At 31.8% G+C, this 143,780-nt stretch overlaps 15 protein-coding genes across 20 annotated transcripts; 2 read left to right on the top strand and 13 right to left on the bottom strand.

Annotated features, from left to right (window-relative positions):
- Window positions 1-3,340: 3,340 nt before the first annotated feature.
- On the bottom strand, window positions 3,341-6,628 carry LOC11429614 (protein ATAF2). 2 transcript variants are annotated; one of them, XM_003588526.4, is made up of 4 exons: window positions 6,489-6,628; window positions 6,086-6,302; window positions 5,026-5,297; window positions 3,341-4,028 (listed from the first exon to the last, which is right to left on the bottom strand). In XM_003588526.4, the coding sequence occupies exons 1-4, from the start codon at window positions 6,492-6,494 to the stop codon at window positions 3,435-3,437; spliced, it is 1,089 nt and encodes a 362-aa protein (XP_003588574.1). In that variant the 5' UTR covers window positions 6,495-6,628; the 3' UTR covers window positions 3,341-3,434. The 2 variants fall into 2 exon arrangements, with proteins under 2 accessions (XP_003588574.1, XP_024636491.1); XM_024780723.2 differs by having other exon boundaries at window positions 3,341-4,025.
- A 20,586-nt stretch (window positions 6,629-27,214) lies between these two features.
- On the bottom strand, window positions 27,215-30,601 carry LOC11432822 (two-on-two hemoglobin-3). The gene is made up of 4 exons (XM_003588523.4): window positions 30,295-30,601; window positions 30,063-30,196; window positions 27,714-27,858; window positions 27,215-27,628 (listed from the first exon to the last, which is right to left on the bottom strand). Exons 1-4 carry the CDS (start codon window positions 30,429-30,431, stop codon window positions 27,535-27,537), a joined length of 510 nt encoding a protein of 169 aa, XP_003588571.2. The 5' UTR covers window positions 30,432-30,601; the 3' UTR covers window positions 27,215-27,534.
- Window positions 30,602-36,411: 5,810 nt separating this feature from the next.
- LOC11433330 (protein ANTI-SILENCING 1) lies at window positions 36,412-40,588 on the bottom strand. Of its 5 annotated transcripts, none has more exons than XM_024775202.2 (3): window positions 39,816-40,585; window positions 38,301-38,475; window positions 36,412-36,521 (listed from the first exon to the last, which is right to left on the bottom strand). In XM_024775202.2, exons 1-3 carry the CDS (start codon window positions 40,341-40,343, stop codon window positions 36,517-36,519), a joined length of 708 nt encoding a protein of 235 aa, XP_024630970.1. In that variant the 5' UTR covers window positions 40,344-40,585; the 3' UTR covers window positions 36,412-36,516. The 5 variants fall into 5 exon arrangements, with proteins under 5 accessions (XP_024630970.1, XP_024630969.1, XP_003588567.2 ...); XM_024775201.2 differs by lacking the exon at window positions 36,412-36,521 and adding an exon at window positions 36,546-37,031 and having other exon boundaries at window positions 39,816-40,586; XM_003588519.4 differs by lacking the exon at window positions 36,412-36,521 and adding an exon at window positions 36,546-36,992 and having other exon boundaries at window positions 39,816-40,581.
- Window positions 40,589-41,012: 424 nt separating this feature from the next.
- On the bottom strand, window positions 41,013-43,384 carry LOC112419234 (zinc finger MYM-type protein 1-like). Its single transcript, XM_039832612.1, has 2 exons — window positions 41,610-43,384; window positions 41,013-41,547 (listed from the first exon to the last, which is right to left on the bottom strand). The coding sequence occupies exons 1-2, from the start codon at window positions 43,382-43,384 to the stop codon at window positions 41,013-41,015; spliced, it is 2,310 nt and encodes a 769-aa protein (XP_039688546.1).
- A 16,237-nt stretch (window positions 43,385-59,621) lies between these two features.
- Window positions 59,622-60,463, top strand: LOC11424473 (protein TRACHEARY ELEMENT DIFFERENTIATION-RELATED 7A). Its single transcript, XM_003588514.4, has one exon. It carries the CDS (start codon window positions 59,643-59,645, stop codon window positions 60,177-60,179), a length of 537 nt encoding a protein of 178 aa, XP_003588562.1. The 5' UTR covers window positions 59,622-59,642; the 3' UTR covers window positions 60,180-60,463.
- Window positions 60,464-61,767: 1,304 nt separating this feature from the next.
- LOC11432820 (protein ANTI-SILENCING 1) lies at window positions 61,768-64,166 on the bottom strand. Its single transcript, XM_003588513.4, has 4 exons — window positions 64,005-64,166; window positions 63,555-63,913; window positions 62,165-62,333; window positions 61,768-62,054 (listed from the first exon to the last, which is right to left on the bottom strand). Exons 1-4 carry the CDS (start codon window positions 64,024-64,026, stop codon window positions 62,026-62,028), a joined length of 579 nt encoding a protein of 192 aa, XP_003588561.1. The 5' UTR covers window positions 64,027-64,166; the 3' UTR covers window positions 61,768-62,025.
- Window positions 64,167-66,493: 2,327 nt separating this feature from the next.
- LOC11430570 (helicase and polymerase-containing protein TEBICHI) lies at window positions 66,494-81,933 on the top strand. Its single transcript, XM_003588512.4, has 26 exons — window positions 66,494-66,711; window positions 66,899-67,281; window positions 68,054-68,264; window positions 68,369-69,178; window positions 69,410-69,474; window positions 69,853-69,958; window positions 70,089-70,289; window positions 70,450-70,650; window positions 71,632-71,793; window positions 71,869-72,108; window positions 72,264-72,476; window positions 72,771-73,121; window positions 73,315-73,467; window positions 73,816-74,022; window positions 74,426-74,644; window positions 74,760-74,877; window positions 75,261-76,420; window positions 76,544-76,741; window positions 78,198-78,457; window positions 79,588-79,777; window positions 79,874-79,978; window positions 80,332-80,684; window positions 80,795-80,903; window positions 81,004-81,144; window positions 81,223-81,319; window positions 81,452-81,933. The coding sequence occupies exons 1-26, from the start codon at window positions 66,676-66,678 to the stop codon at window positions 81,550-81,552; spliced, it is 6,390 nt and encodes a 2,129-aa protein (XP_003588560.3). The 5' UTR covers window positions 66,494-66,675; the 3' UTR covers window positions 81,553-81,933.
- Window positions 81,934-82,112: 179 nt separating this feature from the next.
- On the bottom strand, window positions 82,113-84,148 carry LOC11429613 (BURP domain protein RD22). Its single transcript, XM_003588511.3, has 3 exons — window positions 84,013-84,148; window positions 83,799-83,907; window positions 82,113-83,229 (listed from the first exon to the last, which is right to left on the bottom strand). The coding sequence occupies exons 1-3, from the start codon at window positions 84,049-84,051 to the stop codon at window positions 82,400-82,402; spliced, it is 978 nt and encodes a 325-aa protein (XP_003588559.1). The 5' UTR covers window positions 84,052-84,148; the 3' UTR covers window positions 82,113-82,399.
- Window positions 84,149-85,887: 1,739 nt separating this feature from the next.
- On the bottom strand, window positions 85,888-90,940 carry LOC11429612 (BURP domain protein RD22). The gene is made up of 3 exons (XM_003588510.4): window positions 90,636-90,940; window positions 90,399-90,507; window positions 85,888-86,836 (listed from the first exon to the last, which is right to left on the bottom strand). The coding sequence occupies exons 1-3, from the start codon at window positions 90,672-90,674 to the stop codon at window positions 86,013-86,015; spliced, it is 972 nt and encodes a 323-aa protein (XP_003588558.3). The 5' UTR covers window positions 90,675-90,940; the 3' UTR covers window positions 85,888-86,012.
- A 6,143-nt stretch (window positions 90,941-97,083) lies between these two features.
- On the bottom strand, window positions 97,084-98,758 carry LOC11429610 (BURP domain protein RD22). Its single transcript, XM_003588508.3, has 3 exons — window positions 98,640-98,758; window positions 98,401-98,509; window positions 97,084-98,161 (listed from the first exon to the last, which is right to left on the bottom strand). The coding sequence occupies exons 1-3, from the start codon at window positions 98,754-98,756 to the stop codon at window positions 97,317-97,319; spliced, it is 1,071 nt and encodes a 356-aa protein (XP_003588556.2). The 5' UTR covers window positions 98,757-98,758; the 3' UTR covers window positions 97,084-97,316.
- Window positions 98,759-108,097: 9,339 nt separating this feature from the next.
- LOC11432819 (BURP domain protein RD22) lies at window positions 108,098-110,716 on the bottom strand. The gene is made up of 3 exons (XM_024776822.2): window positions 110,618-110,716; window positions 110,380-110,488; window positions 108,098-109,123 (listed from the first exon to the last, which is right to left on the bottom strand). The coding sequence occupies exons 1-3, from the start codon at window positions 110,654-110,656 to the stop codon at window positions 108,288-108,290; spliced, it is 984 nt and encodes a 327-aa protein (XP_024632590.1). The 5' UTR covers window positions 110,657-110,716; the 3' UTR covers window positions 108,098-108,287.
- Window positions 110,717-115,053: 4,337 nt separating this feature from the next.
- On the bottom strand, window positions 115,054-117,182 carry LOC11432818 (BURP domain protein RD22). Its single transcript, XM_003588504.3, has 3 exons — window positions 117,049-117,182; window positions 116,800-116,908; window positions 115,054-116,109 (listed from the first exon to the last, which is right to left on the bottom strand). The coding sequence occupies exons 1-3, from the start codon at window positions 117,085-117,087 to the stop codon at window positions 115,277-115,279; spliced, it is 981 nt and encodes a 326-aa protein (XP_003588552.1). The 5' UTR covers window positions 117,088-117,182; the 3' UTR covers window positions 115,054-115,276.
- Window positions 117,183-120,989: 3,807 nt separating this feature from the next.
- Window positions 120,990-123,674, bottom strand: LOC11433327 (BURP domain protein RD22). The gene is made up of 3 exons (XM_003588503.4): window positions 123,477-123,674; window positions 123,260-123,365; window positions 120,990-122,209 (listed from the first exon to the last, which is right to left on the bottom strand). The coding sequence occupies exons 1-3, from the start codon at window positions 123,513-123,515 to the stop codon at window positions 121,197-121,199; spliced, it is 1,158 nt and encodes a 385-aa protein (XP_003588551.1). The 5' UTR covers window positions 123,516-123,674; the 3' UTR covers window positions 120,990-121,196.
- Window positions 123,675-133,362: 9,688 nt separating this feature from the next.
- LOC11433326 (BURP domain-containing protein 3) lies at window positions 133,363-134,835 on the bottom strand. The gene is made up of 3 exons (XM_024776378.2): window positions 134,715-134,835; window positions 134,481-134,586; window positions 133,363-134,177 (listed from the first exon to the last, which is right to left on the bottom strand). The coding sequence occupies exons 1-3, from the start codon at window positions 134,751-134,753 to the stop codon at window positions 133,420-133,422; spliced, it is 903 nt and encodes a 300-aa protein (XP_024632146.2). The 5' UTR covers window positions 134,754-134,835; the 3' UTR covers window positions 133,363-133,419.
- Window positions 134,836-141,294: 6,459 nt separating this feature from the next.
- On the bottom strand, window positions 141,295-142,983 carry LOC11429798 (BURP domain-containing protein 3). The gene is made up of 3 exons (XM_039830688.1): window positions 142,764-142,983; window positions 142,539-142,644; window positions 141,295-142,218 (listed from the first exon to the last, which is right to left on the bottom strand). Exons 1-3 carry the CDS (start codon window positions 142,800-142,802, stop codon window positions 141,470-141,472), a joined length of 894 nt encoding a protein of 297 aa, XP_039686622.1. The 5' UTR covers window positions 142,803-142,983; the 3' UTR covers window positions 141,295-141,469.
- Between the last annotated feature and the right edge of the window lie 797 nt (window positions 142,984-143,780).

The raw sequence follows: 143,780 nt of genomic DNA, 5'->3' as shown, positions 1-143,780 counted from the left end.
TAAAAGACTGGCATGAAATGCTACCATTTGCCTTACATGGGTATCGTACTTCAGTGCACACTTCAACAGGGGCAAACCCTTTTTCCTTAGTATACGACATGGAAGTCGTGCTCCCATGGAGATCGAACTCCCGTCAATGAGAGTTGTCATGGACAGTTATATCAAAAAGGATAAAACAAGCTTTTGACAAGAAAGTTTGTCCCCGTGAATTTCAAGAAGGAGACCTTGTGCTAAAAAAGATGTTATCTTTTCAATCGGACACCAGGGGCAAGTGGACGCCTAATTACGAAGGCATGTATGTTGTCAAGAGTTTTTTTTTTTTGGTGATACAATGACTCTTGCGACTATGAATGGTGACGAACTTGTACGTCCTGTGAACACCGATACAGTCAAGATCTAATATGATATTATTCTTTCAAATTTCTAGTTATAAATACTTGAATTTACAATTTATCAAAATATTATATAATTTAAGCTTAAATGTATTTTTTATCCTTCTATATTCAATGACTCGTGAAATTAATCGTCTCATTTTGAAATCATCAAGTTTTACTTTTTTTTTTTCTTCATAATTTTTAACTAAAATGTAGGGACATATCATATTTAATTTGAATTTTTATAGGTTTTCTATTAATTCCGTGATTTTTTGTTACATCATCATTTTTGAGTCCAAGAACATGAGAAAGAAGTAAAAAAAAAATGGATGATTTAAAAACGAGGGAACCAATTCGTGAGTTAGTGAAAATAGAAAGAAAAAAATATATATAATTAAGCCTAAACTTTAATGTGATTATTTTTATTAAAACTAAGAAATTAAAATTTAAAAATAAAAATATCAATTTCAAAAGTGAAAAGTGATATAGATATAGATATTTTGTAAGGTATTGTTTGTGAGTTTGGAGGGGAGAGGAAGGGAGTGGTTTGAGGATTGGGAAATATATAGAAAAATAGAGAAACCTTTCTAACTTTTTAAAGAGTAACTTTTAATAAAATGATAAACTAATACTTATGCTTAATATATTTTTTAATTTTAAGAATATTATAACTATATAGATTAGATTTGAAAAATTCATATAAACCCTCCAATCCCCAATACAATTTTTTAGTTCTTCCATATGAGAGAAGTTTTGTATTGTGAATAAAAAATTAACTCCTAAAACCCTCTCCTAATGTCTTATATTTCTTACACCGGCTCACTTTTGTTTTTTTTCTTCTTTTTTCTTTCAAATCTTTAATTAATCAAAACAAAAGAAATTGATGCTAAGGCCAAGAACGATTGGTTTATTCAGGATGTGCCATCCAATGCAATTGATCGAATTAGTCAGCTTCACGATTCACGATTCACTTATCTGCGAAATCTTATCGCATCATCCAATTCCGATTGAAGATGCATTTAACTGACATTGTCACACATCATATACGAGAGTCTGAACAAATCTAGATTGTTTAACCGACATTAAATCTTGCTATAAGAAGGCATGAGATGTGATAATGGGGAAATGATAGATAAAGTGAGAAAAAGAATCCAGACACTTTCTCGATAGTAGAATTGTTCAACATTTTTCCTAAATTATATTACATCCAATTGCTCCCATGATTTTCGGCCAATAACAAATTTAATTGGCTGAAACATTTTCTTGATAAAAATTTTCTAGATAAATAACAACGCTCATTATATAATGGGTATGCATGATAAACATTTAATCACTTAATTGCATAAATATCTTGAAACTTAATTATTTTTACACTCGACACAACAGTAATATCATATTCTTTTCGGAGTTGACGCTCAATGTCGTTGACGGTAACAAACTTTTAAATCTTCACCTCAAACATTATGAAATCCTTCACACTTCATGTGCGCTTAATCTATTTCAACGATCTTGTCTCATGTTTGTTCAAGTTTCTATTGAGTTCAATAAAACAATTTTCTATCGATGCGCTATGTTCGATCTAGTTGAGATCCTATTAAGAAGTAATTTTCACGAGAATAAAATAATTTTAGATGGAGCCGGACTCTTCCAAATCGACGTACATAATCACCCTTTCCTTCAAGCTATGCAACCTATCCTCTTGCAAAAGGACCCTTCCTCTAACAACTAATTCGTATACGTCACCGAAAACTCTCCTCTGTCTTCTCGAAGCCTCCTCTTCCGACCACCACCATCCCCCACCAACTCCACTAAATTATTCAAAAGAGTTTCCTCCCAAACAAATTAAATTTATTTGCCAAAAAAAAAATTCCACCTCCATCACCCACCCTCAAATCCCTCACTTACGCTTCCTTTTGAACCAACATAGATCATTCCATATTGTCATTCATCTAAACTTGCTTGTTTAGAGATTTAAAGGCAGAAAAATGAGATTCAATTTTCGGAATATGTTATGCAAAACTCAGAAGCATTATGTACCATGACAATTCATAGTGTGTGTTCCATCGATTTAAATGCGAAGTACCAAATGTTACATAAATTATATTTGTGCCCAAGGGCATGTGAACTCATGTTTGATTGATGAGGTTAGGAAACATACAATAATTCCTACATTACTAGCCTTTTGCATAGTGTGTAATGGTGTGTGAACCATAATATGATACAACTTCAAACCGTATGGTGTGTAACTCATATATGGGACACAATTTATTAAGAAGTACTCCTTCATCTTTTTAGGTGGGAGTAAATTAGCAACCCATATATATATATATATATATATATATATATATATATATATATATATATATATATATATATATATATCAATTAATTCAACTTTTCTAAGCAATCGTGACTCAATAAGTTATATGCACGCAGGAGGGAAAATTTCCTTCATTTGCATTATATATTATTATTATTATACAGTCCCATAGTTTTGATTATGCAAAAAAATTAATATAACTCAGAAAGGCTTAATACATGCTTTGCTCTCTTAACTTATTTTTGGATTTCATTTTAGTCCCCTAACTATAAAGTGTCTTAATTTGGTCACTTATGTCTTTTGCCGTTACCTCTTTTGGTCCTATCCGTTACATTTTAAAGGATGGGATCAAAAGAGGTAACGACAAAAAACATAAGGGACCAAATTGAGACACTTTATAGTTTGGGGACCAAAATAAAATCTGAAAATAAGTTAAGCGACCAAAGCATGTATTAAGCCACTCAAAAACAACAAGGAAGAAACAAACTAAAAATACAAAAATAATCTCAATCTCAAGAAAAGAGAGTACTAGCTAAACATTAAGAACATTAAAAAAAAAAAAAAGGTTACAAGGTGCATAAAGCATTAAGACTTTGTTTTGCAGGGTATTTACTTTACCCTTATCACGAGACATAATAAAAAATACTTGAAAAAAACATAACTTATCCAACATTTATATATATAGTCTCCTTATACCATATATTAATTTATTATAGCAAATAAACTAAATGAAGGAGTGATCAGTAAGAAGGTGGCCAGTAATGATCAAGATCCACACAATGGTCCATAGTACCCTGCATATTGTACCTATTGCCATGATTAGGGTTTGCATTATTCACTTGATCTCCACCACCAAACCCTAAGTTATTATTATTCTCTGCAGCAACAAGGGTATTACTATTTGCACCTGTCATCATGTTGGAGTTGAAATCAGCAGCCATAGTATGAGTAGTTGATGGCATTGGCCTCAAAATAGTTTGTGATGATGTGGAACCTCCAAGATTCAAATTAAGCCCTGAAATGGTGAATCCTTCTCCTCCTAAGGGTGATGATGATAAATGGGATCCATATTGATGCATTGGTACACCAGCTCTTAGAACTTCTCCAGTGTTGATGTAGTTCCTTCCATAGAGCTGGAAATGAGTAGCAGAATCTAGCCCTAAATGCTGCATCATTGTTGGTGGTGTCATATTATTGTTAAAGCTAGGAGGACCAACTTCTAGATTAATATTGTAAGGGTTCATGACTGCTCTTGTAAGATTTGAAGAAGAAGAAGGGTACTTCTTTGCACCTGCACTCTTGCGGAATACTCTGCTTACCACCCATTCATCCTGCTGTATATATGTATATTCGACATTAATCATTATTAAGTGTTTGTTTAGGATTTTTTGAAAAATCATTTTATCAAAAAAAATCTATTTTGACCCTAAAATGAAAAGCTATTAGAATTAGCTTTTCTCAAAATCTTTTTTTTTTTTTTTTTTAAACAAGGAGGTAACACATATACATGTTAAAACTCAATTTCTTAAAAAAAAAAATGATTTTAATAGGTAGTAAACAAACAAAAATAACTTCAGATTTTTTTTAAAATCTCTAAAAATTAATCTCTAAATTCTCTTAACACAAAATCAATTTTTTTTAAAGTTAAAACAAACACACCCTATCTATAGTTATGAATATAAATTCTGAAAATTGTATGCTTTTCGGATAGGTTGTAATCATAAAAGTTTAAATTTTCATTTTCGTTTTTACCTAAAAAAAATCTTCAACTTTTATTTGCTATAGCTAAGTCAACTCATGTGTTTACTTTGAATTTTTTAATAATTTTTTTAGCTATGTTAAAGAACATTATAAACATCTTACCGACACAAATTTAGAGTTTTTTAAAAAAAGAAATGAATTAAATATGATTTTTTTTTAAATGCCAAAAGTTTAAGAAACTAAAATAAGGCAAACATAGACCTAAAATTCTAATCTTGTTTTTTTTTTTTTTGCAAGACTTCTACTACAACATATAGTATATCCGCAAAGTTTGGTAGCATTTCATTAGTGTCTTAATTTACTTCGATTTTATAGTAGGGATTCAAATTGGTGACAAAAAATATTATGGGAATTAAAAGTTAAAGAAATTTTGAATATAGGGTTCTTTTATTCTTATTCAAACTATTATAAGATGAAGCATGTTATTTATTTCAATACAACATGGTTTATATAAAGTTTAAAGATGTAAAATAGGGTTTACGTCCTATTATCTTAATTTTTTTCATTACTTCATTTTGTGCTTAAGAATTAACTTCTTATGATTATGTAGATATAAATTATATAATATACCTTGTTGGTTCTAATACTGGATTTGGAATGGATACGGTATTCATGCATAACCCAGTTGGTTTTCTCTCCTCTAGGAGCCCGACCTTTGTAAAAAACCAAAGTCTTCTTCATACCAACTAATTCTGATGTAACACTGTTGAAAATCTCCTTGTCTTTCCCTGTGGTTTTCCAATATCCAGTGTTTGTTGCTCTATTAGTTCTCACACCTGTTGGATATTTACGATCTCTTAGACTGAAGAAGTACCATTCTTTTGTACCCATCTTGGCCTTCCCTATAAATTTTACATAATTAAATAATTAGAAGAAAAAAGTTGAACAAATTTAATTTAATTAATAGAGAAAACCATACTATATATTATTAGGTCATAAAAAAATTAATTAAATAAGGGAAATGCTAACATGTGTCCTTGGGACATTTGTTTAGAAACTAAAAGTAGAAACTTAACCTTAAAAATTGTGTATTTGACTCAATGAAATACCAAAAAGTATTTTTTTCTACATAGAATTTAGCAATTGTTCCCTTTTTTGAATATTTAACTAGTAAGGACACTTGTTAACATAATCCATTAAATAATTATCATATTTATTTTGCCAGATATATATTAATTTTCTTTGCGACAATGAGGATTTTTTTTTTTTTTGAAAAAATGAGGATTTATGAAATAAAATAAAATTTTGTGTATACTATAGTAAACCTTAACCATATCACAAGAAAGATGAAAGTCATATATTTCAGAAAAACATAAAGATTAGTTATGATACAATCATTTTTTCCGTCACTAATTTTATTTTTTCTAGCATGAAGAAATTGGAGTGTTTATAAGTTAGCTGCTGAATTTGTTGTAGCTTAATAGTAGAATCTTGAAGAAACCCTAGTTTTTTGTTTTTATAAAACATGGATGAAAGGAAAAGTAAATTAAGTAGATGAAATACAAAACAAATATTTAGTTTCAATATAGATCTATTCTTGTTCTTGATAAATGAAAAAAAGGGCAAAATCAAATAGAGTCAAGTGAATCTTCAATTAAACAAAAAGATCCATGCATATATAAAATTTTACCTGGAAGCTCCCATGGCTCGCATTTGTTGAGATCTACATCACCTATTGCTTTGCATGTAAAATTTACAGAATCTGAAATCTTGTTTACAAGATAGTAAGTGATGAGTTCTTCATCGGTAGGATGAAATCGAAATCCAGGAGGTAGGGTTTCCTCTTTCTCACGATTTCCTTCCATTTCCATATCCTTCCTTTCTTTACTAACAACTTCTTTGTCCTTCTGGAATAACACACAAAAAGTGTCATGATGTACAAATAGTTGTTGTTTTATGAACGAGCTTTAAAATTGTCAAAATTTAAAAGAATATATAAAGGGTTAAGAAAATTAAATATAGGGTTTTATAAATTTTTCAAACAATAAAAGCTATGTGCAAAAGTTTGTTTGATTGATGATGACTTTGCTTACTTGCATGGAGAGACAAACTTTTTCTTTGATTCAAGTTTTGTTGATTTATAGGAGCTACCTTATTTGCAAGAAACACTAAACTTGAGGGTAACTGCAATTGAGTTGAAGTATAGAGGAGATAGATCTTTCTAGTTAGTAATCACCATGCATTATATGTTGAAGAATTTATATTTAAGTACAAAGTCATGGAAGAAAACAAGGTCAAGTGTGTTTGTGAAGTTTTCACCAAATGTGGGTCTTTACCTTCAAGTTGAGTCGTACAGCTGTAATTTCCAAGAAAGACACCTAGCGAATTGAGTTGTTTATTTTATTCTTGAGATAGTAAAGATTTTGTCAAGTTTTTCATTTTTAACCATAGTTCTTGCCCATATAAACCAACATGCTTTAGTCACAAAAAATAAAAAAAATTCAACATGCTGTGAACAATTAATGACATATAACCGGCCGGTAAAAGCTCATGGTTAGGGCTTCATTTCTAGACTCATAGGTAAAAATTTATTGGTTTGAAGATGTCAACTCCTTAAATAAATATCAATATAAAACGTCAATGTTAAGTTTTAAGCTTCAACTAAAGGTATTCGAAATTCACCACAAAAAGATATTTGTTTTGATTACATTACCACACAATTTGTTAACACCTTTTTGTTTATGAATTTAATTTGAATATTTTGTGAGGTACAATTTTTTTACATATACATCCAATGAGTGTTGCCACATCAATAATGATTATGAAAACACGTGGATTGTCATCATCATTAATTGACATTACAATACATAATTGGATGTATGTAAAATAGTTGTACATTGACAAAGTATTCTAATTAAACTCTTTTTTTATTTACATTTGATGTATAATTTCTATATAGTACGGATTTATGCTTCTATATATTCATATACCTACAAATATTTTATAAATAAATCATTAATTTAGTCTTTGATGTATCACTATCTCTCAAATGGATTACCATACCATCACAACATTGTTAGGAGGAATGTAAATAATTTGGAATGCTGATTTTTTTTACTGTTAAATACTATAGCTTACTTGGAGAATGATACTAAGTTTTTGTGTTGAGAAGAAAGGAAATGTGTACTGCATTTTCAATATTATTTACTCGCATGTTTAATTGAGAAAAATGAAATTATGGGAAGAAACGTTAGACTTAAAAACAGAAGTGTAATGGCTAAAGCCATAAATAAGGGGTGTTGGTAATGCATCGACTTTGTAACCTCGAACCCATGTTAAAATGTCATCTCAAATCATCAGGATGAGACGAGAGATCCTCCATACCTAAAAGAGTATCATTAACATGAGGAAATGACTAAACCGTAAAAATAGCATCCAAATTGGCCAATACTGAAAGTGAAAGGTTTTCATATTGTCCAAACTGTACAATCCAAATGCTCTTTTTGCCTAGTCATCTGGTCATTATCATGGATTGATGTTGGTTATCAACAACTATATTTAACAGGTTATTTGTGAAAGAGATTCGTTGGAAATCTTCCATCTTCTTTAACATTCAGATCACACGCATTTGCATGCATATCCTTTGTTGGTGAAGATTTTTGGTTCAAAAGAGAATATTCCTAACATTTATTTCCAACATGTACTTAAAAAAGGCAACTATTACACAAATTTCTTGATCGAACTCAAACGCTCTTTATGGCTAGGTGTGACCTTTTGGTAGGCTTTCCCACAAGATTTGGAAACTGTTTTGAGGCTTGATGTCCGAGACTGAGTCATGTTCTTAGTGTCCTAGTTTTATTTCCTTCCTTTTCCTTTGTCATTCCACCAAAAAAATCTATAATTTAAATTTTATTAAACTTAAACTAAATTAAAATACTTTTAAATACTACAAATAAAAGAATGGATTGGCTCAAATGGTAAAGGATTTGGGGCACTTAAGTTTGTGGTCATGTGTTCGATTCCTAGCTCTTGCATGCGTATCGAAAAATCCGGTTGGAAGAAGAGAATCCATCTTATGTGTCCCACGGATTTTTCGAATAAGATTAGTCATTGTTATCCAGTTGTGAAAATTTCGTATCAATATCATGTATCCGATAAAAAAAAAATTAAACTACATTTGAAAAAACAAATTCATATTTTTCTTTCAATTAAACGAATGTGTGGGTTTATAATCACAAACTTGTTGCTGCACTATTTGACTAGATTGGTTTGGGTTCAACCCAAAATATAAAATCTCGTAAACCAAACGGTTTAATTTAAGTGTAAAAGGTATCTTTATATGTTTAAAAGGTTGGTTTAATCGTCGGATGTTTTTATGATACATTCAAAAATTAAAGGGTTTCAATATATTTATTCTCTAAATTAATTGTGCAAACATTTTATAAAATAAAGAGTTATTTGTTGATTTTGTATGTTAGAAAGAAGAAGAAAAAATTATAAAAAAATAAACATCATTTCATTATTTATTTATAGTATATTGTAATAGAAAGTATTATACAATTTTTTTACATTTTATTGCAAAAAATATTTAATATTATGCACAATTATGTGTAATAAAAAATTAAGGAAAAAATTGTCTACAATTTTGATAAATAATATTTAGTTATTATAATATTTTAAATATTTTTTTAGGGGAATAATATTTTAAATAATAAAAATTATTTTTTTCAAAAAAAAAAATATTAATTCATTTAACTAAAAAAGATGAAATGAGGTGTTGTGAATCCGGTTCTACAATCGAACCTTCACACCAATGAAATAAACCAATGATGTGTGGAGCAAGTGATAGTGATAATCAATGAGAACAAATGGCTTCCAAGCAAACAACAACAAACAGCCCTAAGCTAGTGTATAGCAAAACCACACAAAGAGCTAACAAGCATAAACAAGATAAACGGTAAAAGGAAAGAACAAAACACCGAGCAAGATTGTTGACCCAGTTCAGCCAATATGGCCTAATCTGGGGGAGAGAGCAACTCTCCAATCCAATATGTGAAGTGTTACAAAAGGTTACAAGACTCTAGCTTATCAAGCTTTACACATGAACAAACCCTAGAACTACCCTTTGGTATTTTCCCACTCTCACACTATGAACCCAAAATCCCAAGGTGATTACAATGTTTTTCCCAACCTAAGAAACTCTCTCATCAAAGGCACACACCCCATAGGATCCCCTCTTTGATCTCCAAGATTTCTCTCTTAAGCTCTCTTAAGGTTGTCTTCAAAAAAGCACAAGAACACAATATATACTAGTCCTCCCCAGAAGAAATCGTGTCACGATTTCCCTAGATCGTGTCACGATCTGCAACGGTTCCCAGGTTGACCAGTCCTTATCAGTGATACTTAACTAGCAAGTTTCTGAATCGTGTCACGATTTCCCAAGATCGTGCCACGATTTGGCGTCCTGCAAACTTGGCTCACGGCACCTCCAATCGTATCACGATTCCAAAATCGTGACACGATTTCTCTGTTCTTCCAGACCACAAATTTGAAGCCAATTTCAACATGAGGCATTAAGCCCTTTGATTGTTGATTTATTCAACTTTTTTTTAGTAAATTGTTGATTTATTCAATGATAGGTTAGTTAGTATCAGAAAGATACTCACGGTTTTTTGGCATTTGATTTATCAAAGCATATACTGAACTTTGGAGCTTAAAAAAAATGATCCGTACGCATATGAATCATAATTAATTGCTTACTTTTCTTGCACTTCGAAAAATCTAATCTTGTCTGGGTCGTGTTTACATTTTCTGAAACATAATTCAAAAATAGTAATTTAGATTTTTTGAGGAAATGTCTAATTAATTGTTTACATGCCGGGTGACATGACATGGGATATGTTTCTTGTGGAAACAATTAATGAGATGTTACAAGTTCCATTCATGAAACTTAGTTTTTCTTAAACTCGATCCGTATTAAATCTAAGACAACGGTGGAGTAGAAGGTATACCGTGGAGGGCGGCGGCGAACCTCCACAAAAGAGGTGAAGTACCTGCAAATATTATGATGTTCAACTTATAGTATATGATCATTTGAATAGGACGGGAGTTTCACAATAGAATGTGTTCCTTACTTCTGATATATACGCTCTTTTAAAGTAGGGTTTAAGGTGAAATAGAGTAAATTTTATTGAGGTTGTTCAATGATTTTTGTCGTGATTCACGGATCATGAATCACTACATAACATCAATTACGTGATGATTGATTGTTTAGAAAGTACACTTGTGTAGACCTAAGATTCCACATTCTACCATGTGCCTTCTAAGCCATGTAGTTATGGTCTCTAAATTAAAAGTATATTAATTACTCTCTTTCTATCAATATAATTAATAGTATAGTCATTTTGGATGTAATTCATGTTTGGTTAATTGGGAGATTATTTCATTTCAAGTATTACTCTCTTTCTTGAATGCACAAATTTTGTATATAGATCTTATTTGTATAAGGTTTAAATATATTTTTAGTCCTTATAAATGTGTCAACTTTTTGTTTTAATCTTTTTAAAAAATTTCTTCAACTTTTAGTTCCTAAAATTTTTTTCATCTTCACTTTTGATCCCTACTTTAAAGTAAACTCACATGTAGAATTCATATGAGTTTAATGGAAAATTAGGGATCAAAAATAATGATTGAAAATTTTATAGGGACTAAAAGTTGAAGGAAAATTTTAGAGGGACTAAAACGAAAAGTTAGTATATTTATAAGGACCAAAAACATATTTAAGCTTTTGTATAAATATTTTGAAATTATCACTTAACCATTTAATGGAATCTTCTAGAGCCATCTAAGAGAGTTTTCATGAGTAATGCATGACTTGATGCAAAAAAATTAGTAGAAAGCTAGCTCATTCAACTCTCATTTCTTCTTTTTCTTTGGGTGATTCGACGTTTTAATGAAACCTTTTGAGATGAATCTTTTGAAAATATTTAAGCATGAAATATATATATATTTTTTAATATTTTCTTTGGTTCAAACTTGAACTATTGGCCTGCTCTAGAAATTTAAGTCATAAACGAAACTATAGGAAACAAAAAGGCAACGAAACTATGGAGAAATAAAAAGGCAGCAGAAAATGACAATTGCACAATAGCACCTCAATTTTGGTTTCGATCGGATCATAACTCTTAATCGACTATTTTTATATGTAAAATATAATTGCATCCTAACTTTTTACAGGCTTTTTTCGAGAAGATGGGCAATTTTGAACTTCCTATTAAACAACCATTGACGAAAATTACTCCAATTTCTCTCGTCTCGGATAGGCTTCCCCCAGTAAGAATTCAATTTATCTGAAACCTTGCCTATCATCAACACACAATCAGGCCCTGGGAGGATTTTGTAAAAATAAAACAGAAGGTCCTAATCCTAGGAATCAAACGCAAGTAATTGTAATTTCATAAAGAGCTCATCCCACCAACCAAATTAGTACGATAACAAATTTTATATGCATATATACTTCCAATATTAAATCAATAATTTGAAAGAACACTAACATCACACTCTTGAACGCATGACTCACATTCTAACACAGTCTTTTATTGGTTAAAATTGATATGGATCACACGAAATTTATATTAGACCAGCATAATTTGGTGGGAGCCACATAAATTTCAACCGATAAATGAAAAATTTTATTGGATATATGTTCCTAACATTATTCATAATAAGTTTGGCTCATGTTGTTCAAGGAGTAACACGTTGTTACTAGACTAGTGATCCACTCATGTGCATCTCGACTAAATTGATGGATGGTCCAAGTTTCAAAATAAAATCTACCATTTTATTTTTTATGAATTGTTATCCTTTAGATATGGTGATTTATATAAATACTTTTGTGGTGGATTTTGTTGGGTTGGAAATAAGAGTTTTTGTGGTGGAGAGACTTGATGAAAATTGATGTGGGGTGTGACACTACTTATGAGTGGTTTCATGATGGGTATTAGAATCTGTAATAAAGATATTTACATATTCTAATAATGTGGTTACAAGAAGATTGAAAGATGGACAAAGTGTTATATTTTGGCTTAATCGGTAGGTTGGTTGATTGCATTTGAAGGATGCATTTTCTAGATTGTTCTTTGTTAGTGTTGTAAAGAGGATGGGTCATGCGGATATCGGTAGTTGGGTTAGTGGTCAATGGGTCATGTGGCGGCGGAAGAGGTCGTTGTTTGTATGGGAAGAAGTTTTCAATGAATTGGAAGCTACCCGTGGTGGTGTTGGACAGAACTTAGTAGGAGGTAGTGATGGGGTGGATTTGGTTGTTAGAAAAATGTTGAGGGGTTCTCGGTTAGTTCTTGTTTTAAACATTTGGTTTTGCTTTTATATGTTCAATCTAGTGATCTGGTTTTCATAAAAGGCTTTGGAAAAGGTATGGAAAACAAAATTATGGTTTGGAGATTACTTCAAGGGAGACTAGCATCTAAAGAGGCTTTGGCTAGAAGAGGGGTGATGTCTACCATTATATGTCTTGTGTTTTTTGCTCAATTAACTTTGAGCTTAGTAATCATTTCTTCTTCTCTTGTCTTTTCTCTTATAATATATGGTCCACAATAAATAATTTGATGGGTTTAAATCAAGGTGTAAATTGTAATGACGGCGTTCAACATCTCTTTATGTGAGAAATTTGGTCTTGAATAAGCGCTTGAAGATTAATCATTTCCTTATTTTAGTAGCTATTATTTTATGTTTTTAGCCGCTCGAAACAATGTTATTTTTTAAGAAGGGGTTGTGGATTGCAATTCGATAATCTCTCAAATTAAAATGGTGTCTTGGGAATGGTTTGTTGGTAGGAAATCTAATTTAGTGTATTCTGATAGGGTTAGTTGTCCTTTGGATGTCTATCTTGCTGCTAGCTCAAACTTCAAAATAAATTGATGTACGCATTTTGAGATGTAATTTAGGTTGGAGCATCCTTTATACTCTTGCTTTAATATAATTTCTCTTTTGTTTATTAAAAAAATAACGTAATTCCATGGCAGTTTGAGATGAAACTGCTAAAAAATACTCCCTCCGGTCCTATTTATAAGAGAATTTTGGGTCAACTAAAGTTGATGTATCTAGTTAAAAATTCAGTCCAAATGCATTCACTTTTGTTGACCTAAATTTCTCTTATAAATAGGACCGGAGGTAGTAATTTATTAAAACATGTTGAAAATTGACTCAAAATTTGAGGTGAAGTTCTCGAAAAATCGTAGCACTTGACAACAAAATTGTGGTACGATTTGTCTGGATCTGAGACTATATAAATGCTTCATTCATCATTTTTTTTGGGTAATCTCATGTAACCAAAGGAGGGAACTTTTAGGGAAACTTATAGGCTAAGAGTTGAGTGTCATTGGGTGAGATTCTTGGGTTGGGAAACATTTGTACACACATTGAATGAGTGAAATTATTGAGTCTCTTGTTCATGTGAAGAGATTGGGAAATGGGTGAAAATTAGGTGTGTTCTTCGAGAGCTTATTGAAGCTAATTTCTTGTAACATTTTTGTGTCTCTTTGTAAATAACTCGTTGATAGTGAAGCGTAGAGCACTCTCCCCTTAGAGTAGCTCATTGTTTGACCAAACTGGGTAAACATTTCTTGATGTGTTGTTTGTTTCTCTTCTCTCTTTATTTTGATATTGGTTACTACTTTCCTTTTACTTCATACATCTTAGTTTATTGGTGTGATTTTGAGTTCAAATTCACAACAAAACATACTATAAGTATTGATATTTTTTGTGTTAACCCTCTGGTTTTTTGAGAACTGGATTTTGGTAATACGGAGTTCATTCGTAAGGTAAATATAATCTGACAAAAATTATTCCATCCAAAAATCAAATTCAAATTCTTTTCAATAATTCGTCATTTGATAAAATTCATTAACTTCTTAAACTCATTCACTTGATTATAGTAGTATTGATTTTGTGTTCGATGGCTATCATCATTTGGATATAATATTAATTAGTTGTTGGTGTCTGCTTGCTGCTTCAACACAGTGTTGATATACATAATCAATAACACAAAACGATTCTAGAAGCATAGGAAGACAAATGTATGAACGAATGTAGCCTACTTGTTCTTCACTCTAAAGATTATATATATTTGACCAATATGTTCCTAACCTATATAACACATAATAAAACTGTAAAGCTTCATGCATACTCTATTCTTATTCTCATGAGAACAATAGTAATTACTACTACTTATTTGGGTAACAATTTTTTAAATCAAATATTTTGTCCCTCCATATACTCTCTGTTGAACTGGATTTATAATATATAATTTTGGTTGCACAATTTCCTTACCAGTTTGGAATTATATTGCTTTTTCATAATACTTAGTTAACACAAGGTACTAAAGTTTGTAATATGATCACAAAAACGGATTTTGTTATATGGCGCTACCTTGTCATGTTGTAATTGGAATTTTGCTAAGAGTTAGGTTAACCTATACAATCAATCATATCGTTAATAATCATATATCATATATTAAGATTACTTATCCATTCATTTAAATGTTTAATTTTGAAAACAAATCTTCTCGCACGCAACTGTCAATGAAGACTAATTCGTCGAGCTAACTAAGTTACAATCAAGAGGTTGACCTCTCTAAGCGTATGTTTTTATATACAAAAGACAAGACAGATATATGACCAAATAATTAAGGGATCCAAATATCTACCATATGCATCGTACTATATGGATAAATATTTAATTTTTGCATTTTATTTTGTTATCTTTGAGCATTCTTGAGTTCAAATTAATCTCGATATTGATTGAGAAAAGAATCAACTATTTGCTAAGACTTGCCGATATAAAATAAACTTATTTGGTTTGGTTGGTAGCTACTCACTTTACTTGGTTTCAAATCTTTCTTCGATGTTTTCATATATTAGGCTTTGGTTGGTTGGTGAAAGAAAGTGGTAGGAAAGAAAGAGAAAGGAAAGATTGTGTAAGAAATGAAAGAGAGTAGAAAGTGAAATGATTGTTATGGTTGTTTGGTAGAAGAGAAAGTAGAATAGAAAGTAAGAGGAAAGATAGATCTATGTTTATTAATTGACATAAATACCTTTGTATAAATATAGTAATACATTCAATATATATTAATACCACATGAATAAAAGAAAGAAAGAGAAAGATGAATATTTACATGTGCATCGTTGTCACAACATTATATACTATTTTTTTTGTAGGCATTATATATATTGTTTATTTATATTTCATAAAAAAGAATAGGATCTTGTTAATGAGTGTTTCAGGGCACTCTTTAAGCATACCAAATTAAAAAATTATTCTTTAAAAAGTTAAATAGTTCAATTTTCAATGCGTTGAATGCATAATTTTTCATAAAAAGATATTATTTAAGACCCTTGAGTATATTTGTTTCAAAGGAAAGAAAGTGATGAGGAGAGAAAGACAAGGGAAAAAAAGAGTTTTCATTGTTTGGAACTCTCTAAAAAGGATAAGGAAAGAAAGAATTTACGTGGGGCCATGTGAGAAACCTTTCCACCCATATGAGCACGGAAAGCTTCAAGAATGCATGTGTTTTGTTTAAATACCCAAAATGCCCCAACTTTTATTATTTATTCTTTATTCATTTTATTATTCAATTTTTGTCTTTTTTATTTATTTTTTCAATTCACCACTAACTTCTTTTTCTTGTTTTTAATAATTCATCGTGTATCTTTTTGTTAGTACATACTATGGATTTACATCATATTTTATTTTTCCATTATACTATAGACAATTTATTATACTCCCTCCGTCCCTATTATAAGATCCTTTTGAGAATTTTTTTATCCCTTTTTAAAAGACCCCTTTGTTATTTCCAACTACATTAATTATTTCTTTACATACATGCCCCTATTTATTATACATATTTTTCTTCAATCAGCAATAAGTAGCATATGAAAAACATAAACTAACTCTCTCTCTTAAGGATAAAATTGTAAAAACAATAGTGATTACAAACAACTTTAATACAAATATCCGCTTTCTTAATTCCCGTGATTTTAGCAAAAGGGTCTTATAATTAGGGACGGAGGGAGTATATACTAACAATTTTTGTTTAAGGGCATTTATGTTAATTACTAACTTTAACTCTTTCTTTCTTCCAACTTTCTATTCCACTTTCTCTTGTACCAAACAACTAAAACAATCCTCTTCCTATCTACTATTTTTCTTTCCCTATACAATCTTTCCTTTCAGTTTCTTTGTGCATCCAAACAAAGCCTAAGGTGTGTTTGGTTTAGTGGAAAGATTAGAAGAAGGAAAGAAAGTTAGTGGAAAGATCTACTTTCAATTGTTTTGAACCCCTACAAATAAGAAAGGAAAGAAAGTTTCAGATGGGATCCACACAGAAATCCTTTCTTAGCTGGATTGGACGGAAACAATAGGTAAGGCACTGTTTTGCTTCAAAAGACAAAAATAACCCTTTAATATAATATTAACAAGGCTTAAATATGTCTTTCATCCCTGTAAATATAGGTCATTTGAATTTTCGTCTCTGAAGTTACTAATCCTTCCAATCTGCCCCTGCAAATATTAATCATTTGACTTTTGGTCCTAATTAGATTTTTTAGCTGAGGTGGGTTGTCATTAGCGACGTGGTGTACATGTGGCAAGTGATGATTGGGCGAGGTGGTTCGCTTAAATGGATATTTCATCCCTACAAATATAGGTCATTTGAATTTTCGTCCCTGAAGTTACTAATCATATGTAATTAGGACCAAAAGTCAAATGATTAATATTTGCAGGGGCAGATTGGAAGGATTAGTAACTTCAGGGACAAAAATTCAAATGGCTTATATTTGCAAGGACGAAAGACATATTTAAGCCTATTAACAATATGTAATGCATATTCTTTTGGAAAATGTTAACGAGTGCCTCAAAGAAAATAAAACCAACTTTAACAAATAAAGCAAAGAAATTAGAAAAAAGCTTAAATGTTCTTTTGGTCTCTTAAATATTTAATTGGTATCGCTTTGGTCCCTTAACTAAAAAAAAGATTGTTTAAGTACTTTAAGTTTTCTTTTAATATCGTTTTGGTCCATTCTGTTATGGTTTTAAAAAAAAAAAGTTAACTCCTGGACACGTGTCACCTTGTCATTGGCCTTGAGATTTTTTTTTTTTACAAAAAAAAGTATTTTTTTTAAAAAAACCCAAAGCCAATTACAAAGTGACACGTGTCACCTTAAAAAAATATATTATTAACGTTTTTTATATATTAATTTTTTTTTTGTAAAAAAATTCTCAGAGCCAATGACAAGGTGACACGTGTCCACACATAACGTTTTTTATTAAACTTAACGGAAATCTAACAGAAGAGACCAAAACGATACTAAAAAAAAATTTAAAGTATTCAATCAATCTTTTTTTTAGTTAAGGGACCAAAACGATATCAATTAAATACTTAAAAGACCAAAAGAGCATTTAAGCCTTACAAAAAATATCAACCTTCCTTCAAAAAAAAATAAACCTAGCTACACTGCACTACATTTGCCTTTAAAAATACTCCCTCCGTTCCTTTTTAATTGTCACCTTTAGAGAAAAAATTTGTTCTTATTTAACTGTCACTTTCAAAGTTTAATGCAACATTAAATGTTGTTTTACCAAGATTACACTTAGATATTTATTGCAAGAGAAAAACATATGAAATGAAATATTAAATTAATAAGGTCATTATAGTAAAGGTAAAAACAATTGTATCAAAAGTAGTACTCCCTCCGTCCCTAATTATAAGACCCTTTTGAGAATTTTTTTTGTCCCTTTTTATAAGACCCTTTGTTATTTCCAACTACATTAATTATTTCTTTACATACATGTCCCTATTTATTATACATCTTTTTCTTCAATCAGTAATAAGTAGCATATGGAAAACATAAACCAACTCTCTCTCTTAAGGATAAAATTGTAAAAACAATAGTGATTACAAACAACTTTAATACAAATATCCGCTTTCTTAATTTCCGTGATTTTAGCAAAATGGTCTTATAATTAGGAACGGAGGGAGTAATATTTATTGATTGTCTTGATTTGTGTAAAATGTTAAAAAGTGACAATTAAAAAAGAACGAAAAAAGTAATTAAATATATCGTCATATTTATTTCCATCAACCAAACAAAGTCTTGTCAACCACCCCATCTCCAAAACATTGCTGGTTTGGACTAAAGCCACCACTCTCTCTAATCTTTCTCTTCTTCGTACAACAACACATCATGTGAAAGTTTTGCTGGTTTCTACCTTCTCCACCCTGTCAATGACCAAAATCTACAAGCTCCAATCATCTTTACTCATTTCTCAACTTCTTAAACTTTTGGCTTTTGAAACTTCTTGGACCCCTTCCCCCCAACACACACTAAATCATTATGTTTTCCCTAAATTTCATTCATTATATAAACATCTCAAACATGGTTTTCATTTAGGGTTTCAATTAAGTTCTTGACCTTTCCATAATTTTCATTACTCCATAAAACAACAAAGTAGGGTTTTTTCACTTACCCTATATTTTGAGAATTGAGTTGAGTGAGAGAGTTATAAATATATGATATTTGGTTTCTTAAATTTGAGTTAAATGGAGGAATACAGTAATAATCCAAATCCAAATTCAAATCAAAGTTCAAGGCCAAATTTCTTGTACTCCATTGCTAGTGGAAACAACCAACACCAACACCATTCGTAAACTCGAGTGTTTCTGAACATACTGGAAATTTTGACCAAAAATCTCACATGCTTTCAAATCGTGGGAGCAGAAGGGTAGGGACCCATATAAGTGAAGATGATATTTATTCATCATCTACCTCTCCTTTTTAATTGTTATTTTTAGATATTTTACACGAATAAAGACAATCAATAAATATTACTATTACTTTTGAAACAATTGTTTTTACTTTTATTATAATGATTTTATTAATTTAATATTTCATTTCATATGTTTCTCTCTCCGTAATAAATATTCAAGGATAATATTGGTAAAAACAACATTTAATATTGCATTAAACTTTGAAAGTGACAGTTAAATAGGAACAAATTTTTTCTCTAAAAGTGACAATTAAAAAGGAACGGGGGAAGTATATTTTTTAGGACAACGTTAATCAGTACCCCGGAGCACTAGTTAACAACCAAATATAGTATATATTACATTTAAAATTGTGTTGTCAATTCCTTAAAAGTTTAATAAAGTGTCTTTTTTAATTTAAGATTTTCTCTTTGATTTCCTTAACTAGTGTCCGGAGGGACGGGTTAACATGACTCAATTTTTTTATAGTAAATATCACATTTACTGGTATGTTTTTGTAGTACAAAATAGTTATATCTTTTTTTTTCCTTTTGAAGGTTTGATTTTATATTCATTTTTCTATACCTAATACCTACTCTAGATAAATTTTACTACTACTCCCTCCATTCCAAATTGTATGTCGCTTTAGAAAAAATATTTGTTCCAAATTGTATGTCGCTTTACAATACCAATGAAAAATTAATGTTACTTTTCCTATTATATCCTTAACTATTTATTACTCTCTCTCTTCTTTCAATTTCTTTATTTATCTTTCCCATATCATTTATTGAGGACAATTTTATAAAACAACTCATAATATCTCTTTTCCATATTATATTAATTACATTTCTTAATATGTGTGAAATGTCCAAAACATCATACAATTTGGGACGGAATGAGTATTTCATTTTTTATTGTTGTTAAAACCCAAATCCACACGATGGCGTCTCTATGTTGGGCTTGGGCTTCTATTTCCCAATCTAGCTCCTGAGTTCTGACAAAATTATCCATCTAGGGTTTCCTTGTTAATCAATGTATTTTGCTGACTAAAAACTCTCGTGTTTATCGGTTTCGAAGGATTCATTGAGTTTTGTGGAATTACCACTCTCTCATCATTACATTGGTCAGTTTTTCGGCCGTCTTTCCGCTAATGCCATTTTAAATTTTTAATTCTCTCTTTTCTTTTGCATCCTTTCTTAAAAAACACATTGGATGCCGCTCCAATCCAACCCCAAAACATGCACTCTGTGAAGCCCGGATACGAGATACGATACGGATACGATACTGCACCGATACAAAAAAAATTTAAAAATCAAGATACAATACGGCTGAGATACGTTAATAAAAAATTATATAATTAAATGTACAATATAATTATAACCATTTTTTTAATATGCAAATATATTAACAAGATACAAATCAGCTTCCTAATCCGGTTCATTCAAAACAACTCTGCTAACTCAATTCCAACACCATCAAGCGGTTCATGCGCATCTCCACCAATCTCCCACATTCTCGATTGTCCTTTCTTATATCCATCTTCTTTCCTTGACAAGAGTCGAAGATTAGTATGCACATAAACCAAATCTTCTACCCTTTTTGGATCTATTTTGTTTCTTTTCAAAGAATGGATAAAAGAGAAAGTATCCAAATTTCTCTCACAACATGAGGAAGAACAAGGTTGCACAAGAAGCTTTAAACCCTAATTTCTGGACGGTGGCCAAAGTGTGGTGTGGTGTGGGTCGTACTAGCACCAAAAAAAGATAAAGGAAATGTATATATATTATAGTAATATAATGTTTTTATTCTGATTTTTTACCAAAAAAAAAAAAAAAAAAAAACAGAAATCAAAATAATATAAAGAACACAAGTATCCGTGCGTATCGAGACGTATCGGAAAGTATCAGATAATTATTTTTTTAAAAAATAAAATTTAATATTTGGATACTCTCCGGATACGTATCGGAAAGTATCGGGCAGGTATCGGTGCAGGATACGCAGGGGATACGGTACGTCATCCATTTTGAAGTATGAGGGCTTCACAGCATGTACTCCTTATGAGTGTTACACTTATTAAGAAAACAAAAAATAGTAAATTGAAGTTGAAATCAATAATTTGATAACTATTAAAAAGTTGAATTCACAATTTTTTACCATTTTTCAATCTATTTTTTCTATTTTAATTCTTTTAACCAATGCTCTAAGAGTATTCTTTAGCATTTTCCTAATTTAAAAATGATCATGTTAACTTGTGCCCTTAAAGCATGATTATCGGTGTAGTATATGTAAATGTGAATGGAGCCTGTCAAGAAAAAGACCACTAATTGAGTTTTTTAGGTAGTAAATAGTTGATCCCGTAGCACTGCATTAATACGGTAGCTTTGTCTCATTTTATCTTTCTTTTATAATAAAAAGTGCTTTTGATGTTACTTTTTGAATTAAAATAATTAAAAAAATATTGTATAAAGTACACCCTCCGGTCACTAATATAAGCAAAAATTCACTTTCTAGATTCATTCAATTAATGATTTATGCAGTTTTAATTATAGGTAACATACATCATTTATTGAATGAATCTAGAAACTGGATTTTTGCTTATATTAGTGATCGGATGGTGTATATTGTAAGATAAGTGAGACATATTTTAAAGTTTTGGAAGAGTGGTATGTATATTTAGAAAATATAGTTTAGTGGTTTAAATAATTGAGAAGTGTGAAATAATATATTGTATTACATGGGACCCATATATACCACCCATATGAGTGGTATGGATGTGGATGCTCTTAGGGCATATGTTAAGAAACCCAAAAAGAACAACTTTGCATCGAAAAATATAATATTTTAACTTTTAATAAGTTGAATGCAAGACTTTTGATATGTATATTTCTATAATGAGTTCCTTAACATGTGCCCTTGAGGGCACAAGTTAACATTTGTCATTTAAAAATGGTCTTACTAACAGAGAAACTCTTCTGTAAACACAACCGCAAATGATAATATTTACACTCATATCAAATGCAAAAATTAAAAAGAGAATAAAACTAAATGATATAGATTAATGTGATCTAATTATTTTTGTTTTAATTTTTTTATTTAATGTGAGTGTACTCAAATATTTATCATTTGTGATTGTGTCTACAAAATAATTTCTACTTACAAACAATGCTCTAAATGTATTTTCCTAAAAAAAATAAAAATACCTAAGTGTATTGTCTAAGGATCCTTAAAAAAAAAAAAAAATTGCTTTAAAAATACAAATCAAACACATGTCGAAGTCATAACTACATAATTTATAATCTAATTTTTTTTTAGATGCTTAAACGATGTTTTAAGCAATGGCGGAGCTGGGTGATGACAGGGGAAGGCTAGGCCTTCCTAAAGTCCCAAAATTTTCATTTTAAATAGGTATATAGACACATTTTTACCAAATGATATATTATACTCCATCCGTCTTAAATTGTAAGGAAAAAAATCAAATCACATTTATTAAGAAAATTAAAACATAAGAATTTGGCGTATTGTTTTGTGTTTTCTTTGGAATAAGTTTTATGAGAAGATATAAAAACAATTTTCATCGACTATTGGTTACAGAGAAAATAGATGAGAAAAAAATTGAATGTAATTCGCATTTAATTTCATGAGAATAAACAAAAGTTTTTCTTGGAAAAAATGATTTTTTTTTTTAAAATAATATTAAATCGGATAAAAGTTTGTCTTTTTAGCTTACATTTTAAGACAAAAGAGGTTTTTTGCTTGCATTTTAAGACGGAAAGAGTATATATTAACATTTACATCAACATTTCAAGCAATTGCATCCAGTATAGTGGTAAGGCAGCACGCTTAAATTTTGTATTTTTTAAACAAAAAAATGGCAGTGGAGAGTTTAGGTATGGCAAAATGGGTTGGATCCGTCGGGTTGGTCCGTTTAATTCGTTTGTTTTAGTGGGGTGGGTTGAGATTTTGAACCTGCCAGTTGTAGGGTGTCTGCTCCGCCTAATCCGCTAAAATGCGGGACGAGGCAAATTAGCCCATTGGGTTGATGAATTAAAAAGAAACTATTTTTTTCACTTCTTTTATCTATAAGTCACAATCAATTTTCAATTTTCTTCTAAGTATAGTGGGGGAAAAAAATTCAAATAATTTTATCACTTATTTTCATGATTTTAGCCTCATATTTTTAAGAGGAGTCGATTGATAACTCATAAAATTTTTATTTTGAATGTCTTATTAATTTATTATAGATTTTTAGATGACATAATTTTTATGTTTGAATAATTGTTAGTGGAGTCGTTAGTTAAATATTGGCTGAGTTGTACCGGTCAACAAGATATTAGGTTTGAACTGTATTTTCACAAGGAAACTAAAGAAAATGTAACTGAAAACATATAAATATCCATCTTCCATGTTGTAAACGAATTCAAAGATGCATCTGTTGAGTAAATGCAAATCTTACTTAATGATTCCGGCCGAGTCCCAAACCAGTCAAATTAAATATGCCATACAAGATTCTGAACAGACAGGCACAAAATTTCTTCTGGTATATGATCAATAATAGACACCCCAAGCTCAGCAAGGTCAACATTGATGTGAAATTCAGTCTGTATCTAAAATTAGTTGTTGCTTTTGAGAGTCACTCGCTGATGATTAATGTCTTCTGCTCAGAACTCTTATAGGTTCAATTTCAGGCACCCGATCACTGATCTTAACAACATTGGTTTTCTCTTCCTTTACAATTGTAACACGCAATCTGCTACGTGCAGAGGTTGATGATCAGAAATTTCATCGATAACGTACTTCAGCATCTACCAAGAGTTCCAATGAACGTCTTCTACCAAGATCTTCCCACAGAAATGAAGCAGAATTTGGAAGCAGCAACTGCCAGGAATCACCAATACCATCAGCTTGACCAATACAAATGGGCAGGAACATCATCGAACGATATTAAACCCTGCCAATATAAAAGTAAGTATTTTAAAAACGGGGAAATGTCTAAACTAACAGAGAATTATGATGATGAAGAAGAAAGAGAAGATTCAAGAAAATTACGTCTCAAATCATAACCAAAATTTAGGCGGCAACAACGGCATAGGTAGCTGAAGCAACGAAGGTAATCTAAAAAATATATAGTAACATACAATATGCAGACAGTAATCTAAAAAGTATTAACGTACCCAAGTTGTTGGTGCAGCTGCAGCCTGGAGTTAGAAGAATAGGTATAATATGCAGAGCTGTGATTTTGCCAAACAAAAAATCAACAATCAACAATAAGACAAAAAGAAAATTAATACAATAAAAATCTAACAAGAAATGGAGCGAGAGAATAAAAGTTATAATTTTGTAATAGTGAAAACCTAACGAGATGAAAAGGATAAAAAATTTGGATATTGATAAAAAAAGATTGAAACTTGGGAGAGACCTGTACAAAATTCGGAATTAAAGGGCTTTCCTATTCAAAAGAACAAAGGAGGTTATCCGATCTGGTTGTTTTGAGGAAAGGAACAGAGAGATTACCGATATGGTTGTTGTTCAAAAGTAAATTGAGGAAGTGCGAACCGATCTTGGTTAGGTTTCAAACAGTACTTCTTCTTAGCTAGAGCTCACGATTAAATGTGGAGAAATGGATGTCCTAAGTTTGAACCCCGGCCTATAACTTATGCAATGTTTAATTCTTTTCTTTTTTGTTTTTCTTTGTTCGTGCGTGTACTTTTTTGTATGCTAATTATAATTCTTTTCTTTTTTGTTTTTCTTGGGTATTAGTAGAAAACATCTTCTTTTTTTTTTTGACACAATCAGGTATTAGTAGTAGAAAATACGATAGTATTTTTTTAGTTAAATATGTTCTTTTTTCTATAAATATGTTTACCTAATTGATATAGTTTTTTTCTTGAATTTTACCTAAAGGATGCCTCATTTTGATATAGTTTTTTTCTTTTAATTTCATCATTCATTTAAATTATCTTATTCGAAAAATAATTCATTTTTTAAAATAATATCTATACCAATTTCATAATATTTTTATTCGATAAATAATTCATTTTTTAAAATATCTATACCAATTTTTTTAGATAAAATATCTATACTTATATATAAACAAAATATCAAGTTTTGATATGACAATTTCTTCTTCCAATTTTATTACTTGTTTAACCTGTTTTATTTGAATTTTGATCCTTTTTTTACCTAATCAAATAACTGAGTTGTTTTAAATGTCTACGTAACTTCGTAAATATTTTTTTTTGTAATGCTGCAATTTGTAGCTTCTCTATATACACGATGAAGCTACCTTGAATTGTGAGAAAGAGTGGACAAACACCAAAATAAATAACAATTACGAGTCTTTGGTAAAGAAAGATAGAAAACAGCTCTAACAAAAAAAGTACTTGATACTTGAAAAAATTTGTAACTCACCCGAACCCTGACCTCATTATATGTACTTGATAAAATTTATTGCAAGGATGCATATTCAATTCATTATATGTACTTTATGCTTTTAAGGTCGAAAATATCACTTCATCAATTTGAATTTCAAAAGTCTCCTCCAACTTCAAAAGAGAAGCATCCAACCATTTCTCTAAGTTTACCTTGGAACATCATTTACAACTACACGCACGAATTCAGGTTTCAAAGTTATCTAAGTCTAACATCCAAATTACTTTCATTTCGTATCATTGTCTTTGCTCCTTTTTTTGGCAAAATATTTGCTCCCCCTTTTTAAATTCAACATAAAATTAAAAATAAAATATTAATATTGAATAATGAGAAAGAAAATACCCATCCCCTTCTTTCACTTTTTTTTTGTTGGTCAAATAGCCGCTAGAATTCACCTTATAAGGTGAATAAGTGGGGTGTTCGGGGTTCGAACTCTGACCCCTACATATAACAATCAAGATTAATTGAGATTGTGTTTCCTACAACGACTATTTGATTTTAATGGTGAAGTAGTTGAAATGCAGTCGTCACTAAGAAGCAAACAAAAGCCCTAACTCTAAATTGCTAAAAAGTCATGCTTGTTGTGCTACTTGTCTAACACTTCAAATTTAAATTAAAAAAATACAATAGTGCTGGAAAAGTTACAGTTAGGATGCAAAAATAAGGTAAGTGTGTGTCACTGTGTGGCTATCATAGTTTTCGTTTCATCGTAGGATACATTATAACATAATTTAACACTCATTCCCACCGTTTACTCGTGCTGATTTTTTATTGCGACATGACAAAAAAAAAAATATAATAGTGCTTGAAAAGGTACAGTAGGGTTGTGAGGGGTATTTGCTCTTCTACCTTTTGTTTTTGCTGAGTTAACTCACGCTGAAAAATGTTCAGCGTGAGTTAACTCAAGTTGAAAAAAAACGAGTGTGAGTTAAGGGAATGAACAATCTCCGTAGAAGAATGGCACGCTAGGCCACCCTCCCCACTCCCCTTGTGCGTGTGTGTGGCCGCTAGGCCACTAGTCTATTAAAACAAAAAGGTTCTTCAATTGAGAGAACAAAATCTGGAGGACGTAGAGTGATGGCTTTTACTTTTGCACAACCATGGATAAAATGGATAAGAATCAAGAATTAAGGGAGCAAACATTATTAATTTTTTCTTAAGATTTATCAATCCTAAAATAGTGTTGCAATTGCTTATGTGCACCTAAATGTAACAACAATTCTGGACTTGCTTTGAACATGAAGATGATGAACTTTAATTGAGTTTTTTTATAATAAAAAACGAATGAAAAAATAAAATATTTTACCAAGGGTCTAGTTGGTCATGCCATGTATGCGGTTTAACAACACGTCAGCACCATAATATATCACACATTCACACGTCATCATTCTTTAATGGGAAAAAAATTAAAAAAGATAATGGTGCAAACATTATGAAACATGAACCATTTTGGTGAGAGAAAAAAAGACTAATTCGTTTCAATAAAATAAACTGCAAGAAGGTTTAACATTGTACCAAAGCAGGCACATTTAGCAGTGCAGTCTGCTATAGCCTTATTTCATAAATAAACTGTAGTTGGAGAATGTTATAGATTGTATATTTATTTTCGGACTATAAAATGACTGAAGTGTATTTTTCTTTTTTTGGCCAGTCACATGAAGTATATTGTTAGTGGGAACACTTTTGAAAGTATTTTCAGATTGTTACATAGTCATGGATAGATAGACATATAGACGTTCAATCTTGACCAAAAGCTGGGACCGATATACAGGTAAATTATGGAATCAAAATGATAGGCTGGTGCAAGGAGACAAAACCAACAGACAGACGACAAGATCATTGAAAGTTAAAATAATAAGACAACAAACAAAAGAAAACTTATAAAGTTTTGTTAATCATGAATTGTCTTTTCCAGCTGCATGCTTGCATGGTATCTGTTGGTTTGGATTCTTTAGCTCATCACCAGCCACCAAAAAGTATGCAGTGTGCCTGAAAAAACAAGAGCATTGTGATGTTAATTGTTATCACAGGTAACCATTTACCTGGAAGTTTCAGTTTAAGTAAGAAAATAAACCTGAAGAAGTTCATCATTTTGATCTTTGAGTCATCATCTATATCTGGAGTAGTGTCCAATGCTAGTTGCATGTGATGTAACCACCTCTCCGCAGCTTGATGTGTGACTGGAAATGGTTGATGTCGACCAATTAGAGCAGGATGACCTGCCATATATCAAGGAAGGAACAAAGGTTCAACGTTCGAACTTCATAAGTCAGTTGATGAATAGAACCAGCAAGTTCCAACCAGGATGAATGAGACCAATACACAACTTTTTGCACATATCTAATGATCATTTTGTCTTTTTTTATGTATGACATTAAGTTTCAATTATTTATTTTCCAACAATCTGCTTTTGGCCGGGAAAAAAAAAGGATTCAAGCATCCCTTTAAAATAGAAGGACAGAGAACATATGTGATTAATGGATGGAATTGCAAACGATTATTACAGAAACTTCACAATCATGTAAACGTTTTTATCAGTATCTCAGTTAACAAGTTGCTTCAACTCATCTGGTGCAGCTTTAATCATGATGGATTTCGATACTAACTTTTCTCTAGTAATAGGACATGGTATTAGTTTGGAATAACTTATAGAAGCTTCTCAATTAAGATAAGTTAATGTTTCTTTACTTACAAAAAAAAGTTCAGAGTTGTGACTGTTCATAGAAAAGTTAAATGAGAGTTGTTTTAATTTATACTAGAAGCTGCTAACAACTAGATTATTCTTTTAATCGAGTATTTGTAGAGAAGATTATCCAAACTCACTTATTATAAAGAAAAGGACATCTTATCACTCAAGAACCCACCACAACTGATGGGGGATCCACTAGTAGTTATAGTTATTGGCAATTGCTAGGGTGGAGAAGTGTCCCATGTGATCTACAGTGGACTAATGTTTGAGAATCGTTCAAAACTTTGACAACAACCAACATCATCAACTTTAAGTAGAAGTTCAGAATCCTCCACGTCTTTATAACATTTTTCAAACATTGATCATCAACTTACCCATTCTATAAGCCGCTGTAGTTATCACATTAAAAGAAAACTGAGTTTTTCTCTCTATAATAGTTCGTGAGCACTAAAGTTTTATACCGGGCACCAAAGTTTTTTTTAGATAACTTACATAATATGAAAGCGAACTTCACTAGAACAGTCTACATTTGCCATATTCTCTAGCTTACTCTTTCAATAACTGCTCTAGCAGAGCAACTATTTGACACATCTCTACATATTTTGTTTAGAAAACATCATTTGAGGATAGCTATAGGCTATAGCATGGGTTTTGAAACTCCTAATTAACATCCCATCAGCATAGAAATTTTATACAGAAAGAAACAACATCATCACTTGGCATTATACAACGATATCTCATTCATTCTTCCCATCAAGAACAATTCGTTTAAGTAATACAGTAGTCAAACTCAGTCCAATAAACTTCTGGTTCAAAGACTGGCACTATCACCCAACACTACAATAGTGACTTACGCTACGGACCATCCTCATCCTCATCCTAACGAGTGTGACGGTGACCTAATTGGTATATGTCGATAGCAGAAGCTCATGGTCTCATCCTAAGAAGTGTGATGGTGAGCTAATTGGTACCAATGCCTCAAAAGTCAACTAATTTTCTTTTGTATTTACGAGCCAGCACTGATGAAGTAATCGTTGAACTCATGAGAACAAAGATGACCATGAGCTTTTGCTTCCAAGGGCCAACATCGATCGTATTTGGTATCTCTGTCTGGTATTTCGAATGATTTTTAAATGTTGGTCCACTATAGACTATTTATCAACATAATGCACCGTAGAATCAGGTGTCAATTTAGTCCCAAAAATTATATCAATGTAATCGAAAATTTTCAATATCTAGATCATTCTAGAATTTCAATATTTAAATAATCAAATTGACCAACTATGCAATTTCAAACACTAAACTAGTGATTCACTTCTTCAAAACCTTACAAATTTCAATACAAGCGCAGTCAATTACAAACTATAGAAAATACTTTTAACCATTAGAAATGTTTAGATTCAGCCTCAAATACAAAAGTATAATATAAGCTCTGAAGCACATACACAGACACGAACACCCAACACAGTCATTAACATGTCAATACCGATAATAATTTGAGAAAATAACATAATGCAATCACATTTGTCGTTGTAAGACAGTGACCCATGCCAGACACTAGACATGCCTTCTATCGTAAGGTGTTAGTGTCAACCTCAAATACAAAAGTATGATATGAAGCTATGAAGCACGGACACAGACACAGACACACTGTAATCACATATGTCACCGACACGTGTCATACACCAAACATGCATTCGTGTCACTGCAATACAGGAGCAACAAAAAAAGTACCTCTTCTCTGAGAAAAAAGCGGAGGCCCTCCCATTCTTTGCACAAAGAATTCATACTGATTCTGAATAGCTTCTTCTTTCTTAGAATTTGCAAATATGGAACGAAACCATTCTTCTTCTTCATCATCATAAACCCTTCCAAACATATTAAAAATAAACTAAGTATTATTTTTGCAATTAATTAATGTACAAAATTGAATAATAATAATTGTATACAAAATGATTGAATATACCTATTGTAAAAATTGGTGGAGAGGTTAATGAAAGTTTGAAGACCAAGTTTCTGGAAGAGATTGGTTTCATCGATGGAGAAAGCTTCATCTGTTGAAACTCCGCTCCATTCTGAAGCTTTCTGTTGAAGACTCTGCATCGTTAAAAACGGCACTGTGTTTTGAATAAAACGGCGATGAAATGTGCGTGATTTATTTATAGGGATTGTGGTGTTCGCGTGGATTGCACGAGAGAAAGAATTTGATACTGTGGGCGCTGATTCTGTTTTGCTTTGCTTTGAGAAATGAGGTAACAGTGTCGATGCTATTTACACATTTTTAACCCATTTGTTTCTTTTTCTTTTGACTCGTATACCATTGGTCGCTCGGAGTATTTTTTATATTTTTGTGTGAACGATAAATTAAGGGCATCTCCAAATTCACCAATCACCACTACATAACTAAAAAATAATAGAGTAATAGTTTATACATGGATGAAATTTTATGAGAAAAAACTAAACTAAACAAATTGTTCGGAAAAATTGAGTTTGAATTTTAAGTGAAATAATTATTAGTCAGCTATATTTAATTCATAAGATGAACTTCCAACTATTTGAGCCTTGGTTTTCAAGGGTCTAACAACAACAAAAATTAAAAAATATGAGAAGAATTTAGATTTTTTTTCTCAAATGTTGTGAGCATTAAATCGAGTTGTTTTTGTCAAATAGTTTAGTTGTTAGATTTTTTTTTTAAAGTGAATAAATTTAAAATTGAGAGTTCAAATTCAGATCCCACATATTTCAATAAATTGTCCTACTAGTTGAGTTATATTACTGGAACATTAAATGGTTGGTTAAACTAAAATAAATCAAATTACACTCTAGTGGTTAATGAGTTTAACTAATGACGAAATATTCAAGATAATTTAAGTTCAATCTTTTAGTAGAACAATTTGTTGTTAGACTTTACTTATCTTAACGTCAAACTCTTGATTATCAGAGTTTCTTTCCCTTGAAAAACTTTTTCTTAGGGACTTTCCTTAAAAACTGAAATGTTAACATAAAAAAAAGAATAAATCAAGTCAAACTCAAAATGTTTTGGGTAACAAAATTATGATTTTGAATATGCTATTTGAGTTTAAGAAATAAAATTGTTAACTTGTTATTTTTATAAATATAGGTGGAGACTTAAGACTTTTATATGAAATTCCTTTTATATGTGAACTTGATTTTTCACAAGAGTATCTGAGTTTCTTTTCCCCTTACTATTGTCACTTGTTAGATATCACAAATTGCTCACAATATATAAAATCCAAAGGGAAAAATCAAGATGTTAGAGTTAAATTAATACCTCAAGAGGAAAAGGATATGGGATTTAACACTCTCTTTTGTGTTGAAAGTGAGGGAAAAAAAATTGAAATTAATCAATTATTTAAAAAGAATTCATACATATATACATATGTTCTTACATCTTTTAATCATAAACTAATTCAACAAATGTCTTCGTGGTAAGATCCTAGATGGGTCAGCATACCTAGAAGAGAAAGAACGAGGGAGATTATCAGGCTCCATCCACCCACTTCCTTTATCAAAGTTCATTGAGTATGATTCTTCATCATAAATACCTTCTATTGTTGGAGTTGAGCCAAAGATTTTCTTCTTGTCTCTCTTAAGTTTTTTCCAAACTTTTTGCCACACTGGTTTTGTCCCATCATGGTAGCTTTGATAGTGTGGTTTTGTGTAGCTTCTACCTAATCTTATGGTTTGAGTTGTTGAATTACTTGAACCAAATCTTTGCTTCTTCAAATCCATTTGTAGGGAGTTGTACTCAAGTTTCTTCCAATCCTTAAACTTTGTTTGATAAATTTCCAATCCTTAACCTTTTAAAGCAATTATTAGCATGTGGCAAGTCGTATGAAATTATAATGCATGTATAGTGTCTTTAATAAGCAGATCAATTTATAGATTTTTGAAGTTTGGGGACCATGAGGAAAGATAGTGGATGGATTCATTAGCCTCCTATTTAGGCTTTTCTTTTGAAACGAGTCACTGACTATGTCCCACTTTTGGATGAGCTTAATGCTTATAAACTAATACAACAAAATTCTTTTATTGACTAGAATATAACAAAATTCTTAGTGAAGAAAATACAAATTGTAATGATATTAATATTAACAAAAAAATCCAATAAATAATTTAAAATGCATTAAAATATTAATAATAGTAGAACAAAATTGATTGTGGCTTTTAATTAATTATTTTTGTAGGCACCCTTTTCATAAATAAAAAATGAATTAATTTATTTTTCTTTTGGAGCTAGCAAGTGATTGAGATGGCAGCTTACAAGTGTCTCAACTCAACCTTTGCCAAATGTGTCAAACTAAGACAGCCGAAAGAGTCAGTCATCCTTATTAGCCGCCTACGGCCTATCTCTCTTTACACTGTGCTCCTTTGGATGTGAGAGCATTAATTAATTTCAAGTTCATTTTATGTGTAACCAATTTTTTTTGCTAGTGCTGACTACTATTAGTTATTACTCACGAACACTATATAATACCAATACCAATTAATAACTGGTGGCTCATTTACTATTCTTTCCATTTTTGGCATCACGAATCTTTCTGATATTACTACCTCCGTTCCTTTTTAATTGTCACATTTTGATATTTTACACAAACCAAAACAATCAACAATTGATACTACTTTTGATGCAATAAACTATACTTTTACTATAATGATCTTATTCATTTAATATCTCATTTCATATATTTCTCTCTCCGCAATAAATAACTAACGACAATATTGGTAAAACAACATTTAATGTTACATTGAACTTTGAAAGTAACAGTTAAATAAAAATAATTTTTTTTTTCAAAAGTGACACTTAAAAAGGAACGGAAGGAGTATTAGATTAGGGGGAGATATATTTTTAAGCTTCCTTGAAAAGTAGTTGGGTGTTGCTTCATATAAATGGTTAGCAATTGAAAGCAATTTCCACATAACTATTAAACACGTGTATGTTTAATTTTTTCATATAGACTATTTTACAAAATTGCTTAACCAATTCGTCAAGGATGGCATACAATGTTTAAACAAGGCTATTGCCGTAATGAGAAAAGGTTAGACTTTTTCTTCGAGTAAATAGTCAATTTTCTCCTGAAATTGTAAGTTTCATCAATTATCCTCATGAAATTAACAAAATTTCAATTACCCCCTAAAATTTAACAACGTTAGTTAATTTACCCCATCCGTCAAGTTTTTCTGTTAGTGAACATGACGTTTTACAAATACTCCCCTAAAGTTTTGCACTTATGTGCAAAATTCCCCCCAAACTTAAAAATTTATATTATATTTTTCTTAAAAACAAACAATTAATAGTTAAATATTAAAGCTAACTATTAATTTTTGAGTTTGGAAAAACTACATACATATATAAATCAAAATAGGGAAAAATGTGTATTTTTAAAGTGACAATAATGGTTATTTCTAATAGAAAAATTATTATTTTTAGAGGTTTATAAACAAATTAATAATCAGATTTAAATTTATATTTTCTCCTTCACCATCTTAGTCTTTTAACTCCTCCAACTCCTTCAACAATTTGCTCAAACCATTTAAACTACACAACCCCCAATATTAATCCACAAATCATCTCATTATTGTCACTTTAAAAAATACATATTTTTCCCTATTTTGGAGCCTATTTTGATGTATATATGCATGTAGTTTTCCAAAATTAATAGTTAGTTTTAATATTTAACTATTAATTATTTGTTTTTAAGAAAAAAATAATATAAATTTTTAAGTTTGAGGGACTTTTTGCACATAATTGCAAAACTTCAGGGGGGTATTTGCAAAAGTCATGTTCACTAACAGAAAAATTTGACGGAGAGGGTAAATTGACTAACGTTGTGAAATTTCAAGGGGTAATTGAAGTTTTGTTAATTTCAGGAAATAATTGATAAAACTTATAATTTCAGAGGGAAATTGACTATTTACTCCTTTTTCTTCACATAAGACGAACCATAATTTCACGTCATGATTTGCAAAGACAAAAGGAAAAAGTACAAACGTAGGCATTAAAATTTCTTTTGTCTAATGTTCGAATAAATAGTTACAGTATTATCTTTTTTAAAAAAAAATACAGTATTATCTATTTATGGAACTAGCTTCGACTTGTTTTAAATTATACTTACTTATTACATAAAGATCCTTGATGTCAATCTATATGGTGTTACAATTACTGTGGTAGGTACGAAAATGTGACATCTTTCCGTCACCTGAGATGAACCGTGATCTGTGTCATATTTAAGAAAGTACATACATTCCACATGTGCCATTGCCAAGTAAATCACAGAATTCTAGCAAAACCTGGGGCATGTAAAGTGTAAACCATGACCCAGGGTGATATACGACATAGTTTTGTGAATTTTGTTATTTCTAACTTAGAGTGATATACGACATTTAAAGGGCCACATAATGACAAACCAACAATATATATGGTATAATTAACATAAATTAAACCACCAGCTCATTTTCCCAGAATAGGCCATGCATCAAACCTAAGCACATAAATCTGACTTCAAAAATAATTCTAACTTGCATCATAGTATACCACAGCAATTCATTAAAGGAATAGGTTGAATCAAAGAAATAGGGTGAGATTCTGACAATTAACACACACACCAGACTTTTTTTTTTTGAAGTAACACACACACCAGAAATGTTCATATAAGATGCTACACTCTTTTATTGATGGATTGGCAGCTAATTAACAATATTTACATGTATATTCGATCAAAATTATACATTGCCCTTGATGCACAAGATATTCCAACCTCACGTAAACAACAAACAGATCCTACAAATTTTTTAAACAAAAAAACAGATCAACAAGCAAAATAAGCCAAGGAAGCATGAAAAGAAGTGTTTTTCACTACAAACAACCCTTGAAACTTAGCATGAGAGTCAAGTTACTAAAACAATTGCATTATTCCATACCAAGTATTTCCTATAAATACACATTTCAAAAAAGCACATAAACCACCAAATTCAATATAGAAAACCAACATTTTGAGAAAATCATCAATTGATTAACAAAGATGGCCTCAACTCAATCCGACAACTCTCCCATAATTATAGTAGTTGTGGTCGTCTGTGCTGGGGGCCTTGCCTTGCTTTCTTTGTTTACTTTTGTACTATTTTGCTGCTTTCAGAAAAGGAAAGAGAAGAAGACACAAGAAACCGATATCATACACATCGATGAGCATAAAAAGGGCAAGGAAACCATTGTACCTGGTCCTTTTGGACAACAAGCAGTAGTTATATCAGTTGAAGATGATGTGCATGTAGATGAATCAAAGAAGAGTAAGAAACTCGGTCATGGTTTACATGCGAATGATGCCAAATCATCCTCAGCTATCATACATATCGATGAGCATAAAAAGGGCAAGGAAACCATTGTACCTGGTCCTTTTGGACAACAAGCAGTAGTTATATCAGTTGAAGATGATGTGCATGTAGATGAATCAAAGAAGAGTAAGAAACTCGGTCATGGTTTACATGCGAATGATGCCAAATCATCCTCAGCTATCATACATATCGATGAGCATAAAAAGGGCAAGGAAACCATTGTACCTGGTCCTTTTGGACAACAAGCAGTAGTTATATCAGTTGAAGATGATGTGCATGTAGATGAATCAAAGAAGAGTAAGAAACTCGGTCATGGTTTACATGCGAATGATGCCAAATCATCCTCAGCTATCATACATATCGATGAGCATAAAAAGGGCATGGAAACCATTGCACCTGGTCCTTTCGGACAACAAGCAGTAGCTATATCAGTTGAAGATGATGTGCATGTAGATGAATCAAAGAAGAGTGAGAAACTCGGTCATGGTTTACATGCCAAATCATCCTCAGCCGAAGCAAATCATCACAATTCTAACAGCCTAGAGGTTGGAACTTCTCATGGTCACCATCACCAGCTTGAGAACAAGTCCTGATGGAAGAATTGTGTAAATTCCCATAGAAACTATTATTATGCTCGTACATGGACTCCCAACAAATATGTAAATTCACCTAAAATACTTCAACGAATGTACAGTCATTATTTGTTTTTCTTATGTATTTCTTTTTTTTCTTTTTTGTGTGATAAACTCATCATTTGTTGAATCTACATCTACCAAGTTGATGAAAATAAGCTTGAATCTCCTTCTGAACAGCATTTGAAGCTCTGTGTATATAATCAATCTGGCACAAATAAACAATCCTCGGTTTATTTATACAATAATAACAAGCTTTCACTACTTGCTTTTATTTATATTATTCAAAGCTTGACCTGCATCATATATATCATGTCATGTGTCCTTGACATGGATCTAAAACTCATATCATTCATTTGAACTAAACGTATATACCATCGATATGAATTTAGTCGATACGCAAAAGCTTTTCAACATGAAAGCATTGAATCTATTAAAGTGTGTAACATGTCATCCTAAGAACACAGAAAATGAAAATGGATTCCCTGAAATTGCGAATCAACGCAGTGCGGATCTCTGCCGTTTGATAAAGATACAATTGCCCATGTTATATATCGCGTTTAAAACCCAATTTGTTGAGTTTGATTCCAAGTTATCCAATCTTCATCCAACGGCTGATTGCAGAAGTGCAGGGAATTTGGGTTGAGTCCCACACATCCATAATTTAATAGGTGAAAACCTAGCAGGAACCAAATGAGAGTATAGAAATACCATCAATCTGACATAAATAAACAGTCCTCAATTATTTGCTAATAACAAGCTATCACTTATTTAGGTCGGAAAAAAAAAAACTATCATTTCTTGCTTTCATTCAAAAAAGTAACCAAAGCATGACCTGCATCATAGTCATGCCATTATTGTCCTTGATACAAATCCAAAACTCGTATCAAGCATTTGACGCGTGTATACCATCAATCTGACATAAATAAACAATCCTCAACTTATTTGCTAATAACTATCATTTACGTCTTGCTTTTATTTTAAAATATAACCAAAGCTTGACCAACAACATAAAAATTTGAGTCATTATTGTCATTGAAGACTTAAAGCAAATCAAAAGTTCACGATACTTGAATGAAGAGGTATGTGTTTGCATCAGTAAACATCTTATGGAAAAACATGAAACTGAAGGCTAAATTGCCTATATTGTATTTGCAGAGATGATGTGTCCACTTATATCACGTGATTTACTGGACAAGGAAATAATACCCAGAGAGACAAATAACAGCAAAATTCTTCATCACAATAGTAAAGAAAGACAAATCTAAAAAAACCTAAATTATAGGAAGTTATGAGTTGATTCAAATGGCTGTTTATAAGTAACCATACTCAATCTCTTTTAAATAATAACAATGATAGTAAGTGAACTCAATACGAATCACATCAGGCTATAAAACTACAATAATTCAAAGGCACCAAATTTCAGAAATAAATATCAGAAACACCAAATTTGTATACCCGACAAAAAAACTTCCTCTTTGTCGCAAAAATAACTGAACCTTCAAGATTTATTCATCTAAGAAGGCTTTTCCTCCATAGGTTTTTATTATTTCAAGTAAATTAAACATCCCCTTTCTGTAACTAATGTAACAACACAATTGAACCTCTAAAGTTTGTCTTCTAAGACGGTTTTCCTCCATAGTTATTTACTATTCCAAGTAAATTAAACATCTCCTTTCTGTAACTAATGTAACAACATATTTGCCAGCTACCTTTTAACTACAGACTGGCTATTTTTTCTTTTAATTACTCAGAAAAGCAATTTCACTACTTTTCAAGGCACTCTTCACCAACTCCTTTCTTGTATAAATAATGTTTTACAGCAGCAGCAAACTTTTGACTATGGCATTTTGTTAAATAGTTTTTTAACTGCAACAATTTGAGGAAAAAAAAGCAGACCATGAGATTTCAACAATTCAAAGAAAATAAGTTACTACTGAATAGTCCAGCATATTCAAACACACTAGCTAGGATCAGTCCCACTTACCATCAATTCCGACACTCTTTTCATCTACCTCCTCCTCCTCCACTATTTTACGCTGCCCAACATCAAAGTAGCGATAGAACACAAAGTCAGCATTCTGAACTGCTTCATCTGATGGTTGTGGATTCCTAGCATCCTTAGAAATGCAAACAACATTGCATTTCCCAGCAATAGATTCCTGATACACCATACAAAAATAGCCAATTCAATTAGGGTTGTAACTGATGGTCTGTTCCAATCCAACCCAAGCAAAACTGAATAAGAATTTATTACAAAAGCAAAACACTCGTTAATGAGATCACACAACTTTTACCATACCGCCAAGAAGTACGAGAAACACATTCTCTAACAATCTCTTTTCAACAATGTAAACAGTATAATTGAGTAAAATTCACATGGATTCGAACTAAATCCCACTAAATGAAAGTGATTTAATTCCCTATTTAGCGGCACACGGCACTCATTTCAAAATGATGGGACATCGGCTCACCTAAATTTTATTTATCCTACAAAGGAACACTAGCAACACAACTCTCTAACAATGTCTTTCCAACACTTTCACCATATGATTGACAAAAATCCACATGGATTAGAAAGAGACTGTTAGAGGGTGTGTTCTTAGCACTGTTGTGTAGGAGAAGTAAAATTTATGTGGGTTTCAGTACTTTGAAAAGAGTGCCTCTAAACAGGAAATCAGATCACCAATCAACATCATATAATTGAGTGAAATTCGCGTGGATTCAAGCTAAATTCCACTAATTGAGTAAAGTTCACATGGATTCTGATTCATGTGGATTCAAGCTAAATTCCACTAATTGAGTAAAGTTCACATGGATTCTGACTAAACTCCACTAAACGACGGTGATCAAATTCCCTGTTTAGCGTCCCTTATTTCAAAGCAGCAAAACCCACATAAATTTTTCTTATCCTACACAACTATGCTAGCAACACACCCTCTAACAATCTCTTTCCAACACTCTCACCATTTTATCGAGTAAAATTCACATCAATCCAAACTAAATCCAACTAAATAACAATAATCTAATTCCCTATTTAGTGACCCCCATTTCAAAGTAGTAAAAGTCCACATAAATTGAGTAAAATATGTAATTCAACTAAATCTCACCATATAATTGAGTTAAATTCATATAATTCAACTGCAAGTTTAATTTATATACACTGTCAGTGTACAAATGTTTTACACATGCATCCAATAATGGGTTGCCACATCAACGAATTAAAAACACATTCTTGGCATACCTCATCAAAAGATGTGGTAACCCATCATTGTATGCACGTGTAAATTAAAACTTTTGTACACCAACAGTGCATATAAACTAAAGTCAATTCAACTAATTGAGTAACACTAGCAACATAATTGAGTAAAATTCATATGATTCAACATAATTGATTAAAATTCACACAAATTCAACTAAATTCACATAGATTCAACTAAACCAACCACATTGATCTAATAACTAAATTAAAATAATTAATCAAATTTAAAAATTGAATTACCACAGGATTGATATTGGTAAGACCATTACCAACACCAGTAGCAAAGAAAAGCTCATTATAATAAATCTGAATCCTCTTCAAAAACTTGGAAACTTCACGAGGTCGAAAAAACCACTGAATCTTAACCTTCTTAGCCTTTTCACGATTAGGAACTTCCCAAATCTTAATGATTTTACCGATATGCGGCTCTGACTGCGGCTCATTTCCGTTTTGAAGATAAACGGTATCGAAGAGAGAATAGTCTTCACCGTCGAAAGTGAATGATTCGTAGAATTGTGTGTCGCGTTTTTTGCCTCCTTTGCCGCGTTTTTTACCCCATTTGAATTCTAGGGTTTCGGGTGACGGTGGTGGAGAGAGAGTGGAGTTTGGTTTTGTTGCTGCCATGGAGGAGTGAGGAGAGAGAGAGAGAGAGAATAGTACTGATGTTGATTTATAGGGTGTGAAGTGCGCAGTTTGCGGTGCAGTATGACTGCGACGTCTTCTTTTTCTTCTTCTTCTGTACTTGTGATTTGTGAAGAAGATATTCATCAATTTTTACGTTTACAGTGTACTTTGATCCAAATCACGGTGGTGGTAATTTTATTTTATTCCTTGTAAGAAAAAGGAGGGTGGTAATTTTGTAAAAGTTACTTACTTACACATGTCAGCTTTATGTAGTACACTTGTCATAGCTTTTGAAAATCTCGAGGGCATGTGATTCCGTGAAATTGACTTAAGTGGTGGTGTTATGTGATATTTTGTCTGTCCAACACCAAAGTCTAGGATAGTGTTCATGATCTCATCGTCGCTTTTGTCAAAGACGCTACAATGCATTATTAGACTAGCCCAAAACAACCAGGTAAGAGGCGTATGTCAAACTCACCTCATGCGCAGTACGTGAGCGACGTCAGCTTAATAATATTCTCGGTTAAAAAACGATTGGCTCAACAAACAAAAGAGTGACCATATTTGAGGATTACCGCAACGAATAGTATATTAGATAACGAGAAAACCAGGGCGGCTCAGCTGGAATAAGAATAACTGAATAAGGATCACCAGCCCGCTCCCTTGAAAAGGGGAATATTGTCAGCCTAACACATAAGAGATGACCAGCGACGGATTTAGACATTGCATATTAGTGTGGCAAAATTTTTAAAGAAACTATAATACAATTATACTAAAAATAATATATAAACATTTAATCATACATTTGTTAAATTACAATAAAAATCGTCTGCCATCCATTTGTTGAGAATGAGCTAGAATAACATCAGTGCTAATTGTGAAAAGAACATCTCTTTCAATAAAAGTTACAAGCCGATCATTTAACCATTGATCACCCATTTTGTTACGTAAATGACTCTTCACAATCTTCATAGCTGAAAAAACACGTTCAACACTTGCAGTTGCAACCGGCAAGAGCAAAGCCAACTTCAAAAGCTTAAAAACCAAAGCAAATGTCTTGCACTTATTTGTTTCCACAAGTATTGCACAAAGATCCGAAAGCCCTTTCAACTTTGAAAATTTTGGATCAGATTTAACATTTCTAACATAATTATGAAGTTGTCTGCGCAACTCCACTTCCGACACATCTACAAAATCATTTGGATAAAGCTCAGCCATCCTCAATAATTTGTTCACATCAAAAGCAGAAAATGACTTTGCAGGACTCAAACATGAAACACATTGTAAAAGTTTGGTATTCTCTTCATCAAACCTAGCATTAAGCTCTTGCAATTGCAGATCTAAAACACTAAACAAACAATCATTCTTATAATGATGCAAATTAGAAACACTAGAAACGGAGGGACTCGCCTAGGTTTCATTCCTTCCATATATGGTGCATCCATATCAGGTACATCAATCTCATGTTTAGTGCAAATTGTCACAACCTTAGATATAAGGTCTTCCCACCCCTCATTCCTCATTTCTTGTAATTGTTTTTTGGTATCATTAACAAGTGATATAGCATTTAAAAGATCTTGATCACGTCTTTGTAGTGCTAGGCTCAAATCATTTGTAATTCCCAAAATCTCAACCATCATATATAACATGAAGATAAAATCAAATGATTGAAGCACATCAGGCAAAAGCACAGTTTCACCAAATTTATCAAACGAGGGATCATTCCCCACTTCTACAATTACCTCAACAATGGCACCATACAAAGTCACCAAACTAGTGAGAGTCCTAAAGTGGGATCCCCAACGAGTGTCCCCTACTCGAGCAATTGATGAATCTTGATTCAGTCCACTACCGGTCTCTATCTCGCCCTCCTCAATCAATTTAGCAAATTGAGCTAGTTGTTTGTCCCGGAGCATTTCTTGTCTCTTGTTAGAAGCTCGTATGAAATTAACAAGCATATTGACCTTACCGAAAAAACCACTAACAGGTTTGTGAGTCTTAGCACAAGCAACAAGTGCCAATTGAAGTTGATGTGCGAAACAATGCACATAATGCGCAGATGGATTCTCATTTTGAATTAAAGTTTTCAAACCACCAAATCTACCTCGCATATTGCTAGCTCCGTCATACCCTTGTCCCCTGATGCTAGAGAAACTCAATCCATTTATAGACAACATCGTCTCAAGTGCATCTTTAAGTGACTTAGCACTTGTTTCTTTAACACTTGTAATACCAAGAAATCTCTCTTTTACCAAACCATCACCATCAACATAACGAAGAACAACAACCATTTGTTCTCTACCAGAAACATCACCAGATTCATCGATCAAAACACAAAACACATCATCCGCAATATCACAAACAATTTCTCGAGTTATTTCACATGCACAAGCAGAAGCAAGATCCTTTTGAATCTTAGGGCAAGTCATTAAGCTATTTCCTGGCGCAAAATCTAATATAGTAGCTACATCTGAGTTGTTTTCCTTTAAAGTGTCCAACAACTCAAGAAATGGCCCCTTGTATAAAGAGTCATCAGCCTCATCACTTCCTCTAAATGCCAATCCACACCTCAAAAGATACTTAGTAGCTAAAAGGGATGTCTTAACACGGACACAATATTCAACATTCATTTGCTTAGTTTGATTAACAAATGCAGCCTTAATACTTTGGTTTGGGTTCATGAGAGCATAACCCATATGCACACAATCAACATGAGATTTATTGGAAGTAGCATGATTAGCCAATTTTCGGGGATTCTTCCAATCACCAAAACCATCTCCGACAAAGTGATCCCCACCATAATTAGACACATTTTTAAACAAAAAACATGGCAAACAAAATGCTAGGTTCTTAGATTCACTATATTCAAGCCAATCATACAAATTAAACCAATTCTTGTTAAATCGACGTCTTGTTCCACGAAAATCAGACCAAGGATAAACAAAGTTGCTAGGAGGTTGATGACGACGAATTTTCAAGTAAGCTTTACGTACCTCATCTTGGATGTCAGGATGATAGCTTGAAATTGGAGGCCTAATTCCTGGATCCGTTTCCAACAATTTATAATCAACAACTTTAACACCCTCATTGGTCGAGTTGGGAGCAATATCCGTAGTTGAAGAACTAGCTTTGTCTCTAGACAACACAAGGAAGAATTTCTTCATCCTATAATTTATAAACACCATTGTACAATAATTAATCAATTATCATAAACAAGCAATTTTTAACTTGTATTATTAATAAAACAAAACAAACAAAGCCATAAAACTCGGCACCGGCAGTAGCAAAATAAACAACGAAAATGATGAATTGTTAAACTTGCACATACAGGTTGAAATCATAGTTCACATCACCCTAAAGTTGCTTAAATTCATTCATTGCAGAATTTTAAAACCCCAATTCAAACCCTAAAAAAAACCCCAAATCCCCAATTCACAATTCTAAAACCCTAAAAAAACAATTGTAGAATGAATGAGAAAGTAGAGAATCAATTGACTATTTCACTTACCTTGGCTTAGACTTGAGTGAAGAGAGAAAATTATGTTGTTGACCGATGAGAGTGGAAGGAGAGGTTTGTTTGTTTGTTGTAAAAAGATATTTGATTCATTGATTGTGAATTGTGAATTTTGAGAAGAGGAGAGTAGAATGAATGAGAAGAGGAGGAGAAGAGGAGATGAAACAAGATGAAAAAATTGGAGAAGATGAAAAAACAATTCACAATCAATGAATTATGGCAGGCCTTTTAATTTTCTTCTCCCCATGCCAGGCCTTTTATGAATTATGGATATAAAAAAAAAAAAGATTAGAAACTGGTGTGGCATATGCCACACCATGTTTCACACTGCCTCCGCCCCTGGACATGACAAGTCACAAGCATACCAGTTGATTGTACCTCAGGAGCCTTTGTATGGCACAGGCAGGGCTCGACGGTTACTAATTCGTGGGAATCGTAACTGCAGAGCGAGATTCGCGGAACGAATGGGAGACGTTACTGTTGAGTTTGAACGAGTCCTTGTTACTCCGAGCCCCCCCCCCCCCCCCCCCCCCCCAGTAATTTTGCCCAAATGCTAAATTTGGGTCAATTTGTATTGGGCTTATGTAAATAGACCTTTGAGCATTTGGTCGGTTTAGAACAGTAACCCTTAAATCATTGCTCTTGGTAAAGAATGATGACTCCGTATTAATATATGAAAACAACCAGACTTGTTGTCGTTAGAAAAATAAAGGTATGAGATAGAACAACACATGCACATCTGTTCTTGAATACTTAGAAAAGTTAAGGCACCTCTCTTTGAAAGTTTTGGTTGCTCCTGCTGAATATTTTATTAGTTAGCATATCAGACCATTATCTAGACAAGAAAATACAAGAGATAACATTAATAATAGGTGTCATTTAATTTGGGAAAGGAATGTTATTTTCCACCATGGGAAAGTTTAGATTTAGCCATTAGATTAATGAGGTCTATTGATCTTATCATGGTCCACCCATACTTTATTCATCCTCTAAGATCTGGAATTTTACACAGGGAATCAACTAATCTTCCACCCCTCTTTCTTCCATGTCCCCACCCACCACCACCATCACCACCACCAAACAAAAGCATTTGCTTCCTTCTTCTATGTTCTCACGCAATCATCATCACCATGAACATTAGAAACTCATAAAACACCATCATCAACAACTTGTTAACTCAAACAGAATTATTCAAAAAAGGCGTTTGTTGTTTTCTATTTCTGGTTTGTGTTGCCAAATCTATTTCCAAAGAATTTGATTCTGGATCCTTTTGATAATTTGTTCATCATTGTTTTGATAAATGACTTTCTGATTTTTTTTATTTTATTTCAGTCTTAGATCTAGCTGTTGAAAGATTGATTTGAGGTTGTATTGTTTCTAGTTTTTGATTTTGTTTTGTTTTGGGGAAGAATCGTCACGGCGCTAACGTGAGGAAGAGGAGAGATGGCGGTCAGCAGTGATGATGGAGAGAAGGAGAAGAATGAGCCTGATGTGCAGTTGAAATCAGAAGTAGTTAGTTTCGATTGTTAAACAGAACACAAACATGGTTTTGAAAAATAAGAAATAGTGAAGAAGATAGAGTAAAAAGTATCCACAATTGTGAAGCCAACGTCGCAAGTAGGGAGGTGAGAGAGGAAGATATGGCGACGGAAACGGTGGTTGTAAGCGGCGACGACCATGGAAGAGGCGTCGGAAGAATGGAAGAAAAAGATGATAATAGAGGATGAGTGGTTATTTCTGGTACTGACAGACCATAATAATATTATGTTCCTTGCATAATCTAATGATCCAAAAAAACTTTCCCATGGTGGGAAAAAAATCTCCTTTCCCAAATTAAACGGCACCTTAATAATAACGCCGCCAGAAGAATGAGGAAAGGTGTTAGGCATTGTAATTTACAATCAGCTCTAAATATAAGGGCATGTTTGGTTTCCGCTTCTGTTATATGTTTCCGTTTCTTGTTTTTAATTTTAATTACAAACTAGATATATGAGCTTGTGCGTTGTGCAGGTTTAGTTTTTCAAAAATATTATAGGTAATATATTTATAGTTTATAAATGTATTGATTTGCGTAAAATTTAAAGTTAATTGATTTATGTAAATTAGTAGATTATGCTCAATCTTTTTCACTATAATTGTAAATTAGTAGATATTTGTTTAACTTAATTTGCGAAAATAATTTAATCTTTTTTTACTCGCAGTGTTACTGTAACGCCCTCTCTAATTATTTGATTATTTTAAATGAGTTTAGAATATACTTATATGATTTGTGTGATTTATATGATTTATTTTGATGAGTGATATTTTGTTATGATATATGTTATATATGTTATTTGATTTAGAAATATATATATGCTATTTGATTTAAAAATATAATATATGTTATTTGGTTTAGAAATGTATATATGTCATTTGTTATAGAAATATTTTATATATATGTATATATTAGAATAGAATATTAATATTTGGATTTAAGAGAAAAATAAGTAGGTTAAAGATTTATATAAATAGGAGAGACCTAGTTTAGAAAAACATAATGTACGTACGACTGCTTTTGGAGAAAAGGGAGAAAAGCCAAGAGAAGAGGGAGAGACCTAGAGGGGCTGCGATTTCCTGATTATAAGGTAAGGGTGAGACTAACTTTGCAATTCTATTAAGTATGTGAATCAATGGTTAAGTTTAACATGATTAGGATGAGTTTAAGAAGAATCGGAAATTAGGTCAAATTGATAGAATTGATGAATAAACGGTGGAAACTTGTTAAAAAGATGTAGAAACTGTCCTTAGACCTTAGATAATGATTAAGATGAATTAAGGAATCGAAATTAGGCTTAAAACCTTGAGAAAGGATTGAATTGGAGAAAACGAAAACTAGGTCAAAACCTTAGAATTGATGATCAAACGGTGAGAATTGGTTTAATTGATGTAGAAAGTGTTCCTAGACCTTAGATAATGTTTAGGACGAACTTTGGAATCAAGAACAAGCTTAGAACCATGTGAATCGTCGAGTTTTTGTGAAAATAGGAAGCCTGGCCGTAGCGACATTCATCGCTTGCCACGGCGAGCTATGAACCTCTCCTCGCGAGTGATGATCTTCATCGCTCGCCTCGCGAGTCCTTTCCTTTCGCCTCGCGAGCGTTTCTGGCATCGCTCGCCACGGCGAACAACCCTTCCTCGCCTCGCGAGCTCAGGCAGAGAGCATGTCATATTTTGTGTTTCGACCTTTTTAGTTGGACCTTGGATGCCTTAGAGCGCCTGAACATACCTAGTATTGATTAGGATTGAATGTAGGATCAGATTGAACCCAGAACAACACTAGTTTGGGAGATGAGTGGTACTCGCCATGGCGAGTAAGAACTCTCGCCTCGCGAGCACATCCAGAATTGAGTGCTTTTGAGGAATTTGAGACCTGAGTCGTTTGAATGGATTAGGAATGGAACTTTAGGTACATAGTGTGACCTATTAAAGATAATGATTGTGAATTGTGAAGCTATATTGAAATGGTAAGTGTTTATAATGTGATTTATTGATTGATTGCATTACTTGAATTATTATTGAATGATCAGGAAGTTGTTGAAAATGAATTGGTATTAAGCTGCTGATATAATCTGATTATGCTGCTATTGTTATTTAACTAAGTTACATGAGTTGTTGTTGATTATCATTTGATATTGTTATATCCTGAGATGTTTATGTGTCGCCTATGTTGCTGTTGTTGGTTATGTGAAATATTTATATGCCTTATGTGGAAGATGTTTGATGTTTAAGTTGTTGATGCTTCACATTAATATTGTTATGTTGTGAATTGCAATTGATATATTGATATCTCTCTATTGTTGTGTGATTTGACTGTGCTACTGCTGTTATTTAACTAAGTGCATGATGTCTATATATATATATTATGAAATGATGACGTTTAGCTCCGAATTATTGGATGCATGATGATATGTTGATTACGATGATTACGGTGTTTTGTTGTTAAGAGTACATGCATAGCATTTCATTGAGCTTTGTCCTCACCACGATTAGGAGCTTTGTCGTCCGCACGTTTTAGGAGCTTTGTCCTCCGCACGATAAAAGTATATTAATACTTATGATGACGATTGGTACCACATGCATATAAGTGTCTAAGTTGCATTGTCGCATTTGTCGAGTCAAGGTCGTTGTTGATGAATTATCATCCATGAGTTGTTAAGTTGTCGATGAATTATCATCTATGAGTTGTCGAGTTGTCTTCTACCCATGTGTTGTTAAAGAAGTACCTATGAAGATTATACGATGTTTATGATGTGAATTATATGATGTTGACTAAAATATTGCTATGTTGTTTAACATGTTGATTATGATACTGTTATGTTGCTACGTTGTTTAAGATATTGATTATGATATTGTTATGTTGCTATGTTGTTTAACATGTTGATTATGATACTGTTATGTTGCTACGTTGTTTAAGATATTGATTATGATATTGTTACGTTGCTATGTTGTTTAAGATAATGATTATGATATTGTTAAGTTGTTATGATGTTGTGTATAATTGTTACTATTAAGTGATGAATATGTTGTTCTATATATGATTAATATTATTAAGTGAATATTATGTTATGTTATTGATGATGATCGAATGTTGTGATTACTTGGTAATTGTTTATCAAAGATGCTATGATGTTTAAGATGATATTGTTTAAGATGTTTATGTTGAAGATTTATGATGTTGATTTTGGTGTTAGTGTGTGTTGATTATATTTTCATAAAAAGATGAATATGTTGTTGTTATATTATTATATTATGAAGAGATGATGTATATATAATTATTATTATTATTAAGTGAATATCATGCTATGTTGTTGTTATATTATTATATTATGACGAGATGATGTATATATAATTATTATTATTATTAAGTGAATATCATGTTACGTTGTTGTTATATTATTATAAGAAGATGTTTATGTTATGATGTAGATAATTATTACTATTAATAAGAGATGATTATATTGTGTTGTTTTAAAGTTATTAGTGATGATGATTACATGATGATATCTATGAGTTGTTAAGTGTACTTGATGATGTTTATGTTAAATTGATAAGTTGTCTTTTATTAATGAATTGATAATGAGATGTTTGATGAATAATTATTATTATGAATTAATGATGTTGTTATGTTGTATATGAATTAGGATTAAGATGTTGTTATGCTATATATGAACTATGACTATGATGTGATGATCTATGTTTGTTACGATTTGATTAATATGTGTTAAATGATAATTAGAAGTTGGTTGAGTTATTAAGAATTATTACATGAAGAATTATTACTAATAGATGAAGTTATTTGTGTTGTTAAATATAATTATTGAATTATATGCTTGATATTATTGTTTTGTGAAATCTCACCCCTTCTGCTTGAAAATGTTGCTCTTCGTATGAGTAACTTGCAGGTATTAATGATTAGTAGGAGTGGTGGCTCAAGTGTCTTTAGGTGCTCTGATACGTAACGGGATGAGAATTTGTTATTGCTTTCTATTTCTTACGTATTGTTTCTGAAGAGTTATGACTATGTTTTTAGAATGGATTTTTATGACATAATTGTAAAGAGGCTTTAGTGCCAAAGACTGTTTTGATTATTGAATAATTTCCGCTGCGAAGTATTAAAGACTTTTTAGTTATTGAATTTTAAAGGATAAATAGTTATTTATACAGTTTATGATTTTAAGAAAAGAATGTGACATTCCGTTTAGGTGAATTACTCTGATTAAATAAATGAAATTTTCGCGTTGGGAAAACGGGGTGTTAAAGTTACGACCAACAATGGTTTCCAATATCCAAGGGTTCAAACTATAGGACTTGATGTTGGTTGTTATCTCACTTTGTAGACAACAATAAATTATTCATATTTCAGTCAAAATCACTTTAATTAAATATTACCGTAAAATTTTGTGCTTTGCAAAAAATAAAAATATTAATCACTATACAACTGCAATTATTATCGTCCATCCATGTAGCTTCACTTCGTATACTACTAAAATTGTATGGCTTATTGCGTTTTGATTCTCGGGATCTAGAAAATAAAGAGTTTGTAAACTAAATAATAAGATAAATTTAATAATAAAACATTTAATTTTAACAATCCTACCACTTATGGTTGAATTTGTTAGCTTCCCCGCTGTCCAGTCTAGGATTGTATCAGGCTACCTCTCGTAAATTGCTTTCTCTTGTTTGTTCTTCAATAGTAAAAGTCATGTGTTTTCGCACGGTTCACGTAACATCGTGGTAATTATATAAAAAAAAAGAAATTAGATTATTAATATTGTTAATTGTTTAAAGATATTTGATGAAAGTTAACATTATTAATGTAATTTTTTTTTTGTCAAAATTAATGTAATGTTTCTATTAAATCTTTTTCTTTTATGCCAAATCTTTGCCAATATAATCGATTTATATAAATCAGTAGATATTTGTTCAACTTAATTTGCGAAAATAATTTAATCTTTTACTCATAGTGTTACTACCAACAACAACCTCCAATATACAAGGGTTTTACACGGGTGTGTTTGTTTCAAGTTATATTTGTTGATTCCCGAGAATAAAATGATATGAATATATATGTCTAGGTTTGTTACAAGTTTACTAAATTTTATTCCCGGATATAAAATGTTCCTGGGAATAGAAAAATTTTACCAAGAAAAAGGGTGAGAATAAATTCATAAATAGTTACCTATTATAATCCATATTTTTATGGTTCCTAAGAATATTATAAAGTTAATCAAACATATTTTTCCTAAATACTTTGGAATAAATTTGATAAACTTGAAACAAACACACCCATAGTGTTCGACTTCTGTGGATTAATAACATGAGAATTTTTAGCAAATAATAATTAAAAGTAACGATAAGGCATTGAATTTAAAGAGAAAGTAGGAAAGACAATATGGAAAATTGCATATTAAGGTATTGTCTTATTGTAAAATAAAAAACAAATAAAAAAACACAATCATTTAACTAAATTCCATTTACCTTTTATTTTTGCATCAGTTAAAAATGCAGATGCCCATAGAAAAGGCGCATCCTTAATTGTCTTTTGCACCTTTTTCGAAACAGGTTCTTGTTTGTTTGTCATTTGGGTTGTTGCGACTGCCTTAGGGTTTGACGGCGCCTTTGAGTCTATCAAACCATCCAAAGAGTGATAATATATGTCACATGTCTTTCATATTATAACATCTCTCCCATTTCATAGCTAACTTGTCATTATTCTAATATATGTCACGTGCCTGTCACGTAATGTTTTAATTATAATGTTTTTTTTTTATTTTCTTATTTTTTTAAGAAAATATTTCTCTGGTGTATGTAAAACGTATAAGATATTTTATTTAAAATAAATTTTAATCACTGAATACTCTCCTAGTACGTATCGGGATGTATCAGACATAAATTAGGTAATGGTTTGTATCGAATACCGATACTACAACAATTATTTGTAGATAGTGATGTGGAGATTTTGTGAGACGTCTATTAATTAAACAACAATGTTATACTTCATTTGATGAAAATTTGGTGAATAAGTAGAGGTGATGTGTCATCAATTGTTGGAAGTTTTTTTTTTTTTTTTGAAGAGAATTGTTGGAAGTTATGCAATGTTAATTGAGGTTACATTAGTTTTGGACCGGCCCTGACAACATAATGTAAAATCATTCAACGACTTTATCCCATTTGTATGGTCATTCTATTTTATATCACGTATTATTTATATTTAAATTGTCGCAATGAGCATAGGAGTACTCACGAGGAAGATACTTATAAAGAATTCATACTGAACGTACATGATATTTAATTTTGAATTTTTCTTGTTAGAATAGATCAGTGGCGGAGGCAGGAAATTGAAGTAGTGGAGGCAATATTTACATGTAATTTTAATTTTTTTTTAATGTGTTATGTAAATGTTATAATTACTATTATAAAAAAAATGTTATCATTATTTTTTGGGAACTTTTTAGTGGACGTCCCAAAATTAAGAAAGTGAAGTAAGTATTTCAAAAAATGCATCACCTAATTTTTTTTGAAGGACTACCTAAAATATATAAAAAAAACATATAATAAATCAAGCAATTGCGATCAAGAGCTAAAATAAGTTTCATCAAAGATGAATTGTTTGAGAGATTTTGAGTTTGATTTTTTGGTGGAACAATATTTTATCAAACTATCCTTACGTCACAACCGAACTCCCGATTATCAAGTTCCATTTCTTTTGAAAAACAGAAGGTTAACACACGAAAAAATGTAATATTTTTATGGCATGTTCTCTTTAAAAGTAAATTAACACAAACAATACGGACTCACAGATAAATGAATGGCTTTTTTAGTGAATAAAATAAATCGCTTTAATGGGTAAATACATATTGTTATAGTATCATTATACCTTATAAAGTTATAACACTTTATGCTAGAAAAGAATTAGGAACCGAAGCAATTGGTGGAAAGAAAATTATATTTATGTGTATGCATGTGGTATGGAGAAAAGCAAAATGAAAGTGAGGATACGTGCTTGCAGAGTTGGCAACGTAGCTCCGCCACTGGACTAGATCAAAGTCAAAATGAACGTCAATAGAGATGTGTTTCATATATAATATTGAGTAAGAAAGGTGACATTGAGATTATCACAAAGGATAGAAAGTGTTGAGGAAGATGATACTCTTAATTCCTTTGAGAATTGAGTTTATCCAAGATGTCGTGTCGTCAAGTTAACGCATACTTGTAAGTTACTGCAATTAACCATTGGGGATTCTTAGCGTATGACTTCAAACACGCTGTAGTTTCATTTTGAACATCTGATTTGTTCTGGCTTTTCAGATTACAACTCTGGCATATTTTTCTGCTTATGAAAAATAGCTTACTCAAATAAATGAGCTTTGATGTTAATTCATAAGTTCTCACTATCAAAAATTGTATCTTCATAAGTAGTTTTTTCATTAACTACCTAGACAAGCTTATGAATAATACGTAAAAGCTTATTTATTTGCATAAGCTTAAAAATAAGCCAATTCAAACGGGCCCTCAGAAATTGTTGCAAAAACATGTCTTCTAAATTAGTCCTTTGGATTGGACTTGAGCAGTTAGGCTTATAATGATATGAATCAGCTTATAGCTGATAAGTTTGGCTCTGTTTGGATAAACAACATAATTTTCAGCTTATATCATAAACACTTATGTATAAACTATTTCTATAACAAAATAATGCAATGCAGGTACACGGATGGCATACAAGTTTGCTAGCTCATTGATGTTTGCCATCAAAACAACCAAAGCGACACCGAGATTAAGGTAGTAGTTCTAAAAAGATGTCTTCTTCAATTTCTTGTTGCTCTGTTTGACCGTATATGCATCACAGTACCATTGGACAACCGACCAATTCAGTGCATACAGTTGAGCTCCTCTTCATGAAACCCAGATCCAACCCACCTATGTAACACCTACATTCAATCACATGTGTTAGTAAATTTCATGTTAGGCAATATTACGCACACAAGTGTTTTATATCCTATGCAATAATCATCACATTCGACTGCTGCTTAACTTCGGCTTTCACGTCGTTAAAGAAGATCACGCCTACATAGTTGAACGTCTAGGAAAGTACAGAAAAACCATCAACTGTGGTTTTCACCTTCTGAACCCGATCACAGATAAAGTGGCACGGGTTTTTGCTTTGCACGAACAAGATGTGGTAATACCACCAGAGTGTGTGCAACTCAAAGATAAACAAATTGTCAAGTCTAATGCAGTGCTAACACTCCAGGTACGTTCAGATTTTCCAATGCAAAATGTATCATTAAAATTTAACATATTTGTGATAGAATATTGTTCTCCTATTAATATATATTATTGTGCTCTCAGTAAATATCCTCCTGTTACTATATGATCCCAGCTAATTCTTCCTGTTAATTTAAGTTAAGAAACTATTTCATGCATACAAAGTCAAAATGAACATCAAAAGAGATGTGTTTAAGATGATCATTCTTTATGAGAGAAAATGAATGTTCATTTACTTCATTGCTTCTTTGTCATTCATAAATAATGAATCTTAACCACACTTTCTTCTAATGTGTTTTATCCAATGATTTGTTCTTTTAATGCATGTGTGTGTTTAGTCCATGTCTTTCGCAAGTGCGGTGAATGTTTTAGGTTGAACATTTTGAGCTTCATATTTAGTGGAAAAGTGAATTTTTTGAACTCTTCTATGAACATTATGAACTCTGATAGTATTTATCTTTAAGATAGTTTGATTAATGATTCTTGATTAAGTTATACTTAGATCATGTCTTAATAAAACATCAAGAACACACATTAGATAACAAAGAAAGATCAAAACTTCATGTTTTGATACATTCATGTTAAACATGTGATTTTTCAACAACCACATTGTGTAGCTTATGCAAAATCACGGAGGGTCATTCTGATTTTGTGCTATCCATCCAAACACACACAAAATTTAAGTGTGAATATCAATTCTAGAATTAAAAACTACATTTTCTAACTTCAATTAGAATCAATTCTTAAGACACAATCAATTATACTCTAGAGGAACCAAACATGTCAAAATGTATGTTGTTGTTGTTGAATATAATTGATTTGGTCTCTAAAATTGATTTTCAAGTCACTTGTATTGAAACAAAATTCATTTTTGACCAAAGTCAATTCTACATATTCAATTCTATCAAAATCAATTTCCTCATCACACAATCAAGAATCAATTCATGTGATTGTGACTTTAATTCCTACACATCTCATAATTTTGGACTCATTGACTCATCAGTTTGATTATTATTTTTGTTGTTATTTTGTTCTTATTGTTGTTGTTGTTGTTGTTATCATCATCATGATTGTCATTGTTGTTATTATTGTTAATGTTATTATTGTTGAAGTTTTTGTTATTGTTGTAGTCGTTGTTGTGTTGTTATAATTAATCTTGTCATTGTTATTATCATTGTTGTTAATATCGTTATAATCATTATTGTTATCATTGTTATTATTATCATTTTTATTACAAGCGAGAAGATGGACACATAGATAAATTATTGCGCTAACTCGTGTAAATATCTGAATCGATTCTTGTATGGCTGTATTTTCATGCAAATTATAAGAGCTAAAAACTAGATTTACATGCAGAGGTGGCAAATCAGTCTCTACTTTCCACAATTTCATTACATATTGAGTAGGTAACATGTAATTTGTAATCCTATAGTTGACTTTGAGACCCTTTGTCATATTGAACCAATTTTGGAAATTATTTAGTTTATTATACTAAAGAAAACAAATTTTAACTTACAATATGATGACCAACCATTGCCTCAAATGTCAATGGGTTAAAACTGTTCAATTTCATGTTAAGCTTTTTTCTTCGTCTCCTAATCTGAGCTATCAACAGAGCAAAATATGTGGCTCTGTTCACAGTAATAAAAATGTCATTTGTCCGAAAAGTTCTGTAAAGAATCCAATAATAAAATTAAAAATTTCAGTCAAATCAAGTCTACAGTGTATTATAGCATTGAACCATGTAGCGCAACTCCAGCATCTCCATATATTTCATGAAGGAAAGAAATTTGAAATTCTAGATCTAAAAATCAAACATAAAGTCAGTTTTAGAAAATAATAAAAAGGAAATTTAAGAACAAATTTCACCTTTAATTGTGGATTCGGAAAATCCACCAAGCATCCATCTTAAGCCTTTATCAAGCTGAGTAATTATCTAAGGTTTTTTATTATCAATCATTTGTTATTTGGCAGCAGTATCATTGATCAAAGCATTCATTTTAGGGTTTAGGGTTTTTTTTTGGCTGATTCATTTAATAAGGTTGGATAAAAATATGACCAGCTCAAATCTAAATTATTTTATTTCGGATGATGGGTTGTTGTGTTGCTTAATGGTAGAAGTATCACATGACATCACTTAAGACAATTATCAAACACCTAAAAGGGAACACATGAAGTGCAAAAATCCATTCATCCTAAGTCAATATTTGATATCTAAGCTTTTCAACACATAAATAACACAAAAGAAGACCGTATGGTTGATTGTGTTTTGTTTCTCTAATAACAAGAACAATAACGACAATAATAACAATAACAAGAACAATAATGACAATAATAACAACAATTATTCAATCAATCTAAATAGTTTTTTTTTATAAATAAAACTGAGTACAATGATAAAAGTAGTCCGAGGTAATTCAACTATTTGTGTTATGAAATAACCGTGGATTTTAGGTTCAAATTCAAACGGTGAAAAAATTTAATTTAAAAACTAATTACTAATAGTTTAAAAAAAATAACTAATTACGAATATTGAGTAAATTTTCATTTTAATCTTTGACTTTCCAACTCGCTAGTTTAAAGATTTCTGACTCATAATTAAATAAAAATTAGTCTATGAATGTGTACTTCCGTTATCAGTTTAGTCTCTAACGTTAAAAAATTTTGTTAACTGATGAGGTGGAAAATGTTTTGTGATATCAATGTGCGTGAGGTGTCACATGGACTAAAATGAAAGTAAAAAAAAGTCATTTTGATCCTTGAATCGAAATCAATATCCCAAATTAAATCTTAAATCTCTAAATCCCGAATTTAATCCTCAAAACTCTAAATCCCTCGATCTCATTTAATTATCTCTTTTTTCAAAATCAAACTTCCATTAAACATTAAATAAACTTAATTATCTGAGAGAAAAGAAGATTGAATATTCCAATAGAATGCAAAGTAAAAACATTAGGATCCAGTACAATCAAGAGAATCCAAAGTGGGAACCTAAGTCTCAAGCATAACCCAAAGGTGTACAATCCAATCAGAATTAACAACACTAGTAATACTAAATAGAAGCCTAGCCATACAATTCACAATATTATAAAAATCCAAGTTGAAGGTCTAAAGAGTTTAATGGAAGATTTGATTTTGAATAAAAAAAGGAATTATATTAGATTTAGGGATATTGATTTTCGGTTCAAGGATCAAAGTAACTATTTTCTACTTTCACTTTAGTCCATGTGACACCTTGTGTACCTTGTCAGCATAAAGTAATTGTCACCTCATCAATTAACAAAAGTTTTTGCTATAGACTAAACTGATAACAGAAGTGCACATTCAGAGACTACTTTGTATTTAATCCCGAGTCATGGACCTTTGTGGCAACGAGGTGCAAAGTCATGGACTAAAGTTATCATTTACTATACTAATATTTGTTATTAAAACAATCAAAAAGTCAAAGTGAAATTAAAAGAAATCAAACCAATATGTTTATTGAGATTACTAAGTCCATTATGATTGAGTAATGATATTTGTCCACTCATTTTGTGATAACTCTTAGGACAAATTGCAATCTTTTTTTTTTTACTGGTCAAAAACAATGGAAAAAGAAAGTGAAAAATAGTGTAAGAATATAATGTGAATATGAGAAAGAATTTTTTTAAAAAGTTGTCACAAATGTGTCGTAAAGTTATATCCAATATTTACTAATACACTTGCGCTAAAACTACAATTAAACAACATTTGTCCATGTTTATTAAGATTATGTTTCACTTTTTTTTTTCGTTTCAATGGAGAGGTAAATGGAGTCATGTTATATTTGAACATCCATCTTCTTTGAAACAATTGCAATGAATCCTAAAAGAAGAAATAGATTGTTGATGATCTTGTTACATTCAGTAAGGCTAAAGAGTATTATGCAAAAATTGGTAAGCCTTGGAAGATAGGCTATTTGTTCTATGGTCCTCCAGGAACAGGAAAATCATCACTAGTTACTGCCATTTCTAATTTTTTTGAAGTATGATATTTATGACATTGAGTTAAGGAAATTGTTAGATCTAACATTGAGTTAAGGAAACTTGATCAAGCTTTGATTCGTCGTGGACGAATGGACATGCATGCATATTGAGTTGTCTTATTGTGGTTTTGATGGATTCAAAATGCTAGCAATGAGTTATCTGAGTATTGAATCTCATCCTTTGTTCAAGACGGTTCGATGCTTGTTGGAAGAGACCAACATAACTCAGGCTGATGTTGCTGAAAACTTGATGCCTAAGGTAGCTATGAAGATGTTGAGGCATCATTGGAGAGGCTTTGATCCAAGCACTTAGAACCTCTAAGGAAGAGGCTGAGATGAAAGCTAAGAAAGAAGCAGAGATGAAGGTTGAGAAAGAAAAGGGGACTAGTGAAGAGGATTCACTAGAGGAGGAGGCAGAAGATGCAGAAGACAAAAAGCTTGACTTGAGGAAAGAGATTGGTAATGGGAACTCCTAGGCAATATTGCTGGTTATTTTATATTTTAGGGTCTTATTAAAATTAAAACATTAGTATAGTATCTATTTCTATGCTTACATTAGTGTCTTGATTTACATTAATATAAGTTAGATTAATGTGCTAATTTTCTTTAATGGTTTTTATGCTTTTTGTCTTATATATTTATTTTCATAACTCTATGTAAGTTGAAAACTCAAAGGTACTATAATCATAATGCAGTACTTCTAAATTCGTTCTTTGGATATTTTTGACAGAAAATATAAACCAAACTGATTTGTTACACACGCCTATGAACACATTCATGAGATTATGGGTATTTAAAAGCAATATCTAACTTTGTGAAACGTTAAAACTTTTAAGTACTAGTATTGATGTTGAATACGTGAGAAACACGAACGTATAATCTCATGATCAATTAATGGAAATTAAACCATTGGATCCCTTTACCAATATATATGCCTTGACCCAACCTGAAGTGCATTATTAAATCTGAATTTAAAAATAGGCTTAATTGCACTTTTCCCCCTATAGATTGCCAATTGTGCGATTTTGCAACCCATAGTTTTAAACGAGCGATTTTGCCCCCTATAGTTTTCCCCCTTTCTGATTTTATGGTCCCCATGACATTTAGTGCTGATGCGTCTGTTTTTTTTATCAATTAATGTGTGCCACGTGTGTAATTCCATTTTTTAAAAAATAAAAAATGGTATTTTTCAGATTTTGAGAGAAAAAAATCACATTGTTTCCACCCTTTGGTATCTGAAAAATACCATTTTTTTTATTTTTTAAAAAATGGAATTACACACGTGGCACACATTAATTGATAAAAAACAGACACATTAACACTAAATGTCATGGAGACCATAAAATCAGAAAGGAGAAAACTATAGGGGGCAAAATCGCTCGTTTAAAACTATGGGATGCAAAATCGCACAATTGACAAACTATAGGGGGAAAAGTGCAATTAAACCTTAAAAATAATACAAACTTGCATCATAGGAGTATTTCACAGGAATAGGATGAGCAACATCTTTTTTTTTTTGAAAGTGCAGCATCTTTTTTTGAAGAGCTTTAAATTAATATGAGTAGCCATATCTCGAGTTAGCTCTCAAACTTATATTAATATAACGTCGTGTATTAACGATTTAAATACCAGTGAAATGCTATAAGCATATATACCTAAAAAAAGTATTTCTCAACAATTTATCAAAGGAATAAGTCGAATATAGGTGAGATTCCAACAATTAACACACACATTCAGACATATTCATATAAACTCTTTTATAGGTGTATTAATAATAGCAAATAAACGGTGAGAGAATATTAAAAAAAATACTTGCATATTATTATATCAAAGTTATACATTGCCCGTGAATTGCAAAAAAAAAAGAAAGATAAAAATTCAACCTCACGTACACAACAGATCCTACATATTTTTTAAACAAAAAAACAGATCAACAAGCAAAATAAGCCAAGGAAGAATGAAGAGAAGTGTTTTTCACTACAAACAACCCTTCTAAAACTTAGCATGAGAGTCAAGTTACTAAAACAATTGCATAATCCCATACCAAGTATTTGCTATAAATCACATTTCAAAAGGCACTTAAACTACAACATTAATTGATTAACACAACAGAAGAACAAAGATGGCCTCAACTCAACCCATATTCATAGTAGTTGTAGTCATCTGCGCAGGGGGTCTTGTCTTGCTTTCTTTGCTGACTTTTGCTCTATATTGCTGCTTTCAGAAGAGGAAGGAGAGCACACAAGAAACTGATATCATCCATATCGATGAGCATAAAAAGGGCAAGGAAACCATTGTTCCGGGTCCTTTTGGACAACAAGCAGTAGTTATATCAGTTGAAGATGATGTGCATGTAGACGAAACAAGAAAGAAAGAGAAATTCGATCATGGTTTACATGCCCAATCATCCTCAGCAACCATACATATCGATGAGCATAAAAAGGGCAAGGAAACCATTGCACCTGGTCCTTTTGGACAACAAGCAGTAGCTATATCAGTTGAAGATGATGTGCATGTAGATGAATCAAAGAAGAGTGAGAAACTAGGTCATGGTTTATATGCCAAATCATCTTCGGCGGAAGCAAATCATCACAATTCTAACAGCCTAGACGTTGGAGCTTCTCATGGTCATCATCACCAGCTTGAGAACAAGTCCTAATTGGAATAATTGTGTAAACTTAAATACAGACTATTATACTTGTAGAAGGACTCCCAACAAATATTCCACTTCACCTAAAATACATCAACAAATAACCATTCTTCATTTGTTTTCTATTTCTTTTTTCCTTTTGGTGTGCTAAACTCAGTATTTGTTGAATCTCCTTCTATCAAGTAATGAAAACAAGCTTGTATCTCCTTCTACACGGCATTTGAAGCTCTATGTATACAATCATCTGACAAATAAACAATCTCAATTTATATGCTAAAATCTAGCTTTCACTACTTGCTTTTATATAAATATATTCAAAGCTTGACCTATATCATAAATAATAATGTTATGTGTCCTTACACATATCCAAAATCCATATCATTCAACCACCAAACTGACTTTAGCTGATGTGCAAAAGTTTATCAGTATGAAAGTCTTGATACAATCAAACAGGTTCATAACATGCCATCCTAAGAACATGATTACAAATAACAACTACAAAATACAAACCTTAAAGACAATAAGAAAACCACCTATCAATCCCAAATGGAAAGAAAATGAAATATAATAAAGCTGATAATATATAGCAGATTTTCTGACCATGACAGCAATCACAGCTGCAAAAAATGGAAATGCTTTTCCTGACATTGAAAATTAACGCAGTTGCGGCTCTTGGCCGTTTGATAAATATCCAATGGCTCATATTATATGTTGTGTTTAGAAGCCTATTTGTTAGACTATATGTTGAGTTTAAATCCAAGTCATCCAATCATTATCCAACGGCCGATATCAAATGACCACGTGACTGCATTATCTACCCGAGTACAGGGAATCCAAGTACACAAAATACACTATATTCGAGTCCTAGATAGTGCTATTCATGATTTTATAGGTGCAAAACTAGCAGGAACCTTTTGATATAACAGTATAAAAGAACCATTAATATGACATAAATAAGCGCAGTCCTCGATTATTTGCTAATAACTAGCTTTCACTTAAATATAACCAACCAAAGCATGACCTACATCATAAATAAACAGATGCCATTATTGTTCTTGAAACAAATCCAAAACTTGTACTAGTATCGTGCATTTGAAGTCGTGTATACCATCAATCTAACATTACTAAACAATCCTCAACTTATTTGCTAATAACTATCTTTCACTTCTTGCTTTTATTTTAAATATAACCAAAGCTTGACCTGCAACATAATATTTTGCCATTATTGTCATTGAAGGCTTGAAGCAGATCTAAAGCTCAAAATCATTGGATGAAAGGGAATGTGTTTAAAATTACATCATTATAAACAATGCAGAAACATGATCAAAGATTAGTTCTCACCAATGTAGTTTCCTATATTGTATTTGCAGAGATACTATGTCCAATTATATCACGTGATTTTGGACAAGGAAATAATATAATATCCAGAGAGACGAATAACAGCACAATGCTTGACCACGTTAGTTAAGAAAAAAAATTCTGAAAAACCTAAGACACCTAACATAATAGAAAGTTGTAAGTTGGTTCAAATGGCTATTTTAAGTTACCATTTACCAAACTCCTAGTAAGTGAACTTAGTATGAAACGCATCAGGCCATGAAACAAACATTAATTCAAATGTACCTAATTTCATCATATTTAAATTAAATATCACAGACACCAAATTTAAAATTTAACATTGCATCTCCTTTCTGAAACTAATGTACCAACATATTTGCCATCTAGCTTTTAATTACAGTCTGACTATTTTTAATATTCAAAAAACCACTTGTGACTTCACTACTTTTCAAGGCATTTCCCCAAACTCCCTTTGTTGTATAAATAATATTTTACAGCAGCAGCAGCAGGCTTTTGACTATCCCAATTTGTTAAATATGTTCTTGACTGCAACAATTTCAGAAGAAGAGAAAAACACCATAAGATTTTCAACAATTCAAAGAAAATAAGAGGCTAGTCCAACATATTCAAACACTGGCTGGATCAGTCCCACATACCTTCAATTCCGATACTCTTGTCATCTACCTCCTCCACTATTTTACGCTGCCCAACATCAAAGTAACGATAGAACACAAAGGCAGCACTCCAAGTGACTTTATCCGATAGCTGTGGATTCCTAGAGTCCTTAGAAATGCAAACAATGTTGCATTTTCCAGCAATAGATTCCTGATATGCCATACAAAAATAGCCGTGTTAATTTAGGGTTACAAATTGACGGTCTGCTCCAAGCCAAGCAAAATTGAATAACTTACTCAAAATAAAGAATTGGTTAGAAAAGCAACACACTCATTAACGACATCACATTAGCAACCAACCAACAAGAAGTGCTAGCAACACGCTCTCTAACAATCTCCTTCCAACTCTCTCACCATATAATTGACTAAAACTTACATGGATTCAGACTACACTCCATCCACTAAATGACATGATCTAATCCCCTGTCTAATGTCCCTCAAGTGGCGAAGCCCCCATAAGTTATATCTACCTTACATAGGAACGCTAGCAACACACTCATTAATGAGATCAACATTACAAAGTGAGAAACTCTACACTGCCAACAAGGAATGTTAGCAACATAGTCTCTAACAATTTATCTCTAATAAATTTCACTAACTGAAGGTGATCTAACTCCCTACTTAGTGGCACCCATTTCAAAGTGATGGTGCCCACGTAAATTTTACTTAATCTACGAAGGAACACTAGCAACACGGTCTCTAATAATCTCTTCCCAACACTTTCACTTATAATTGCATAAAATTCACATGAATTCAGACTAAATTCCACTTAATAACAGTGATATAGTTCCTTGTGTAGTGATGATCATTTCAAAGTAGTGGGTCAACATGAATTTTACTTACCCTGAGAAGGAACGATGGCAATACACTCTCCATCGATCTCTTTCTAACACTCATGATATAATCGAGTAAAATTCACATAGATTCTATTAAATTCCACTAAAGCATGTGTATCTAATACGTATCTAGGTGGCACTCATTTCAAAATGGTAGGACTGCATGAATTTTACTTACCATACAGATGAATGCTAGCAACATGCTATCTAAGATTCTCCTTCCAACACTCTCACTATATAACTTAGTAAAATACACATAGACTCCACTAATGGCCAGTTTGGATTGACTTATTTTTTAAGCTATTTTTCACAAGCTCAAAAAATGGGCTCTAAATTGCATTGATCTAACAATTACTCATGAATTAATCAATTTACATAAAAGCTTGTTTATTTGAATAAGTTATTTTTTTCATAAGCTCAAAAATAAGTCAATCCAAACAGGCTGAAAATTGCATTGATCTAAAACTTACTCGATGGCACTCAACTTCTCAGAGAAAATTGATACACACAAAAAATAGAATAAAAGGGTGAATTACCAGAGGATGAATAGTAGCAAGTCCATCACCATCACCACAAGCAAAGAACAATTCATTAAAATAAATCTTAATCCAAGTCAAACACTTTGAAACCTCAATAGGACGAAAGAACCATTGAACCTTAATCTTCCTTTCAAGAGTAGGAGTTTCCCATATCTTGATGATCTTACCAATACGTGGTTCAGCAAAATCATTCTTAACATAAACATTATCAAAAAGCGAGTAATCAACACCACGTAAGGTGAATGATTGGTAGAACTGTATATCACGTTTTTTACCGCCTTTTCCTCGCTTTTGGCCCCATTTGAATTCTAGGGTTTCGGATTCTGGTGAGGGAGCAGGAGGAGAGTTTGATTTCACTGTGGATGAAGATGAGTGAGATGTTAGAATTTCAGAGCTATATCAAAATCATTGGCACAAGTGTATGATGTTAACAGTGTTTTCATGTACCTGAGATGGTTGAGACTGGCATGGTTGTAGATGGTGGTCGGAGAAGAATGATAGCAGCTACCGGTGAAGTTCACGGCATGCGTTGTGATGGTCTGAGAATTTATATTCAGTGGAGGAACAGTAACCTTTCAGCAAGGTAAACGAATAACAACAAAATGTGAAGCCCAAAGTTCTTTTTCTTTTTTTTCTAGAATTTCTTTTTCAACCTCCAATCTCAATTTTTTCTTTGTTAAAATTATTTAGTTAAAAAAAAAACTTTGTTTAAATTATGAACTTGAAGCATTTTTTACTATTTTTAATTATATAATTTATTTGAAATATCCCATAACATAATAATATGTAGATTTGATTTATAGAGATCACAAAATTTAAATGCGACGTTAGAATTTAAAATAATATAATTTGAAATTGATAATATAACACATTTGTATTAATTCAATGAGATTTCGTAATTTATTTATATTAAAATAATCATTGAACGTTGCATAATATATGCGGAGGCTGAGGTTTGAACTCCGGACACTCCACTTCTCTATATTTAAAATGTGCGGGCTTCAGACACTATGTTACTTAACAAAAAAAAGTTACGGAGAACTACTGCATGATTATTAAAAATAAAATAAAAAAACTAGAGCTAAATTTGTAGAATGTTAAATAGTACCACATGGACGTTGGTTAGAGTAAATCACCGTCGAGGGTTGGGGAGGGACGATGTTTCGTTGGAGTAGGAGGGGCTGTTATGCGACGTGCTACCTAACAGGGTCTATGACTTTGTATTCCTCGATATTTTGCTTTGGATATCTTGTAATTTTGTTTTTGTTTTTAAGCAAGTATTATTGGTTTTTATGACTCACTAATCACAAGCTTCCTTTTAACCGCAAAAGTGAAGACACTTTCATTTTGTTTGATGACACTAGTGATTACTACCTTACCAAGTTCAGTTTTACTCGAATTTTGAATCAAAGAAGTGCAAATGCAACTCCTAATTTGTGGACTTGTATATGGCTCGTCCATCTTCTATACAATATCAAGTTTTTGGTGTGGTTATCTTGTAGCAATCATGTTCCAACTTTATCCTTGCTCACCATCATAATCTATCCCCGAGTGGTTATTGTACTCGTTGTAATTTTCAAGAAGAATGTTTCCTCCGTTGCATTAGAGATTGTTCGATATCTATAAATTTTTGGCACACTCTGGTTTATCCATTGTTGAGTTCTTTTCCAACCTTAATCCGACCAACTAACTTAGACTATGTTTATCTTCAATCAACTCTAACACCTTCTCCGTATGTATATATTTTGAAGTCTTGACGTAACCACATCTCTTATTGCTTCTCAAATGCCTCAAAATCCTCATCGTCATCTTATATTAGAAGCCAACAATATGACTTCCAACTTCATCCTCTGCTTACCCAATTCTCAACTAGAATGACATGTTGATAAACGGGTTAAATGGAACCCCTTTTGACAAAGATTGCACCATTCTTAAGGTTGATGGTAGCTGACTTGGTATCCCTATTAGAGTTGGGTTTGGTGGCTTACTTCGTCACCCTTCCAAAATATGAAATTATGGCTTCTCGGGTTACCTTTTAGGATCAAGTATTCTTCATGATGAGCTACATGTTATTCACCAAGTGATTCTCTTGCCCAAGTAATTGAATTTCCTTAACATTATCTCTCAACAAATTCTCCTCATTGTATTGATATCCTTTGTGACCAGACTCCAAATTTTCATAAGTGTACTGCTTTCATAAAAGACTCTTTTCGTCAAAATTGGCAAGTTCACACCATTCACACTCTTCAATAAAGAAATTATTGTGTGAATATTTAGTTAAGCTATAAGCTCTTCTTCTAACATATAGATCACACAATCCTTCGCTTTTCTCTAGTCATTTGGCCTTTTTGCCACAAACTATATGTGAATTTTGTTTTGTAGATCATATTTTTAATTTTTAATTTCTTTTGCTTTTTTTTTTCTTTTTTCATTTAACTATGTAACAAAAATATATTATAACATTTTTTTTATCACAATCATTTATAGTATCACATGTATTATTGGTTTGATGCCGTGACAATATAGATTTTTACATTTTTTGAGCAATAGAATATTTTACACTAAAGTGCATCCAAATTAAACTTTATTTATTATTTTTGACAAGTTAGGATTAGATGAATGAAAAACAATTTTATTTTATTTACAACAAGACATATATTATTTTTTTGGCATTAACTCTTAAATTTTTAGAAAAAGAGATTTAGTAGATTTTTTTTTTGAGGGATAAAAAAAAGAGATTTAGTAGTTCAAAGTCATTAAACTATTGATCAATAATTATTCATTACAAGATATATATATATATATATTTTTTTTTTTATGCATATTTTAATCTCATACGATTTTCCACACAATAAAAAATATAATAATTTTCTTTCAAAAAAAAAATTTGGTAAAGAAAAAAGATACATATTCCCCCAAAAATTTCAATTTCAATTTCAAGTTTTCAAGTTGAACACTAAACTGCTTCATCCTGTTTTTTCAAATTCGCGCTTTGAACCCGAAAATCTTCAAACGATTCTTCAACGTTCATTCATGGCTTCTTACCTATAAAATCCACCACCACCACGAACAACCTTCTCCACTTCCTTCCTCCTCCGCATCACCAACCTCTTCCACCATGTCCTCTCCTTCCCCTCGCAATCGCCTCAATCAGGTCCTTCTCTATCCCCATTTCCACTTCCCCCAAACCCTAGAATTTCGCATTCTAGGGTAACGATTATTGAAGTATTCAATTCTCCAATGTCGCTGTTTAATTTCAGTTTTACAATTCAATATTTGAATTTTTTGTTTTAAATTTTTGATTTTTTTACTTGCATTGTTGATTTTGTTATGTGTAACAGTTTTATACTACTAAGAAAAGGAAAGCGATTTCTCCGGCTCCGAAGGCGGGGAGAATAGAGAAAGTTGCAAGGATTGTGGCTGATGGATCTCCAAGTGCGAAAGGATCATTGGAAGGTTACTTGGTTCCATCGCAGGAGGATCCGGTGAGGCCGGATTTGGTTAGAAGGAAATTGGGATTAGACATTGGTGGTTCTCTTGATAAGCAGCCTGTTTCATTAGCTCAAGAGATTCGGCATTTGGATGCTATGAGGGCGGGGATTGAAAATGAAGTGACCATGGTTGATGATTCTGTGAAGGAACACACTTTAAGTGATCTTGGAGATGTTGGTGAAAAATCAGAGCTTAAACAATTTAAAGCTGAGCTTTTTTCACTCTATTGCGGGTACTTTACTTAGTTTGAATATAATTCACATTGTTACTTTTATCTATTTGTGAGTATTAGTGTTCCTATAGTAGAAAAGATGGTAGGAAATAGGCTCAGGTGGTTTAGGTATGTAAAGAGAAGACATATAGATTCTGTAGCAAGGAGAGTAGATTAGATGGAATATAGTCAGATCACTGTAGGCAGAGGAAGACATTGGAAAACTATTAGAGAAACTATTGAGATAGATCTAGAGATTAATGAGTTGGATCAACATATGGTTTATGATAGAACATTATTTGATTCATGTAGCCGACACCACTTAACGGGATAAGGCTTGGTTGTTGTAGTGTTGTAGAGCCATTTGTTTCGAGTGGAAATATGCAATCTGGATTGTATTGTTAGTTTATTTCATCATTCTTTTATTATTATTATTAGGCTAAAATATGGTTTTAGTCCCTGCAAATATGCCTCGTTTTGGTTTTAGTCCCTGGTAAAAAAAAATTTGTTTTTGGTCCCTGCAAAATTTTTTGTTTTTGAAAATAGTCCCTGGATCCCTGCAAAATTGGTTCAGTTATAATGTGCCACGTATGCAAATCATCACAAAAGTGGGGTCAGGGACTATTTTCAAAAACAAAAATTTGCAGGGACCAAAAACAATTTTTTTTTTTACCAGGGACTAAAACCAAAACGAGGCATATTTGTAGGGACTAAAACCATATTTTAGCCTTATTATTATTATTATTGTTGTTGTTGTTGTTGTTGTTGAACTGATAAACTATGCCATATTCAGTCAACTGCCACAAGAGACGAGAGTGAAAGGCCACAAGAAGTATGATTCTTTGACATTAGTAGAGGAAAGTAGTAGTATACCGCAGAAGTGCGATGACACTAGTGTGCTGCATTTTGGTTGTGAAAACATTTCGAGCGAGAAGATCACCGTAGACATGAAGTCTGGTGTTGCTGGCAATACTTTGGAAAGTATTCCAGGCTGCTCTGCAAAGGTTTACACCAGTTTTATTACTAGTTAAGATTTTGCAATAAATTCTTACTTCAAATTATTTTATATATGTTTTGATGTTTTAATGCTTTGCTTTTTGAGTGGCAGGTTTCTGATGGTGGTGCTACTAATGCCTTTGACACGGGTTTTAGAAAATGTAGTAATACTTCTACGTCTATGAATATGGCTGAATGCCAAACACCGGGATCTTTGATTGTTAAAGCATGTATTAGGGGGACTCCAAAGTCAACACGTGGAAGCTCAATGTTTTCGCCTGGAGAGGCCTTTTGGGACGAAGCAATTCAATTAGCTGATGGTTTGGTTGTTCCCACGGGTAATGATGCTTCTAAGGTTATAGAAGAAAGCAATGTGGTGGGAGACCAAGTTGAGATGAAGGGCTCATGTAATTTACAAAATTATGATGGCAAGGCAAGGAAGATATTGGATCAAAGTAAAAACATAGGGTTGGCTGAGATGCACACAAAAGATTCTATGAAAGAAGCATCCAGCCTTCCTGTTAAGCATTTTGATTTTTCAAATGACCATAATATGGATGAAAATATCCTTCAAAATTGTCGTGTTGATAATCAAGTCAATGTTACTTGTGGGTCTGGAAGGAAGTATGAACCTATTTCTGTGGTAAGTCGTACACATGAACAGCCGTATGAAGTGAAGAAGATTTTAGCTGATGAATTAGGCAAAAGAATGAGAAAGGATAATTCCAATATGACATCTAATAATTTTAGTTCACCCAACAACGAGGCCAGGACAACACTCAGTATACATGCATCTTTTGAAGCCACAACTCCTTCAAGTAATGTGTCACTTGATAATCATTTAGACCTACATAGTTGGCTTCAACCTGAAATATGCAGCATATATAGAAAGAAAGGCATTTCAAAGCTTTACAATTGGCAGGTACAGATAAATATTACGCGAAGATGCTTTTTACATCATTATATTGATATTACTGTGCATTATTTTCTATCTATATGATTGATTTAATTAAATTTTTAATCCCGATTCCTATTTTTTTCAACCAATTTACCTTTCTTTTTTCAGAAGTTGACGTGATTTAGGCCTCTATTTGATTTTATGTTTGTGTTTTTTTTTTTTTTTTTTATATATAATTTTCCCTTGACTTTTTAGGTTGACTGCCTTCGTGTGGATGGTGTTCTACAAAGAAGAAATCTTGTGTATTGTGCTTCCACAAGGTATTTTCTCGTTTAACTGTCATAGTTCTGTCTTTCTTGTTGATATACATATACTGTTTAAAGAATTGGGTGAGTGGAACATGAATTTGGGGATGAGAAGGGGTGTAGGGTTTCCTCTCTGTTAAGGTATATGGAGCTATGACTGGACTCTCTTTATTAAACCTACATATGTTTTTAAATTATTATTACTTTTATTGCTGAAGTTATGCTGTATTTCTTTGATAGTGTTTGGCACTTGATACGATTCTCCTGCCATTTTTTTACCTTTGTCATTTTATTTACTTTACTCTGTTCTCTTTTTATCTGTCCTTCTATTGCTATCTTTATTTATCTTTTATTTGAGGAACGCATGAATGAAATGCTTTTCTTTTGCTGCAGTGCTGGAAAGAGTTTTGTTGCTGAGATTTTAATGTTGCGGAAGGTGATAACAACTGGGAAAATGGCAATACTCGTTCTTCCATATGTATCCATTTGTACAGAAAAGGTGTTATCCTTTGTCCTCTTTTCTGTTATTTTTTTTTGTTTGTTGTGGGAGTTGTTCGTGGATCCAGTTAAAAATATTTGAAAAAACTTCAATTTATTTAATTTTTATATAGTTATTTTGATTCGTGCAGGCAGAACATCTTGAAAAGCTTCTTGAGCCACTTGGTAAACACGTTCGCAGTTATTATGGGAACCAAGGTGGTGGATCACTTCCTAAAGATACTTCTGTAGCTGTATGCACAATAGAGAAGGCAAATTCACTAATCAATAGATTATTGGAAGAGGGCCGTCTCTCAGAAATGGGAATCATTGTGATAGATGAACTGCACATGGTATCATCAGCCATTACTTTTCTAGTTGTTTGTCATGAAATTGATTACATGCTAGTTCTTCCAGCATTTTTGTATTTGGCTATTATCAAAGATGAAAGAGAAACAGAGAAGCTATGCTGAAAGGTTCTCATGACCTATTCATCTCTACATCTATTAACAGGTTGGTGATCCAAAAAGAGGTTATCTTCTAGAGCTTATGTTGACAAAGCTTCGCTATGCAGCAGGGGAGGGCATTTCAAAATCTAGTGACGGAGAGGGTTCTGGTGGAAGCAGTGATAAGAATGATCCTGCTCAAGGTCTCCAAATTGTTGGAATGAGTGCGACAATGCCTAACGTGGCAGCAGTTGCTGACTGGCTTCAAGTAAGAATAATTACGAGTATCCCTTAGCTCACAGTTAACAATATTATTTAACAGTTTTTTGAAATATGATTCAATGTTAAGAACACCAAGAGTATTATCATTAATACAGTGGATGATGGTAGCCATTCAAAAAGAAAATAAAATTGGAGAATGATATTCTTAAGAGTTCGTTCAGTCTTTTGACTTAATAATTGGATGAGTATATCTAGATGACACAATGTATTTGCATGTGTAGATGATGTACTCTGATCAAATGGATTATGATTAGTGATTAGCTGTTCAGAATTGCCTAATGATATTTGACAAATAGTGGACGAATGTTTTATACGGGAAGATCTTTCATAGATGAATATAAGAATATCAATTATGCATCAGGCTACTCAATAAGAATATGATGTGTGTATCTTGGTGCATAATGATTTTTGATGCATGCTCTTCTTTTAAAGTCTGATGTCTTATGCAATAACTTGCTATCTCTGATCATTTTATATTTCAAATGGATGACTTTATTTTTAGTACATTTGTCAACACCACCTTTAAAACTGGTTTTTCTGATGATCATTTTATGTTGTTTTATAGGAAGGTTTTCTGTTATGGCCTTTTATTTGTATATACATAGATTTATTTCCTCTTTATTTGTGAACTGTTTTTCATATTTTTTGTTACTTACAGATTTCATTTCCTTAGGTATTAGGATAGCAATTAATAGAATTTATGGACATTAGTCTATAAATAATTAGAATTATGCTAACAACACACTCTTCTGAACACACTTTTTTTGGCTGAAATTTAATTTGGTTCCACCAAATTTATGTGGTGTTTGCATGATCTAGTGGAATCGATTTGAATTTCAATGAATAGAAGAGTACGTTGCTAGCATCCTCAAATTTTTGAAGCGTGTATTTGCAAATAAATAATTAATTTTAGTCAATTTTCTCTCTTCAAGTTCTGATAAATCTATCTGTCCCAAATTGTATCAAGGCAGCACTATACCAGACAGAGTTCCGACCAGTTCCTTTAGAAGAATATATTAAAGTTGGCAATTCCATTTATAACAAGAGTATGGAACTTTCTAGGACAATCCCAAAAGGAGCTGACCTTGGTGGCAAGGATCCAGACCACGTTGTTGAACTATGTAACGAGGTAGTTAATTTAAAGTCTTAGTCACATTTTCTACACCTTGTAATTTTTCAAGATGAACAATTGATATTTTTTCAGGTTGTTCAAGAGGGACAATCAGTGTTAATATTTTGCTCTAGCCGTAAGGGTTGTGAATCAACTGCAAGACATGTTGCAAAGTTCCTTAAAAGCTTTACTGTTGATATTAATGAGAATAATTGTGAGTTTGCTGATATTACTTCTGCTATTAACTCCCTGAGAAAGTGCCCTGCTGGGTTGGACCCCGTACTTGAAGAAACTTTTCCAGCTGGTGTTGCATTTCACCATGCTGGCCTTACGGTAATTCCATTCTTTTGGTATTATGGTTTCCACCAACATTGTTACTAGACTTATATTTTGGAGTAGAAGTTCATATTTGATCTCAATGAAAATGCTGGGTTTATTTTGCCTATCTTTATGGTTAGCTCTTTTTTTACTGTTCTAAATTCTAATAGGTTGAGGAACGAGAGATTGTTGAAACTTGTTATCGAAAAGGCCTTTTACGTGTCTTAACTGCCACATCCACCTTAGCAGCTGGAGTTAATCTACCAGCTAGGAGGGTAATTTTCCGCCAACCTAGAATTGGTTGTGATTTTATTGATGGGACGAGGTACATGCAGATGGCGGGTCGTGCTGGTCGAACTGGAATCGATACAAAAGGAGAAAGTGTATGACTTTTTCTGTTATATCTCAACTATTATACAGTAGCCTATGTGTGGTTTTTCTAGGTTGTTGTGCTGATTGATTGTTGAGAGTTTCTATGCTTTTGTATGCTATTTATTTACTGCCATTTTTATTTATATCCTTTTTGTTTTTTTCATTGACTTATCATATGTTTTGTTTTTCTTTCTCTTTCATTTTACATTGATATCATGATTTATTTGGGCATGTCTACATGGCTTTGACTGTAGTCTTTCATTTTAATTAATTAGATGAGTCAAATGTTTTGTTGACTTGCATAGGTACTCATCTGCAAACCACAAGAGTTAAAAAAAGTTATGGGACTTCTGAATGAAAGTTGTCCACCGTTACATTCGTGTTTATCAGAAGATTTAAATGGGATGACTCATGCAATCTTAGAAGTGGTTGCTGGAGGAATAGTTCAAACGGCCAATGACATTCACCGGTATGTAAGATGTACTCTTTTGAACTCCACAAAACCATTTCTGGACGTGGTAAAATCTGCTCAAGAATCTCTAAGATGGTTGTGCCAAAGAAAATTTCTTGAATGGAATGAAGACACTAAACTCTACAGCACCACACCTCTTGGACGTGCATCTTTTGGCAGTTCTCTCTGTCCGGAAGAATCACTTGTAAATGTTTCTGTCTATACTTTTATTCATGGCAATTGTTCTTTTTAGTCAACTTTGGTTTTATTTCTGTACAAGCATTTTCTGCAGTATTGGTTTTGATTGTCCCATGAATGGTTTGAATTATACTAAACAACATCAGGTAGTATAATCCTGTTGTGATTGACATTAATCCCCACTATGATTGATTTTGTAGATTGTGTTGGCTGATCTTTCAAGGGCAAGGGAAGGATTTGTCCTTGCATCTGACCTGCATTTGGTTTACTTGGTGACACCAATTAATGTTGATGTTGAGCCAGATTGGGAATCGTACTATGAGCGTTTTGTGAAATTGTCTCCTCTTGATCAGGTTAAAATAAATTTCCCCGTTCTTGTTTTTCAGCCAACAATGTTATTAGACCTTCTTAGAGTTCACCTCATGTTTACTTTCACCTATTTTATGTTGCGTACATGATATACCAATATTATTTTGGAAGAAATAAATTTATAAGAAACCAAGTTTTTCTGTAGAAAGATGTATGCATCGGTGTCATTCTTGTTATAAGATTCACCGGTACATAAAAAGCGTACAATTGAATTGTCATACCACCTCTATAGATATCGATTGTTGACTCTTTCATGTCTGTAGATTTGAAATAGTCATATAATCTTGACACATTTGTAAATATTGTTAACTGTAATTGTATTATGTTTGCAGTCGGTTGGAAATCGAGTAGGTGTTACAGAACCGTTTTTGATGCGTATGGCACATGGTGTACCAATGGGTTCAAACAAGTCAAGATGGTCGAACAATAAAAGACAAAATCAACATGGGATGTCCAGTGGAATAGTTAACTCGGATGATCAAACACTTCGTGTCTGTAAACGATTCTATGTTGCTCTCATTTTATCGCTTTTAGTGCAGGTGCTTTTCTCTAGTATATGGATGCAAATATCTCTCCTGCAAGTTTTTGTCAATGAATAATATTTTTATTAAAAGAATATTAATAGGAAAAAATAGAAGGGTGATATGAAATACTTGTTGGTTAAAAGTCATAAGACGACAACCATAAACAACGAATGAGAAAAAAAACAGAAGATGATATAAAATTCTTTGTTAAAAGTCATAGGACAACGGCCACAAACAAGGAAATAGCTTTAACACAGCTTTCCAATCTCTTTGCTTGTCTAACTGCTGAAAATTTCAGAAAGCGTTTATTAGTTAATTATGCTTTTGTGTTCTTTATCTGTCTTTTCTATTTTCCATTTTTTCTTTAAATTTTCATTAGAGCTAATATCATTTTATGAATAAATGTGATTTGATGAAGGAAACTCCTGTGGGTGAGGTTTGTGAAGCATTTAAAGTTGCCAGAGGAATGGTTCAAGGTTTGCAAGAAAATGCTGGTCGGTTTGCATCTATGGTTGCTGTGTTCTGTGAAAGGCTGGGGTGGCATGATTTTGAAGGCTTAGTCGCTAAGTTTCAAAATCGTGTATCATTTGGAGTTAGAGCAGAAGTTGTTGAGCTTACCACCATTCCCTATGTTAAAGTAAGTAGCCGAAGTTCCATGCCAGTTTTACATACTTCAAATAACTTGTGTTTTGTTGTTGTTATTGGTGTTGAAGTACTCACTCTGTTCCCCTGTTTTTCCATTCAATTCGCAGGGCTCTCGAGCAAGAGCACTCTATAAAGCAGGTTTACGCACACCTCTTGCAATTGCTGAAGCATCCATTCCTGAACTAGTAAAAGCACTTTTTGAATCTTCATCATGGGGTACAGAAGGTAATGTGCGAAAATTGTCGGTAATCAGTCTAACAATTTTATTTAGCAAAAACGGTTGAAATTATATCCCTGTTTTACTCCTTGAAACTATATATGTTAAATGTGGAGCTAAAATATTGGATCAGCATATTCTTTATGTTACATTTTTTGACACTGTTTTCTTGAGGATGCTTTTAGGTGAAATGTCAATATCAGTGCATTATACTTCTAGTTTGTCCACGTGCATTCTTCGTTTTTTCTTTAACTCGTTATTTCATCAACTAAATTCGTTATGCCAATCTTTTAATTTGAAGCCCGTGAAGTTGCTGTAAATTTTATTTTTATAATTGAATTTTTTTTTGAACAAGATTTATAATTGAAAGTTGATTTCACTTCTTTGGAAGGTTCTGCACAAAGGAGCTTACAATTCGGTGTAGCAAAGAAGATAAAGAATGGTGCTCGCAAGATTGTTTTGGATAAAGCTGAAGAAGCAAGGATTGCTGCTTTCTCAGCCTTTAAGTCACTCGGATATGATGTCCCACAATTCGCTCCGCCCATATCCACTGCTGTATGCAATTCTATCAGGAAAGAAGTTGGAAGTTCCTCCGGAAGTGACACAGCTGACACTAGTCATAGCTTTATTGATACAAATCACATTGATAACTCTAATGTACCTGCTTTAGAAAAAGAAAAGGACTTGATTAAATCATCCGACAATGGTGCTCTAGTTTCTGTAGAAGGAAAATCAGACAGCGTGATGCCACATAGTTTATCTACTGTTCCAGTTGTAGTACCTTCAATAAATGAGCTCAGTATGACTTCTGGTCCTGCCAAAATTCCTGATGTTACCACCCTCTCTGTTCATTTACAGAAACAAAACGATAAGTCCATTATGCATAATGGTTGCCATGCTCAAGGTACAGGGGAACAAGATCATAGGGGGAATTTGGCTAGTGGTAACATGATTAACTCCAGCCGTAAAGGTCCCATTAATGCAGTCAGTAGTCCTGGCGGGCTTGATTCATTTTTGGATTTATGGGATACAGTAGCAGAGTTCTACTTTGACATTCATTACATCAAACGATTGGAATTGCACTCTGCTGCCCCTTTTGAAGTACATGGGATTGCCATCTGTTGGGAAAACTCTCCCATGTACTACATTAATCTTCCCAGGGATATTCTGTTGTCTGGAAATAGAAAAGACGACGGTTTTTCTTTGACTGCATGCAGTTCTAAGCAGAAAGTTTCATCATCTAATTCTAAGCAAGATTTGATGAATGCCATGCACAGATGGAGCAGGATTAGCAAAATAATAGAGAAAAAGGAAGTGAGAAAGTTCACCTGGAATTTGAAGGTTCAGATTCAGGTGCTAAAAAAACCATCAGTTTCCGTTCAGAGGTTTGGTTCGTTGGACACAATTGATAAAAATATGCACCTTGAAGTTGTAGACAATTCCTACATATTATTGCCCCCAATCCATGTTAAAGATGCAATTGATATGTGCATTGTGGCTTGGATTCTGTGGCCTGATGAAGAGAGTAGCTCTAGTCCAAACCTAGATAAGGTAACATAAATAGTTGTATTGTACTGCACACATAGGTGTACACACATGCACAACTTTAGTGTCAATTTGTGATGATTTGATAGTTGAGTGTACTAATATTAACAATCACATTTGGTAATTTAGGAGGTAAAGAAAAGGTTATCCCCTGAGGATGCAGCAGCAGCTAATCAGTGTGGCCGGTGGAGGAATCAGATGCGAAAAGCTGCTCATAATGGTTGCTGCCGTCGAGTTGCTCAAACACGAGCATTATGTTCTGTTCTTTGGAAATTGCTTGTTTCTGAGAAACTTGTAGAAGCGCTTATGGAAATAGAAATCCCATTGGTAAGAAGCTATGAAACTTTAGTACACTTAAAGAAAAGTGATGTCATGCCTGATGTTATTTTAAATCCTATTGCACCTTTATACCAGTCATTACATGTCGAAATAAATTATATATTCTAACATCGAACATTTATCATAAGCAAAAAAAAGCAGTATTTAACAATTTTTTGATTCACTAAGGACCTATGTGCGGGAGACATCTTAAACATTCATTTGACGCAACTTGGTCTTTTTGTGTGAATTTTATATTAAAGGTTTCTAATGGCTGAAACAAGTGCAAACACCAAGCAATATTATATGTAAAAACCATATACAGCTTTCATCAAACTGCTTAAACTTTAGTTTGATTTTTGTTACTCCTGTTCTACTAATCAAAAGTGAAATTTCTACAATATATAGGTGGGTCTTTATACACTTGTTACACCTGGAGCCAAAAGTTGTGTGAAGGAGTGTATTAGATTTAAAACTAGGGGTGTTTAAGGGGTAGGTTAGATGAGTTATGTTTGTCCTTCGCTTGCCCCTAAACTTTTATTGTGTTAATTTTTTAGATCTAAACCCGACAGTAGATTTGAAAAATCAAATGATGTAATTGTATGGGTCTACTTAAGCCAGAGTTTAAGTTGGATGAGACTGAGTTGACCCGAAGTATAAAGCTAAATAAAATTTAAAATTATATAGGAAAGTTCAAAAGAATATATTTAATGTAATTAATAAAATTATCATAAAGATTAGAATTATTATGAATAAATCGATGCCTTTTTATTCCATTATAACTTTAGGGCATTGTTAAGAGAAGGACAATAAATCACGTAATGTGTAGAGTGTGTTTTCAAATAAATGAAAATATATACAATTCAATAATTAATCTATATTTCATGTTAATATTGCATGAAAACTTCAGTAAACAGTCAAATTAAACAAATATGTCATTAAACAAGAATACTATATAACTAAAAGGGTGAAATTGGCTTTTATATGTAACAAACATTTTATTTAATTTAAGACATTTATTTATAGATCAAAACAGTTAAGGATTTGTTTGAAGTTCGGTGGGCATGATGCAAGCATTTTATCCAATGTTATATTTTGAGAAACTTTTCTGTCTCTGCATATCTTTTGCTGTCCGTTTATTTTCTTTTTTGTTCTTTACTATGTCCTCGACACACTGTCACCCCTAGCTTAATAAAAAATAAGAGAAGTGATACTGATAACTGATAAGACAGAGAACATCATTAGCTATTCCAAGTCAATTTCTCGTTTGCTATTATGATTTTATGTTCAATCAGTTTAAATGGTTATGTTACAACTGAGAATAGATTGGGCCTAATTAAACCCCTAAAGCTAGCTCAAATGGTTATATATTGTAAGGTGTACCTTGCCTTTATACCTGGACAGTGTGGGATCTAACAGGTTATATTCTTGAAGTATTTGATGATACTTTAACACATTTTGTCAGGTGAATGTTCTTGCTGACATGGAGCTTTGGGGAATTGGTGTTGATTTGGAGGGATGTATCCAGGCTCGAAAATTGTTGGTGAAAAGGCTGAAGCAACTTGAAAAGGAAGCTTACAAACTGGCTGGAATGACGTTTTCATTGAGTATGCCAGCAGATATTGCAAAGGTGCTGTTTGAACACTTGAAGCTGCCCATACCTGATGGGAAAAATAAGGGAAAAAACCATCCAAGTACCGGCAAACACTGTTTGGATGCACTGAGGTATTGAGGAAGTTTTCTTTACCCTTTCGTTTCTCTTTGATCCGTATTAAAGAGAAACTCATAATGATTTTTTATGCTTTACTGTTTCTTCAGTATATGCATTTTAGAAAAGAGTAAATTACACCATTCTCCAATCTTATCATAAAACCTACACTTACTACTTGTGATATTACGTTGTATTCCGTTTTAACATAGGTCTTTTAACATTATTGAATGACTATGATCAAGCTTTGTGAAGTTTTTATATTCTCTGAACTTTTAATGTCACCAACAATTATTTGTGAACACTTTATTATTGATTTTAGATTTATAAAAGATTAAGTAAAGGCCATTTTTGTAAGGATGAGTTAGGCTCAATATAAAATCTAAGATTTTGAAACTCATTTTGTCGGCTTTGCAACTTCATCCAACATATATATTTCATCTTCTAGTGTCTCAGTTGAGAGTAGGGTTCAAAACTATATAGCTAAGAATCATAAATGGAGAAAAACTATCAATACAATTCTATATCATGTTAAATGGACTAATATGCACTCCCTCTGTCTCGTTATAAGTGTCCCTTTTGCAATATTTTATCTGTCTCAGATTATGTCCCTTTAAAATACGTAGACATTATTTATTTACTTTTTCCAATAAAGTATCCTTATTTATTGTATTTCAATTCACCTAATTGCTCCACTAACTACTATTAATAAGGATATTTCATTAAATGAAACACATTTTATCATTGAAATCAACACAACTAATCATTTTCTTAAGAATTGTAAACAACTCAAATGGGACACATAAAATGAGATGGAGGGTGTAATATATATTTATGTCTTTTAGGGGAGGGAGGTGTAGGCTTCAAAATAAGAGGAACTGAGAAAGTAATTTAAGCTTCTTTTAGTAAATAAGTAGAAGAGTAAACAACAGTTACAATCCCTAGATTTGCAAAGTAAATGTTTGTTCATCTAGTTTTATATTTTGAGCAAAGGTCGTCCTTGTCTATGCATTTTCATCTTTGCAAAAGGATGCGTGGAGGGAAAACCAAGCTTCTTTTAAATCACTTACCCTTATATTCTCTATGCACCTCAGAAAACACTTGTTTGATTGAAGACAGTTTTTTTAATATTTGATTATTATTTCAGGAATGAACATCCCATTGTTCCAATCATCAAAGAGCACCGAACATTGGCAAAGCTCTTGAACTCTACACTAGGATCAATTTGTTCTCTGGCTAGGCTATCTGTAAGCACACAGAAGTACACATTGCATGGTCATTGGCTCCAGACTTCCACAGCAACTGGACGACTTTCAATGGAGGAACCTAATCTTCAGGTTTGGGTTCTCTTATCACATGTTTTATTATGTTTATTTCTTCTTTCAGCTTACTGCTATATTTAATGTCGTGTACTACCTTGTTGGGTAATGCAGTGTGTTGAGCATGCAGTTGACTTCAAAATGAATGGTGACAAAAATGAAGGCGATGCTGATGAGAGTTGCAGAGTCAATGCCCGTGACTACTTTGTTCCTACTCAGGTGACGTAGGCCTTTAACTCTGGATTTTTAATTACTTGTTGGTTGCTATTAATCATGATTTATTTCCTTATTTAATTCTGATTGATGTTACATATTAGTAGAGACATGGGTCAGTGCTTAGTTTTTGTATCATAAAAAAACCAACACACATGCGCCCCATACAGTCACACACGCCCCCCATACACCCTCATCACTTGATTCTACTTACGCCTCCTAATGTAAACCTTCTCTAAATTCTTCAACCTGTCATTTAGAGCCTCTTATGCCTTTTTTTTTTTTTTTTTTTTTTTTTTGTCTTGGGCGTTATATTTGGTTACTTGTGGTCTATTCTTATTTATCTCTTTTGACTGCAGGATAATTGGTTACTGTTAACAGCAGATTATTCTCAGATAGAATTGAGGTTGATGGCACATTTTTCTAAAGATTCTACACTTATTGAACTTCTTCGTAAGCCTGATGGAGATGTCTTCACAATGATAGCAGCAAGATGGATTGGATGTCCTGAGGTTTCTGTGGGTTCTCGGCAGAGAGAGCAGACCAAAAAGATGGTGTACGGAATTCTTTACGGTATGGGTCCAAATAGTCTTGCAGAACAAATGGATTGCACTTCCGATGAAGCTTCTGAAAGGATTAGTAACTTCAAAAGTACTTTTCCTGGTGTTGCTTCTTGGCTTCATGAAGCTGTTGCATTTTGTAGGAGTAAAGGGTGAGGAGACCTTGTGCCATTTTTACACTTTGTATATGCATTCTTGTTAAACTTGAATTACTTGTGGGCTGTGTGTAACTTGATTATGTGTAAATATATTCATGATCCAGATATGTAGAGACTCTCAAGGGAAGGAAACGATTTTTGTCAAAAATAAAATTTGGCAGTAGTACAGAAAAATCAAAAGCTCAGAGGCAAGCTGTCAATTCCATTTGTCAGGTGTAATACCCTTTTTTCGTTCTCTTCAAAATCAGGATATGTTTCCCTCCAAGCTGTCAGTATTCATGTTAATATTGTTTTCCTTCCCTCTACCTCCCAGGGATCTGCTGCCGACATAATTAAAATTGCAATGATTAAAATTTACTCTGAAATTTTTCCTGGAGTTGATAAGCTGGATTCGAGTTCTTCAGTCACAGCCAAGTTCGAAATGCTTAGAGATCGTTGCCGGATTTTGTTACAGGTTAGTTTTAGTAGATTTGTATTCTCTAATTATTTTGTTTGTTTCTTTGTTTTAATCATTTCAGTATATGTTAACTAGGTACACGATGAATTAGTGCTGGAAGTTGATCCCTCTGTGGTGAAAGAAGCTGCACTACTGTTGCAGACCAGCATGGAGAATGCAGTCTCACTTCTTGGTTTGTATTCCTTAAACAAATTATTCTTTTGGCCATTTCTTTTTGGTTGTAGACATAAATTGGTAAAAGTAATCGAGGATCTGACTGTATGGTCAAATCACATATTCACTGTTTATGCATATGCGTCTGCAGTTCCTCTTAATGTCAAATTAAAGGTTGGAAGAACATGGGGATCTTTGGAGCCATTTGCACCTGATAAATTCACAGGCGACACTCCCATAGCTGATTCCTGAAGCACCCAGACCAACTTTGTTCATGAAAAAGATATTTGTTGATGGGTGGTGCATTCGCCATAATTGATTCAGAGATTTGAAACTTGGAAGGCAGTGGAAATGTCGAGTGTCCCAGAAGATTCAACTATGACGAGGCATGCAGTTTATAATATCTTGGGTACGTTCTTGTTAAGTATAAAATGGAACGAGTTTCAATGCACAGCAAGATGCATTGCAGCTATCATCTACCCTTCTTTACATCATTTTTGATCTATAGGATAGGAAAGCCAAAATTTTGTTGAGTTGTATATATTGATCGAACATTGGCTTGTATGTTGCAATGTTGGAAATAAAAACGTCTTCCCATAATGTATATAATGAAATAAGTTTCCATTTAAAGTAGTTTATTCAAATTATTATTTCATAATTTTCTTAGAGCCTCCAATGTGGATAGAAAAGTTGAGGAAAAGGTTTATATTTTTTACTTGATCACTGAGTTGTTTTGGGTGTACCGAGATCTTGAGATGAAATTGGTTAATATAAAATGAAATAAGCTTAACTATAATGAAGAAGTGAAAATATTAAAGTTCAATATGAAAATCACTGATTTTCACCCAAATGAAAAGCTTCACTATATCATAAATTAACACACATGTAATACATCATAGCAAATATATCTTACCTAAAACTGTAAAAGTAAAACAAATAGCACACTTGTAATAATCCATCATAGCAAATGTAAAATACTTAAAACTGAAAGTAAAACAAAGTGATAGTTGTAAAATCCTAGAATCAGTTTCACAGTTTATTTTATACTATAAAAACTGTGTAACTATTCTTGGATGTCACCAATAGGATTTGTTTGTTTCTACTTGCGAATCCAAACAACATGATCCTCAGGTAGGAGGTGACAAACTGGAACAGTCCCAGGTTGAACTTTGAGTACTTGAAATGCCAAATGTTTTGGGTTCCATTCTGATGTATCAGTGTGACACACAGCAATAGCTTTAACTCTGCTTCCATCAGCACCCTCCAAAGGCACAGAGTAAGCTTTAGTTGTATCTGTTTTGTGACAGTAAAACACTGCATAAGGGTAATTCTCTTTGTGACACACAACAGCTTTGTTCTTCTCACCCAACTTCTTCACTCCAGATGCTATTGTATATTGTTGTAAATTACTTTCTTTGTTCACTTCTGTTGAAACAGCCTCAACATTTTTACCAAGTTTAGAAGTCGTGAAATCAACCATAGACTCCAATGATGTTACACAAACCTTTTCCTCTCCTTTGATCCCTTGCTCTTCACACTCACTGATGGTGTTCTTCACAATCTGAACACCCTTTGACCCTTTCTTGATGTTTAACTTGTTGATTATGTATTCCATCTTGTTTGATGAAAAGGGTATTGAATTAGCAACTTGGCGCGGCAAGAATGTGGCTGCATTTGAAGTGGTCTTAGAGAATTGCAAGTTCAGTTTTGTTCCATGATGCAGGTCCTTTTCCAGAAAGAAGAGTGCTACATTTGGTTTATCATGTAATTGAGTCTCACTTGCAGCATAATTATAAATAAATGGAGAACGTCCAACTCCAACATTCACATCAGTGCCACCTCCTTCATAGTAGCCCTTTCTGACTCCAACATCCACACCACCCTTGCCTACATCCACCCAAGTTCCTTTCTCTTCACTCCAATATCCAGCTTCAGATAAATAGAGTAAATTGAATATATTAAAATTTATGCAATAGTTATTTTTACTCTTTGATCCATAGACTTTTTATTTATTTAATATTGTGTTAACTCTCCGGGGTCTAAGGGGAAGGGGGTCATAGTTATCAGGAGTTCAATCATATGATTGAATTATTCGTCATAGGGGGGATCATTAACTACTTAAACCCAATTACTTGGTTTATTTATTTTAAATTTAGTCCTTCATATATCATAAGTCCTTTTTGATAGAGATTATCTGATAGAAATAAGATTTAGTTCTGATACATTGTTAGTGTAAAAAGTTTTACACTCTGAACAAAGTACAATCAATCATATGTGTGATTTTTGAAGTAGTTATGGTTAAAATCAAATGTTATTAATAATTTTTTATTATTAAAATTGTTTGACATTGTAAATTTCTTTTTACACCGACAATGTGCATGAACTAAATCCTAAAATATCATTTTAAACATATGGAAGTAAAATTCCATCTATATATAAAATGAGTATGAGAGTTTTCAGATATTATATAGACATCAGTTCTAGACTATGATACTAACCAGGGTGTAGCAGATTAGTGATGGCTTTTGGCATTGGAGAGTTGGGAAGCATGGACTTCCAGTAAAGTTGAGGAGGTAACATTACAGCATTAGTTGCCCCTACCACAAGCTACAATTGAGAATAGTTTAACATTAGTAAATTATTATTTTGACAAGCAAGCAAATAGTTAATTATTTGAAGAAAATTGGTTGAATTTATGTAGTTGAAGCTCACCATGAAAAAAGTAATGATGTGAACAAGATGAAAATCCATATTGGATAAATGAAGCTGAAACTCTAAAATGATAGCCTTCACTCTTTTGGAAGAAATGATGAAGAGAAGTTAAGATGGAATGAAAAAATAAAGGTACATGCAGCCTTTATATAATAGTGAATGGTATGTAACTATTAAAACGGAGATTTATCACAATGTATCAACCAACTTATTAATTCAACTTCCCCTGGCTCAACTATGTGAGTTTTTGGTTAAATGTGTAGTTTGGTTAAACATATGGTTGTAGATGCCAAGGAGTGTAATGAGAGTTTATTTTTGCTGTCGGTAACACTAAAGTGTCATAAGAATAATGAAAAAGTTATTCGAGTAAATAGATGTTTTTTATTTTACTAAATACTACTATTGGATCTACTTTATGAGTTAATTTAAAAAAAAAATTGGACCGTAGTTTTATTTCAATTGTGATGTTTTTATTGTCTTTTCATAATTAAAGTGCGGATAATGGGTGCGGATATGTGCACTTAGGTACCCATAGGGTATGGGAAATGACACTAAAGTTGTTGCCCATGGGAATACGGACACGGTTATGAGTATTTTTTACAAATGCAGGTATGGGGATGGATCCATAGGGTACCCATTGCCATCCCTAGAGGACGCGTTCTCTTCTCCCTTTCTCTTTACTTCTTGCAATATAATTTGATCTATGTTAAATTGTTGATTAGATTAATTGTACTATTGAATATTTTAGAACTTGATTTTCTAACAAAATCTTGAAGATACATTTAACAAATCAATCACTTGACATGATTGATATTTTCATTCCAATTAATTCACATAGATCAAACTTGTTTAGTTCTTGTGACAGTTATCACTTGTATAAGTCTAGGTTTGGTTTGGTTTGATATTGTTATTGGTTTCATGGATTATATTGTGTATTAGTAATTTATTGATTAATAACAATTCAAATGTGAATTTGTCATTCAAAGTTGAATTATCAATATATTATGGGTTAATGGTGTTTAACCCCCTTAATATATGTCATTTTTTGTTTTCCCCCCTGTAAAATATTTTTTTTGATTTACCCCCTGTAAAAAAAAAATTTATGACCTATTAGGGGGTATTCCAAAAAAAATATATTTTACAGAGGGTAAATAAAAAAATATATTTTACAGAGGAAAAAACCAAAAATGACCTATATTACAGGGGGTAAAACACCATTAACCCATATATTATTGATTATCTTGTTATCATACGAAGCTAGTGTTTAATTCCATATAGTCATTTGTTTTTCAAAAAGTTTGTACAACCACACTTTCAAAAATAATAATTATAAAGGGAATAATCTATTCACCCCTAGCTTATCGTTGTATGGAGAAGACGGCCAACCGATTCATATGGAGGGGACGACTGCAATATTTGATAAGGAGCTTCGTAGAGAGGCTGAGAACATTGTGCTTGGTGGAGGTCATTTATTTGGGGAACTTCAATGAAGGTTGACTTCTTTACCTATTAGGTTTAAGGGGTTGGGTTTATACTCGGCAGTAAAGGCTTTTTCATACGCTTTTGTGGCTTCCAGGGCACAATATTGGGTGCTACAAGATCAAATTTTGAGAGATATTAGGATAAAGTAGTGGTTATGGAAATCAGATTTTCACAATGCTTTGGATAGTCTTCATCGTACGGTTCTAAATTTTGACGTTAGCAATTTTACTTGCAAGCACATCGTCCTTTCTAAACACAACATGTTTTGGCGAGTGTCCTTTTAGTGAAAGTGTTCAAGATATGAAAGTTAAGTTTAACAAGACAACAAGACAAAAAAGAATTTAGGGTGTTTGCAAGCAGGACATGCTTATGGACATTGGACATACACAAACCTTGTAACCATACAACAATAATTAAACATTGTTTGCATAATGCTATGTTTATTATTTAATATCATTTATAGTAGCTGCTTCTACGTAGTGTAATTTATTATTCAAGGATATGACTATGGATTTTGATCAATTGGAAACCCAAACAACATGATCCTGTGGGAGGATGTGACAAATAGGAACAGTCCCTGGTTGAACTTTAAGCACATAAAAAGCCAAATGTTTAGGATTCCATTCTGATGTATCAGTGTGACAAACAGCAATAGTTTTAACCATGTTTCCATCAACACCTTCCAATGGCACAGAGTAAACTTCAGTTGAATCAGTTTTATGACAGTAAAAAACTGCATAAGGGTAATTCTCTTTGTGACACACAATAGTTTTGTTCTTCTCACCCAATTTATTCACTCCTTTTGCTATAACATATTGTTGCAAACCATTACTATTTTTATCCACTTCTGTTGAAACAGCTTCAACATTGTTTCCGAGTTTCGAAATGGTGAAATCAACCATAGATTCCAATGAAGTTATACAAAGCTTTTCCTCACCTTTGATGCCATTTGCTTCACACTCACTTATTGTTCTCTTCACAATTTCAGCTTCCTTTGATCCTTCCTTGATGGAAAACTTGTTGAGTATGTTTTCCATTTTGTTTGATGAAAAGGGTATGGAATTAGCAACTTCTTTAGGCAAGAATTTTGCTCCACTATTATTTGTGAATTGCAAGTTCAATTTTGTTCCATGATGCAAATCTTTTTTCAAGAAGAAAAGTGTTACATTTTGTTTATCATGTAATTGGATTTGACTCTCATTGAGTATTATAGGATAAAAGTAAATAAATGGAAATTTTTCATCATTCAGACCAATGCCACCTCCTTCATACCCTTCTCTGACTCCAACATCTAAACCATTATTGCTTACATCCCTTGCTTTCTCTTTACTCCAATATCCAGCTTCAGTTAAAAATAGTAAATTATTGAAATAAATTAGAATATGTATAATAGTTAGTTTTACTACGATCTATTAATAATTTTTAAAAACTTTATGAAGGACTTTTGAAGGATCAGATTTTTTTTTTATAAATAATTTAACTAATTTAAAAATTTTATTAATAATTTAACTAATTTTCAAATAATTTAAAAACTGTATTTTTAATAATTTCAATAGTTTTGAAGGACTTTTGCAATTACTAGAATCTACAAAGAAAAGTCTTCATTAACTTAGCTCAGTTGGTATGAATAATTTAGCCACCACAAAAAAAAAAAAATATACAAAGAAAAAACGAAAGATATTTGATACATGATGTATAGTACACCGCATGCACTATTCACGCCATGCTAAATAATTAATTATATGCAAATATTTGTTTAATATATAGTTGATGTGGTTTTTTTTTTTTTTTTTTTTTTAAGGATATAGTTGATGCGGTTAATGAGTTGCCAATTTTGTTTTGATTGTGGCCCCGTTTGGATTGACTTATTTTGAGCTTATGTGGGCTTATCTACTCCCATAAGCCTTTTTAAAGGTGTTTGGGTAAATAAATAAAAATAGATTATCATATAGTTTCATAAGCTGCTTATGCCATATTTTAATAAACCTAAATTTTCAGCTTACCCTCTGGCTTAACAAGGAGCTTATGAATTTATGTAATCTCCTTCGATTCTCTCTGGATCCACTTTTTCAAAACATATATTTTAATTATAATTTTTTTAAAGAATATTTTAATTATAATGTTAGTTATCTTTGGCGGTGCATCAGTAACAAAATTGCTATATACTTATCTTACTAAAGTAACAAAACGTAACTAAGATTTTTTTTTTAAGATTTTTTTTTTTGTTACGTAACAAAATGAAACTGAATAAAAAAATAAATTTAACTTGTCTTTTTTGGGTAACAATTTGCACACTAATATCAATATATATGATATGTTTATTTACACCTCTAATGTTAATTTTGTCTTATATGAATATTGATATTTTTTTTAAGGACAAATATTGATTATACTATATATATATATATATATATATATATATATATATATATATATAATTATAATTAATATGTTATAATATTGTTTTTTACGCCTTGATTAATTTTATCAAAAAAAATCCTGATAATTGTGGTTCAATTCTTTAATTTTTTTGTTAAATTAAATATATTTAAAATTTCGATAATTGCTTATGTAATATCACATCCAAACACTTCAATTTATGTAAGTACTTTTTAGTGTACATATCCAAACATAAATAACTTATCAAGTATAAGAGCTTATGATATAAGCTCTAATGTTATAAACACTAATGCTATAAGCATCTATATAAGTTGTTTATCCAAACGGGGTCTGAATCAATCTCTTTTTTTACAATTACAACTTGCTTGCTAAAAATTAATGACATGTAAACGGTATAATTCGGTTCATTTTATCGTTAATGAGTTATCAATATTTGTATAATATTTGTTCTTAAAAAAATTGAAAACATTTTATTTTTCGCAATTTATTGTTTCGTCTAGGGCACCAAAAAATCTTAGGACCAATCCTACATGTTCTATCCATATCCGTGCGGATATATGTTATGCGGATAATCTACAAATTTTCGAGGTATCCATGAGTATATACAAATATCATGGATAACATTTTTTAAAAAAAAAATAATGATTTCTGTTGCCTAATTTTTTATCAAAATATAATAATATTCATACATTTTATTTCTAACAAACAAAAATTAATCATATTTACCAAAAATAAAGTTACTTGATTTTAAAAAAATAATACAAGATAATATGATCTGTTTGTTTTTAGAGGAGATTTGAAGTGTCATGTAATAATATTGTACAGTATTATGATTAATTTTTTTTAAATGTTGAAAGTGTAGTTACTTAGTTTAATAGCAGATACGAGTATCTACAGCCGTGAAATCCGCATACATGTTCATTAAATAACAGGTAGTTGAAATATCTATTTATTTTAGGTTTAAATGCTCAATTGATCTCTTAAGTATTTATTTGGTATCACTTTGGTTCCTTAACTAAAAAAAAGATTGTTTGAGTACTTTATTTTATCTCCGTACCTATTTTGGTCCCTTCCGTTGAATAAATTCAAAAAAACATTAGGGTTTATATTATTTATCTTCTTCCTTCTCCTTCCATCCCCTTCTTCATGATCTTCATTATCAACAACACAACCTAAAAAAAAAAATCTTTTTCATCATCATCTTCTTCATGAAATCTATAAACATAAACAATTTCATATCTCAATCAATCACCAATTTTTTCAACTAAACCAGAAAACATAGTAACAACCCCGAAAAAAATACAGCAACAATCCGGTAACAAAAATTTTCATCTTAATCTCTCTCATCAACACAAACAACAAATCAACCACCATTGGTTCCATTTAAACCCCAAAAAAAAAATAGCAATTATCTTAAAAAATACATCAAATCAAACCTTCATCACCAACAACCACAACAACTTTTGTTCCATTCCATCTATCTCCTTATCTTCATTTTCGTTTTCCTCCAAAACCCAATAATTTCAAGTTGCACAGCCGCCAAAAAAACCCCATCTTCATTTTCGTTTTCCTCCAAACCTCATATACATTACCGAAAAACCAGCGACAACAAAAAAAAGAACAGCTGCACAGAACTTTGAAATAGCAAAAATCAAAAGGGCAGAAATAAAAAATAAAAAATAAAATAAAAAAAGGCAATCAACTTGAGAACTTTGGAAAGGTCCACAGTTGAAAGATTTATGCTTTTTGAGATGGAGAACACAGATTCAACACAGTTGAGTTTAGATCCGAAAATGAGTTATTTTTTTTTTTTAAGGATTGATGATGATGGATTTAAATCCGAAAATGGGTTGTAGTGAAGGATTGGTGATGATAATGATGATGATAAAGGGTTTAGATGATGATGATGATGAAAAATTGGTTATTGATTAAGATATGAAATTGATTATGTTTATAAATTTGATGAAATTGGTTATTGATTAAGATATGAAATTGATTATGTTTATAAATTTGATGATGATGATAAAGGGTTTAATTAGATGATGATGAATTTTTTTTTTCTTTTCGAGTTGGTGTGTTTTTTATGATGAAGATCATGAAGAAGAGGATGGAAGGAGAAAGAAGAAGATGAATAATACAAACCGTAATGTTTTTTTGAATTTATTTAACGGAAGAGACCAAAATAGGTAACATAGATAAAAATAAAGTACTCAAACAATCTTTATTTTTGTTAAGGGACCAAAACGATACCAAATAAATACTTAAGGGACCAATTGAACATTTAAGCCTTTATTTTATATATGGATATCCATTAAGATATCTACTCCGTTGACGGATTTTATATGCGGATATAGACTTTTTTTGTTATCCATACTAAAAACTACATGGTTAATGACATAAAAACAATTGATTGATTCGATCAGTTTATTATGTGGTTATTAACCTCTAATTACATTATCATTAATCACTTTTAACACGTGGAGGTAAAATTGCATGATACTAACCAGGGTGTAGCAGATTTGTGATGGATTTTGGCATTGGAGAGTTTGGAAGCATGGATTTCCAGTAAAGTTGAGGTGGTGATACTGTAGCATTAGTTCCCACTAACACAACCTACATTTGAGAATATCTTAACATTAGTAATAAATATTTTTACAAGCAGAAGTAAAGAAAAAAAAATATCACAACTATTTGAAGAAAATAATCAAAATGGTTCAATTTGTGGAGGTGAAGCTGATCACCATGAGAAAAGTAATGATATGAAAAAGATGAAATTCCATGTTGGATAAGTGAAGCTGAAACTCTAGTAGAGAAAGATTCAAGAGAAGTACTTCTAGTTGAGATGGAATGAAAAACAAAGCTGCAAGAACCCTTTATATATAACCGGTGACAACACCGAAAACAAGTTCATACAGCCTTTTTTAGATTGTATGCAGTGACAAGCACCACCTGATTGTCATATACATCAATGTGAAGTTTCGTATTTAAATTCGGATAAAAATGTTTAACCTAATAATATCATTGTAAATCAAGTTAGGTTTTACGAACATATCCTTATTTCTTTATATGACAAGAAAATAAACGGCATTTAACTAATAAATGTAAAATCAGTATTTTTTTTCTTCTTAAAAAATGAAAAAAATCAAGACCAAAGATAGTACACAATTACTCCATTTGTCTCAAAATAAGTTTCACTTTTACACTATACGAATCAATTAAGAAATATAGTTAATTTATATGTGAAAGAGATATTGTACTTAATCTATAGTTTATTTTTTTTCAAGGGACTTAATTTATAGAATTAACCACATTAATGGTATGAGAAAGAGTAAGTAGAAAACTTGAAAAGGGAAGAGCTTAAGTGCACGAAAGCATTTTCGTCGCAAACGCACGAATGACTTTTTTAATTGTCATTTGACTCCATGTTAGTATCACATATATGTTTGTTTATAAGATAAGAATTTGAGAAATTACATGCACCTTTTTCTTGTAGCGGTGCTTTTTCATATATATCACTCTAGCTTCTGAGTTACCTCTTCAATGATGTGTCACAAAGTGGATATATATTGGAGTACACAATTCAAGGATGTTTTCACTTCTAAGTGTTTATTTTATCTTCTTTTGTCTTTTATATTAAAAAAATTATAAATTAGTATCCATTAAGAGAGAATCTCACATGTAGATTAACACGTCATGCAGTTCGTGTGCCGATTCTCTCGTACCATATAGCAAGGCTCAGTTGAAAAACTAGAGTAATAATAAATTGTGACTGATGTACAATAGAGAAATGACGGTGGGATAGAGAGAACACAAAATTCTTATATTTAATGTTATTAAATTTGAAGGGGTCTTTGACTTGTATCAATTCAACTGTTCACGAAGAACTTAATAATACTTCTTTTTTTTTTTGCATTTGATAAGGAGAAGTTTATTAGTTTATCTTAATTCTATCCATCAATATTTTTTTTAGATTATCTCCGATGTCAATTTCGACGTGTTAGTTTGACTTCTTCATAAAAAAGAAGAAAAAAAAAATCTTCCAACGAGTTGATGGGATTCGGCAACAAACTTAAAAATTATACATACATGTTAGTTCTTGTAAACAACTTTCTAATTGAGATAGGACAGTTGAAAAAGGAAGTTGGTGGAAACTAGAAAACTTATTACTTATTCAATGATGTATTTACTTACGAAGTTAGCATTTGTATTACATGTGGCAACTGCAACTTTTGAGAGTTTCTCTATTGTGAACTTTATGAAGAATCAATTGCAGGACCATATTGAGGTGAATTTTTGAATGATCGTCAAGCAACATATATAGAGTGATACATTGGATAATGTTGAAAATGAAAAAATCTTACAACATATTTAAAATATGAAGCCATACCGAAAGCAATTATAAGTCTTCGATATTAAGTTGTATCCATTTCATCGATATACAATGACATGCTTTTTATAATCTCTAACATTTTGTTAATGATGTCTTCCTTTTATTTGTTAAAATTAAATTTATATATTGTTGTATAAATATTTTTGATAAACAACTTTGATCTCATTTATTAAAATCTATAGATCCGTCCCTGGTTACGGTTCAGTTTGTTTGTGGACCAAAAACTGAGCCGAACCGTAATTCTTATAGGTGACCCAAAGACATTTAATATATATTGATTAGGATTTTTAAAATTTTCGGATCAATCATGCAATTTTTTTTTTCTTTTTCGGTTTTTTAGATTTGAACAACTCTATAACTATTAACTTTTAATTTGGCCGGTTCGACCGTATGATCTGAGCAGAATTTGATAACATTGCTTAAATATAATTCGATCCATTTTTCATAAAATTTCTCAAAAGCTTTTCTTTTGCTCGGTTAGGTTTTCCATTTAGTAATCTTACGTTGAACAGTAGTATGAAAAATTTATCTAAGACAATTTCTTAAGAGATCTAGTGTTACCGACAACACAATTAATTGTTGGAGATATATCTCATTTGCAGCAAATAGTGACATTTCAATCTTCATACTTCATTGTCAATTTAAATAATAAGTTTTATTACAACCAGTTTATGAATTGTACACTGAATTATAAAATTTACTTATTTGATTTTAAAACTATTCATGAAGGAAACATGAGACTAGATACTTTTTGTTCGTCAACTTATAATACCAATATACTCTTTTATTTTCTACTCAAAACATTATCTCTACCTCTCTCATCCCTCTCTATATTCCACCTCCCTCTGCTTGCTCTCTCTCCAAACCCGTCTCTATCTCTCTTTGTATATGTTGTAAAATTTAGACATACAATTATCTCTATAAATAATAATTGATATATAAATATAACAATCAATTAAATATAAATAAAAGAGATATCAATAAACTTATCTGTCTTGAAATTGTTGTAGAATTGTCCACCGACATAGCTCAATCAACACCTCTAAACATCAATTCAATAAGAGAACTACAAAATGAACAAACGGTGAAAATAGTCTGAGACGTGCTTATCGCACTGTCCTTAAGGATTTTCTGCATAAATATACGCTAACCTCCAGGATTTAATAGATCCTTCCCGACAAGAATCGAGGATATAGAACTGACAAAAAAAATATTTTCAGGAAGATGATAACCCAAAATAGTGTTTGTGAGGGGTATTTTGTTTTTGTCGTGCTACTGATCAACGGTTTTGGAAAAATAAAAGGCTTCTAATCTCTTGTACCCGTAAAAAAGGAGTTTTATACTACAACCAGTAATAGCTTAGTCATGCAAGAATAAATGCTTAATAATAGCAACCAAATTCTTAACGTTCTGACTTGTGAGGAATGGTATCTGCCTTGACTCAATATGCAAGTTAAATGTGCATAAATAATAATAAATTGCAATGACTCAGTATATAATTACTCAAATGAATCAGTTAAGAAAGGGAATGCACTAGCACGTGCAATGAAGCATGGCAATTTAACTTTTGAAATATAATAAATATTCTAAAAATACAACGGTATATGCCCTATCCCCCTCTCTTTCTCTTTCCTTCTCCCTCATCCATCTCTCTCACTCCCTCCTCCATCATTTATTAAGAGGGTCTTGTTAACTAGTGCCTCCGGAGCACTAGTTAAAGAACAAAAATTAAAAAGAAAAGTTAAGTTTTACATTGAAAAGAACACTTTTTTAACTTTGAAAAAGTAGAATACACAATTTCCAAGACAATATTTCCTATTATAATTCCTTAACAAGTGTCCCGGGATATTGGTTAACATTTCCCTTATTAATATACATTCATAAATTTGCTAGAGATATCACTTTCTTATCTAATCTCCATACTTTTTTTTAAGAAGGCAAACTAGCCTACTAAATTTGCACCGAAGAGGAATTGTGATACATAAACTAAGAGTTATGATAACTAAACACAAAATTTCAAACACAATACAAACACCACCGCATATAATGCATATTATTTATTCTTTTCCCTCTTTCTCTCTCTTCTTTCCCTCCCATACGGGAACTGCTTCCTTTCTCTCTCATCTCCCAGCCACCAACCATCCACCGCTCCCCTTTCTGACCATCGGCGACCATGGCTGCTTTAGCATTCTCGGATCACCATCATCATCCCTCTCTTTAGATCCGCGTTCGCAGCACCCCACCACCCACCAACCTTCTTTTCATATCCATCTCTCACCCACCGTCACCAATGTCATCACCGTCCTCACCAGCACCGTCTCTACAACCACCGCCATCTGAGGCCCCACCATCACAACCACCATCGTCGTCATTAGCCCCCACCCTTTCGTCTTTCGTTCATATCTAGACCTCCACCACTGCGACATCATCACCACCACCTTCTGTCGTCGTCTTTCTTTCATTCCAAATCTCGTATTCATCTATCTTTCTTTGATTCCATTTGTGTTTATATGATTCATGTTCGTTCTTTGAGACGGTGGCGGTCGTTGTTGAGAATGATGGTGGTTGTGATTAAGGTTTTAAATAACGGTCGCGATCACGGTCTCATTAAGGTTTTCATGATTTTGGGTGTCACGGATGTTGCAATGTAGATTGCGGTTGTCGTGGTGTGAATTAATCACAACATAGTATATAATCGCAAAATTGTATATTTTTGAAGAGATCTGCCCACAATTTCACAACTCTCTCAAAATTTCCAAAATTTCACAACTCACTCAAAATTTCCAAAATTTCACAACTCATAAACAGAACCAAACAATTTCTCAATTGTTATCGTCAACTTTCATTAATAATTTGTCATTTCTATCATGAAAACCCCAAATTTTCTCTCTCAAATCTCAATTTTCAAGTCTTATGTGCACCGCAACAACACCAACATAGGAGGGAGATAGATTTATATTACCAACATGGTGTGGAGGTTGCGATCTGAGTTAGAAGATGGCTGAACTGAATCGAAGAGGAAGGAGGTCGGTAATGGTGTTTCTCTGGTGTATCACGTCGGTAACGGAGTCTCACGGACGTAACAGTGTTATGTCGCGGTTGTAACGACATTTCACATTTGATTTTCGTTCATCCCGTGAAAACGATAAAAAATGATACCGGTGGCTACCATGACCGTTTTGTAACAGCCATAGTTTTAAAACTCGGCTCGGTCATCGACTCGGCATAGGTACTAGGTCAATAAGTTAATGGTCGAACCACTGAGTCACTGGTTGAACCACATGACTGAACCGGATTAAACCGAATAACTCGGTAAGTTGACTTGGTCTTACGTTTAATTTTTGTGATGTATTTAACTAGATTAAATCGGATTGAACCGATGACTCGGTCACTTAAAAACTAAAAAATAACATGTAATATGTATATTAATAGTTATATATCTATATATTTTTTTTAAAGAGTATAGTTATATATATTTTTTTTTTGACAAAAAGAGCATAGTTATATTTTGTTGACAAGGAAATTGATTTTGTTTTGCATATATATTAATATTAATATAATAGGTGTAGATTTTCTAAAAAAGTATATGATATGTGCATTTTTTTTAGGGGAGAGATGATATTATTATTATTATTATTATTGTGTAGGTATTATATTTAATAATGATGAGTTTTGTTGTCAAAATAAATAATGATGAGTTCCGAAGAAAAAAAATGATGTGTTCTTTCCACTTAAAAAATGAAAATGTAATATGCTTAAATATACAATCTATTTCATTTGTTAATACAAACAAATTGTTGCTGCAATAGTTCGATTCCTCACTTTTTCATATTCTGGTTTTTTTTTAAAAATTAAAAGTCAAATCAGCATTTACTCTAGCTACCATGAAAATCGAAATTGGTGTTAATTAGTAGTTAATTCGTGTATAATGGACATTAATCAGTATTAAACCATACATAATTGTTCTTATTAATGACTAATTAATTCAAATTTTCTTTTATTTTTCGTTTCTGATTTTTTTATGGAAAAAAAAATACGAACCGGTCTAACCAAAAACTCGGCCGAGTCACCGGTTTTGACCGGTTCTCGCCGAGCTAATTGCATGACTGATCCAATGACTTGCTCGAACCGGCCTACCCACCGGTTCTCGGTTCAACCGGTCCGAACCGAGTTTCAAAACACTGGTAACAGCCGAAATCTCGGTACATGACCGTTTTTTAAAACCTTGGTTCTGATGAGGACGGTGGGAGATAATGGCACTAGGGATGAGGATGGTGGAAGGATGGAGAAAGAAAAGCACACACAAAGAAGAGAGTAAGAATGGGGTGTGATGTATTTACAATACTGCCCCTGCTTTAAGGTTGAAATACCCAAAACTGTGTCAACATTTTTGTGTTTAGTTATCATTTATCATTTGTCTAAAATAATATATTAAAAAAGTTAAAAGCATTGTTTTAAAAATAATCGAACATCAAACCTAAGACTTTCGAATTATGGTTCAACTATTTTAAATCGTTGGACTTGAGACGAAAAACGATTAAAACGGTTAAATAACCAAACCATAAACAATGTAAGTTCACACTTCAACAGGTTACATCGACTAATTCGATTGTGTTATTAAAGTATTAGTTTTTTTTTTTTGACAAGATTATTAACATATTAGTTATAAGGTCATTTAATAAGAAATAGAAGTAAGTACCAATGATTTGTGTCAAGATATAGAATTTCAAACAGGGTAAAACTAAGATCTCAAACACCAAATACAATAAAAATTAAAGCTAATTCTCACATTAACGAGGTTTCATCAAATTAAAGCAACTTTTATTGCATAGGGTTCTAAACATAATAGACACAAGGGCCTACCTTTCCAGATATTTATAGTAATACATCATAGGCACACAAACTTGTAACCCTAAACCATAATTTAACATGGTACACATAATGCAGGTTTTATAATTTAAAATATTTAAAGTAGTTGCTATATAGTGCTCATTATTCAAGGATACAACTATTGATGAAAGAGGTTATATTTTCACTTGGAAACCCAAACAACATGATCCTGTGGGAGGATGTGACAAATAGGAACAGTCCCTGGTTGAACTTTAAGCACATAAAAAGCCAAATGTTTAGGATTCCATTCTGATGTATCAGTGTGACAAACAGCAATAGTTTTAACCATGTTTCCATCAACACCTTCCAATGGCACAGAGTAAACTTCAGTTGAATCAGTTTTATGACAGTAAAAAACTGCATAAGGGTAATTCTCTTTGTGACACACAATAGTTTTGTTCTTCTCACCCAATTTCTTCACTCCTTTTGCTATTACATATTGTTGCAAACCATTACTATTTTTATCCACTTCTGTTGAAACAGCTTCAACATTGTTTCCGAGTTTCGAAATAGTGAAATCAACCATAGATTCCAATGAAGTTACACAAAGCTTTTCCTCACCTTTGATGCCATTTGCTTCACACTCACTTATTGTTCTCTTCACAATTTCAGCTTCCTTTGATCCTTCCTTGATGGAAAACTTGTTGAGTATGTTTTCCATTTTGTTTGATGAAAAGGGTATGGAATTAGCAACTTCTCTAGGCAAGAATTTTGTTCCATTATTATTTGAAGTTGTCTCTTTGAATTGCAAGTTCAATTTTGTTCCATGATGCAAATCTTTTTTCAAGAAGAAAAGTGTTACATTTTGTTTATCATCTAATTGAATTTGACTCTCATTGAGTGGTATAGGAATAGGATAAAAGTAAATCAATGGAATAATTTTTTCATCATTCAGATAAGTGCCACCTCCTTCATACCCTTTTCTGACTCCAACATCTAAACCACCATTGCTTGCATCCCTTGCTTTCTCTTTACTCCAATATCCAGCTTCAGTTAAAAATAGTAAATTATTGAAATAAATTAGAATATGTATAATAGTTTGTTTTACTACAATCTATTAATCATTTTTAAAAACTTTGTCCTGCTATATGCTTCAACTTTCAAATACCTTATGAGTCTGTTATAGATTGTGTGATTAGATTCAGTTTATTATCTGGTTATTAACCTCTAATTACATTATCATTAATCATTTTTAACACGTGGAAGCAAAATTGTATGATACTGACCAGGGTGTAGCAGATTAGTGAAGGCTTTTGGCATTGGAGAGTTGGGAAGCATGGACTGCCAGTAAAGTTGAGGGGGTAACATTGCAGCATTAGTTCCCACTAGCACAAGCTACATTTGAGAATATATTAACATTAATTAGTAGTAAATATTTTTACAAGCAAAAATAAAGATAAAAAATATCACAACTATTTGAAGAAATTAATCAAAATGGTTCAATTTTGGAGGTGAAGCTGATCACCATGAGAAAAGTAATGATGTGAAAGAGATGAAATTCCATGTTGGATAAGTGAAGCTGAAACTCTAGTAGAGAAAGATTCAAGAGAAGTACTTCTAGTTGAGATGGAATGAAAAACATAGCTGCAAGAACCCTTTATATAACGAGTGTCAAAACCGAAAACAAAGGTGCATCATGCATGTAGCCTTTGTATGCAAGACATGCACCACATGAATGTCATACACATTAATGCGAAGTTTCTTGTTCAGATTTAGGTGAAAATGTTTAATCTAACAAAATTATTTTTTTACAGATGTTCAATCTAACAATATCATCATTGCAAGTTGAGTTAGGTCTTTCGAACATATTCTTATTTTCTTTATATGACAAGAAAAAAAACTGCACTTAACTAATAAATGTGAAATTAGTATTTTTCCAAAAATAAAAATAAAAAATCAAGACCGGATAGAGTACACAATTACTCTATTCGTCTTAAAATAAATATCTCTTTTGCACTATACGAATTATGAAACTTAGTTAATTTATGTGTGAAAGAGAAATTGTAACTTAATTTATAGTTTTTTTTAAGGAACATAATTTATAGAATTAACCACTGTTGATAGTATGAGAAAGAGTAAGTAGAAAAGTTGAAAAACTATAGAGTAATAAATAGTAAGTGATGTACAATGGAAAAATAACGGTGGGATAGAGAAAGTTGTAGTTGCATGATAAAGTTATAATAAATTGTTACTAAATTTTTTTATTTTTTTTGACAAATGTTACTAAAGTTTTTATTAAGTTGTTTTAGGTTTAGGGTTAGGTTTAAATAGTTAAATAAATAAATTAATTGTACACCAAATTATTTATCATATTATATAAATACATATATGTGGGTTGTGGGGTTGGGTAGTACAGTGCACATATCCGTTCAAATTTGCGGCTAATTATCCATACCTAACCTCGGACCATGAAAACATGATTTTACTCTACCTAAAGTGGATATTTTCTGTAGGTGCTCATAGAATCTGGGTCCAATTGCCATCCCTACGGTGGTTGTTGTTGAAAATAAATAATTAAAATTGTTACTTGTAATTAATACGTGATGCCAATTTCGCTATAATAAGAAATTCCCATTCATATATATATGCTATCATAGTAGTTAGTAAAGGGCTGAACAAGAAATTACTAATTATTAATAGTTACGGTTCAGTGGACCAAAAACTGAACCAAACCGTTCATGTTAAAGGTGACCCAAAGCCATATAATTAATATTGGTTAGGAAGGGTTTTTAAATTTTTTGGATCCATCATGCAATTTTTTTTCTTTTTGGATTTGAACACCTTTATAACTACTCTATTATTTTTTTTATTTGGCCGGTTCGACCGTTTGAGCTAAGCAGAGTTTGATAACATTGCTTAAATCTAATTCGATCCATTTTTCGTATAATAATTTCTTAAAAGTTCTTCTTTTGCTCGGTTAGGTTTTCCATTTACAACTTTTCTTTTGCAAAAGAAAAATTAATTTAACACAATTTCTAAGGGATCTAGATCTAGTGTTACCGACAGCGCAATTAATTGTTGGAGAGATATCTCATTTGCATCAAATAGTGACATTTCACTCTTCTTACATCATTCTCAATTTAAATAATGAATTTTATTACAACCAATTTATGAATTGCACATGGAATTATAGGAAGGATAAAACTTAGATACAATTTCTTAGGTGTTTTTCGTATGATTCTTAACTAAATTCACCATGATTTTCTCAAATCCATAATTTTCTCAAAGTTTGTTATATCAAAAAAAATATGTAATTTTAGTTAAGAATCATACGAAAAGCTTGTACCTAAATTTTCTCCTTATAAGAATTATGGTGCGTTTGAATTACTTAATGACAAGGGATGAACAACAAATCTTTAGTTTTACTTGTTTGTTCTTAAAATTGTTCATGAGGGAAACAAGAGACTAGATACTTTTTGTCAACCAACTTATAATACCAAAATTCTCTTTTATTTTAGGGTTAAAGGTGCTTTACACCCTTGTAATATAGGTCATTTCCAGTTTTTCTTCCTGTAAAATATTTTTTATGAATTACCCCCTTGTAATATAGGTCTATCTCTCTGTATATGCCCTCTTCTCTCTTTCATATCTTTCCCTCTCTTTCTCTTTCCTTCTCCCTCATCCATCTCTCTCACTCCCTTTATCCTTTATTAATATACATTCATAAATAGTACGTAGTAAAATTTATATTATTTTGTTTGTGTTTTTCATTGTCCATTAAACAACATACATGAAAAAGCGTTGGTCAATAACAAGGGTTGTCTTGTGGGGAATCAGGGTAAAACAATCACTAGGTTTTTCTTGGTTTCTCCATTTTGGGGAATCAGGGTTTCCCTCTCCTAGGATTTTAGGTTTTTCGTCCTTGTTGATTCTTGTGAGAGTTTGGTGTTTGAATCATTTGGTCTATTCCACCCAAACTATGTGGTCTATTTCATTCTCATCGTTTTGTCTCTTTCTGACATTGTTGATGTGCATGTTGTTGGTCTTGTGTTAATGAGGGAATGTTGAGCGTGAATAATGATGGTGGTGTCAACGAAAACTGTTTGAAAATATGAGTTTCATTAGTTGGAATTGCTGAGGTTTGGGGAGCTTGAACTCAATTCCAAATATAAAATTTATAGTTTGGTATTATAAACCAAACACCCTCTTTTTAAGTGACACACTCCACATAAATAAAGTTGAGGAGTTTTATTACCTGCTAGGGTTTATTTTCTGTTTTGCTGTAGATAGACAAGATAGAAGTGGTGGTCTTGCATTATTTTGGCGTAATTCTTTTAATCGTTTAATGTTACAATTTTCTCAGAACTGTATCAGTGTGAGGTTGATGATAATTTGCGAGGGAAGCGGCAATTTATTGGTTCTTATGGGTTCCTAGAAGGTAGAAGATGAAGGGATTCTTGGAATTTCATTAAGCTTATTTCACATAACACGACATTTTCATGGTGCATATGATAGGTGATTTTAATTACATACTTTATGGACATGAAAGGAAAGGAAGGACAAAGATACCTAAATGGTTAATGAACGGTTTCTAACAGGCTGCCCAAGGGGCTGAGTTGTTTGATATTAATTTCGAAGGCTATCAATTCACAAAGTTCATAAGTTTGGGCCTTAATAGATTTGTTGAAGAGCGATTCGATAAAGCAACGTCGATTGATGCGTGGTACCAAATGTTCCCAAATGATCAGTTATAAGTTTTGGTTGCTCTCGTCTCAAATCACTATCTAAGGAGGGTGTATTGGATTAGAATTTTAAAAGACAATTTTTGTTTAAAAAAGTCTTGAGGATTTTAAAAGACTTTGCAGGATTTTGATGACTTTGATGATTTTAAAAGACTATTAAGGATTTCAATGGATTTAATTCATAAGATTTTAAAGGATTTAAAATGATTTCAACAGATTTTATGAATTTTAAGAAATAATTGAAAAAAAATATCATAACACACTCTCTTTCACAAAATCTCAATAAAGACTCTTTTATTTATTTTACTAATTTCATGCTAAAATTTCACTAGAAAATCCATCAAAATCTGATTTATTAAACAACCCTTCGAAATTTGAATGATTTTGAATACTGTAACACCCCGTTTTCCAAAATCAATTAAATAATAACAATTCAACATCAGAGTAAAACCCAAACCGGCATGTCACATCACATTTTCAAAATCATTTTAAATAGAATATAAAAATCTATTTAATTAAACATCCTTCGAAATTATCATTAAATCTGCAGCGGAATATTTTCAATTTGATTAACCACAACATCCAATATAAATAATCCCAATAAATATTCATGACATAAAATCCTCAACAAGGAAATCCAACATCAATAGGGCTACAACAACAATATTCAAAATTTGATACATAGGAAAGAAATTAAGCGATAAAATCTCATCCCACGTATCAGAGCCCTAGACACTTTGAGCCACCATCAACTACTTAGGGTCACCTGCAAGTTACCCATAGGAAGGGCAACATTTTCAAGCAGAAGGGGTGAGATTCACAACAATAATATAGATAATGGATGCATCAATTGAATCTAACACCCTATCATAATAATTCATCAACAATATATAAATATCATCATTTTCAATGTCATCAACAAATGGTAATTAAAAATCCACTCAACGACTCATGCAACTCATCACCACTCCACTAAGACTCCTCTAACAACACCCATGCATGTGGTACCAAAATCAGGACCGTAGCCCTCACCACTGTAGAATGGTTAAAGCATTCATTTTCAGGACATAAGCCCTCACCACTAAACACCACTTTGAACGACAAGGCGTTCCAGAGCCGAAGCTCTTCCACTTTTATGCTCATGCTACTGACCCACTTGTGTATATCTACATACAACCCAACCCATGCATATATATGTATATGACTCACCACTCCAAAATACAACATTCATGTATGACTTAATTAAATGAAAGCATACATTCCAGCCAGCATCAATTCATTATAACCAATTTAGAACATCCAGAAAAATACACCATTATATAGCCATGCTTAATCATCAAGATAAATCAACCATCAACAAACAGAATCAACAAAGCAAAAAATGGGCAACTCGCCTCGCGAGCACACCTGCTCGCTATGGCGAGTTCAAGGCGAACTCGAGGCGAATGAAAATATGGTGCTCTCGGGAGTTTTGACATTTTTCTCACTAAATCATCAATTCTAAGCTCCCTATTCATCTTTTTAATCTAAAACTTGCTCCAGTCCTCTCTAAAATCATCTAGGTACATAAAACTACCCAAATTACGGCTTATAACAACACTTTAAAAATCCAGTTTTCCTCACAGGTACTCGCCATGGCGAGTTGTCTCACTCGCGAGGCGAGCCATGAAGTTGCTCACTCGCCTTGGCGAGCACAAGCTACCCGCGAGGCGAGCGATGAACCTCTGTACGGGCAGAATGCAAGTTTTTCCCAAAAATCTCATTTTCCTCCAATTCACTCCCCAAATCAGTTTTCAGATATGCAATGAAAGGTTATATGCACTCAGAACCCATTTCTAACATCAAAGCAGCAATCCCTACTCTCAAAATCCATTAATTTACCAAAAACCTAATTTCTCCCAATTCTCTCATAAACCTGTTACAACCAAAATCAGAATTTAGAACCTATACAATTGCGGTAAACCTCACCCTTACCTTAGAATTGCAGAAGGAAATGCACAACAATTGACAGACTTGGCTCTCCTTGCTCTTATCTCCTTTTCTCCCAAAACTGACAGTTACACGTAAAAACCTATTCTGACTCTTTCTTTCTTTCTTAACTTCTCTTTATTTTATTTACTCCCCCTTAATTCTAATAAATTCTAACATAACCCCAAAAACTCCAATTTAATACTAATACTCACTTATTCTAATTATTATTAAAATAAACTATATGATAAAATATAACACACCATAAAATCCACAAATATTATTTTAAAATCATAAAAAGACTCCACATAAATCCAAAATAATTAAAATAACGACTAGGGCGTTACAAATACCACTAGACTTTTTTTTTAAGTGATTAAGAGTCTTGATCGAATACCACAAGACTTTTTTTAAATGACAAAGAATCTTGATTGAATAACACAAGACTTTTTTTAAATTGGAAAGAGTCTTGATTGAATACCACAAGACTTTTTCATGATAAAAAAGTCTTTTAAAATCCCTTAGAATCATGATCCAATACACCCCCTAATTCTTCTTCATCGTGTCCCTTGCACACGACCTAAGAGGGCTCATCACAAATTCAATTTCGAAAATGTACAGAGAGTTAGACCTAATTTGAATAAGGTAGTGAAACAATGGTGGGACAATAACCTTGACTGCGATATTATTCCTCGCTTGGAATGTTGTCGGGGATTTGGTACATCGGAAGAAAACTCACTATAGCAAGTTGAAGACAAATATTGAGGTATGCCGAAAGGAGCTCAATTGGGATCGCAGTAGAAATGATGTTGGCCATTGCAACTTTTTGAACAAGAAAATAACACACCTATTAGTTCAAGAAGACTTGTAGAGGAAACAATGGGAAAAGATGCATTGGTATCGAGATGGAGATTTGAATACAAAATGCTTTCACGCTTCGGCACTGCTAAGAGAAAAGTTAATATTATCCTATTTTGAAGATGCAAATGAAGTGCGGGCACAAATGAAGTACATATCGTCAATGTGGCCAAAGATTCATTTTTCTGGTTTGTTTCAGGTTACTGACAGTGTGCGTGCATCAGTGATTAACGCCACAAATCAGGTGATCTCAGAAGATGAAAATACCTATCTCGTTGTGCCTTTTTGCGTTGAGGAATTTAAAGAGGAAATGTTCTCTTTGCTAGCAGATAAGTGTCCAGGTTCTAAAGGTTTCAACTTGGGATTTTACCAACATTTTTGGCAGATATGCAGTTTTGATATATTCTGGGAGTATTGTTATTGGCTTACAAATTTTCAAATTTCAGCATCGTTAAATTCTACTAATATGACACTAACACCTAAGGGGAACGAGTGGCGTTATATGATGGATTGTATCATTATTACACTTTGCAATCTCCTTTATGAAGTAATGTTAAAGGTCTTTATGATATAATTGATTAGGCCTATCTGAAAGATGTAATGATGAAGATGAGTGTTTTTTTCCAGCTATGGCGAATTGGATTATGATGTCCATAGAAATGGTGGAATATTATGTTATTGTGAACAATGATACAATGTGATCGATTATTCCTAGATGCAGACTTTGCCAAGGGGATCCACTGTCTTCGTATATTTTTTTTTGACGAAGCTAAATTAACCCACCTAAATTGACATCGGGGAGAATCTAACCTGAGACTTTGAGGATGAGCACACTCCCAGGTCCCAAGCCAACACCACCAGACCAACTCAAGTGGGTTGTCTCCGTATTTATTTATTTATTTTAGGGTTAATATATGTTTACCCCCTTGTAATATCAGCAGATTCTGGTTTACCCTTCTCTAAACAAAATTAGATTCCAACCTTGTAACATGAAGATTCTTTTCGTTTTGGACCTTAGTGTTATATGATTGTACACAAACATTGTTGTGTCACGTTGGTTGTGTAATTTTGCTTGTGTGGCGTGTTGATTGTATAATTAATTTTGATTTTTCAATTTATTTAACTTCATTTTCTCCATGACTTTTTTATTTAATTAATTTTTTGACTTAAATTTAACCGTGGCTTATTTGTCTTTCCAAATCTCTTTCTCACTCTTCTCATACACCACCAAAACAATCTTCTCCTTCAACTCATCAATCACCTTCATCGATTCAAACAACTTATTCACAACCTAATCCTTATCCTTTTCACTCTCCTTAGTGAAGTCTTTCCTTCTCAGCCCGTTCAACCCGACTCGTTTATATGAATGCAAACATTGTTGTAGCTTATTTTTCACAAACTCTAACACAAAGTTTATTCAGAGACAAGCAAATGAGGCAGTTCATACTAAAATTCTGGCACGCAGTAATAACAGATGTTGGACAGATGTTATGATAAGTCAGCTGTCTCATAAGATGTCAGAACATCGCAACATCAATAACAACAAATAACAATTGTAAATTAAAGGGCAGAAAGTAAACAACACAAGTTATTGTTGACATAGTTCTGTGCAACTTCACCTACATATGGGGGCTACCAATCCAGAAAGAAAATCCACTATAGCAGTATAAATTCGAAGCATACATAAAAGCCTTGACCAGCCTACTAACTTCTCACTTAATCACTACCCGTGGTATTTCTACCTAAGACTCTAATTAATCCTAAATATGAGAGCCCATTCACTTCCTCTTAGTTAAAAACCAGTGACCGTTGCAATCTTAACAAATATGGAGACACTCTCCTAGAACATGAATCTTCTTGTGCTTAAAAGCTTAGAGATATACAGAGTATTACAACTCAATTACAAAGTCCAACTCTAATATCAAAGTGATATGAGAGTGACTCACAAATAAAAAAGACAGACTAAAACCCTAGATGACTCTTTTCTAAATTGCGGCTTCAGTGAGTTTTTAAGTCTTCAGTCTTTGTTTATATAGCCTGAATTCAGAATAGGTGTGATGCGCAAGTCTTGGCTAAAGATAAGCTGAAATCTCGATATTTCAGCACAAGCAGATCTGATGTTTCCTTAGATGTTGCAACAACATTCTTAAGGAGTAAGTTAAGCATAAACCGACTTCCTCTGCTTCTAGAATCTTCGCTCCTTGGTCAACTATTCAGATGATAGTAATCTTTAGAAAATATATAAAAATCTTCACATTAAAATAGAATCCCCAACTAAGCGGATCAAGGCACGCTATGACGTCGTACCAACTTGTTTAAAACATTGTGTCTGACATCTTGCTTAAACCAAAGTTTTAACAACATGCAGCCAACATATGTCTAAACCTAACACAAACATTGGCTAGAGAGACCACATTCTTATCTAATCCGCTTTTTTTTTAAGAAGTCAAGTTAGCTCACTGAAATTGGCACTGAAGAGAATCAAACTTAAGAATTTAAGAGGAACACACTCCAAAGTCTCAAACCATCATCACTAGATCAACTCAAATGAGTTCTAATGAAATCCTATAGACTTTTTTCCTTTAAAAATTGGGATACATAAAATATTATATTATTTGAAAAAAAGTTAAAACCAATGTTTTAAAAATATCTAAACATCAAACCACAAAACTTTCAAATTATTGTTCAACTATTGTAAACCGTTTGACTTGGGACAAAAAATGATTAAAATGTTTAAATAACCAAACCATAAACAATGTCAAATTACAGTTCAATCAGTTGCACCGACTAATTCGATTGTGTTATTAAAGTATTAGTTTTTTTTGACAAGATTATTAAAATATTAGTTATAAGTTCATTTAATAAGAAATACGAGAAATAATATTTGAACAACCATTTTGTAATAACTTTTTGAGAACTTTATATTTCATACTCAGATTTTATTTTTATCCTCTCTCATCTTTTTTTTCTCTCTATTATTTTTGACCAATCAAAAGAAAGAAAAACAAAATTGGCATAAAAGTTGTTCAAAAAAGTTGTACAGATACCACTTCTAAAAAAATAGCTGTACGGTATCAACGATTTGTGTCAAGATATAGAGTTTTTGGTCCCTATGTCAAGATATATAGAGTAAAACTAAGATCTCAAATCCGAAATACAATAAAATTAAGAATGTTAATTTGTGTCTTAAAGACATATGTTAAGGAACAAAAAAAAAAAAAACATTGGAAAATAAAGTATTTTAAATTTTAAGAAATTGCCTACACGACTTTTGATACGTATACTTCTATAATGAGTTGCTTAACATGTGTCATTAATGACACATGTTAACATTAGTTTAAAATTAAAGCTAATTTTTAATTAACGTCGTTTCATCAAATTAAAGCAACTTTATTTATTGCATATAGTTCTGGATTAATAGAATCAAGGGCCTAATTTCCACATACACTAACGCATCATCATTGTCACGCATCATCATTGTCACACAAACTTGTAAGCATAAAACATATTTAACATAGTATACATAATACTACATGTTTATTTAAAGTAGTTGCTATAGCACTCATTATTCAAGGATACAACTATTGATGAAAGAGGTTCTATTTTCACTTGGAAACCCAAACAACATGATCCTGTGGGAGGATGTGACAAATAGGAACAGTCCCTGGTTGAACTTTGAGCACTTGAAAAGCCAAATGTTTAGGGTTCCATTCTGATGTATCAGTGTGACAAACAACAATAGTTTTAACCATGTTTCCATCAACACCTTCCAAGGGCACAGAGTAAACTTCGGTTGAATCAGTTTTATGACAGTAAAAAACTGTGTAAGGGTAATTCTCTTTGTGACACACAATAGTTTTGTTCTTCTCACCCAATTTATTCACTCCTTTTGCTATAACATATTGTTGCAAACCATTACTATTTTTATCCACTTCTGTGGAAATAGCTTCAACATTGTTTCCGAGTTTTGAAATAGTGAAATCAACCATAGATTCCAATGAAGTTACACAAAGCTTTTCCTCACCTTTGATGCCATTTGCTTCACACTCACTTATTGTTCTCTTCACAATTTCAGCTTCCTTTGATCCTTCCTTGATGGAAAACTTGTTGAGTATGTTTTCCAATTTGTTTGATGAAAAGGGTATGGAATTAGCAACTTCTCTAGGCAAGAATTTTGTTCCATTATTATTTGAAGTTGTCTCTTGGAATTGCAAGTTCAATTTTGTTCCATGATGCAAATCTTTTTTCAAGAAGAAAAGTGTTACATTTTGTTTATCATGTAATTGAATTTGACTCTCATTGAGTAGAGTATAAAAGAAAATCAATGGAATAAATTTTTCATCATTCAGATAAGTGCCACTTCCTTCATACCCTTTTCTGATTCCAACATCAAAACCACCATTGCTTGCATCCCTTGCTTTCTCTTTACTCCAATATCCAGCTTCAGTTAAAAATAGTAAATTATTGAAATAAATTAGAATATGTATAATAGTTTGTTTTACTACAATCTATTAATCATTTTTAAAAACTTTTTCCTGCTATATGCTTCAACTTTCAAATACCTTATGAGTGTGTTTGCTACTCTCTCCGTCCTATAATAAATGAGTTATTTGCAAAAAAAAAAAAATTGTACTCCAAAAATTGACCATTTCATTTTTCAATACAACATTAATTTTTTTTTTCTTTTTCTAAATATAACTCTAATTAATACTATCTTCATCACTTTGAATTCAATATATTCCACTTTGCATTTATGATAGTGGAGAATGACAAATACTACAAAAGCAGGTAAAACCATTGATCTATCTCTCTTTTGTTTATACAATTTTCTTAATATGTAATATGAAATAAGCAAATGACTCAGTTAATCTGGGATGGAGAACTGTGTGATCATAAAATAATTGTAACTAGTTTTGAAGGACTTTAGCAATTACTAGAATTTAAGAGGAAAAAAAAAAGATTCCTTAAAAAAAAAAAAGAAATTTGACACATGATGTATAGTACACCATGCTACATAATTAATCATATGCAAATATTTGTTTGATACTCCCTCCCGTCCTAATAATTTTTATTTTTATATTTATAAAAAAATTTAGTCTTATCTATAAGAAAATGTTACAATTTTTAAGATGTAGTTATAGCCTAAAAGATTTTTCTATCCCTCATTTATTTTTAAATTAGTGGATGTATTTAATGTTTCGCAAATTTTTTATCAGGGTATATTTGAAAAAATATTTAAAAAGTTTTATTAATTAATAATTGTATTAGTTTTCATGTTTTTTTTTTTGTTTTGTTTCTTATAATAAGGATTAGAAGGAGTATAGTTGATGATGCAGTTAATGAGTTGCCAATTTTGTTTTGATTCAATCAATCTCATTTTTTTTTTTACAATTACAACTTGCTAAAAGTATACTTTCAAAAAAAAAACTTGCTAAAAAGTATGTGATTAATGACATGTAAACTCTTGGTTTAATTTGGTTCATTTTATCGTTAATTAGTTATCAATATTTTTAAAAGATTTTATTTTTCACATTTCACTGGTAAACTACATGGTCAATTTGCACTAAAAAAAATTACATGGTTAATGACATAAAAACAATTGATTGATTCGATCAGTTTATTATGTGGTTATTAACCTCTAATTACATTATCATTAATCACTTTTAACACATGGAGGTAAAATTGTATGATACTAACCAGGGTGTAGCAGATTAGTGATAGCTTTTGGCATTGGAGAGTTGGTAAGCATGGATTTCCAGTAAAGTTGAGGTGGTAATATTTCAGCATTAGTTCCCACTAGCACAACCTACATTTGAGAATATCTTAACATTAGTAATAAATATTTTTACAAGCAGAAGTAAAGAAAAAAAAAATATCACAACTATTTGAAGAAATTAATCAAAATGGTTCAATTTGTGGAGGTGAAGCTCATCACCATAAGAAAAGTAATGATATGAAAAAGATGAAATTCCATGTTGGATAAGTGAAGCTGAAACTCTAGTAGAGAAAGATTCAAGAGAAGTACTTCTAGTTGAGATGGAATGAAAAACATAGCTGCAAGAACCCTTTATATATAACCGGTGACAACACCGAAAAGGCGAAAACAAAAGTGCATATGCCCCACCTGAATGTCGTCATACACATTAATGTGAAGTTTCGTGTTTAAATTCAGGTGAAAATGTTCGACCTAGTAATATCGTCATTGTAAATTGAGAGAGTACACTACTACTTTATTTGTCTAAAAAAAAACTGTATATTTATTTGAAAAATTATAAGAATGAAATTTTTAGAAATTCTTAGTTGTTGGGTGTCATTTGAAATTCTTTAAATTTAACTTGAACAAAATATTTCATAAATTTCTATCATTTTGAAAATGCTTCAAATTATTATCCAAACAATGGAATTCACCTCATAGTATTTGAATTTCCTCAAAATAATACATTCCCTCAAAACATTCCCAGAGTGTGTTTGGATGAGGTAATTGAGAAATTTTAAAGAATTTAGAATTCTAGGCAATTTAAATGATTCAATTAAATTACTTTCATTTCTAAATTCTTTTGTTTGGATGAAGTAATAAAAAATTCATTGTCATCATTTTTGGACAACTTTTATAAATTTTAATTTTTTGGGTCAAATTTGAAAATTGAAATTAGGGGGCAAAATGTAAATTTTAAAAATTTGAGGGGTCAAATTATAATTTTTGAAAAAATTGAGGGACCAATTTGCAATTTTTTTTAAAATTTATTGGGGTCAATTTGAAATTTTTGGAAAATTTGAGGACCAAAATGAAAAATATGAAAATTGAAAATAACAACAATGAAGAAATTTGAAATTCTTAGCTTTTAGGTGTCATTTGAAATTCTCTAAATTTAACTTGAACAAAATACTTCATAAATTTCCATCATTTTGAAAATGCTTCAAATTATTATCCAAACAATAGAATTCATCCAAAGTATTTAAATTCCCTCAAAACAATACATTCCCTCAAAGCATTTCTCATCCAAACACACTCTAAGACAATTACGCAAGTGATCTAGTGTTACCGACAACGCAATTAATTGTTGGAGATATATTTTATTTACAGCAAATAGTGACATATCAATCTTCATACTTCATTCTCAAATTAAATAATGAATTTTATTACAACCAGTTTATGAATTGCACACCGAATTATAAGAATTAAGGATCATGGTGCGTTTGAATTACTTAAAGTAAAGACAAGGGATTGGACAACACATCTTTAGTTATAAAATTTACTTATTTAATTTTAAAACTATTCTTGAGGGAAACAAGAGACTATATACTTTTTGTCAATCAACTTATAATACCAGAATACTCTTTTATTTTCTACTCAAAACCTTATATATATATATATATATATATCATCCCTCTATATAGGGATGACAATTGAACCCAGGCCCAATGGATACCCACATAAAATATCCACAATGGGTAGAGTAAAACCCCGCTATCATGGGTCTGGGGACGGGTCCGGGTAATACCCACGAATTTTAATGGGTATGGGCACGGGTAAGGGTCTTATACTGCCTAGACCCGCAACTCCGCATATACATATTTATTTAATATCATAAGTAATTTATTTATTTTTAGTGTATAATTAAATAATTTATTTAGCTATTTAAGCCTAAACTAAAACCTAAACAAAAAAACTACTTAATACAATAACAACTCCATCCTGTTAGTGTACAATATTTTAAAGATATTTTGAATGTTTTTAATTTGACTAAATACTACGATTTGTATTATTTTATGAGTTAGTTTTAAAATATTTTGACCATAGTTTTATTTCAATTGTGATGTTTTTATTGTCTTTTTATAATTAAAGTGCGGGTAATGGGTGCGGGTATGGGCACTTAGATACCCATAGGATATGGGGAAGGGCACTAAAGTTGTTGCCCACGAGGATACGGGCATGTGTACGGGTAATTTTTAAAAATACGGGTATGGGGATGGGCATTGTAGTACCCTACCCATTGCCATCCCTACCTCTATATCCCACCTCCTTAGCTCTCTCTCCTAATTGGTCTCTATCTCTCTATGTATGCCTTCTCTCTCTCTCTCTCTCTCATATCTCCCCCTCTCTTTCTCTTTCCTTCTCCCTCATCCATCTCTCTCACTCTCTCCATCCTTTATTAATATATATTCATAAATTGGCTAGAGAGACCACTTTCAAACACAATACAAACACCACCACCACCGCATGGAATGCATATTATTTTTTTTTCCCTCTTTCTCTCTCTTCTTTTCCACCCACCAACCATCCACTGCTACTCTCTCCAACCATCGACGATTGTCGTCGCTTCAGTATTCTCGGATCACCATCATCATCACTCTCCTTAGATCCGCGTTCACAACACCACCACCACCACCACCACCACCCACCAACGTTCTTCCCATATCCATCTCTCACCCACCGCCACCACTGTCATCACCACAACAGTCTCTACAACCACCACCATATGAGCTTCCACCCTCACAACCACCATCGTAATCATTAGCGGCCACCTTTTCATCTTCCGTTCAGATCTGGACCTCCACCACCGCGACATCATCACCACCACCTTTTGTCGCCGTCTTTCTTTCATTCCATATATTCTCGTATTCATCTATATTTCTTTGATTCCATTTGTGTTTATATGATTCATGTTCGTTCTCTGAGGCAGTGGTGGTCGTTGTTGATAACGATGGTGGTTGTGATCAAGGTTTTAAATAACGGTCGCGATCACGTTCACGTTAAGATTTTCGCGATTCCGGCTGTCACAGATGTTGTGATGCAGATTGTGGTTGTCGTGGTGTGAATTCATCACAATGATGTATATTTTTTAACATATCTACCCACAATTTCACAACATATACACATAACCAAACAATTCCTCAATTGTCACCGTCAACTTTCATATATAATTTGTCATGTCTATCATGGAAGCCCCAAATTTTCTCTCTCAAATCCCAAATTTCAAGTCTTATGCGCACCACAATAACACCAACATAGGAGGGAGAGATTTATATAACCAACTTGGAGTGGAGGATACGATCTGAGTTAGAAGATGGTTGAACTGGATCAAAGAGGAAAGAGGTCGGTAACGACGTTTCTCTGGTGTATCGCGTCGGAAACGGCATTTCGCGGCCGTAATAGTGTTATGTCTCGGTCGTAACGAAATTTCACATGTGATTTTTGTTCACTCGGTCACTCGGTGAAAACGATCAAAACGGTACCGGTGGCCGCCGTGACTGTTTTGTAACAACTGAAATCTCGGTACAAAACCATGTTTTAAAACCTTGGTTGTGATGAGGATCGGGAGATAATGGTTATAGGGAGGAGGATGGTGGAAGAATGGAGAAAGAAAAGCACACGCAAAGAAGAGACGAAGAATGGGGTGTTATGTATTTACAATACTACCATGCTTTAAGGTTGAAATACCCAAATTATTCATGATGTATGTATTGTGTCAAAAAATATATTTTTAGTTATCATTTCTCTAAAATAATATATTATTTGAAGAAAAGTTAAAAGCATTGTCTTAAAAATAACCGAACATCAAAACACAAAACTTTTAAATTATGGTTCAACAATTTTAAACTGTTGGACCTGGGACGAAAACTATTAAAACCCTTAAATAACCAAACCATAAATGGTGTTAGTTCACACTTCAACATATTACACTGACTAATTTGATTGTGTTATTAAAGTATTACTCCCTCCGTCCCTAATTATAAGACCCTTTTGAGAATTTTTTTTGTCCTTTTTTATAAGACTCCTTTGTCATTTCCAACTACATTAATTATTTCTTTACATACATGTCCCTATTTATTATACATCTTTTTCTTCAATCAACAATAAATAACATGTTGAAAACATAAACTAACCTTCTTTCTTAAAGGATAAAATTGTAAAAACAATAGTGATTACAAACAACTTTAATACAAATATCCACTATCTTAATTCCCGTGATTTTGACAAAAGGGTCTTATATAGGGACGGAGGGAGTAGTTTTTTTTACAAGATTATTAAAATACTATTAGTTATAAGGTCATTCAATAAAATAGAGGTACGTGCCAATGATTTGTGACAAGATACAATAAAACTAAAATTAATTAAGCATCATGTTAACTTGTGCCCTCAGGGTACATGTTAAACATTAATTTCATTCCATTAATAGTAAGAATTTAATGGGAAAAAATTAATAATAACTTGTGTCCTAAAGGCATAAGTTAATATTTCCCTTTTCATAAACAACTTGAATAATAAATTAACACAATTTTCAATATAAAGTTATTATTAATGAAATTCTTAACATATATCCTAAAGTCAAAAGTTAACATTTCTCTTTTAATATTAACGAGGTTTCATCAAATTAAAGCAACTTTATTTATATAGTTATAGATTTAACGGACACAAGGGCCTACTTTCCAAATACACTAATGAATCATCATTGTTACACAAACTTGTAAGCATAAAACATAATTTAACATGGTACACATGTACATGTTTTATAATTTAAAATATTTAAAGTAGTTGCTATATAGTGCTCATTATTCAAGGATACAACTATTGATGAAAGAGGTTATATTTTCACTTGGAAACCCAAACAACATGATCCTGTGGGAGGATGTGACAAATAGGAACAGTCCCTGGTTGAACTTTAAGCACATAAAAAGCCAAATGTTTAGGATTCCATTCTGATGTATCAGTGTGACAAACAGCAATAGTTTTAACCATGTTTCCATCAACACCTTCCAATGGCACAGAGTAAACTTCAGTTGAATCAGTTTTATGACAGTAAAAAACTGCATAAGGGTAATTCTCTTTGTGACACACAATAGTTTTGTTCTTCTCACCCAATTTCTTCACTCCTTTTGCTATTACATATTGTTGCAAACCATTACTATTTTTATCCACTTCTGTTGAAACAGCTTCAACATTGTTTCCGAGTTTCGAAATGGTGAAATCAACCATAGATTCCAATGAAGTTATACAAAGCTTTTCCTCACCTTTGATGCCATTTGCTTCACACTCACTTATTGTTCTCTTCACAATTTCAGCTTCCTTTGATCCTTCCTTGATGGAAAACTTGTTGAGTATGTTTTCCATTTTGTTTGATGAAAAGGGTATGGAATTAGCAACTTCTTTAGGCAAGAATTTTGCTCCACTATTATTTGTGAATTGCAAGTTCAATTTTGTTCCATGATGCAAATCTTTTTTCAAGAAGAAAAGTGTGACATTTTGTTTATCATGTAATTGAATTTGAGACTCATTTAAAGCATACAAGTAAAAGAATGGAACAAATGGAAATTTTTCATCATTCACATAAGTGCCACCTCCTTCATACACTTTTCTGACTCCAACATCTACACCACCCTTGCTTACATCCACCATTGTTGCTTTCTCTTTACTCCAATATCCAGCTTCAATTAAAAACAGTAAATTATTGAAATAAATTAGAATCTGTGTAATAGTTAGTTTTACTATTATCCATAAATAATATTTAAAAACTTAGTCCTTCCATGCTTAAACTTTCAAATACTTTATGAGTCTGCTTGTTATAGATTATTTGATCAAAAAGTAAATGCAACTAGTTTTTAACTAAGGACTTTTTGCAATAACTAGAATCTAAAAAAGAAAAATGATATTTGACACATGTAATTTATAAAACGGTAGCTCAACTAATTTGAGTTAAATAATAATCAGTAGGAAGTCTTGAATTCAAACTCATACAAAGGAGAAAATCTAATCGAACAACTGATTATCAAAATTTATATATACGGTTCACGCAAAATGCTACATGGCTAACGATTTATATATACTTGGTTAATTAAGTTCATTATGTAGTTAATGAGCTATGAGTTATGTTTTGACTGAAATAATATCTTATTTAGCAAGTTAATAATCTTAATAGAGATGAAAAGAGCAATGAATGTTTCGTAGCATAACTCAGTTGACATGGACAATGCATTGTTATATATAGAGGTTGAGGTTCAAACCCCGTACATCCACTTATTGTTCCCAATTTTGTTGATAGAGATTGAAATTAAACATGTGGAAGTAAAATTGTATGTATATATACATTGACATCAATTTTAGAGTATGATGCTGACCAGGGTTTAGAAGATCAGTAATGGCTTTTGGCATTGAAGAGTTGGGAAGCATGGACTTCCAGTAATATTGAGGTGGAAATATTGCAGCATTAGTTCCCACTAGCACAAGCTGCAATTGAGAACATATTAACATTAGCAATAAATACTTTTTTTTTTGGTAGATAGTAATAAATATTTTTACAAGCAAAAATAATTATAAAAATACACAACTATTTGAAGATATTAATTAAAATGGTTGAAGTTGATCACCATGAGAGAAGTAATGATGTGAAAGAGATGGAACTCCATATTGGATTAGTGAAGCTGAAACTCTTAAAAAGAAAATGATAGTCTTATTGAAGAAATATTAATGAGAAGTTGAGATGGAATGAAAAACAAGGTGCATGCAGCCTTTATATAACTATGAGTGATAGACACTTGAAACAAAGATGCATGCAGCAAATGAATCACACTTGACACACAAATTAAGAAATATAGTTAATTTTGTATGTGAAAGAAAAACTGTGATTTAATTTACCGAGTTATCCATCATTAGTGGTATGAGAAAGAGTAAATAGAAGAGTTGTTGTTGTACAATCGAAAAATAAACAAAAATACTTCATTAATGTTATAAAATGACATATAAACGTGGACAAATACTTTTTTTGCTAGAATGATACTATGACTAATGCTATAATAGAGTTCTTATATTCAATGACATTAACAATATGGGTTACTAATTATTAATAATATGATAAAAACAAAACGATATTCATTCATTTAAATCAATAGAGTACATAAGATACAAACATCGCTAAAAACTTAAAGGATGAATCATTGGTTGATTTGTAATTGACAGATGTATATATTTCAATAGGAATTAAACGAACACCGCGACAAGACGCGAAATCAAACGTCGCACAAGACGACAAACAACACAACACCGCACTTAGACGACGGAATCACAAAAAACACAAGGAAAAAACTTGATATATGTGAAAACCACTTATTTAAATTAAAAGAAAAGGGGAAACAAGATGCAGATGGGTGATTCTAGGTAAAAAATGACTTAAAACCACTCATCCTCGATGAAGAAAAGAGAAAGAAAATTTAGAGAGAATTTAGAGTTTTTCTCACTAAAAAACTAAGGCTAGCTCAAATTAGTCATTTCTAACAACTCTATAACTATGTGACTGATTTTTGGTTTGGCCGACCGTCCGATGCTAGCAGAGTTTGATAACATTACCAGAGATATATAGGAATCTACTTACGAACCATTACATCTCATTTGCAGCAAACAGTGACATGTCAATATTAGGTGATTGTAATATTTGCGGTGATGGTTTTCCAGGAAATGGATTATGTCATGTTCCTCTCAAAAGATCATTATGATATGTCAGATTTTGTCAAATAATTTGATGAATACAACTTGACGAATTTTGCTTGACCAAAAAAAAAAAAAAAAGAGCTTGACGAATTTGAATTTAACAATGCATTCTACCACAAAAAAAAGTCAGGTTCGGTTTATTAATTAAGCAAAGGGAAATGTTAAGGGCACAAGTTTAAAAACTAAATATAGAAAGTTTCTTTGGGAATTGTATATTCATTGTATTAAAAGTTTTAAATTTTATATTTTCAATGCAAAAGTTATCTTTCAATTTTATTTTTAGTTTCTTAACTTATGCCTCAAGGATACAAGTTAACATGACCTTTAAGTAAAATATGTTTTAGTTAAAATAAATAAAACTATTTTATTAAAATCTATTTAGATAAAAAAAGTTAAAATTTCAAATTGAGAAATGCTAGCAAGACACATTTTAACATACGTATTTCAACACATTATCTTTGATTGGTTAAAATTTACATGGGACACACCAAATTTATATGGGATCCACATAATTTGATGAGATTTATGTGAATTTTAACCAATCAAAGAGAATATGTGTTGAAATATGTGTATTAGAATGTATGTTGTTAGCATTTCTCAAATTTCAAGCTCTGTAATATTATTTAAGCCTTAAAATCTTTTATACTTTCGACTAAGTACCACCCCTGATCCTAAATTTTTTATCTCACGAAAAAAAGTTACAATTTTAGAAGTCAAAGGGTGCTCCTTTTAGGAAAATATGAAAACTACTCTAAGAAAAGAAGGTTGATGGAAAGTTTTTAATTTGAAATGCATTCCATGATTAAATTTGAAAAAACTTGTATGAAAAAAAAAAACTAGTTTTCGTATAAACAAATGATTTTATCAATAGAAGTTGGAGTGAATTGTCATTTTGATACTCAATAATACATCTGCCAAAATATCTCTTCAAAAAATACTTATTCAAATGAATGAAGGACTTGTATATAGTTTAGAATCTTTTTTGCACACATTAAAGCAAACATAAAATTTTAAATTATTTAGGATGAATTTGGAAAAAGGACTAAATTAATTGATATTTTATAATATAAGAGACTAAAAGGATATTTTATTTTTTCCATGTGTGATAGGAAATTTTTATTGAGATGGTCTTTGATTTTGGTCGATGTATTAAGTTCTGATTGATTGTTATTTTCTTCGTGATTTATTTTATAATATTACATGAAGACAACAACAAGCTAAGGCGTATCAAAAGAAAAAGAAGCTGCACTCGTGAGCTTAGCTCAATTGATAAGGACGCTAAGTTTGGGTTGCGATTTTCATTCTATGTAAATTTTTGTTAGCTTTTAGTTGTTGTTTTGTTAATTTAAATAGTTTTGATTAAGTTTAGAGATTTTTAAAATAGAATTTTCATCCTATTTAGGTCTGCATGATATTCATGTAAGTTTGTGATAATTATTTTCCTAACTAGGCAATTCTTAGGTTTGTTTGGGACTTTGGAGGGAGAGAAGGGGAGGGTTTTGGAAAAAAAAGAAGGATCAAGTGGAAGAAATAGAAGATATTGAGAGGAGAGGGTTTTGGAGGTTAATTTTTTACTCATAATAAAAAATCTCCCTCAATTGGGGGAACTCAAAAATTATATTGGGGGGTTATGGAGGGTTTATATGATTTTTTCAAATTCAATCTATGTTGTTATAGTATTCTTAAAATTAAAAGTATATTAATAATCATAAATATTAAGTTTATCATTCTCTACAAAATTGTTCTTTTAAAAAATATGAATTTTTTATCCATTCTTCTATATATTTCCCACCTTCCAAAATCCTTCCTTCACTTCCCCTCGAAACTCACAAACAAAACCTTAGAGTTTGTTGTATTTCTATGTTTCCGCTCAACATTATGATCATTTTGAGTGGAATAATGCTTACGAAATTACAGCATGGCAACCGGAAAGTTTAGTGAAGCAATTTCGTAGAGCCTAACTCGTCAAGCGAGATATACATGTTATTTCAAATGATTTGTCAATACTTGAAATCTCTTGACGCTAGCACCAGCTCGCCAAGAAAATTTGAAGTATTTCTAAGGATTTGCTACTATGAGTTGAACACGATGAAAACTCTTTATTATTTAATTATCGATTATTTAAATTAATTCATATAAGTTGTGTTTTTAATCTCTCTAACTATTTCTTTAATCACATGGTCGCCTATAAAATGATTTGTGATTCATTGCTTAAGATGAGAGTGGAATTTATGAATGTTTAAAATTAAAAATTCAAACCAAGTTGTTTGGGCTCCAGTGACAATGAGCTTCTTTCAAGGACGTACTCGAGGAATACGGGTTCGATTCCCAGGGGGAACAACGCTTGACCGGTCCATATTCGAGATATATATGCAAACACATGGAGATATATATGCAAACACATGAAACTGTTAAGATTTTCGTTATCATTTCCTTAATTTTAAATATGCTAAGACATTAGGGATTGCTAATAGAAAGGCACCTAATGTTCTAGTTTCTCTTAGGCGTTAATAACATTATGAAATTTCTGTTAGCTTTGAATTTATGTTATCAACTTAGGGTTCCAACTCACATAAGGTGTGAAGAAATTCAATAACTAATACAAATTAACAATCAAGAGTAGAAATCAAAGTGAACTTCATCCCTAATTCATTTTACATTTGTATTGTTTTGTTCAATTTGGTAATTTAATTATGAATTAATAGTATAACACAATCCTTCTGTTCCACACTCGATAATATACCAATATGACTTGCAACGATTCAATACACTTGCGGAAATCACTATCACTCCCTAACCCGAAATATAATAAAATTAAAGCTAATTTTCATCAAATTAAAGCAACTCTATTGCATATTTGTATTTCATTTAGAACATACACAGTGCTATGTATAACAAGCACAAGCAAGCTACAGTCACACATAAATAATACCCAAACTTTGTAACCATATAACATATTTAAAGTGTAGCTGCTATATATAGTGTTTATTATTTAAGGATAATCCTATGGATGAAATTGAAAAGTTTTTGATTACTTGGAAACCCAAACAACATGATCCTGAGGAAGGAAGTGACAAACTGGAACAGTTCCAGGTTGAACATTGAGCACTTGAAAAGCCAAATGTTTAGGATTCCATTGTGAAGTATCAGTGTGACACACAGCAACAGCTTTAACTCTACTTCCATCAACACCTTCCAAAGGCACAGAGTAAACTTTAGTTGAATCAGTTTTATGACAGTAAAAAACTGCATAAGGGTAACTCTCTTTGTGACACACTACAGCTTTATTCTTTTCTCCCAATTTCTTCACACCTTTTGCCATTACATATTCTTGCAAGTCACTGCTTTCTTTTTTCACTTCTGTTGAAACAGCTTCGACATTGTTTCCAAGTTTCGAAGTAGTGAAATCAACCATAGATTCCAATGATGTTACACAAAGCTTTTCCTCTCCTTTGATGCCATTTTCTTCACACTCACTTATTGTGTTCTTCACAATTTCAGATTCTTCTGTTCCTTCCTTGATGGAGAACAAGTTAAGGATGTTTTCAACTTTGCTTGAAGAAAAAGGTATTGAATTAGCAACTTCTTTAGGCAAGAATTTTGCATCATCATTTGAATTGGTTTTTGTGAATTGCAAGTTCAACTTTGTTCCTTGATGCAAATCCTTTTCTAAGAAGAAAAGTGCTACATTTGGTTTATCATGTAACTGTGTTTCACTTGCAGCATAATTGTACAAAAATGGAGATTTGTTTCCAACTGAAACATGTACTGGTTTTCCTCTTCCTTTTCCTGCATGAACATTTACACCACCTTTGCCAACATTAACTCTTGTTCCACCACCTGGTTTTCCTTTACCTGCATTTACATGAACTCCACCTTTGCCAACATTGACTGCTGTTCCACCTGGCTTTGTTTTTCCTGCATCAACATGGACTCCACCTTTTCCAACATTTACTGAGGTTCCTCCTGGTTTTGTTTTTCCTGAATCAACATTCACACCTCCTTTTCCTACAGCTACTGATGTGCTTTTCTCTTCGGTCCAATCTGCACATTCATATATAGTTTGTGTCAATTCATCATCATAGGCCAAACTCAACCTTAATCAACGTGATGATGAGTGGGTTGGTTTGGATTGAGTTATGAAACCATTTTTTGAAAATTTCCAAAAATGTACACGGTAAAATGACATTTTATTTCATGAAATTTTAACAATTGCACTAAATTCTTCTAAATCATAATTTAACACTTATTTTCAATTAAAACACTTGTAGATCGACACATAAAATGTAAACTGTATTAATATTTTTTTTAAGAAAAACATAATCTTGATTGGGCTCTAATAAAAAATCGGTTATCCAAAGCAAAGTTTGATTGGTTTGGACCAAACCAGAATGATTAAAAAAGTATGACTTGGATTAGTTTGAATCACCGAATTGAACTGGGCATCCGATTCGTGAACACTCCTAAAATATGGTGTGTTTGGCTCATTTTGATTTAGAACCATATAATAAAAAAATGATTGTATTGTTTTGAAGTCCTTCGGTTTCTATCGAACACTTTCATTCTATAGTGTATTTTTGCTATTTGTTTTCTTCTAAAAATAACTTATTGAAAATTATCTTTCGATAAATGATTTTGCTTGTTTTAAAAATAGTATATAACCGAGTATATATCCGTCTCAGTGAACATAACTCAATTAGTATGACGATAGCACCAAATTTAATTATGCATGAGTCGGGGCTAGGCCAGGCTATGCAAAAAAAAAAAGAAAAAGTAACAAGGTTTATGGCCTTGAACCGGTCCAATCTTTATATATGATGATAAAATTCCATATTTTAAGACCGAGCTTTTTAATAAATCTATTATCCCATTCATTTTATTTGATAAAATTTCAATATTTAGAAAAAGTATACAAATTTGTCAAATATAGGAGTTTGATCTAGTCAAAATAAAAACTTACGAGTTTGATATTTATTTTCCTATCTCATATATAACTATTTTTGACCAGTGATGTTAGGACCCAAAATAAGACAAATGGGTGTGAAAATCCAAAAGTGGTTCCATTCATAACTATATATATATATATGTACTAACCAAGATGAAGGAGATCTGTGATGGCTTTTGGCATTTGAGTTGTGGGAAGTTTGGACTTCCAGTACACTTCAGGGGGTAAGGCAGCATGGGTTGCTACAAGTGCAAGCTGCAATACAACATATACACACATCATATTTAGCATTTATTTATGAAATAATAAAAATGAACTAAAATATTAGGCACATGCTAGAATAGTTTGGATATTGTTGTTGCTTACATTGAGTACGATAAAGATGGATAAATGACGAAATTCCATAGTGGAAATTGATGAACTAGAGCTCCAACTAAATGGTAGTAATTGAAGATAAAGATTGAGGAACTGAAAGCAAGATAGAATGAAGATCCCTAAGTGGCCTTACACACCATTTATAGGAAGGGAATAGTTTCTAGATATTTGTCGGTTGTATGCTTGAATTTCAACTGGCTACCAAATTTGACACACTTTTAATAACTTCAACTGCCTGTGGTATGTCACATTAATTGCATTTGTATTTGGACGGTTGGTACTTGGCAGAGAGATTCAGAGAGTGTACAAAAACCGTAAGATTAAGAGATAGATATATAAAAAGAGACAGAGGGAAAATGTACGGTGAAAGCGATTTTTCTTAGTTTTTTAAACAATGTGTTTGTGATCATCTTGTAGATTTTTTTTTATTGTACAAGAAGAAATGTTAAGGAATAAAATATCACAATTAAAAATTGTATATGTTAAAGAGTAGTCATATGTAGGATAAAAGATTATTCGAACATGTATTTATAATCGGAAGCAATTTTTATCTTATAAAATTGATTTTGTGGAGTTATGTTAGACTCAAACACTATTTATAAGATGATATTATATTTTCTCCAAGATCTATTAGAGCATTTGCTATCAAGTTTTCGTTGCTGAGTCTTACCCAACAATATTGTATGATTATGTGTGCTAAAGAGTCTCACATCGAATAAAAGATGAAATACTAAACATGTGTGTTTATAAGAGGGGACAATATTCATCCTGCAAACAAATTGTATGAGGTTGTGTTAGACTTAATCACAATTGAGTAATAAAATCACAATTGTGATAATAAGAGACAATAAATTAATGTTGTTTGGTTTCTAATGATAATTAGTGCTCTATCTTTTATGTTTCTTTAGGTTTGCTTTTGCTCTCAAGACTTAACTCAACATGTAATATACATTTTCACCCGAGTTTAACCACATTACTTAAAAATTGTGTATGTACGTTTTAAATAGTGTTTACCACTAGACATGGCAACGGGGCGGGGTGAGTTTAAGTATCCCCGTCCTCGTCCCCACTTCCATGCACCTGTCTCCGTCCCCAAATCATATTGAGGGTAAAAATTGAACACCCAACTCCGCCTTCAATGGAGACGGTTCTCCCGGCCCCGTCCCCACCTCCGCTTGCGAAAACTCTATTTTTTATAAAATATTTAAAAAATACATATTTTTTAATTTTTTCATAGCAACAAAAAATAATTATATTAATAATTAAAGATTTAATATTTTTTTTTTCAAAAGAGCAAAATAATTATAATAAATATGTTTCTAAAGAGTAATAATATATTAAAATAGGTTGATGCTTATGGAAATAAGATTATAAAATTTAATAAAGTAAATTCCAAAAAGCGGGTGCGGAACGGGTGTAAGCATCCCCCACCTCGTACTAAAAATCCAAATTTCCCTACATCCGTATCCAGTTAAATCAGCTTTTCATGTTAAATTCGGGGCGGGCCAGCTGGGTTTGGCGGGGCGAGTTTTGTTAATATGTCTATTTACAACTTCATCTAAAAAAGTCTATTCAAAAGTTCAAGAAAATATTTTTATTATCTTTGATTTTTTTAACAAATGCTCTTTACGCTTTAACACACTTGTTAGCTAACATTTTCTACTATAAAATTATTTCAATGCTTTTTATATTTATTATATTTTAGATTTTCTTTTATGTTTTACTTAATCTTAAAAATAAACATTAGTAAAGGTTGAGTATTCAACAACCTACATAGACTCATTTAATCATTTATTTATATGAAATAAGTTTTCATGACCAACGATTTGAAGAATGCTAGTATTATTCTTCATTCTTTGGTACTATAGTTTATTTTCTTATATTTCCCCATATATAGAATTTGCTTGACGGTATTTGTTGCAGCTCTGGGCATGGGACTATCAATCAGTCAAATGTATGTACAGATAAATAAATGTATATAGAGACACGTGGCTTCACACCCACATATACACATACAATTAAGTGATACTACTGTCGAACCTATAAAAGGATGGATTAAATTGTTTTGACTTTTATCACGATGGATCTAATAACAATCAACTACTCAATTTATTTGTGGCATAATGATGGTTGCTAGTCATTTTCACGGCAGGAAAATGTTAGTGTCTATAAAGAGTTAGTTTTAAGTGATGTTAAGTTTAATTAATAATCACAATTATTTTGTAGGAACAGAACTATACAAAAATGCTGAGAATTAATTAGATTATTAATCATTAATCATAGGACCTTGCTAAAGATAATGGTTAAGGAAGGTAAAAGTAGCATGTTTGCATTAGTTTCAACAACATTTTGACTTTTAAAAAATTAAATTTATAATTTTTCATCATTTTCCAATGCTATATTTCTATTTTTATCCCCTTATCCAATGCCCCAAGAACAATGATTAACATTATCTTTCTAGCCGTCACTCTCCTATTTGGTAAAACTTACGTGGGTCTCACCACTTTATGTGGGATCCATTTCCAATGTGTGGTATCCACATGAATTTCACCCAATTAGAGAGCGAGTGTTACAAAGAGTGTCCATAGCACTCCTCTTATATCATATACTCCTTCCGGTTTCAAGTGTAAGGAAAAAAAATGCACACATATTAAGAAAGTAGATTGATCACATTTAAGTCATTATAAAAAGTGATATTTTTTGCAATTTTACCCTTGTCTTGGAGTAGTAAAGACATTAATGATAAAGTGACTTTAATGAGGGTAAACTTAGAATTGTGGCATTTAATAGATTCAATTTAGTATACTTTTTTTTTATATTTGAGACCACCAATTTTAATTTTTCATTTCTTACATTTGAGACCGGAGGGAATATATATATATATATATATATATAGGAATAACAAAGGTACTACATCCTTTTATAAGAGGAAATTCTATATATAATCCGGAGGGAGTATTGAATTCAAATGGAAATTGGGAGAAAAAGAGGAAATTCTATGAGCAAATTTGAGGAATTTCATTTAAGAGGAATGCTAGCAACACTCTTCTTTTAACACTTTTTCTAATATTCACTCTTTTATTGGTTTAAATCATTGTGGGTGTATATTTTGAAAATTGAACCCACAAAAAATGATGGGACATACATTGCTTCCATTCAATAAAAGAGTGAGTATTAGAGATAGAGTTGAAAAGTGAGTGTTGCTAGCATTCCTCTGTCATTCAGTTCAACTCATTATGTTGCACAATACATTTTTACACAAGCTAATTAGCTATGCATAGTCTCTTGGTAACACTCCTACCAGCTTCTAACCGTTTGTAACTGCCGAACCAATTTACGCAACTGGTTCGCGGTACTTTTGTGAACCGGTTCGTCAAAATTCTCAATGAAATTCATTGAAAATTAAGTACGCAGCGAACCAACTCAAAAAGACTAGAAAAATAATAAATATTTAAATTAATTGAGATAGTCTCATGGGATTAAAGGCATGGGGACCTATTTGTTACTCAATGAGAAATGAGGCAAGAAACCTAAGTTTAGGCCCAAGTATCCCACGTGGAACGCTCACGTCAGATACTTAATGAACATTGAGTTGAAAGCTAGTATGTTATAAATAAAGCAGCCTCTTTTCGGTGGGACTAACTCAACTAGTATATATCTCAATGCTTTCATATTTGTTGGAATTTGAAGGAGTGTTGGAAGATTTTTTTTTTTTTTTTTTTTTTGGTGTGTTTATTGGGGTTTAATGGTGGTGATGAGTTTTGAATAGTTGGATGCTTTTTGAGAAGTTTATGGTGAGTCGTGGACGATAGGTGATTGGATTATATTTTTGTGGTCATTCGTTAGGAAATATGAAGTTTGGATTTGACTTAGGTGTTGACTTTGGTTTTGGTGGTAGCACTGAGTTAGATGGTATCTATATTGTGATTTTATAAATTTTCTTTTGGGTGTTCCGCCTATATACGGTGCCTTCACTTTGTGTTTTCTGTTAAAGATTTGTGTTATAAACATTGAGTTTCATATTTGTAAGGTTCAACTAATATATCTTTAAATTTCTGTAAAATAATTATTATTTTTATTGATAATATTAATATTTTCATTTTTTATTTTTTATTTTTAATTAAATAATTTTGTTATCCATATTGTACTGATTATTATATTTGAATGTACTGCAAATTCAAGTATATTGACTATATCCCTAAAAAAAACAGTATATTGACTATATATACCCCTCACATATCGAATTTTTTTCAAGTTGTGAACCACGTACCCAAACTCATACCACGTACCGAAGCGAATGGCAAGCTTTAGATGTAAAGAACAAGCTTACTTCCATTGATGGATCTACTCCAATTTCCAATCCTTTTGATTTGAGTAAAGGTGTGAGAGCGTTGCAATCCCCTTATTCATTCTTGGATCATCAATTATGTATTGCATAAATGATTGTTTTGTTGGTGTAGGCTCCTAACTTACACTCACTGATGAGAGAAAGAGAGCGTTCAGAACGTTCTATTATGTTATGAGAATAGAGAAGATGAAGAGAGTTTTGTTTATGGTGAATTGTAAAACTATAAACTGTATTGTATTATGATTATGATACAAGATATTGAGTTATATCAACGGGATACAATCTCAAGTACTTATAGGCTAAGTGGAGTTTCTTGCACTACAAGCCACAAACAAACTAACTAACTAGTTAGTTACTAACTAACTAACAAACATAATTGGATTTATCCACAACATGTTTTCATAAAAACACCATTGATGTATGGGAGGATAAAAAATAACAGTTTTTGAAAGCTGGTCGAATTCACATGTCGACTTCATGTTCTGCTATTAACAAGCTCAAGTAAGGTTACAAATATCTTCTAGATTATTACTTTGCACAAATAAAATCCTTATGGGAGGAGTTGAACTCGCGTAGACTTATGCCCATTTGCACTTGTGTACATCAATTGTCATTGAAGTTATGCGTGCATCAATAAATTATCAAATGGAAGATAAGGTTATTCAAATTTTTACTTGATTGAATGAACAATTCTCAGTAATTTTTTTTAAAGGTTAAATTCTCACTAGTTACAACTCATGTTTTGTTAATGGATCTACTCCCTTCCATTAATAAAGCTCACCAATGAAAGGGACTGGCAGAGGTCATGGTCCCCTCATATATTTTTTTAATTTTTTTAGACTAGTAGTGGTATGCTATTATATTTTTCAATATATATATTTATTTTTTAAGATTTATATATGATATTGTATAATGAGTCTTTTTGACTTAAATATATTAGTTCATAAGCATTTAAGTTTCTACAATTAAAAGTCTTTTAACAAAGTAAAATATAAAACAAACAAGAAAAATAGTTTATAAGAAGAAAATGTTTTTTTTTTTATAATTTATTAAAAGAAAATATTAGCTCTTTTTATACTTGTTTTAACAATATTAACTTGGGTATTTCTTATAATTTTTTACCTTTTTTTTCCGTAAGTTGTGTGTTTGAAAATTTATTTTTTCTTTATTAAATTATAATTTAATTTTGGTCCCCTTAAGCCTAATTTCTGGCTCCGTCCTTGAAGCTCACTCTCTTGCTGTTCAAGAAAAAAGCAATAATGCACATTTTACTTCAATCACTTATATTGATGAACCCAACATTCTTGATAATACTTCTGATTCAATAAAGCATCAAGGTCGGTCATGACAAAGGGAGTTCTGGTGGCTCCCACATTAAGAATTGCTCCAAATATTACTTGTAAAAGTGACTGATTCAGTATCAGGAGTAGAATTACGAGGAGCCATGGAAGATCAAAGAAAATGCAAGAGGCAAGAAGAACAGAGCAAGAAAATCTTCAGAAGCAAAAAGGAGAATCAACAAGAAAGAGTGATTGGAAAAAAAATTCAATCGAACAACAAGAAGAATCAGTAACAAGAACCAAGAATCACGGTGGATATTCAACAATTGCAACACCGGAAAACCAGAAAAATCGATCGGAGAACAATCGGAGAAGAAGGTGCAACAGAAGAGAAAAACGGTTACAGACCGTTATGGATCATAACAACCTTTCCCTTATTGGGAGAAGGCGCGTGATACCATATTATGAAACAAGATAAAATAAGTAAAAGTGAATTGTTATTGATGATTGAATGATTACAAGGGTATATATACATGAATCAGAGTGCATCATAACCTAGTATGTTTATGCAGTAGAATATAAGAAACCTAGTTATCATAACACGATTTTGGCAATCGCGACACGATTTTGACATTATCAGGGCACTATATGAGCTTCACAATTCATTTTTTAGGGAGAGCTTCAAAAGAGAAAAAACTTGGGAAATCAAAGGAGGTAACTTTATGGTTGAAGGTCTTTGATTAGGATTCTCTTGGGTTGGGAAACATTTGTAAACACCTTGGGTGAGTGAAAATCAATGAGTGTCTTGTTCTTTGGTGATATTGGAAAAAATGATAGAAATTAGGGTTTGTTCTTTGTGAGCTTGTTGAAGCTAATTTCTTGTAACCCTTTTGGATCTCTTTGTAAAAACTCATTAATAGTGGATTAGAGAGACCAACCTCTTCCCCAAGGTAGGTCAAGTTAGACCGAACTGGGTAAACATTTCTTTGTGTGTTTGTTTCTCTTCTCTCTTTATCTTTTGTTTGTGGTTTTGAACTTTTCACTTTGATTATCTATATTAGATCTAAGTTTTGTTGTTGTTGTTGTTTGTGATTACTTTGATATTGGTTACCACTTCCCTTTACTCCACACATCATAGTTTATTGATGTGATTTTGAGTCCGAATTCACAACAGATCTCAATAACAAAATTGTGTAACTATTTGTATTGCATTATTATGTTTTCTACTAATAATTGTGCTATTCCAAGATATGACAACCTAGAGGATGATTTGTTTGGGTGATCAAGTGGATGGTCCATAGAGATTGCTGGTGAACGCACGCTCTGGTTCTTGATGAAGTTCACTCTTTTCCTATTAATAAAATTGACAATATTTCTTGTAATTCCAACTGTCCACTAAGAAAATGTCTCATATGAACCAATAATACCCTCCTATTTCATTTGATGATAAAGCAACTTGTAATATTTGTCACTGTGCAAAACAAAAGAAATTGCCTTATTGCATCAGCGAATCTCATCCTTTTTCTAAATTGGAACTATTATACTTTGATAAATGAGAGCCTCTTTTCATTAATTATGTTCATGGACATAAATATTTTCTCACCATTTTAGATGACTATAGTAGATATGTTTGGACTATAGTTGTAAATATGTTGGAAAGTATGTGTTAAAATGTGTATTGCTAGTAGTATTATTCTTCAAATATGAGATTTCTTTTCATGTTCAAATATAATCACTATGATTGAAACTCAACCCAATATTGCACATACAGTAGTCAAAACAGATAATAGACCTGAGTTCATGTTTCATAGTTTTTATGTCTGTAAAGGCATCCCTCGTAAAAATTCTTGTGTGAAAACACCTCAACTAAATGGGAGGGCTGAGAGAAAACATTAACATATTTTGAAGTGAAAAACTATTTGGGAAACACTAATATTAATTAATTAATGTGTCCCCGTAAAAAATAAAACAACACTTGATAAAAAAATTTGGGAAAGATAAAATTATTTTTAATTGCAGCGGTAATAATGACCATTTCGGAATTGCATTATAAGCTATTTGAAGTCCATCCATTTCAGATTATAATGGTGGCACTAACGAAGTGAGTAGTTTGTATTTACCATAAATAGGCAAAAAAGGGAAACAACCCTTTGTTTTTACATTCTATTTTGAATGTATCAAAATTACAAATTAAATATTTTTGGTTTAAATACATTTTTGGCCCCTTAACTTTGCATTAGTTGCGATTTTTGCCCCCTATTAAAAAAAAAACTACATTCCATCTCCTTAACTTTTCTTTCTTTTGCAACTTTCAATTTTGATCATTCAAAATCAACCATTCAAGACAGTAAAAACAAGTGGGGTGTTTTGTTGAACAAGTTTCAGATTTATAGAGCAAAGAATATGGCTTGGGACTGGTTTCTTGATCTTCTAATATCTTGAGTGGTTGACTTTGAATGATCAAAATTGAAAGTTGTAAAATGAAGGAAATTTAGGGGGATGAAATGTTTTTTTTTGAGGGAAAAATGATTTTTTTAATAAGGACCCAAAATCTCAACTAATGCAAAGTTAGGGGGTAAAAAGTGTATTTAAGCCAACATTTTTTTTCATGATCAATTTAGTCCACGTGATTAATAACCACCAAAGAGGCATTAGGGATGCGTTAACAATTTCAATACATTTATATTGACAACTCCTCATATATTTAGAGACAAAAATGGTTGTTTGCTCTAGAAAAAAGTTGACCAAGCTTAATTGACCATAAACAAGTATAAAATAAAACTAGAATGCTCCACATTTTGCATATAGATCACACATAGATTTAATAAAATAAGAGAATACTTCCTCAGCTATATTTATAATCAAGAAAATACTTTTTAAATTCATTGAATATATAATATATATTTGTGCTTTCTTTTTGGTAGTGTATATGATATACATTTTTGCTTATAAATATGATTGAAAAGAGTAAATATTAATGTAACTATTGAAAATAGAGTGTGTTTCTGACACTTCTCAAGAACATGCTAAAAAACCTTATCTTTCTAACGCTCACTTTTTACTTTATGAAATTTATGTGTAAACTATAAATAAAAATATTAACATATATAAATGATAGGCTAAATTACCTTTATGCCAATTTTTTTTTTTTAAAGAACCTTTATCGTCAATTAATTTGCACAGGTTTCAATTACTCCCCACTCATTGTATTTCCTTTAATGTTTCTGTGGCTGCTAGAAACTATAGATATACCTGCGGATTTTCCGGCGGAAATTAATCCGCATGAATACCTGAGGATTTTCATGGGGTTTTCGTTACACTGCGGAACTTTCCTGCGGATTTGGGACCGCAATAACATCCGCAGGTAAATCTAACTTTTGCGATGTTTTAATATAAACTTAGCATGATGGTTATTCGTTACAAACAAACGATGGAAAACATATAATCAAATTAAAATTATCATGTCCTCCTGAGCTTAGTTCAGTTGATATGGACAATGCATAAAAATATGCAAGGTCCGGGGTATAGCTCAAATCCCGGCCACCACAAAAAAAAATAAAAAAATTAAAACTATCATCGTGTGTTTTTGAAATTCTTTAAAATCGATAGACAAGTTTAGGGTGCAACATATCTATACTATATATAAAGAAAACAACTCTCTTTCAGCTCTTTTGGGCTGACTTTTTCTCTTTCTAAAAGTACTCTCAATTTTGAATACAAATAACACATGAACAAATAGATAAGAATAAATTTAAATATTAAAAAAATGTAACAAACACGATATAAATATAAATATATATGTATGTTTTTTTTTCTTTATCATTTAAAAAGTCTAACAAATTTAGATTATATTTTTTTTTTTATATTGTTGGTGCATTGAAATAAATAATTATGGTTAGTTTGATTTGTTATAACTTGAAAGCAACAAACATTTATAGTTTTAGTTTTAATCCAAATCAAAATTTCATAAAAAAAAACACCGTTAATAATTTTTAAACGTTAGCACAATAAAAAGAGTGAAAAGACGCCGTCTAACATGCCCGTCTTTTCGCTCGTATTAATAATATAAAGTACCTTATAAAAGCATATATAGAGTAATTAAACATTATTTTTATTTGGACACACAAGTCTTATTTAAAGTTACATTGAAGACCATTTTACAACCATACTTGAGAGGAGATTTGAACTCAGTCTCTATCGTAGGACATTCAAAGTAACTTAATTTATAATACAGCTATTAATTATTTTTGAAGTAGCTTCTATATATATATAGTGGTAATTATTGACGGAGATGAAATTGGTGGTTTTATTTTGAAAACCAAACAACATGACCCTGTGGTAAGAAGTGGCAAACTGGAACAGTTCCAGGTTGAATTTTGAGTACTTGAAAAGCCAAATGTTTAGGACTCCATTGTGAAGTATCAGAGTGGCAAATAGCAACAGCTTTAACTTTGGTTCCATCAACACCTTCCATAGGCAAATAGTAAACTTTAGTTGCACGTAGTTTGTGACAATAAAACACTGTATATGGATAATCCATTGGATGGCACACAACAATTTTGTTCTCACCCAACTTCTTAACTCCTTTTGCTATTATATATTGTTGTATATCACTTTCTTTGTTCACTTCTGTTGAAACAGCTTCAACATTGTTTCCAAGCTTAGAAGTAGTGAAATCAACCATTGACTCTAATGATGTTACACAACTCTTTTCCTCTCCTTCGATAGCAGGCATTTCACAACTACCAATGGTGTTTTTCACAATTTCATATTCCGCCGATCCTTGCTTGATGGAGAAGTAGTTAAGGATGTTTTCCACTTTGTTTGATGAAAATGGTATGGAATTAGCAACTTCACGAGGCAAGAATGTTGCTCCATAATCTGAGGTCTTTGTGAATTGCATGTTCAATTTTGTACCATTATGCAAGTCCTTTTCAAAGAAGAACAAAGCCAGATTTCGATAATCATGTAATTGTGTATCACTTGCATCATATGGCCAATATATAAAAAGCAGCTGTTGCACCCTGCCGGCATTTCCAACATCCACCCATGTTCCACCCTTTCCTACATTTTCAAATTAATTATTATTAAGTTAAAAGAAATCTCAAGCTCAAAAACAAAAAATTTAATTATTTACATATTTTTCTAGGGTTTACACCGGCTAATTATTTGTGTGAGATGCGACCTAATTTTTACCAACTGAATCAACCTTTTCGTTAATTATCATGTTCATTTTTTGCCATCAAATTTAGCTTCTCTCTTTATCAAAGTAAACATAAAATTATATAATCTGTAAATATATAATTAACAAAAATAAATTGACTGAAAAACAAAATAAAAAAATATAGAAATGAAGTATCTACTAACTTGGGTGAAGGATATCTGTGATGGCTTTTGGAATTTGAGTTGTGGGAAGTTTGGACTTCCAATACAATTCAGGTGGTAAGGCAGCATGAGTTGCCACAAGTGCAAGCTGCAATACAACATTTTTCATATTTTAGTATTTACTTATGAAATGAAATAATGCTAAAAAGGTAATATATGAAAAAAGTATATATGCTGAAACTTGATAGGTTAGAAAATTTGGAAACGGGTGCTTACATTGAGAGAGATAAAGATGGATAGGTAAGGAAACTCCATAAGTGAACTGCAACGAAATGGTAAGTGAAAATAAAGATGGTGAAGTTGAAGAACTGAAAGCAAGATAGAATGAAGACCCGTAATTAAGTGGGCTCACACACCATATATATATATATATATATATATAATGATGAAGGTGTATTCCCGTGAATTTAGCGCAGTTGGTAGGGATATTGCATATTATATGCAGGAGGCGGAGTTCGAACTCCGCACACTCCACTTCTCCACAATTAAATTGTGTAAGCTCTAGCCATTAAAAAAGTATTTATTATGTTACTTTGACAAAAAAAAAAAAGTATTTCATCATACTCCATCTAAAATGAAATAATATAAAAAAAAAAAAAAATGTCACTTTGAAAAGTCAATGTATATGATTAAAATATAATTCACATACATCAATATTTTAATTACCTATTTCAGAAGAAAAAAAAAAATCAATATTTTAATTACCATTTTTGTTTACATTCATTCCGAAACATAGAACCCTCAATAATTTTTTCTTACATAAAAGTATATTGGCTCTTCTAGATTTTTCAATAATTTTTTTTTATTATTTCCTCCCGTTTATTTTTTTTTGTTCAGTAGTATAATAGATAGAATTCACTTTTTAAGGTTAATAAGTAGGATGTTCGGAGTTTGAACTCTAACCTCTGCATATAACAATGAATTGTATCTACCAATTGAGTTATACTCAGAGGATCCCTCTCCTATTTATTACTCTATTTTATATCGATTCTTTTAATCTTTCTTTCATTTGTCATTAATGAAATATTATTTCTTTCAATCCAAAATTAATTATATTTTTTAATATTTGTGAAATGTCAAATAAACTTATAATAAAGGCTTAATTGCACTTTTGGACCCCTATCTTTCCAAAAGTTGCGGTTATGGATCCCTAACTAATTTAAATACAAAACAGCCCCATATGTTTTGATTCTTTGACAGTTTTGGCCCCCAAAGGCAAAATAAAAAATTTGACACATGACACCTCACTTAGGGTGCCACGTCAGCGTTGACCGAGTCAACACTGAACTGGGGTTCAAAACTGCCAAAGAATCAATACCTAGGGGGCAAATTCTATGGTACACCCAACAATTTGAGTGTATTGGTACACCAAATCCTTAAATTAATAGTTAAATGAGTTATTTTTTGTAGGAAAAAAATATTTTTCATCACCTATAATTAGAATAACTAAATCTTATTTAACAAAAACGTCAACACAATAAAATTCGATTTTTCTGAATTCATATTACTCATAATAGAGAATTTTGATTATTTTTTACAATAAAATGTATAAAAATTTAGTATGATTTTTCTAAAAAATGAAATGATGTTCTTTTTTATAAAATGATATTTTCTAAAATATATATGTCAACAAACACCAATTTTCTTTCATAAAAAATGATAGTTAATTTATAAAAATTGTAACGAGAGTACCGGTACACCTTAATTTGCAGGTGTACCATAGAAGTTCCCTACATAGGAGGCTGTTTTGTATTTAAATTAGTTAGGGGTTCATAACCGCAACTTTTGGAAAGATAGAGGTTCAAAAGTGTAATTAAGCCTATAATAAAATATTAAAATAATGTGGGAGTATCACATATACAAGGACTCTCTCTCTCTCTGTGTGTCTGTGTCTTTGTGTGTTCGAATGAGAAAATACTTATCCGTCTCAAAATAAGTGAGACATTTGATCATATATAAGTGAAAGAGAAAGAAAAATAATTTTAAGTATTTTTATAAGTATTGATTCGTTCACCAATATCATAAATACAAAGTGAAAGATATTGAATTAGGAATGATGAATTTTTTTAAGAGATGAAATTATTATTAATTGAAGTGCATAATATTGAAAAAATGTAATTAAAGATGTCGGTTGAATGTGCCGCCCTCCCAGTAAAACTAGCGCACTACCCTCGTAGATAGTGAAGCAAGGCTTAACACTGTAGGCCATATCATTTTTGCAATACTTTTTTTTTAGAAGGAATTTTTCCAATACTTATCTTGTGCAATGTAATTCACAATCAATTAAACTCAAATTATCAAATTATTTAAAGAAATTTATTCCTTTACCTTTTTGTCTATGTGTGTGTATATATACACACACAAGCTTTACTTAGTTCAATAGCTTAAACAATCCCTAAAAGGTGTACCTATAATGCTTTATTGGTGTAGTTAAAGAACCCATAAACCCTAGCAAATAGACGAGTACTAACATGTCTGTATATTCCCTTTTTTACCGCTTCATTGCATGTAGAAATAAATATTAATTCTACCATAAAAAGTGCATCTTTATATATTGTTATGTTATAAAAAAATAGATGTTACTATTAATTGATTTATTGAAAGGTTTTTGTTTAAATTGAAGTTGTCAAAATCTTATTTGTAATTTACTATATCACGTTGATAGATTATAGGATCTTGTTTTGGTTCCTATCAAAAAAAAAAAAATTACAAAAAAAATTTATTATTAATTTTGTAACAAAAACATTTAAGTTTAACAAAAAAAATGTAAAATGACACCAGGCTTTATATAACAAAAAATGAGTTCTTTTGATTAGGCATCGAAACTCTAAGGAATGATCCTGCTTATAATTTAACGATCAAAATCCCTTCAAAAAAAAACGATCAAAATGTAACCAAAATATTTAAAAAATATCAAAGTGATTTTTTTTGAAGGAATCATAGTGAAAATTAAAAGACCAACATTATGTCTAATATGAATATCTAAAAAATATTTAAATGAGGACATTTACCATTTTCAATAGAAAATGAATGTGATAATAATAAAAAATTAAGATTAGTTTTTTTTTATTAAAATGTATTAAAAATTGTAAGGTTCATTGTTGGATCCAGTCCATATTAGATTGCCCCAAGAACCAAAGTATAATTTAAACCTTTAAAAAAATAATTGAAAAAATGAAAAACATAAAGTAATATTTTACAAAGAAATAACATAATCTGCAGCTGAAACAATTTTGTTTTTTATATACTGTTAGGAATATCTGGATCTAGGGAATGTTTGCTAGATTAAGTCGATTTTGCTTGATTGGAAGTAAGTGACTACCAAAGTGACACACTTTTTCTAGATTAAGTCGATTATTTGGACGGAATTGATTAACTGGCCGGTGCTTCGCAGAGAGACTGAGAGAGTGTACTATAAACAAGAAAAATAGAGAGATATGGGTAATTTTTAGCCAATTTTTTTTTTTGGGATCACCCTTTCACATCACTTTTTATCTAAATAAGTGGTTTTCTCAAAAATTCAGTTTTTCTTTTTTATTTTATTTTTCTCTTGATTTCAATGTCCAAGTGCAAAGTTGTTTTATTCTTCGTCTTGGTGCAATGTTGCTACGTGTTTGATTTTTGTTGCAACATTCGTTTGGTTGAGATTGATAAATTAACTTCGATCTATTGCACGTGTAATCGATAACTTGTACATCAATGTTCAGTGACGGAGCCCTTCATGGGCTGGGGTGGGCCACGGCCCATCCGGAAAAATTTAAAAATCAACGATTATAGATCTATTTTGCGAGATTTTATGCAATTTTGTGTTGGTTTTATGTTTTGGTTGATCCAAATTCCTGCAAAGTGGTGTAGTGGCCCACCTGAAAATTTAAATAATTCAATTATAGGTCTATTTTGCGAGATTTTATACAATTTTATGTCGGTTTTAGGTTTCCATTGATCCAAATTCCAGCAAATTGGTGTAGTAGTCCACCCAAAAAATTTAAATAATTCAATTATAGGTCTAATTTACGAGACTTTAAACAATTTTTCAATAGTTAATTTTAGTCGCCCACCCTAACATTTTTTTCTGACTCCGCCACCGTCAATGTTACAAATATGAAGGCATCATATTCAAGTCACTTTTATTTTTTCACATTTGTAGGCATGTTGCCACTTTATGCTATCTACCTAGATGACATGAGTTTGTTCATAATTAATTCATCATTTTTTAATTTTAGCAATGTTGAATTTGTGTTTTTTTTTTTTTTTTTTTTTTATATATATATATATATACTCTACCATTCTGATCGAATTCATTTTTCGGTCGAAATTTTTGTTATTATTGTTAAAATTAATTGACTATTCTTGTAATATTTTGACTATTTATTATAATATTTCATCTATTTCTCTCGTTATAAATAAGAGTGTTCTTGATAAAATAAAACTTCATCCATTTTAAAAGAAAGTCATCCTAATATTTTGTTGTTATTGCAAGAATGTTCTGTTTGGTAAATATAACCGATTGATGATAAGCTAACTGATAGCTGATGGTTGATAGCTAATAATTCATAGTTGATAGCTTATAGTTAATAACTGCGTCACTTTACTCGCCTACGCTTCTGACTGCGTTACTTTGTATCGCATTAGGCTTGAGGCTAGTAAATTTTAGCAGGGATATGGATTCTTGATATTTTTCCTTGGTAAACTAGGTAACATAATTCTCTTCATTGAAAATTTCAATCTCCACTTTGTTCACTACATCTTTCACTATTAACACAATATGCCATGGAAGCCTCATATGTAGGATCAGATTGGTAGGGATGTGAATTTGGCACTTAATTTCACACCAATAAACTTAGATGTGTGGAGCAAAAGGGAAGTAGTAACCATCATTAAAGTTTCCTTAAGAAACAAAAACAAGAACAGAGCTAGATCTAATCTAGTAACCAAGTGTAAAACACAAATCACAAACAAAAGTTAAAGAGAGAAGATAGAAACAACACACGAATTATTTGGTAACTATGTTCGGTCCAACAATGACCTACGTCGGGAGGAGAGAGAAACTCTCCAAACCACTATGATAAGAGTGATACAAAGATATTACAAGAAATTATCTTACAAACTCACAAAGAACAAACCATAATTTCTACCCATTTTTCAATTCCACTCAAACCCACAATGAATCCTAAGAGAAAACAATAATGGAAGCTTTTGATGCTTCCTCTAATGAGATCTCACTACCCAAGATGTTTGTAAAGGGTTTCCAAACCCAAAGAACCTTTCACCAAAGATCCCCAACATCAAAGTTATCATAAAAAAAAAAAAAAAAATCAAGAATGAAGCCTTATATAGTACTCTGACCCTAACAAAACTGTGCCACGATTTGTCTAGGTCGTCCCACAAATTGGAATCTTGTATAAATTACGATCCAAAATCGTGCCACGATATTTTCAGTAACTTCCTTCAAGTCGTTGATCCAAAATCGTGCCACAATTTCGCTGAACCTTCAACATCAATTTTGAACTAAAATTCAACATCTAGAATAACGGAACTTAGAATCCAATAATGCATCAAATTATTGCATCACACCCAAGCCTTATATGCAGGATCAAGAAACCAAAGTTTGTTCTTCAAAATAATTGCTTTCCTCGTGAATTGCGATCAAGAGTGATAATTCTTGCCATTCAGACTTCAGAGGATGACGATTCACCACTAGCGTAGTTGGATTTTCATTAGGATGAACATAGAAATCATTTTGCTATGGATCAGTAAGAGCTAGAACATCTGGTACTTGCACCAATTTTTGATCACGAATGTGAACCTTGTTTGAAGAAGGATAAGGGCTCAAGGCTTATAATAACATAACAAAGGAATTGAATTCTGATGTAAATTCAGAGAAAGAGAGGGAAACTATGAGAAAACTATTCAACTCATAATTTTTATGTAGTAGTACAATATATGAATTAGCTTCTAACTAACTCTACTATCTTCTAACTATTTGTAACTGCCTAACCTAGTTAACAAACTTCAATACAATTACAATTTCAGTTAACCAACATCAACTAGTAGTTAGTTACTTCGTGGACTTGTAATAAAGTAACACCGAACCTTATCCACTAAATTGTGCCCCGATTTCTACAAAACATGGTTTGATTTTTGTCGAACCAAATTTCAATTTTTGAACTAAAATCATGTTATGATTTTTCCAAATCGTGTCACGATTTTGCTGAAACATAAACATCAAATTTTAAGTCAAACTCAACAATACTATTTTAAGTGAAGGCAAAAACTACTCCATACAAATAATATCAATTTATACAAACATTACATTGATTTGAGTATAACTGAACTCGGATCTCTTGACTAATTGAGCTCGAATTTTAGTTTAGGGAAACACTAATACTTCATCCGCCTCTAAATTATAGTCGTTTAAGGTTTGTGCACGATTATTAAATAAATGATTAATTATGTTGATTTAAATGGTAAAATTAATATCATTTACTAAAATACCCTTATTAATTGTAGTTAGTAGATTAGTTAAGTTGCATGAAATTTAATAAATAAGGGTAAAATAATGGAAAAAAATAAATGCTGCATTGATATTCTAAAGTAACAATTATATTAAGAAAAAGAAAAAAAATGCTAAAAGAGACCATTATTGTGAGACGGAAGGAGTATAAATTAATGAGTTTTGATGAATTCTTTAAATTCGCAAGACAGGTTTAGGGTGCAACATATATTAACAATATAAAGGACCTTAAGAAAAGCATATATAGATAATTAAACATTATTTTTATTAGGACATACAAAGTTTTAATTTAAAGTTACATTGAAGACCATTTTAAAACCATACTTGAGGAGATTTGAACTCAGTCTCTATTGTAGGACATTCAAAGTAACTTAATTTATAATATATGTATTAAATATTTTTGAAGTAGCTTCTATATGTATAGTGGTTACTATTGAAGGATATAGAATTGGTGGTTTTATTTTGAAAACCAAATAACATGACCATGTTGTAGGAAGTGGCAAACTGGAACAGTTCCAGGTTGAACCTTGAGTACATGAAAAGCCAAATGCTTGGGACTCCATTGTGAAGTATCATTGTGGCAAATAGCAGCAGTTTTAACTTTGGTACCATCAATACCTTCCATAGGCAAATAGTAAACTTTAGTTGCCCGTAATTTGTGACAATAAAACACTGCATATGGATAACTCAGTAGATGGCACACAACAATTTTGTTCTCACTCAACTTCTTAACTCCTTTTGCTATTATATATTGTTGTTTATCACTTTCTTTGTTCGCTTCTGTTGAAACAGCTTCAACATTGTTTCCAAGCTTAGAAGTAGTGAAATCAACCATTGATTCTAATGATGTTACACAACTCTTTTCCTCTCCTTCGATAGTAGGCGTTTCACAATAACCAATGGCTTGTTTCAAATTTTCAGATTCCGCTGATCCTTGCTTGATGGAGAAGTAATTAAGGATGTTTTCCACTTTGTTTGATGAAAATGGTATGGAATTAGCGACTTCACGAGGCAAGAATGTTGCTCCGGTCTTTGTGAATTGCATGTTCAATTTTGTACCATTGTGCAAGTCCTTTTCAAAGAAGAACAAGTCCAGATTTTGATAATCATGTAATTGTGTAACACTTGCATCATATGGCCAATATATAAAAAGCAGCGGTTGCATCCTTCTGGCTTTTCCAACATCCATCGATGTTCCACCCTTTCCTACATTTTCAAATTAATTATTATTAAGTTAAAAGAAATCTCAAGCTCAAAAACATAAAATATAATTAATTACACATATTTTTCTCCAACAAGGTTTACACCGGCTGATTATTTGTGTGAGATGCGACCTAATTTTTATCAACTGAATCAACTTTTTCGTTAATTATCATGTTCATTTTTTCCCATCAAATTTGGCTTCTCTCTTTCTCAAAGTAAACATAAAATTATATAATCGGTAAATATATAATTAACAAAAAAAAATTGACTGAAAAAAAAAATTAAAAAATATAAATTCAAATAGAAATGAAGTATCTACTAACTTGGGTGAAGGATATCTGTGATGGCTTTTGGAATTTGAGTTGTGGGAAGTTTGGACTTCCAATACAATTCAGGTGGTAAGGCAGCATGGGTTGCCACCAGTGCAAGCTGCAATACAACATATCATATTTTAGTATTTATTTATGAAATGAAATAATGCTATAAAATATATGGGAAAAATATATGCTGACACTTGATAGATTAGAAATTTGGAAACGGGTGCTTACATTGAGAGAGATAAAGATGGATAGGTAAGGAAACTCCATAAGTGAGCTCCAACTGGATGGTAACCGAAAATAAAGATTGTGAAGTTGTGGAACTGAAAGAAAGATATATCTCCAACTCTATATAGAATGAAGACCCGTAAGTCAGCTCACCCACCATTTATATATACAAAATCATGAAGGTGTAAGAGTTTCTCCAATGGAGAATTATTTACTTAATAGATATTAAATGAGTTTATAGTTTATAAGTTTGTATGACAAAGAAAGACTTGTTTGATAATAATCTTTTTACCACAAGTTTATAATTTATTGTCCAGACGTTATTTTAAATAGCGGCAGGGTTAGAAAAAAAAATTCATATGGGCCACTAAAATAAACTAATACACACACAATTTATATTTTAATAAGCATTTTAAGTGACTTGAAAAAATTTTGTCAAAAAAAAAAAGTGACTTCAAAATTTAAAGTGTCCTTATAAGTATTGATGCATTCACGAATATTATAAATACAAAGTGGAAGATATTGAATTGAGAATGATGAAATTAATATTAATTAGAGTGTATAATATTGGAAAAGGGTAATTAATATTGCATTGAAAAATGAAATGGATCATTTATTTTAAGACAATTTCTTTTTACAAATGAGTCACTTACCGTAGAACAGAGGGAGTATATAAAAAATGGTCTCATCGTCTTCAATTCATGCGATTCTTGATTTCTTTAATTTCTTTACATTTTTTTAAATGCACATATTAAAGTATATATGGTGGGATCCATTTAAGAACTCTTTTTTATTTACCTATGTGGATGTGCTAAGTTAACAACCTACACCTACTTGATTTAAATTATAAAACTTATGAAAAGTTCTCCTTAATTAATTAAATAAAATCCCTTTCACACCAATATTTGGTTTCGGCATTTTCTCGTATTACAAGAGTTCATCGATTTTTTTTATTCTACTGAAGGGTATGTGGGTCTTGAAGACATATGCTCTATGTCTATAGCGCCATTAACCGTAATA

The sequence above is a fragment of the Medicago truncatula genome, chromosome 1, assembly GCF_003473485.1.
Source record: "Medicago truncatula cultivar Jemalong A17 chromosome 1, MtrunA17r5.0-ANR, whole genome shotgun sequence".
Taxonomy (NCBI): domain Eukaryota; kingdom Viridiplantae; phylum Streptophyta; class Magnoliopsida; order Fabales; family Fabaceae; genus Medicago; species Medicago truncatula.
Note: the sequence above shows the minus strand (reverse complement) of the source record. Positions and strands in the feature narration are given on the sequence as shown.

Bases quoted from the DNA above. Each gene is read 5' to 3' on its own strand.
- LOC11432820 (XM_003588513.4), bottom strand. From the start codon at position 64,026: ATGCCAGTCTCAACCATCTCAG. The intron at 63,914-64,004 runs GTACATGAAAAC...CTTCATCCACAG, and splicing joins GCCAGTCTCAACCATCTCAG to TGAAATCAAACTCTCCTCCT. The intron at 62,055-62,164 runs GTATGTGGGACT...AAATTGTTGCAG, and splicing joins CAAGAGTATCGGAATTGAAG to TCAAGAACATATTTAACAAA.
- LOC11433330 (XM_003588519.4), bottom strand. From the start codon at position 40,343: ATGAATATCTTCTTCACAAATCACAAGTACAGAAGAAGAAGAAAAAGA. The intron at 38,476-39,815 runs GTAATTCAATTT...ATGGTGTATCAG, and splicing joins TTACCAATATCAATCCTGTG to GAATCTATTGCTGGGAAATG. The intron at 36,993-38,300 runs GTAAGTGGGACT...GGTTCCTGCTAG, and splicing joins AAAGAGTGTCGGAATTGATG to GTTTTCACCTATTAAATTAT.
- LOC11430570 (XM_003588512.4), top strand. From the start codon at position 66,676: ATGTCCTCTCCTTCCCCTCGCAATCGCCTCAATCAG. The intron at 69,179-69,409 runs GTACAGATAAAT...TTGACTTTTTAG, and splicing joins CAAAGCTTTACAATTGGCAG to GTTGACTGCCTTCGTGTGGA. The intron at 81,320-81,451 runs GTTTGTATTCCT...ATGCGTCTGCAG, and splicing joins GAATGCAGTCTCACTTCTTG to TTCCTCTTAATGTCAAATTA.
- LOC11432822 (XM_003588523.4), bottom strand. From the start codon at position 30,431: ATGCAGAGTCTTCAACAGAAAGCTTCAGAATGGAGCGGAGTTTCAACA. The intron at 30,197-30,294 runs GTATATTCAATC...TATGTTTGGAAG, and splicing joins TCCACCAATTTTTACAATAG to GGTTTATGATGATGAAGAAG. The intron at 27,629-27,713 runs GTTTATTTTCTT...TTGTTTTTTCAG, and splicing joins AAAATGATGAACTTCTTCAG to GCACACTGCATACTTTTTGG.
- LOC11432818 (XM_003588504.3), bottom strand. From the start codon at position 117,087: ATGGAGTTCCATCTCTTTCACATCATTACTTCTCTCATG. The intron at 116,909-117,048 runs GTGATCAACTTC...TCTCAATTGCAG, and splicing joins ACATCATTACTTCTCTCATG to CTTGTGCTAGTGGGAACTAA. The intron at 116,110-116,799 runs GTCAGCATCATA...TTTTAATTGAAG, and splicing joins TACTGATCTTCTAAACCCTG to CTGGATATTGGAGTAAAGAG.
- LOC112419234 (XM_039832612.1), bottom strand. From the start codon at position 43,384: ATGGTGTTTATAAATTATAGGATGAAGAAATTCTTCCTTGTGTTGTCT. The intron at 41,548-41,609 runs GCGAGTCCCTCC...TTGTTTGTTTAG, and splicing joins ATGGAAGGAATGAAACCTAG to TGTTTTAGATCTGCAATTGC.
- LOC11432819 (XM_024776822.2), bottom strand. From the start codon at position 110,656: ATGGAATTTCATCTTTTTCATATCATTACTTTTCTTATG. The intron at 110,489-110,617 runs GTGATGAGCTTC...TCTCAAATGTAG, and splicing joins ATATCATTACTTTTCTTATG to GTTGTGCTAGTGGGAACTAA. The intron at 109,124-110,379 runs GTTAGTATCATA...TTTTAACTGAAG, and splicing joins CACTAATCTGCTACACCCTG to CTGGATATTGGAGTAAAGAG.
- LOC11429798 (XM_039830688.1), bottom strand. From the start codon at position 142,802: ATGGAGTTTCCTTACCTATCCATCTTTATCTCTCTCAAT. The intron at 142,645-142,763 runs GTAAGCACCCGT...GTTGTATTGCAG, and splicing joins CCATCTTTATCTCTCTCAAT to CTTGCACTGGTGGCAACCCA. The intron at 142,219-142,538 runs GTTAGTAGATAC...TTGAAAATGTAG, and splicing joins CACAGATATCCTTCACCCAA to GAAAGGGTGGAACATCGATG.
- LOC11433326 (XM_024776378.2), bottom strand. From the start codon at position 134,753: ATGGAGTTTCCTTACCTATCCATCTTTATCTCTCTCAAT. The intron at 134,587-134,714 runs GTAAGCACCCGT...GTTGTATTGCAG, and splicing joins CCATCTTTATCTCTCTCAAT to CTTGCACTTGTGGCAACTCA. The intron at 134,178-134,480 runs GTTAGTAGATAC...TTGAAAATGTAG, and splicing joins CACAGATATCCTTCACCCAA to GAAAGGGTGGAACATGGGTG.
- LOC11424473 (XM_003588514.4), top strand. From the start codon at position 59,643: ATGGCCTCAACTCAACCCATATTCATAGTAGTTGTAGTCATCTGCGCA.
- LOC11429612 (XM_003588510.4), bottom strand. From the start codon at position 90,674: ATGGAATTTCATCTTTTTCATATCATTACTTTTCTCATG. The intron at 90,508-90,635 runs GTGATCAGCTTC...TCTCAAATGTAG, and splicing joins ATATCATTACTTTTCTCATG to GTTGTGTTAGTGGGAACTAA. The intron at 86,837-90,398 runs GTTAGTATCATG...TTTTAACTGAAG, and splicing joins CACAAATCTGCTACACCCTG to CTGGATATTGGAGTAAAGAG.
- LOC11429610 (XM_003588508.3), bottom strand. From the start codon at position 98,756: ATGTTTTTCATTCCATCTCAACTAGAAGTACTTCTCTTGAATCTTTCT. The intron at 98,510-98,639 runs GTGATCAGCTTC...TCTCAAATGTAG, and splicing joins ACATCATTACTTTTCTCATG to CTTGTGCTAGTGGGAACTAA. The intron at 98,162-98,400 runs GTCAGTATCATA...TTTTAACTGAAG, and splicing joins CACTAATCTGCTACACCCTG to CTGGATATTGGAGTAAAGAG.
- LOC11429614 (XM_003588526.4), bottom strand. The intron at 5,298-6,085 runs GTAAAATTTTAT...TAAAATTTATAG, and splicing joins CGAGCCATGGGAGCTTCCAG to GGAAGGCCAAGATGGGTACA. The intron at 4,029-5,025 runs GTATATTATATA...ACATATATACAG, and splicing joins CCAGTATTAGAACCAACAAG to CAGGATGAATGGGTGGTAAG.
- LOC11429613 (XM_003588511.3), bottom strand. From the start codon at position 84,051: ATGGATTTTCATCTTGTTCACATCATTACTTTTTTCATG. The intron at 83,908-84,012 runs GTGAGCTTCAAC...TCTCAATTGTAG, and splicing joins ACATCATTACTTTTTTCATG to CTTGTGGTAGGGGCAACTAA. The intron at 83,230-83,798 runs GTTAGTATCATA...ATTTATCTGAAG, and splicing joins CACTAATCTGCTACACCCTG to CTGGATATTGGAGTGAAGAG.
- LOC11433327 (XM_003588503.4), bottom strand. From the start codon at position 123,515: ATGGAATTTCGTCATTTATCCATCTTTATCGTACTCAAT. The intron at 123,366-123,476 runs GTAAGCAACAAC...GTTGTATTGCAG, and splicing joins CCATCTTTATCGTACTCAAT to CTTGCACTTGTAGCAACCCA. The intron at 122,210-123,259 runs GTTAGTACATAT...ATGAATGTGCAG, and splicing joins CACAGATCTCCTTCATCTTG to ATTGGACCGAAGAGAAAAGC.